A 138,423-nucleotide genomic window follows, 5' to 3' on the forward strand; every position below is an offset into this window, starting at 1 on the left:
AACTTGATTTGCAGTACAGCAATCAGTCCCACTGAATTCCACAGTGGCTTCCTGGACAGGGATCTGTGGGGCCCTCCCTTTCTAGAAATCAAGTGGATAAGGTGACAAGGTTGAATGTTCCTTGTAGCTCTGGTGGTGAGAGAGCCTTTGGACGAGTGCTGAAGAGCTGGGATTATTCAGCAGCTGAGTGCTTAGCCCAGACCCTTCCTAGCTATAAATACACCTTGCAGGAGTCCCACAATTGGTGTCATCAGTGCTAATAAATAAGGGTGTCTGCTTAATTGAGAGCTGAAATAGTGTTGTGGCTTGGACTGGAGAAAGGGGTTCGATTCCTGTGAGTCAGAGGCTCCCTCAGTGCCCAACAGCCTTTTTTCCTTCCCCACATGAAGAAAGAATCTGTTATCTGTGGGAGCTGAGAGGCAGCTTCTGTGTCTTACGCAGAGGCTGGGAATTACTTCATCAAACTCCTCTGTGGTGACATCTCCCTCCTGTTCTCCCATGCTGTGAGGGCCAGGGGGAGGAATCTGTTTGTGTCATGGCTGGGAATATCCTGTTCCTAAATCTGTGGAGCCTCTTGTTCGTGCTCCCCTTCTGCAGGGGAAGAAACCAAACTTTGTCAGGGGTACCCGTATTTCTAAATTGTAAGTTTTGAATGCTCTTCCACCCTGAACCAATAATGGCTAAAACAACACAGTCTGAGGAGAATTTTGGAGTTCGATGTGTCTCTTTTTTCAAAACCTCATTGGGAGCCACCTTTGGAAAGTGTGATTTTGAGATAACTGGCTTTCTGATGCTCATGAAGAGCCTGAGGAAGTTCGAGGGGCTCCTATTCCCCATTAAAGGGTTACACAAGGTGTCATCTCTCACCTCAAAGCTCCCAGAGAGCTGCTGTGAAACGCTTCTGTACCCAGACACTTCCCACTTGAATGCAGCTGTTAATGATGGCCTTTGCTGACAGATGGGAAAATCAGACACTGACTCTGAGTTTATTCCTGCAGAGCTCAACAAGACCTGCACTAATCCAGCCCTCGGCTTCCTTGTGCAGTAGATATTCCTCCTTTTCATGAGTAAATCACCATGGGAGGGGGCTGTAAAACCCAGGCCAGGGAAGGGCACATTTGTTAGTTTTTACAAGCAGGACTCTCACACGGAGGGAGGACTTTCTCCTTCTGCCTTTCCCTGGCTCTGAGAGAGCTTAGCACTGGCAGGGTCCATTAATTTTTAATTTAGTCCTCTCTATGCTGCACTGCTATTGTGGTTTATGAGGATATTATGCTGGAACAGAGGCCTGTAAACCAGGATTTTAAAGTTTGGGTAAGGCATGGTTGTTATACATAACATGCACGCTGTAGTAGAAATGAGTGGGTATTTATAGCACAGCTAATATTAATTATTTTTATTGTGACGTCAGCCCTGCAGGTCAACTGAAGAGTAAGATGCTGGGGAAGCCAGAAATCTCCAGCCATTAAATTATATTAATATGAAATGTTGGAAAGTGGTTAATTTGTGCTGCTGGTTTTGTTTGAAATGTTCTCCTGTACAAAGCTGTAGCAGCAGCGTGATCCATTATTGCTAGGAGGGATATAATTCAGCCCCCCTACAGGGGAAGCCCTTGTGCTTTATGAAACCCAGAGCTGGGAGTCCAGCTCTGCCTAAAAATAAAGAACTACAGCAAAATAACACGTTTGCAATAGCAGATTGCTACTTTTAATTGCTAACCACATCTCTCTGTTGCTTGTACTTTGTCAAGGTTATTGGCGGTATGAAAATCTTCCTGTTGCCTCCTGACTTCCCTGTAGCACAAATTCCTCCAAGGGAGGTTTGAGTCCCCTTGCTTCATGAAAAAACACTTGTGAGGGGGAACTGACAGCAAAGCACTCGCTGTGATTCTGTGAAGCTTTGGGAAGAAAGCTTGGGAAGATCAGGAGCAAAGCCCTGCAGTGCTTGGAGGAGCTGTTTTGTACCCATCATGTGCTGGATCCCTGCAGGATGTGGGAGCTGGGGGCTTTTGAAGGTGTCAGCTATGTTTAAGAGGGATAAATTGCTTCCCCTAAAATCTCCACCTGAGCTGATCATTTCCTAAAAACTGAAATTCTGGCATTCCCCTGCAATGGACCCCTCAGATGCTCTGCCCTGGGTGTTTCCCCAGAGCTGTGCCTCAGCTGATTGCATGGAAATAGAGACTCAACTGATCCTTATATAATCAGGGAATGATTCAGCTTTGATCTGCTGAAGGGGAGAGTTAATGGATGAATGTTTTCAAAATATCTGTGCTTTGTGTGCCTAGAATCTCAAAAGAGGAAAGTCTCACAGCTTTGGAGCCAGGGACTTTTCCAGCCTCTCGTGCAGAACGTGCAAGGTGAGGAGCAGCTCCTGTTGAATTGTGACACATCTGGAGATCTTCAGTTTGGATCAGAGTGAGGACAATGCTGGCGTTATTTTCTCTACCTTAACGTGAGAAAACACTTGAATGTGGAAGTAAGAAACACCAGAAACACTTCAGACCTGGCTTGTTTGTTGGCAGGCACAATGAAGAACCAAGAACTTGAGGCAAGGCTTGGTCTGTGCTGTGCCTTGCCTGAAGAGCTTCAGGACCAGCCTGATTTGCTCTTGTTCTTGAAAAGGTTGCTGCCAGAGAGGGTGACTGATTTGAGAGGCTCATGCAGCCTGAAAATTGCAGCATCTTAAATCCCTGAAGCTTCCCTCCCTCCAAAAACACAGAAAGATAATGAAAACTTGATGAAGCGCAGGAGGAAGTTCCTTGTCAGCACACTGCAGTGGTGGGGAATCGGATTTTCACAGCTCACTAACCCCTTAAGTGTTTAATAAATCCAAGAGATCTGCTCCAAGGATAAGGTGGCCCTGGTATCTGAGCAGACAGGCTCTACCTGCTGTCATCTTTCTTAAAGCTGACCCTGCACAGCAGGACCAATTACCCGGCTAACAAAGTGGAGACAAGTGTCTCCTACTGTGCCACCCTGTCCCTGGAGCTGGAGGCATTGCGGTTGCCATGGCAATATTGCTTGAGATCCTGATAACAGCAGTGGTTGAGATAAAGTAACTGAGAATAGGTGATGTAGGCTTTCCTCCTGCTTTTTTGTGTGGATTTTCCTGGTTATTCGCGTGCTCCTGCAGTGGAGGGCTGAGGAATGGGCTTCTCCGAGCAGCTGTGACCACTTGCTGTGGTAAATTGGCAAGCTGGAGATGTGGTAGGTGCTGAGGACAGGTTGGTGAAGGAGTTTCTGTGCTGCACGAGAGAGCTGAGCGTGGATACCTGCAGGAAAAGGCTCCTTTGCAGGCTGCAGGGCAGGGAAGCCACAGCCCAGGCTTTCCCATAAATCGTTTTTGAAGCCGTCGTGCCTCGTGCAGGTGACACTTGTCCTGTGAATTCCTGCCTCTGCCCTTCAGCTGCTCCCTGAGGAATTCCTGCTGGCCATGGATTGTAGATTTGGGCAAATGAGGAGTTTCAAAGCTGAGACTCTCTCCAGGAGAGGGCAGCTGGGGAGCTGATGGGACCAAGCCATGGATGTTCTAATCAGCTGCTGGTGGCAGGAGGCCCAGCTGGCATCTCCAGAGTGATCTTGGGCATGAGCTGCTTGTCTCTCCATCCAGGAGAATCCCTGTGGAATGTGCCTACTCATGCTTTATTTTTTGGGGATTTTTCCTGTTTGACCCTTTGGCTGGTGAGCAGTTTCAAGTTCTGAGCCAGGCTTCAGCTTGGTGTTTGAAAAATATTGATATAAAAGGGCAAACCTAAAGTTTTCCCCTTGTTTTTACAGCCTGGCTGTGTGCACAGAATTATGAAAAGTCTAAACCTATCTTCTGACAGGCTGACTTGCATCTTTGAACAACTGAGCTGAATTTGAGACAAGTGAAACCAGCTTTGATGCAGGAGGTCCAGGACTGGCAGTCAGCCTGATTTATTGATATTATTGTTCAGGGGGTTTGGTTATTTTATATTAAAAGTATGGACTGTCCTTGAATCATTTCGATCTGGTTAATGTGCCTCAGCCTAGGGAGGATTAAAAGTTCCCTATCCTGATGTTGCATGTAACCAGATTGTCCCAAACCAGGATGACTTTCTCTGCACAGAACGGGCACATTTTGTGCGGTTTTTCTCCTTGTTTTCCCTGTCAGACCAGTGATTGATGACCATCCCTGTTCAAGCCTGGGTTTCCTAGGGCTCACAGCTGCAGTTGTGGGTCAGAGGAATCCAACCTGGCCTAAATAATTGCTGATTGAACTGGCCAAGCTCTGTCTCAATTCTAAAAACAGGCTCTGGTTCTGAAGAACTGGGTTCCAGGTGGTTTTTTTTTAACAAATTCTGTAATAAATAAAGCGTTTGTGCCCTTTGGGGATGTGAGATGTTGCTGTGAGAGGGCACAGACCTGGAACGGCAGCAGCAAGGCATTGATTTGCATACAGAAGGCAAATCCTTTACACAGTGCAGATAATGCACATTGTAAAACAGTTACAATAACATTCACTGCAGCCATGAAAACAATTTTACAGCAGATTAAACACACTTAGAAAAAGGGGAAAGATGAGTGAGAAGGCAATGCTGACACTAAATTAGACTTGAGTCAGCAGCAGTGAGAAAACAGAGGAGGAAATGAGAAAATATTCCAACTGTCCTGCTGCATTTTTTTTTTCCCCAGGCCAACTCCATTCTGTGCTCACCTGTTTGGCTGAATTGGGAAGCTTTGGTGCTCTCTGAGATCATGGTAATTAGTGGAAAATCCTAGAACTGAGGTGAGCATTAATTGGAATAGTGCTCAGAGTCAGTGACGTGGTTCTGGACAAAGAGTGGTTTAGTGGGTTTGGTCTTTCTTCTTTGTCATGTCAAACAACCTGTGAGTGCTTGAGAGTGTTGGGGTCATGTTCCAGTGGGTCATTGAGACAGCTTGTCAGCACTGTGTGATGTATTTGAGGTGCATTATCAAGGCTGTGCTTCCTCTGCACGGTTTGGGATGTCTGTCAGGTGAATTGTTCGTGTGAGGCACAGAAGCTCAGGCAAATGCTGAGTTTTGGTCCACACAAGGTCTTGGAAAAACGAGTTTTATGCCATTGTAAACCTGTAGGGGGTTATAAACCACAAATTCTGGATTTCTGGATGATCCTTTAAATGCTGGATTTTGCCTCCAGGCTCTGGATCACACAGGCAGAGGGGTCCTACGATGCAGAGGAGCTTGGAGGTGCTGGAGGCTTGGCACTGCTGAAGGTTCTGATTAAACCTGGGAGGTCAAACACATTTGCTGCAGCTGCTTGGCTGTGTCTATAGAATTTTCATTAATGAGCCGTTGCTTCTTGACTTTACATGTGTGTGCTGGTTGATTATGCAGGATTATCTTCCTGCAGCACACAGACACCTGCTAAAGGGGGACTAATCTTGTTAGGAGCCAAATCTCATCTGATCGTTAAACATGGTGTGCTTACAACCCACTTGTCAGCTCTGCTTAATTCAGCGTGCAGGGCTCTGTCACAACGGGTATTGATTCATTGGGATTGCTTGGCATCTTTGGAGATAATCATCTTGGTGTCTGACGAGCTGCTGGGCCCTTTCAGAAGCAGAGCTGGTCATAAATGTCACAGGCTGTGGTGTCTGGGTGACTTTGTGTGGTGTCCTGGCTCTCGTGAGCCTTCCTGGGCTGCTGCTTCCTGCTCAGGGGGTTTAGGACAGCCCTGCTGGGGTTCAGACTTAGTGTGGGTGACAGTGAACGGGGGTTCTTGGCTGGTTTGTGTCCCACAGCTCTGTGGGATGAGGGTCTGGATGGTGTTACAGCAAATTAGTGTCTGCTGGTTGTGAAACATCTGTCTGAAGTGATGTGTTTCGTTTAGAGCTGTGTTAAAGTGGTGTGGGGCTGTGGAGGAAGGTGTTCCACAGGGGAAAACACCTGGGAGGGGCCAGGCTGGATGGCATCTGGAGCAACCTGGGCCAGGGGAAGCTGTCCCTGGAGTGAGCTGGGCTTTAGGGTCCTTCCAGCCCAAAGCATCCTGGGCTTTCTGAGGGGGACGTGGAGGCTGTGGGATGGGGGAGAGCGAGGCTGGTGCAGAGTGAGGGTGAGCACATGCTGTGGGGGCTGCTCACCTGAGCCAGGTGAGGGTGGGATGTTCCTTGGAAGCTTGGGATGTCTCCGAGTTCAGGAGCTCCCTGGGGTCCTGCTGATAACAAAGGAAAGGTTGCTGTGATACCCCTCTATCAGTGGCTCCAGTCAGCTCCATTCACTGCTTAAGGTGCCTGTTCTGGTCTTTGCAAATTAGCCCTTTTTGGTTAAAAATGAACCATTTCTGTACCTTTTCAACCTTTAATGCCTGTCCAGAGACTGCTGCCCCTGTAGCTCTAAGACACTGCTCTGTGAAAGGAATTCTTGGGAAGTTTGGGTATATAAATGCTGCCAAAAACTCCCAAAGGGAGGCCAGGATATGGGAAAATGCCTGTGGAAAACCTTCTTGGGGAACACTGCTTGTGATTTGAGTGAATGCCAAAGGCCAGAAGGTTCTCTGAGACACTGAAGGTGCCTCCCTTGGGGATGTGGAGGGATGTACTCCCCGTTGTCCCCACGCTGGCTCATATCTGCCCAGAGTACAACTTGTCACTGCTCTTGTGTGACAACTCCTGTCTTTTTATTTGCATGAGTTTATTCTGATGGAAGTTTGCAAAAGTTCTGGCTCCTGAAGGATGAGAGCAGGTTAAATGAAAGTCAAGAAGTGATTCTATCAAGATCACCTGGGATTTTCCATTCTGGCAGATTCATTACTTTCAGAAATGATAACTGATTGTATCTGAAGAGGTGAGGGGAAGAGCAATTTAAATCGTGTCCATTACCTGTCAGCAAATAACGCTGCGTGCAGCTGTGAGGAGTGACAGGAGTGCCTCTGACACTGTTGTTGCCTCTCCTATTTGACTTTTCAATGAGAGCTACTATTTGTGCTATTTTTTTCCCCTTTTTACACATATACACCCCATGGAAAATTCAATTATCACGACTGGAGGGAGAGGTACCAGTGGAATGTGTGCAGTGGGTGCTCCTGGATAAGGGAGGCAAGTGGAACAATTCATTACGTATTACATCTTGCAATCACCACAAAACCTGGCCTGATGCAATATTCTGATGTGTTAATCACATTTCTACATGGCAAACAGCTTTCTGGAGTGTTGTTTGCTCTCTGTCTCAATGCAAATATGTATTTTTGATTTGAGGATAATTCCAGGTTTAAGTAACTTCTGCTTCCCTGTTAACAAAAGTCATTGCTGTTAATTAGTCATGGGCAGAGATGAAGTATTTATTTGAGGGGGTGGTTTGTTATAATTTCACTTCTTACTGCGTCCTTGTGTAGGTGTTTAGGGCTGAGGCTGGAGGAGAGGTGTAGCTCTTGTAATCTGTAATCAAAGCAGACAAAGCCTGGCTGAAAGAGCCACCAAACCCCCATGGAATTCCCAGTGGAATGTGTTTGTCAGACTGTCCAGCAGTCCGTGCCTTGGCTCGGGGTTGGTAACAGGAAGTTCAGTGCCTGCAACCAGTTGTTCAGCTGGGGAGTGTCCATGGTGTCACAGCAGAGGCCACTTGACTTCTCTGTGGTTTATTTGCTTCTCCGATGTGCTCTCCTGGTCCCTGTCCAGCCTCGCCGGTCACCTCGATTCTCCAGGTTTTAGGAATTTGATTGGTGTGGGATTAGACTGTTAATTTTTCACCCACTGCACGTGCACACAGCTCTATGCAGGACGTGGCGAAAGCCCTTCCTGGCCTGAGTGGAGTCCCCAGGAGCACAAATTCCATCCTGAAACCTCACTGCCATCCTGAAAATTCCATCCTGAAACCTCACTGCCATCCGGAAAATTCCATCCTGAACCCTGCCTGCCGTCCTGAAAATTCCATCCTGAAACCTCACTGCCATCCGGAAAATTCCATCCTGAACCCTGCCTGCCATCCTGAAAATTCCATCCTTAACCCTGCCTGCCATCCTGCAGGACTGCTGGGACCTACCTTGGAGCTGATAAATCCCATTTTTCCATCTGTTCCAGCTCCTGTGTATGAAACCTGCCTCCCTGCTCCCTCCCAAGTTAAATTCCTGCGGTGGTGCTGTGAGGCTCATTAAGAAGTAGGGCTTGGAATGTGTTCCAAGACTTTTATGGGAACGGTTCTCAGCAGTGGAGAGAGGTCGTATTTTGGTTGATTTCCTTGTGAAATAAAATGGAGAGTATCTTGTGCTCGGTATTTTGGGGGTGTAAAACTTGTTTACAATGTGTGAAGCTTATGTGCAGTTTTACTTTTAGGGTTTTTTGGGCTGAATATCAATAGAGAAATAGCTTTCAGTTGTAGGTAGTGTAGTGAAAACACTGTTAAATTTTTGAACAGGGACAATTTTTTGCAGATGCTAAAGAAAAAAAAAAAAGAAAATCCTGCAGGGTTCTATTTTCTGCCAGCCTAAAAATGCCCAAAACTTGGGGTAGAGATTCTCACAGTGCAGCTGAGCAGAATTTTTCACCTCAGTCACAGCAGTCCTGTATAAAATGAACCCCCTGGCAAATTGGAACTCCCACTGGATTTAAATACCTGGCAGCTGTTTAATTAAATGGGATTTCTGGGAACATGACAGGTGTACATTGGTGAAATTGGAGACCCATGTGAAGCGTTATGGATTTGTAAAACTCCTACAAAGTAGAACCACTGACAGACACGGCAGCAACAGGTAGGACAAAGTTTGGCTGGTGAGGTTTGTAGGAGCATTTTGGCTCGTTTCTTGTGGGTTGGATGATCCTTGGCAGGAGGGAGCAGGGAATTCTAAACCAAAGGCTCCTCTGTAGCTCCTGGGCTGCTTCCCTGGGAGCAGAGTCGCTGTCACTGCTCCTCTTTTGCTCCATGTAAGAAAACTCTCCTGCTGTGGCAGGTGTGTGGATAACTCTGCCCTGGGCTGAGCAGTGGGAAGCGTTTCCTGAGGGGGAAGGGGCTCCATATGTTCAGGAGAGCTGTGCTGAGCGCTGTCATCCTAATTACAGAGGCAGCTCCCTCCCCTTCCCTGTGTGGAAAACAAAAGCACCTCTCTCCTCACTCCGTGATCCATTAACGGAGCTGGGGAGGGACAGGGACAAGGAGGGGCCTTTTCCAAGTGGGAGGTAGAAAGGGGATCTCCTGCTTTGCATGGCAGTGCTGAGACCCTCGAGGGGACACCCTGACTTCCTGGGAAAGGTCCCATCAGCATTTTTAACTCGAGATGGTGAAACTTTAGCATCTGAAAAGCTGGAGAGTATTCCATGGGCTTGCAAACCAGGGAATCCTGGGTCCTGTAGTGACAAGGAGAGGGTGCTGCCAGGAGCTTGTTCCTGTGGACTCCTTAAATTGGGTTTGATGTTCAGTGGCCACGTTCAGCAGCTTTATCCAAAGCAAGTTGACACACAGAGTGTGATTTACTATTAAATATTTAATCCCACTCCCCTGCTTTGGATGCCATTGGCACAATGTGGGATAAGGAGAGAGCGGTGGCACAGGAGGAATAGATAAAAGCAGCTCTTCTCATACCCTTGGGGGGATTTTCCAACCACAGCTGTTGAGCCCCCAGAAGTTTTCTGACAAGAGCTTTGCACTTGTTCTCTTGTAGCCGGCATTTACAGTCTTGTTTCATGTGGAAACCTAAAAAACATTTGAAGGCATTGCCTAAGTTCCCTTGCAAAGCAAGATTCCAGAGTAGGATTTCCCAATCCAGAGGTAAAAATGGCACGATAGACATGAAATGGCTGCTGAGAAGGTGGTGGCTGAGCTGAGGAAGGTGTTTCCATGCTCTTTGGCCTCTCAGGTGGCTGCTGCTGTGTTGTGCTGGAGGATGTCTGGGGACAAAGTGTGTCCCGTGCACACCTCCACAGCAGGTGCACTCAGACTTGCAGGGAACATGAATTTTTAGCTATGTCTGGTGTATATTTATGGCCAGATCTGGTGTGGTGACAGTTGTGAAAGTGGGTTTTGTGTCAGTGTCGGGTTACAGCCAGGAGAAAAAGTGTTTGTGCTGAGTGCAAGAGCTGCCACCTCCAGAGCAGAAAGCAGGGCAGGTGACGGGGCTGCCTCTCCTGAGGCTCTGCTGAAATGCAGATTATTGTCCTCTCTGGCCAGTAGATCTTTCTGCAGCAACGGGAGCTTTCCAAGTCCCCCACTGAAGGCACTGATCCAGGGTAAGGCTGAGCTCAGGAGATCTCGGGCAGTGCTGGGGCATGAAAAAGGCAGCTCTGATGTGCAGTGTTGGTACTGCCGCCTTTAAACTCCACCTGCAATGGAAACAGGGGTTTGGAGGGAAGGTTGGTTTTGAAATACTAATTAGTGCTGGCTATTGAAGGGAAATGAGCAGGGTGGGTGTGTGCACCTGCTCCGGGGAGTAAGGAGGGGGAAAGAAGGGAATAATTGGGAAGGAGGAGCGGGAAACCAACAGACTTCTTCTGATTTAGTAACTCTGAAGTTCAGTTCTCTGGCTGGGACTTTCCCTGTGGAGTTTTGATTATCTCTGCAGTGTTTAGCCCCAGCTTTTCCGATGAAGTGATGAGAAATAAGAATATTTGAGGCTATGTGTGTTTCTATCTAGACAAATAACAGTAATAAACCGGAAAACACGCCTGTCTTTATCCTTTCTGATGTTTTGAAGGATAATTAAGTGCAAAGGTACCAAGATGCCAAATATCACAAAAGTGAGGCTGGAATTTTGGGTTAAGGGGTACAGAAGAAGGCAGTTTATGCATGGAAAAGGAGAAATGATCATCCTCTGACCACATATGGCTGGAAAACAGCTCTCCCCTCAATATAGCAGAGCTTTGTGGAAGTTCGTGAACCCGAGATGTCTGGCAGGGCTGAGGGGGATTTATTTATGTGCAATTTTATTTTCAGACTTCTTTTGGCTGTTTTGACACCTCCTGGCAATTTTCCTAAGTGCTTAAACTGCACATTACAGTGAGGAATGGTTCTAAGCAGCTCCACGTTGAAATTGGCTAAGGCTTATTTACTGTTTGACTCCTGGCTCTGACAGCGTTTATTTCTCCCAACGATTTTTGCTAAATGAGTTATTTTTCAGTTAGATTGAGCAGGTTCCCACACTTGCATCTCCTTTCCCATTTGCATTTCCTTTCTTTCCTGGCGGTGCCAATCACGGAGCTCCCTGGGTAAAATGATGATTGCAGAAGCCAAATGTTGCCTGATGTGCTTTGTGCAGCAGCAGGGGCAGGAAAGCAAAGGGGGCTGAGGAGAACCTTGAAGCTTTTAGCTCTTGACTGACACAGGCAGCTGGATGAGAACAACAACTTTATTTCACTGTACTCCTTGTTTTCTAACGAGGATGTATTGATGAAGCAGAGGAGAGAGACACAAGCCCAATAATGGTATTTCTACAAAGAGGTTTTGGGTTGCCTTGATTAAGAGCTCTGAAGGGCTTTGAGATCCTTATTTCCCATATCCACAGTGTCCATGAGAAAAATGGAGCGGACAGAGATGCTTAAACCTCATTTGAAGGGCAGGATTTAATGGCCATGGGGAGATGGAAGTTACTTCGGGATGATTCTCCTGTGGGACTTTAAAAAACGCCTGCTCTGAGCTGTTCTTGCCTTGGATGGGAACAGAGCAGAGGGAGCTGGGCATGTTTCTATCCTTGATTTCGATTTTTGCTGCTTTTGGAGCTCTGAGCTAAATTCCTTACAAAGCATTCAAATAGAGGGGGAGATGAAAAAAACACAGATAATCTACAGTGGCCTTCGGTTTGTCTGCCAGCATTCAGGAATTGCTCTTGTGAGGAAGAGAAGGAAGAAACTGGTGCTGAAATTAAGAATCTTCAATTCTTGGGCAGTATTTTTGGTCTCTTTCTCCCTTGACTTTGGCTGTTGGATGAGAAATCACTTTGGTTCTCTAGGTTTTGTGTCTGTCTCTTGTTTACCTGATATTTTTTTTGTTGTGGTGAGTTTGTGCCACAGAGTTGCTGTAATTTGGATCCCACAATGCTGATGAAGCTACAACTGTAGAATTTGTTTGTCTTTGCCAAAAAGAATTTATCTTTGTTTATATTTGTGCCTGTCAATTGAAATACAGCTGAAAAAACAGAGGATTTTGGGGCTGTTTCATCATTTGTGCTACAGCTGTGACTCTAAAGGAGGTGTTGCCTCTTTAAGCCTGCTGTGCTTAGCAGAAGAATATTCCAAGTTTTGAATGCTGGTAAAACTCCGTTGGTAATTGGAAGTTTGCTTCCAAACAATCAATAACAAATGTCATAAAGTACCAATCTATTCAGGAAATTAATTGGAGATACTTAGGAGGAATTAATAATGAATGTTCAAGTGATAGTTCCTTTTTAACCTTGCAACATTATCAAGACAAAGTAAACATCAGAGGAATTATAGTAAAGCAGACAAACTGGGGGGAAATTAAGTATGCAAACTAGAGAACTGCATAAATCTCCATGTTATTAATTGGGGGAAAGTTCCTGAAATTATCATCTGGGCTGAATATTAAGTATCATAAATAAAAATGAAACGAAGAGGGAAACGGGAGGAAGCTTTGCAGGCATCCCTCAGAGGATTGCAGCTTTTCCTGGCGGTTGGTAATGAACATGATGGGTGTGATACTTTAAATGGATCCTGTTTCCTGTGAATGCAGAAAAGGGAATGATCAAAGCCTGGAATAACCACAGCAAGGAACTTTTGATTAGAAACCTCTCTAATTGCACAGCCATTGTGTTTTACCTCCTACAGCCCCGGGGTTTTCTTGAGGAATTTTAGCTCAGAAGAAAGCAGGTAATTCACCTTCTGGCTGGCTTCTGCAAATGGCTTCAGGACGTGCTCTGAATGTTCTTTGTGCTGAAATTTCAGAAGTGTTGCAGGTACCTAAAGCACTTGGACAAAATTCTCTGAATAAGAAAACATTTACCAAAGCTTCCAAAACATTTACCAAAGCATCTCCCTGTTTGAGGTCATGTGAAGTGTACATTTTACAGAGGATTTCTGCTTCGAAATCACACTAAATAAAAGTCTGGAATATGTTTTGACTGATCCTGGTAAAGCAGCTCAGAGCTGTTCTGTGTAACATTCACAGCTTCCTCTCCTCTGGTAGCATTCAGATATAGGATGCCTTAAACACAAGCTATGTCCTATAACCTTCATATATGCAGCTGTTGTCTTGCCTGATGTCATTGGGTACCCTGGAAATATGTGAGAACACAGTTTAATAGCTGCTAAAACTCCCAAGATTGAGAGTTTAGCTGAATGGCTCCAAAATGAGCCATAAAATTGCTGGCAGTTGTTACTGCAGTGAAGTTGTTCGGGACCTTCATCAGCCCGACTGAGGAGTTGGCTGAAAAGCCACCAGTGGCAGCTTAGGAACTGTTTCTGCACCTCTTCTTCATATATCTCTTCCCTTTCTCCCTCTTTAAGGCACAAAAATGTTTGCTGAAATGCCCAAGGACTTGGATTTATTTCTGAGCCATCGTTTTGTGATGAAGCCGCATTATTCATGAGGCAGCACGTCCCAATTTATCATTTCCAAACAACGTTCTGCAGATGCACTCTGTGGGGTGTCCAATAACACCACTCCCGTGCTCAGAATTATTTCCAGCTGGTAAAAGCCTGAAATTGGCACTACCTTAAGTCATGAGTGGTGTAGTTAGGTGAGGGTTTAGTCTTAGCTCTGAAAATTCAACAGGAGGGATCTTTTGTGCTTAAAATCAGAGTGGAGATTTTCAGGACTGGTCTGAACGTGTATTTGCCCTGAAATAAGGAGCTGTTTTCTGCTTGAACATCACCCTGCAAATGCCTGATGTCTGTGGTGCCTCACAACTGCTATTAAATCTCCACACAATATGCATTTTGTTCTCCTTTTCCAGTTAAGATTGAAGCATCGCTTTCATTCTTCCCAAGCAGTTACTGAAGAACTGAACTTGCCAAATGTATGGCTCAAACTGTTTAGGGACATCTTTCTGGCTTTATGCATTTCCCTGGGAAAAAGAATTGCTTTTCTGAGAAGTATTATAATTGATTAGACAGGAAATTAATGGGGGGATATGTCATCGTAAGTGTGATGAAATTTCTGCTGTCGCACTTTCCATTATGAGCTTGAAAAATGAGGGTGTTGAGGTATTGAGGGAAGTGACACCAGGGAGGGTGGGGATGGAGATGGGAGAGAATCCAGGAGGGACCCTCTGCTCAGCATCACTCAGATGTGAACCTGCTCCCCCCCTTCTGTCCTTTCCCACTGCTGTCACACTTCCCTTGGACACAGTCCCTCATTTTCTCCCACTGTAACGAGAAAGAAGGGAAATAACTCAGCAGGTTATTGGCTAAATCTCGCCTCTTCCTTCGCATTTAAAAGCTGTGTCACAACCCTGGTTTGGTTCTGCTTTGCTGTTAATAGCTCAGAGAGGATATTGTGCTTATTTCTTCATCTGCTCAGGGAAGCCAGACAGCTTTGGGGTGGCATTCAAAGTTCAGGTTAAAAAGGGTGAAGTTTCTAACTGAGCACCTTGCTGGACAATGACTCCTCCTGAAAGCAAACACCAGGCAGTGCCAATGGAAAGAAGTTGGAATGCCCTTAAAAAAATCCCCAAGCTTTCCCCCATGGCTTCAGAATGAGCTATAAAACGTAGCTGCAAAGATGGCCCTGTGGAATCTTCATTTTGGTCTCAATTCCGGCCATTAAACACAATGAGAAGGTGATGCAGCAGGAGTTGAGCTCTGATAGTGCTGCCAACACCTTGGAGAAGGCACCTCTTAATTTTCCTTTAAGGCCATGGACCTGGAGCCTTCCTGAGGGGGTGGAGGAGTGGATATTCCTTCAGAACAAAAGCTTCTGGAGTTGAAATATAAGAGGTAAAATGTTAATTTTACTATGGCTTTGTGAACTGAACGTTGGAAGCTCAGGTGCTCTCTCTTCACATGCCCTAATTTTTGCCCAGTGGCAGGAAAAGTAGTTGAATGGTTTTTGGTTTGGTTGTTTTTTTTTTTTTTTCAACAGGGATAATTTTCTACAGCTCAAAGAACTGGGTAATTAACAATTTCAAGATTGTGCCTGAGCACCTGATACTTCTCTGCTGCACAGTCAGAACTGTACAGCTGCAACTCTTAACAGTTCCTTTGGTTTTCCCCAAGAAAATCTGTTTACATCGGAGGAAATTATTTCCTTACATGTTTTTCTAAGTGATGAGATCCCCTGCTACCATTTTGGGGATAATTGGCTTCTCCCGTGACTCCTTTGACACTGAGTGGTTATGGCAAGGCTGAACCTTTCTGTCTCAGCTCCAAAAGTGCTGTTTCCTGCATGCTTTATTTGCCTAATAGCCTTTTTTACTCTTGAACTTAGTGGAGATGTTGAATGTCTGCTGATCCCTTCAGAGCCCAGCTCGTTTGAGATCTGGCCTCTGGTTTGTGCTGGGTCTGAAGGTAGTTTTTAATACAAAGTCTTTTAATACAAAGCTTTTGGCTTTTTCCTACTAAAAATTGAAACATCATCCAAAGAAGCACAAAAACACCTCAGGGAAATATGACTGAGAGATGGGAGACTCGAGGCTTCAAAATAGTTGCATTTCCTTTAATTTTTCTGGATTTGTAGCCTGCTGGGGGGTTTCTGCCAGGGACTCACATTTCAGGTAAAGCTGCTCTGAAAAAAGTGGCATCATAGAAGGTCAGAGGTTGGAGTTCAGACTGTGGCACACCTCCAGAAGGGACCAAAATCCACTGGTGTGAGGCTGAGGCAGAGATGTCAGCCTGACTTCATCCTGAATTCTTGCCGTGAGCGGATGTTGGACCTGGGGGTGAGGCTCAGATCTCCAAAAACCTGAGCACTAATTCACTCCCCACTGAGGGTGATCGTGTGCTCGACTCCAGACTCTGCTCCACCCCATTTTTCCCCTGGGGACACTCACAGATTTGTGTAGAACTGCTCCTGACTCGAGCTCTGCAGTGGAGAGATGCAACATAAAGCAGATAACTCTCGAGTGCTCCCTTCCTGCTGCAGTCTCCATGGCACTGGAATGCCCCTGTGCAACAGAAAGCAAAAATCCTTCTGTTCTCAGAGCCTTTTCCCCAAGCTGTTCTCCCAGTCCCTTTGCTGCAGGTGTTGGCCTGTGTAATCCATCCTTGGCAGGGGTGAAAGAAGGGGACAAAACCATTTTAAGTGCTCCACACGCTGCCTCTGCTCCCCTGTGACCCAGCAGCAGCACCTTCATGTGTCTGCAGAGACAGAGATGACCCAGGGCTTGTTAATTAATATCCCTGCTTGATCCCAGCCCGTGGCAGGTCGGATAGGCTGGAAAATCAGACCCAAAGTGCTGCCTGTCTAATGAACTCTTTAAAATGAGCACCAATTAAAGCATTAAGCTCTTCTTGCGAACGTTTTTTGGTGGTGGTTGTTAAATTGAAGGTTGCAACGAAAGCAGAGCCATTAGCAGGGCTTTGTCATTGCTCCTGAAAAGGATGAGGGGGAAAGATGGGCTGCAGAAGCAGGGAGAGGTGCCACGATTTCACACTGCATTGAAATGCTCAGTGGTAGCCGGAATTGCTTCATAATCCTTTAAAAAAAGAGGAGGGGAAAAAAAGCTCAGTCCTGTGGATACAAAAATGCTGTTAGCAAGAAATTTTCCTGCTTCTTTCTAAGCCCGTGAGATATTTTTCTCCCTCACGGAAGGTATCAGCAGAGTTCTATAAGCTATGAACACCTGTGACCTTGCCAAGCTTTGTTTCTGGTACAGTAGGAAAATATTTTGACAGTAGATGTTTTAGGATTTTAGCCAGTCACCCCAAGGGGTGGCCTTTGTCCAATTAGACTATGAAGAAAAAAATCTATAAAAGAGTTGGTAATATAATTAAATAAATCAATCTTGCTGCACAGTTCCTGCCTGCTGGATCTCTCTCCTCTCCTCCCTACGGCTGCAGGATACAGTAATACAGTCCCAGGTAGTTTTTGCTTGATTTTTGAGTGGGGGGGGGGGGGGGGGAAACACACATAAAATAAAAATGTGGCAGATAGAAACCCCACACCAGGGTAAAAATGTGGGTTTAATGCCTCAGAAACTCTGAATTGTTGACTCTTACCAAAAAAAAAAGCCATCAAAAAGAGTCCATCGCTGTGGGAAGCAGCTCAGCAGGCACAGAACAACCAAGTACTTGCCAGTGATGAAAGTTCCCCTGATGAGTCTTTCTGCTGCTTTATTGACCTTGCAGGTGGCTGTAGCGTTCACCTGCAGCACAGAGGGAAGAAGGGCTGCTTGTCCTTCGTCCCCAGCTGAGGTGACATCTTTGGATGAGCCATTTCCCTGGCAAGGCTCGGTCCCTGCTGCCCTTGCAGCAAACACAGAAACCTGTGCTGAAAACGCGCTGATTGATGCTCGTCTGATTCACTTGCTTTAGGTGCTGATTTACTCTGATTTTTTATTTCTTTCAGTTGGATTAATATTTCAGAGGGAATGCTGGACAAGGAGGAAGGAGAGAGAAGCTGCCTGGTGGTTTTTAACTTTGGTTGCAGTCAGAATTCTGTGCTGTGGAAAAGAGAATGCAAAGCTCGTGTAAGAAGCACGATTTTAGAGATTTTCCAGGCACCGTGTAAGCCCTGGTGAGTGGGGGGTGTGTGTGTGTGTGCTTTGTCCCTGTGTAAATAAATCCATGGCTCCCCTAAATAGCGCCGAGCTCCTGTGTTCACATCCAAGAATGTGGAATTTTCAGGAATACTTCACACTCCCTTGGAAAATCAGGCAGCTGAGGCAGTACACACTGCTGGCAGAAAATACTGAGAAAATCTGCTTGTGGTCAAGAGCTCAGGAGTGAGAGTGGGAAGTTGTTCTAACGGGTGGCAGTTAAGCAGGAATTCCTAATTCCAAAACAACTCTTCATTTGTCAATGCTTGGAAAGGCTTGGCAGGGGTGATGCCATGAAGATTTTTTGCCTTTTCTTTTATACCCGTTACACCTTTTTTTTACAACTTCTGTATTCCCAGTGCTTTTTGCCTACATTCTTGGACTTGTTTGTTAAGCTGAGAGACTCAACATTTTAGAAGCTTCATAGCTGGGGATCAGTGTGCCCCAGAGCCCAAGGTCCTCTCCAGAACACATTCTGTAAACCAAGATAGAACCATCCAGGGAAGGTTCCTTGGGGAGGGGGGCTCACTCGAGCCTCTCATTGGGGAATTTTTGATAGATGTGCTAATTAGTAACATCCATAATGATATATCAGATCTTTTGGGGGTGCATTTTGTGGGGTGCATTTCAGTGCATTTGACCTGGACATGTGCACCTAAGGATCCTTAAAATAAATCCCAAGGTAAAATCCCTTTTTCCCTTCTAACCATGTTTGACTCTTGATTTTAAGACCACAGAAAGGCATCAGGGGCAGGAGATGTAATACAGGTTTTGTTTCTCTTCCATCTGGGAAACCATTTCTTCTGTGAGATCGATTATTTCACTGTTCTTTTGTTGTTGTTGTTCTGCAGCTGCCTCTACCACGGTGTTTATTTGGAAAAAAGCCCCAACAACTTACAAATGTGCATTTGCACAGAGCAAGTATTTGTAGATAAGTAACAGACCCCAGCTTGCTTTTCCTTTGCTGACACAATATCTGAGGAATAAATGCTAGCAAAGCAGAGTGCTTAGCTCAGGCCTTTGCTGCTGAGGGGATTGATTATTGCAATGGTTTGTCTGGGGGATTGTGTTGTGTTCTGCCTCCTTTAGTCTCTCTTGGTTGGTTACTGGTTCGTTTGTAGCTGGGTTTGGAAGCTGTTTAAATTCAAACCTTGCTCTGGGTGCCTGTATTTTCTCACTTCTGTTTTCTGTGTTGCTGTACAAAACCATTCATTCATCACAAGATGACTTTGCTGGGGTTTTCCCAGCAGTAGTGAGAAGCAAGAGCCTTCTTCAGGACAGGTATTTACTGTTTCCCTTGGCTTCTGAGGGGTCTGGAAATTCTTGTCTGGAGTCTGGTCTAGAGCCATCCTAAGCAAGGATTTATTCTGAAATAATGGTGCTGAAATCCCATCGGGAGGGTTTGGGCTCCTGGCTGCCACATGGAGAAGTTTCAGGGACTGAGAAGGAAATTTTGATTGAATAATTCTGAAGAAGTGTTCCCCCTCCCCAGCCAGCTTGGCCTGATGTTGTCCCCTCTTCCTGTCCTGTGAATCAGATTATTGAGCCCAGGGACAAGTTCCTCTGCCCTGGATCTGCAGGAGGGAATCTAATTTTAGGGATATTCTCATTCTTTTTCCCTCAGCCTCCAGGATTATCCTTGGAGTGAGCTCAGCGCTGAAGTGGAACTGTGCAAGTGTTGAATTGTTGAAGTCCAACACAGTGGAGCACTTTGAGTTGATCTGCTGGGATTTTTCTTGTGCCTTCATACCCAGGGAGGGTGAGGATTCATCAATACCTTTAATTCTCCCCTAGAGAAGGACTGCAAGGTTCAATTTCCCTAAGTTTCACTGCTGTACAATGACCTCGTGTGTTTTATTCTGTATCAGCTAAAATGCAGAGCACTCCCCAAAAGGAGACTTGAATTCCCTTTAGGCCCCTTGCTGCTGTTCTTTCCCCAACCACTGTGTTCTTTCGGTGATTAATAATGGTTCTGATTGTCTTAAAGCCAGATGGGTTTCCACACCTGCTGTGCCATCCCAAAAATAAAGCACCTTTCGTCTGAGCTTGTATTGCTCCCAGTTTGGTGGGAGCTGGAGCTGTAATTTTCCTGTTCTGAGGTTATTTGGTGCTGAAATGGCTTTGGAGCCGGTGGCACATCTTGGTGCTCAAAAGTAGAGATTGAAGGAGGAAATGAAAGCCCAGAATGAAGAAGAAAATGAAACCCCCTGCTTTGAAAATGATTCTCTTGTACTCCTCATGAATACAACTCGTTCTCTCAGGGTCCTTTCCCTGCCAAGATTTCCCAGATCCAGCTCTCAAACCGGTGTTTTTCTGCCTTTGTCTCTCTGAGCTGACAATTAGCTGCAGTTCAATTTCCTGAAGGGTCTCCATCCCTGACCTTGCCACGATTGCAATGTCAAAAGGGAGGCAGAATATGAAAACCAGCACTGGGATTGCCATGGCAGCTCAGCCAAGCAGCAGGACAGCTCTGCAAACTAGCACTGGGAAAACACTTCCCACTTGTTCAAGCATCACTCCTCCAACATTTCACCCACTTCAGCTTTTACAGGTGTCTGAGGCATTGATAATGATGTAGCTAATGCAGCTTTTGGGAAAATAACCTGTGCCTGCGAATCACCTGCAAAAATCACCTGATTTTTCTCTTTATTTTAAGCTGCTTTCACTTTTTTGGCATCTTTTCTTCCAAGTGTCAACTGCTGATGCAGTGACCTGATGCTGCTGGTGGCAGCCCTGTGTGTTTGCCTTGTCACAGGGGTGGTACAGCTGGCAGTGCCCCTCGGGGGCTGCTGGGTCTGGGAAGTGCCAGCTGTCATCCAAGGGTCACACGGGGGAAAGTTGGGTTCCAAGCCAAACTGGTTTCCACAACAAAAGCCACAGCAGCTGCTGGTGGTGCAAAGCGCTTTGGCTCTGGTCTTGTGGTGTGAAATCTCTGCTGAATTATTTGTGAGGGTGTAGTGGTTTGGTCCAAAATACTCATTACTGTTTATCTGCTGTGAGATAAGAATTAGGAGAAATGCAAAACAGGCACCAAACTTGAAAGAATATAAAGAAGTTTATTAACAGACCTAAAAGAAGAAAAAAAAATTATACCACCTTCAGAACTCTCCTCCTCCCCCCACCTTCCTCCCTTCTCCCACTGACAATGTAAAAAGACAACCCTTAAGATGTTCAGTCTGTTTACCACTTCCATAATAACCTTGTTCAGTCCATTTAGAAAGAGAAGTCTCTTCTTGCTCGTGCTATGAAAACATTATCACAACGAGACAGCCGCCCACTTCCAAATATTGTTCAGTCCATTTAGGAAGAGGAGTCTCTCTGCCTGCGTGTGAGTCCTTTCCCCCGACTTGCAGCTTTTCCCGCAACTTTGGTTCCCGCAACCCACTCTTGAAGTTTTTTGGGGTACAATTTTAAGGTTGAGCCGTTCAGAAACAAAAACAGAGGCCCTTCTCCTTCCCTGGGAGCAAAGGGTCTTCATCATCTTCATCGTTAGGACTATCTCTGGGAGCATCTCTAGGAACTGAGGTTTTCTCCTTTCCCATTTGGAGCAAAAGTCCTCATCTGGTTCATCTCTAGGGACTGAACAAGGTTATTATGGAAGTGGTAAACAGACTGAACATCTTAAGGGTTGTCTTTTTACATTGTCAGTGGGAGAAGGGAGGAAGGTGGGGGGAGGAGGAGAGTTCTGAAGGTGATATAATTTTTTTTTCTTCTTTTAGGTCTGTTAATAAACTTCTTTATATTCTTTCAAGTTTGGTGCCTGTTTTGCATTTCTCCTAATTCTTATCTCACAGCAGATAAACAGTAATGAGTATTTTGGACCAAACCACTACACTAAATTGGTGTTTCCGCCCGGTTTAAACCGAACCCGCGACAGAGGGTTTGAGCAAAGGGAAGACTCGGAGACAGGTGGTGCCTGACCCGCTTCACTGAGTGTGGGCAAGCTTTGCTCTCTTAAATGAGGATGGAACCTCAAGCCAAGGGGTGAGGAGGCAAATCTTTGCTGGCCCTGCAGAACCACAAAAAACATGCTGCAAAAATCTCCAGCTGCTGCTAAAGAAGCTCCTCTGTGTGATCCAGCCCAGCTGAGCCTTGGATTTTATCTGCACAATCTCATCCTTCCCGTTAAATTTGAGTTTGGATCCCTGATTGTGCAGGATGGACACATCCACTGCATCCCAGGGAGAAGCAGGATCAGTCCCAGACCTGATTTCAGGAGTGTTGGGTGGGAGTTTCTGTGGAATGAGCTGAGGAGAGAACCCCTGGGCCTTCTCCCCCAGGCAGCTGCTCAGCTGGTGAGTGCAGCTGTCCCCTAAGAGGGCTGCTGTCCCAAATTTCATATGCAAACAATAATTAAAGCAATAAATGCTCTGAATATGGATTCTGTTTAGAGCTGGCTTTGAAATTGTCTCTCTTTTCTGCTGCAATGGGGAAGGGAGAACAATGGAAGTGAAAACCGTTGTTTTCACAGAAAATTCTTTGTGAATATCCTTGTGGCTTTAAAGGAAAACAGAGTACAAGAACCATAAATACAAAACGCTTTGATTTTGAAGTGGAACTGACATTCATTTTTCCAGATGTAAACAAAATGGCTAAACATCAAGAGAAAACAAGTTCCAGTGCTTTTTCTCCCTACCAAATGCTTCTCACTGGGTGACATTTCACCAAGCAAACTTTTTTCCTCCTTGAATTTCCAGTAAGAGAATCTAACATGTGATTGGTATTCTTGGAAATTGGTCGAACAGTCTTTCCAGGCAAGCTGGATGATTTGAAGTGGGCTCAGCTATTAGAGACTGACATTTCTTCCTCTAAGAGCTTGGCTGTCTGCAGATTTGTAACACTTGTAAGTCTTCCAGGGCTCAGATTTCCAGAGAAGTTAAGGTCAAGGGATATGTAGTGAGGGAAAATTCACATCTGTAAATTTTGGGGTTATTTTGATGAAAAATATCTTAATGTAGAGGACTTTAAGTGCTCAATTCTGCTATTCTTACTCATGATGAAGAATGAGTAAAATTGGATTCCTGGCCCAGAATAGAGTTGCCAACATTTAAAGAAAATTTCCATGGGTAAAAACAGCTCCAAGTGACCCTGAAGTGTAGGAAATAAATTCATTGCTGCCTCTGTCCAGCAGAAATTATGATCAACAAATTGGAAGTCAGCTGTGTGATCTCCTAGGAGGGAGATGGGATTCCTGTAAAGTCCTTCTCCAGTCAGACAAAACCCCCTTAAATTTTTCCAGTCGTGGCAGCTCAGTAGGAAAATGAGAGCACAGAGGTGGTGGCTGGAAGGAGCAAGGATCAGAGGCACGACAGGTTCAGGGGAAAAGGGGGAAGACAGGAATGGCAGTGCTGTAAAGAGGAAGGAGCTAAATGAGGATAAATGAGGATAAATGAGGAGTGGAGGCAAAGAGAAAAGTGTGGGGGAAACTTAGAGATTGGAGCTGCAGTAGAATGAAGTAACTGATCTTAGCTGGGAGTTAAAGACTGCCCCAGCACTGAGAGGTACAAAATTAAACACAGATCCTTCACTTTATAAAACCCCCCACATTTAGTTCACCCGGTAAAGGAGATGAATTGTTCTAAAAGGTGCCTGGTTCTGTTTTTCTAAGGAAAAACGCAGTTTAAAATGGCAAGAATGCAGACTAGCGAGAAGCAGCTCCTTCTTTGCACTGTCTGGCAAACCCGAGATGATGAACAACGAAACCAAAAAGCCTTTTGCAGCAAAACCTTTTGTCTTGAACAATCAGGGAGCTGCCAACCATCCCTCCGTGTGAGGAGCTGTCTGTTCTGTTTAGGAGAAGTGAAAGCAGTGCCTCAGAGCCCGGGAGCAGGAGAGAGGCAGTGACAGGAGATGCCAAAGGGCTCGTTGGACACAGCTGTTGTGACACTGCTGATAAGGGGACGCCCTGGTTCAGCACGGGCCTCTCCAGCACAGCAAATTACCCAACAAGGGGAGAAGCCGCCGCAGAATCCATCGCTACCTGCAAAACAATTTCATGCTAGGCTAAACAGGGATTAAAAAAACCTCCCGGGGCTGCTTCACAAGCCAAACCTTGGGTTTAGAAAGGAGCAAGGCAGGCGGTTCTCTCCAGGTGTGAGGACAAATCTGGCCTGCCAACGAGACCTCTTTTGGGGTGGCCTGACCCAAGTGAAGATCTACGGGACAGCTGGAATATACTACTACTGATTATAAATTTATTAAGCTTTTCCTGCAGTAGTTTTTGGGGTACATCTGCAACTTGAGTGGGTGGGAAAGGAGGGATAATGGCAGAGCATCCAGAGGGGGTGAATGGGAGGATTTACCAGTCCCTTGCAGATAAGGATGGAATCCAGGGTCCAGATGTTTAAAACCAAGCTCCCTTATCCTGCAGAGTGTTGTGACCTGTGGCTGAAAGGTTTTCTTTGTAATTTGCACTGACCTGAAGGAGCACATGGACGAGGATCTGAAATGCATCATCTGTGTGGATTAAATGTCCACGGGGAGTGGTGACTTTGGGGCTATTCCCAGGTTTGCTGGATGGGGATAACCAACAGTCCATCCAAACTTACTGAATGGATGGGAATGGCTTTTCCTGGAGGAGTTAACGGGGAAATTTGTGCTCGAATCTCAGGTTCTGTGGTGAAACAGCAGCTTGAACTGGGTGCTTGCAGAAAATGTAAAGTTCAGGTAGAAGAGGAGGCTCTTAAATTTGGGAATTCTGGGGCTCTGGTTCCTGCTGTGCTTTAAATTCTTTTTGGCCTTAGGCAAGGCACTAAAAGGAGGGTCTGGAAAAGCTTTTAATGTTTCATCCTAAGGCACTGCCACTCCCAGAAGCTAACTGGGCATCCAGTGGAGCAGAAACCACTCAAAAACCACTCAAACCAGGTTGTTTTTCTCTGTTTAAGCCAAATCCAGTCAAACCAGTAGGAAACTTGTCTAATTACACAGTACATTGCAGGTGCCTGAAGGGTTGGGGTGTACCTTGGTTAGCACAGGATAGAACCCCCCAAAAAGTTCTTCCTTCATGTATTTACATCAAATGTGCCTCAGTATCCCAGGTGTAAAATACATTTGGTGCCCTGACTCCCAAGGACTTTCCTGTGGGAAATAGATTGGGTGACAGGAGAGAATGTGTAAATAAAAATAACAGCTCTGAGAATCCACTGTGCCCTGCCCTCTGATGTTGGTTTTTCTTCTGTTGAAATGAAGTAAGAAATGTTCTGTGAGAAGCACCAGCGTTTAGAAACTGAGATTTTCTTTTTTTCATGTTTCACTTGGCAGAATTTTCCAGAGCCACTTTCTCCATTGGAAGTGCTGCCAATCAGAGATGTGTCCTCTGTTTAAATCTCTTCCCTTTTTTTAAGCCTGTAAAGTGGATCTCTGAGGGGAAAAAACTTAAATGAACTTTCAGGCAGAGTTTAAATGAACTTTTTAATGCTGCTTGCTGAGCGACAGTGACTCACCAGCAGAAAAAACCCCATTAAATGGAGAATGGCCTTTGTTCCAAGGAACAGGTGATTTTAACAATAGCTTTAGAGATTTCTCTACAGCAAGGGAAGAAGTTTCATCTCTTCAGTTCCCCGGATGCAGCCCTGGTGCCTGTGCTAAAATTCCCCCTGGAAATAGGGGTGAGCTCCAGAAACTCAGCTGACAGAAGATATTGCAGCGGAAAAGGGATCTGAAAGACTCTTGGAAGAATGGAGTCAGCACGACTGGGCCAACCTTCAGGTCTTCAAGTGCTTTTTTCATAATTGCTAAAGCTTCCTGACACTCTTGGAGCAGCTAAAAGTGAGATAAAGTGGCTGTTCAAGTGTTTAAGCTTGGAAATGAGAAATAATCATTTTTGGGCACGCTGTGGAGAATAAATCAGGAATGTGGATTTAACACTTTTTTTCCCCTGCTCTTATTATTTCTAGTGGATGCAAGGCACCTCTCATTTAAGCTTTACTTGTACAATGCTGGCTCTATAAAACTTCCAGGGATAAATAAACAAACATCCAAGCAGCTTTGTTCAGGGCTGCAAAATGAGTCTGGGCCATAAAACCCTGAAATTGGGATCATGTTGGCTAAAAGAAGCTAAAGACAGTGTTTCCTGACAGGAATTCCGTTTTAATAAATGCCCTTTAGTTGTAGTTAGACATTGTGTGAATATTTAATATTTTCAGCTTTCAAATGAATTCCTGATGGGATCCAGCTGGCCTGAAGTTTTTCCTCCTGGATGGACACGTTGGTTTCATCTCTCCTGTCCTGTCGGAGCCACTCAGTGCTTTAATCTGGATCTGAGTATTCCACTGAAGTCGGGACTTCAGGCTGAAGAGAGGGAGAGATCAGTGCCTCTGATGGGTGATGTGAGGTCCCTCAATAGAACACTTGCAGCTTTTGATAAATTACCAGCCTGATGTTTTGAAAGCCTTTTCTTCCTCTTGTCCAGAACTCCTTTCAATCATCCCATATTCTATTGCTGGCACTCACTTCAGGCTTTTTCTCTTTCTAGACTCTGGCTCTTAAGCTGCCAGCTTGGCCTTGGAGACTTTTGCCACAGACCAATTTCCCTGCTAAAATCTTCTGCAAGGTCTTGGCACGGCTTAAAAAGAGTTACTTCAGCTGCTGCTGGCTGACAGAATTGATTCTGGTTTTGAGAGGATGTAGGAGGCTTTAAACCTCTCTGTGCCCTGCAAGAGGAGGCTTTTTTGAAGGGGCAGTCACCACACTCATAGCAATATTTAAACCTGTGGTGGTTATGCTGATGCCTTTGTTTTGTCACCCTCTCCTATGATTTTATTAATTAAGAATAGAGGCAAATAAATAATGGCAGTGGCGGGGGGCACTTTGAAGCTAAACTGCAATTTTATTGGAGTCAGCAGCTACCTCTGCTGTTCTGCTGTGGCAGCAGTTTGGTTTGCCAATAAAATGCAGAGCAAGGTCTCTCAAAAGCAGATCTGGTGCTGGTTGGAGCCTTTGAACTCGTGATCCTTTCTGCACTGTGTGCTGATTTATCAGTGTATGGAAAGGGCTGGGTTACCTGGACTCCAGTTCTGGTTCTTGTGAGGATTTTTGTGTTGTTAAAGGTTGGACTCGATGCTCTGGGAGGGTCTTTTCTAACCTGAATGATTCTGTGGTTAAATCAAAGGTACAGCATCAAAGCTGCGTGTTCCTATCGGTATTTACAGACTTCAGACCCTCCTGAAGGGTGTGAAGTCCAGGTATGAGTCTTCTCCTACTCACATGTAGGGAGGAGAAAGAACACCCTGGCTGACATATGCTGACCCTGGTGTTCCTGCTCCATCCCTATTCCATTCTTGGATATTCCTGTGAAGTAGCAACATTTCCCTGGATTATCTTCTCCTGTACCTGGTTTCTAGTCCTGTACAGAAGAGATGGATTTACAGACATAACACGTAGCAGTTTTCCAGGGTGATCCCATTTTTGCCTATTTATTTACTTGTCAGTGATGCACAAACCACATTTGTGAAGCTGCTTCCCCCTGAGCCTTCCAGCAGTGGGAGCTGAGGGCAGCATCAGCTGCTGGGGGTGATTTCAGATGTGCTTTTTGACAGCAAATCAGGGGATGTTAATCAGATTCAAGAGCTGGAAGACACTGAGAATTATAATTGCTGCTGGGCACAGCTGGATGTGAACTGTTATGGCCAACAGAGCTCAAAAGGGACAGAGCTTTTCCTGCCCTCCCCATGAAGGTCAATACAAAGAAATACGAGATTTTCAGCAGTGTCTCAGTGTAGTTTTCATTAATTGCAGTATAATTAGGTGATCAGTTTAACGAACATTGCTTGAATCTTCTCCGGGTGCAGGAGGCACCATCAGAAATAATCCTGGGTTGAAGTGGGATTTATGAAATTTTGGAAGCGTTGCCTGCCCTGTGAGAACATCCCAGGACAGCCCTGGGCTGTGTTTCAGCTTTAGCAGAGGAAAATCAAAAGTTCTGGGAAGGGTCAGTCTGGTCCTGCCCATCTCAGAAAAGAAGAATTTACTGCTCACCCTGCTCAGAGACAAGTGGGATAAATGCTCGGATACCATGAACAGCACTTAACAAAGTGTTTAACGAAGTTTGGTCTGCAGTGGGGCAGAATTGATCCATCAACAGGCGTAAAGCAAACCGAGGGAATCGTGTGGGGCTGGGAGGGATTAATGAGTGCTTTTAGCAGCATTTGTCACTCGAGCTGTGAGCACCTGGGGTCAGACAGCTCCTCCCAGCCCCACCTCGGAGTGGGTGCCTTGGTCTGTCTGTGCTGCCTCTGCCACTCTGCATTTCAGGGCCCCGAGGGTTTGTAGGTACAGCAAGTTTTTGTTATTTGTCGTGTGTTCCACCGCTGTCCGTCAAAGCTGAGTTTCATGTAAATACAGCTGATTTAGGTCATAGCAGTGCTGTCAAATCTTAGCCCTGTGGAAACCCAGGAATGTTTTGCTGTTGGTTTCTCTACAATTCCCCCTTGGTTTTTTGCCTTTCACTCCCCAAATCTGTCAGCTTTCCATGTGCTGCTGGAGATGTCTGGGAGAACTGCACTTCATCCAAATCTTCCTGAAGCTCTGATTTGTCTGATTTTCTGTGTTACACCATTTAATTTTTCCTCTACACTGTTTATTGCCTTTGTAAATTCGGTATTTAACTGTGTAAGCTCAGTAGGGATGGAGCTCAGCATGAATAACAAAGCTGTGCTGTGATTTTACACGGCTGCCCTTTATTCCAGAAGGAGAAAAACTTCCAGTTACAGCTTGGGTGTGTGTTGGCATCCTGGTCATGCCACCCCTGAGGCAAGGGCTTGAAACCAAGTGATCTTTTAGGTCCTTTCCAACCCAAATTATCCCTGATCTTCCTTTTTTAAATTTTCATATTAAATCTGTTATTTTTTTGTTCTCTTTTCCCATCTTGCTCTAGGACTGCCCAACAGGAAAGTGGCCTCTGTATCACTGCAGCACCTCCCAGTAAACCTGGAGGGTTTTGTATTGGTAAGTGGTGTTATTTTGTGATATTTGGTCTTTTTTTTTCTCTCCAGGTCATTGGGATGCACCCGTGGGAAGCACTGGAGCTGCCCAAAACCCCCCAGTGGATTATGGATGTGCTTTATGAGTGGCATTGGAAGGGATGTGTGCAGTTATTTTTATATGGGGGGGGGGGGGGGGGGTGTATTTATACAAGTGCCTGCAGGAAGGATGCAGCCCTGACTTTGCAGCTTTAAAAGGGGAATTTTAATGTATTAATCCACAGAACTCTGTCTGTGTAATAAAAATAATTTTAAAAGGAGGAAAAGGGAGAGGGAAGCATGTGAGAGGAGGCTCCACCCTCACCCATCCCTGCCATCTCTGCCATTTTATCAAAGTTGTGGCTTGGAGTTGAAATGTCCTTCCTGGTGCTGTACAGGAAGTTTTGGATTCAAAATCAAAAGATTTTTCCTTTTGTTTTGTAACCTCTGAGAGCTGTTGGTGCTACTGAAATTTCTGTCTATACAAATAAGTAATGAAATAATTCCCAATGTGATTTCCAGCTCCTGCTTTTCCCTCGGCTTTGAGCTGTCTCTGTGTCCTTTCCTCACTTCCCCTTTTCACCTCCACACTCGCTGTGGGTGAAATGAGATGTGCAATTTGGGGCATTTGCATATTTTTCATTTAGGAAAGGGATATTTTATCAGGTTTGATGGCTGAGGAAAATTGCCTGTGTGGAAATAGAAACCAATTTCAGGATGAGTGATTGTAGCTCCCTGCGAGGTTCCAGGTCATTCCTGTCCCTTTCAGTCCGTTCACACCCAAATTTCCTGCCCTGGGGAATTCCTGTCCTTGTAGCTGCTGATTCCACAGCTGGCAGGTGCCACTGAGCTGAACAGAATGAGTTTTTGGGGGTCAAATCAAGAAAAATGGTGAAGGGCTCTAAATATTTCAGGGCTGACTGGTTTCTTTAGGATTGATCAAACAGTTCAGGAAAAGTCAGAGCTTTCCCAAGCACAGGCAGGGCTGCAGGAGCAATATCGAGAGGAGAGATGAGTGTGTCAGTGCTGGAAGCTGAGCTGTTTGTATCCCAGAGGGATGAATATGCTGATTCTTGGTCAGCCTCCAACACCTGCGTGGAGAAGAAGATATTCCTATTTATCTTCCTCGCTGCAGCCACATTCCCATCCCCGTGGATCGATTTATAATTCAATCCCTGTCCATTTGTTTGCCAACAGAAGAGGATGAAATCATAGCAGGTTTTCTTTATAGCCAGGAAGAGAGAGTTCAGTGGGAAGTGGAGGGGTTTGGGGATGTTTGGGATGAATGATGCTGCTGCTGTGTGAAAGCAAATCCCAAAATCCTGGAGTGAGTGCGAGGTCGCTGCTGCCTCACAGTGCTTGGATTCTGTGCTTGAGCAGAAGCAATCAGGGCAGATTTTCCTGGTTGCTGTCTCCAGCACACAGTGGAAGTGGGAAGGTTCAAAATGGGCGTGGATGCAGCGGATCAGGACCTGCTTTGAGAGGTTTTGTGTTGGGAATTGGGAATTCTCAGGGGTGCTATCCCAGATATGGGTGTGGCATCCAGCGAGTCACAGCCCCGCAGAGCTCCAGGGGCTGATCAGAGGAAGGACAAGGTCAGCATTTCATCCCTCAAATGAGACCACAGTTAAACAGCCGACCCTTCCCCATGCTCCAGCACGTGCCACGGGAGGGAATTCGACCTGAGGATTCTCTCTGCATGAATCTGAGAGGGAATTTGACCCGCGAGCTATCTCTGCATAAATCTGAGTATCCCCTAATTAATTAGGGAACTGGAAACCAAAGTGAATCAAACCCTTCCTCTTATCTTTTCTGCCTCTTATTGCATCTTTCATCTTTTCTGAACTTCCTCAAGTACAAGGGACAAGAAGGTCGAAAATGGGAAGAAAATGAGAAGCACTTGGCCTGGTGCCTGCCTTTACGCTGTGTTGATTAGGTTTTAATTGGCAATTCTTGCCTGTAATATAAGATAATTGCAGAGATTTCCAGGAATAGTTGTAGAATAGGAAGAAAAGACACATCTGAGTCCTACTGGAGGAGTTTAATTAAAGGCTTTTAAAAAAGTGCAACAGACGGTGTTTTGCTGGGTGGGAAGAGAGGTGTGAGGCCTCTCTGTGGACATGATGTGATGGTCAGAGCTTCTCCTCCCTCCTGCCTGGAGATGTTCTCCATCACCTGCATGAGGGGGCTTGGACAATTCAAGGATAACGTACGATTCGGGTTTTGGTCCAAATTCTAAAGGTCTTTTTCCAGAAAGTGAAGTCGGGCAGCCCTGGAGTGAAATTCCTTCTGTGTGTGTGGCAGGGCTGCCCTTCCCAGCTTTTTGCTGTCACTGAAGTTGTCCTCAGCTCCCTTCCAGAAGTGAGCAGACAAGGGGCAATGGCTTCAGACTGCAAGAGAGAAGGTTTAGATGGGATATTGGGAAGGAATTCCTCCCTGGGAACGTGGTGAGGGGCTGGGATGGAATTCCCAGAGAAGCTGCGGCTGCTTCATCTCTGGAAGTGTCCAAGACCAGGTCGGACAGGGCTTGGAGCAACCTGGGATAGTGGAAGGTGTCCCTGCCCAGGGCAAGGGGTGGCACTGATCTTTAATTTCCCTTCCAACCCAAACCGTTCTGGGATTCTGTGAAAGTTGGAAGAGGTTTTTTCCCCCCCATAGTGCCCAGCATCATCAAAGAGGTACCGTGGAAAGGGAAAAATGAGGGGATACTGGACATTAAAGAGGAGAATCCTGCTTTAGTGGGAGTTCATCGGGGTCTTCAGCGTCCAGCAAAAACCTAAAATTGCAGAGCAAACAGCTGGCACACAGGGAGTGTTCCACCTGGGTGTTGAAGGAGAAGACGACCCTGCAGGGCCCTTGCCTGGGGGTGATCTTGGGCAGCCAGAGAGATCAGCGAGATGGTGACAAGTGTACTTTCAATTTTCCTCGTGGCTGCTTGAAGGGCATTCATTACCTCCCGTTTAGAGGCGTTTGCTCACATTTTAGCCTCAGCAGTGCTGCAGGGAGTTCCCCTGGGATGAACTCTTTGTCCATCTCCTCTTTCTGCTGCTCGGTTTCCATTTCACTTTGGGCTGGGTTGGAAAGTGTAACCTGGAAAGGGTTGGGTTACACTGAGCCTCAACAAAGGCAGTGCCAGATGCTCAAGAAACATTTTAATCATAATCTCTGAGCTTTTATTTTTTTAGGAACTCCTCACAAGCTCCCATGGCTCAGGCTTTGAGTTGGCTGATTTTGTTGTGGAGCCTGAGGACCTTCCCCAGAGGTGAGTGGGTGACTTTCTTGCACAGGCAAACTTCATTTTTGATTTGTCTTGTTGGTTTTTTGTGTCGGTTTTTGGTTGGTTGGTTGTTTTTTTGTGGTTTGTTTGATTGGGGTTTTTTGTTTGGTTGGTTTGTTTTTGTTGTTGTGGGTTTTTTGTTTTGGTTTCTGTTTTGGTTTTGTTTTTAATTGTTGCTGATGCTGTTACCTCCCCAAAGCTATACAGCATTAGGGATGGCAGTTGTTCAGCTCATTTTGGTCATAAAGTGTGGCTGCACAATCTTTTTAGGAATTCATTCAGGAGAGAAGACAGAGCAGGTGAGGGATCCATTCACCAAGAGGCTTTAATTCCCTAAACAGAGAAAAAAAACCATGAAAATGTCAGTGTGCTGTGATAACAATAATCCCAAAGAGTTTATTTGGGTGTGAAACAGATGGAAGAAAAGCCTGGAATTCTCCTCCTCACCCTGCACACTCAGGTTTGGTTCCTTGTGAGGAACTTCCTCTGAAATCCTCATGGTTACCACAGCAAAGCCCTCTTTTAAAACCCCAAGTAATTCATTAGGACAGAGGCATGACAGAATCGAAATCTGACAGTAAGAAATGCAGGAAGGGAGATAGTGAAGGGTCTCTTCAATTCTTTAAATTCAGCTTTCAGGTGTCTTGCTCTTTGTGAAGAATTTATCTCCCTCCCCTCATGGAATGTGATGTTGAGAGATCTCTTGAAGAGGGATGGGTAAAAATTGAAACTATAAAATGATGGATTTACACAACACACAGCACCTCCTTCATCCCTTGGCTCTCTCCATCTGTGCTGTTTGCACTCTCCTGCAAACTGAACTTTTCAACTTTCTGGCAAACAAAACAAGACCTTTCCTAAAGCTGAGAAAGGCATGGAAAAGGCTCCCTGCTGCCTACAAGAGGTAGATGGTTTCATTGGATAAAGCATCTGAAATGGGGATTTCTCCCAGGATTTTGTGCTCAGAGTATTTACTTAGAAATCTTAAGGGAGCAGATTTGCAACTTTTCTTCATTTTAGCCATCAACACTTCAGGATGAGTGTGATAACAGGGAAATAGTGATATTGCATCATGGTGTAATAATAAGTGGCTGTTTAGCTTGGAGTCTTGAATATTTATTAAATATAAGTAAATAAAAAACCTAAATTTATTTGATTTTCTTTTCCTTCAGGGGTCTCTTCCCTCTCAGCTGGCTGCAGCACGGACTGCCAGAGCCACTGCCTCATAGACTGCAGGCAGGGGCATTATTACACAGCTGGCAACTGCCTGGAGTGCCCAGCAGGGTTCTAGTAAGTCCCCTGAAATAAGAGAGTTAAACACTTGGGGCATTTGACATTCAGGATATTCTGAGGGTTATAATGCAGGGCTGGAGGTGAGGCACAAAAAACCCCCACAAAATGTCATTTTTTTTATACCTGAATAATCAGCTGAGCAGGAAACCCACTATTTTTGGGTCAAAATCTGTGGTTCTGTGGCCACAAACTTTTTATTGAGCAGTGTGCAAAGGGAGATGTTCCTGTGTTTACACAACGCCCACGCTGGCTGGTTGGGGATGGAACCCAAAAGGAAATAAAGAATTTAATTGTATAACTTCATTATTTTTGATCCAGCTGCCCTGGAGGCCAAGCAGCTCCAAGGAAATGCCCTGTGGGAACTGCCAATGAACTGACTGCTCAGGGAAACCTCTCAGCTTGCCAGGTGAGCTGAAGAGAGCAAGCAGGTGAAGTTCTTTTTCCCTCTATTCCCCTGTGTTTTGATCCAGATTTTTCCAGTCTGCTTTGAAGTTTTTCAGGAAATCCCTGCACTCTTGGGCTCAGAGGAAGCAGGTTGTCCCTCCAGGTATCCAGCAAGGAGCTCTGTCTCCGTGCAGAAGGAAACAGCTCCTGTGGGGAACTCAGGAATGCACAGAGGCTGAAAATGGTCCAAGATCCCTTCTGGCACCGGAGCTGGGGATCTCTGGAGCTGCTGGTTTGCATTAGTGGTGTAAAAATTCTGTGTTTCTGTGGCTGTGCTGCTCCCGTGCTCTCCCTGCAGGTTTGTCCCCGTGGCTACCTCAGCCTGGAGAGCAGGGCCGGCTGCCGAGCATGTCCCGAGGGATATTCCTGTGATCCAGGCACGGGCATCCAGAGGAGCTGTGGGCCTGGTCAGCACTCACCAGAGGGAGAGCTGGACTGCAGGGAGTGCCCAGAGAGACACGTGTGCCCCGATGGACGGAGCACACAGGTACAGGGTGAGAAATGTCTTCTCCAAGGACACATTTTCACTCCTCCAGACAAGCAGGGCTTGAGCAGGAAGGTCTTGTCAGGAAACAGAACTCCCTGGTTTAATAGTAGGATGTGGATCTTGATTCATCAAAGAAAAGCATTCAGAGCACTTTAAAGGTGTAGATCCAAGACTCACAGAGGCACGGAATATCCTGAGTTGGAGTAGACCCATCAGGATCATTGGTCCAGCTCCTGGCCCTCACAGACACCCCAACAATCCCACCCTGGGCATCCCTGGGAGTGGTGTCCAAACGCTCCTGGAGCTCTGGCAGCCTTGGGGCCGTGCCCATTCCCTGGGGAGCCTGGGCAGTGCCCAGCACCCTCTGGGGAAGAACCTTTTCCTGGCACAAATATTCTTCTATTAAAAGGAGCAAGTACTTTTCATCTAAATTCTGGCAGTGTTAGAGCTCAGCTTATCTGCCAGTCTGCCACCATGAAAACCCTCAGCTGAGCACTCAAACTTGGAGGCTGAGGTACCATTTTTGCATCTAGAAATTGTCATTGGAGAATAAAGTTGAAGCAGTGCAGGGCAGAGAAAAAAGAATTCAGAAATGGGGTTTTCCTGAGTTTTCCTGACTCAGACCTCCCTGGGACACTGCTTTTGGGCCCAAATTAGAGGTTTTTCTGCTGTGAATTTGTGTTTTTTCCCCTCAGCACTGTTTGGCAGGTCAGCAGCCAAACCCCACTCGCACCCTCTGTGTCACCTGCACTCCTGCCTCCCTCTCAGCTGAGGACACTGAGCCCTGCCAACCCTGCCCAGCAGGTAAATACATCTCACAAGCATCTTCTGTGCTCATTAAAACACAGAATTTGAGGAGACTGGAGTGGCATTTTGCTCTGGTAACACTTCTCTGACTTAGTGGAATAGAGAGATGCTCCTTGTTTTACAGTAAAACTGGAGGTTGAAATTAATTCCTGAGAAAAAGCAGCTGCTGCTCCAAAGAGCTCATGAAGGGCAGAAATGAAAGTGAGAGAACCCCAAGGACCACAGCTGGTTTTGAGAGTTTATGGGAGAGGTGCAGCTGAGGCAGCCCTGGGATGGAAAGCAGAGTGTGCCAATGTTGCTGAGCAACGAGGGAAGCTTTTGGGTTCCCTTCTCACGCAGAAAGCAGAGCTCTCGCTCTCTGATTCTTAACTGATCATCTGTAAAATTGATCTACGTACAGCCAGAGCTCCCTCCTCTCCAGGACTTGATTCACTGGCTATCACAAGTACCATTTCTAAGGAGAGCTGTAGGCATTAGGAACCAAAGAGGGGAATGCTGATTTTCTCACCTAATTTCCCTTTCTGCTCGACACTCTCGAAGAAATCCAAACAAGCCCCGTGTTTAGGAAATTGCAGTGTGTTGTTGAGGGTGTCGCTGAGATGCAGAATGAGGCAGCAGGGGAATAGACTGAGAAGGTTTTGCTACAAAACCATTGCCTTTTGAAATTCTGTGTCTTCAGTGAGAGGGCAGGAGAGGCCTTCCAGTATTGAATGGCCACAGGCCACAGTTTCCCCATAAAAAAGAGAGTTTTCTGCAGGATTAAAATCCCTTTTGCATCCCAGACAATGAGCATAAGCCCAGTGAGGATTTGGTAGTCCAAGATTAGCTTATTCTTTGTGCTTGTTTCCTCTGTTATCCCTCCAAGCCCTCCTCCAAATCCTGTCCTATCCTTCAGTGCAGCCCCTGGCGAGGGAAGTTTGGGGCTGCAGGGAGCAGCAGTATCACTGATCATTCCCCCCACACCCCCTCTGATTTAATCCCCGTTTCCCAGCCCCACTGAACCCTTGGAAAAAGGCCTGATGGAGAATGGGGTGTAGCTGTCAGCTTGTCAGAGGACCAGGGCAATCTGAGGCCCTTCCATGATTCTCCCTCTCCTCCAAGCCCTGAATTGCCACAGGAGAGGATTCCATCAGCAGCTCCAGGTGCCTCCTGCTACCCAGCTCAGTAACTCAATTCTGACGTCTGTAATTAGAACCTCTCCTATTAAATAACGAATTCCTGTGCTTTGGCTGCCTCACCTGCTGCCCAGGAGAAGGGTGAATGGAAGAGCTAAAGAGATCAGGGTCTCAGTAGTTCAGATCCAGTTACAAAACATGGGGGAGGGAATAGGAACAGGATTCCTGTTATTTCCAGTGCCTGGGGTTAGGTACCAACACAGAGTATCCCATGCTGGAATTCAGCTTTCTGAAATCTAAGCCCCCCAGGCCAATCCCAAAGCCCTGAGGTGATAAGGAGTTGGAATTCCATCACCAGCCTGAGATTCCCATGTTCTTTTTCGTGCTTTGACTGATTTTAATGACACATAATCTGTGTATTTAGCACTGCCTGCGTGAGACAAGTGCACAGCGATGGATTTCAGCAGAGCAGTGGCTCAGTTAATCCTGCTTTCTTTCTCTTTCTGCTCTTCAAAATCCATCTGGAGTTTAGGAAACCATTTGATTATCAAGTTCTGCAAAGCCTTACTTGGGGAGAGCAATTAATTCTAAGTGGATGTCAGCATTTCATCACTCAGTGTACAACTGGCAGCAGGATTTTAAGTGAAAAATTGGGGAAAGAAACTGGGGACAGGAATGTGGAAAAATACTAGGAATACCTCAGCTTGATCTGTAATCTCCATGATCTTGGAGAGAACAGAAGAATTGGAGTAGAAAGAGAGAACCATTAACTCTAACCATGCTCATAAAACTAATTTAGCCAGAAATTTCATTGTGTGTTTTGAATTTAAAAATATCATTTTGTGCTAGATGTTTGAATTTCCTCAGCTTTACAAAAGGAAGAAACATTTTTAGGCAGGTAGAGCCTGAGCTGCCCAGAATGTCTTTTCTGAACAACATCATTTTGGGTTTTTTTTAATTCTCTCCAGGTCACTTCTGTCCTGATGGCCTCGAAGTCCCTCCATGCCCAGCTGGGAGCTTCAAGCCCAAGGAGGGAGTTCCCAGAGCCAGCAGCAGCTCCTCAAGCTTGCCAGGTCTGTGTCCTCAAACATTTTAATTTTGGGCCTGCTGAGCTCACCCAGCAGGTCAGTTGTAAGAAAAAACTCAGAAACTTTCTGGTTTTAAATTTATTCGACAGCACTTTTGCATGGGAGGCTCTTTTTTAACACTCTCAGTGAACTTTCCCAGCACAGTCTCCTCACTCAGACTCCTTTCCAAGCTCTCTCATGAGTGGGAATAATTGTGCATGAGCACAATTAAAGGTGACCATCCCTTTTCCTTTGGGAAAGGGGTTCTTTATTCGTGTTTGAATCACTCACAAGAGTCCTCAGCCCCTCCTTGCAGCCAGGGGAAATGAGGTTAGAGATCAGGGAAAACCTTTATGTTATAACAGCAGAGAAAGCACTGGAATTTCTGCCTTCAGAAGCTGCAGAGGCCCTGCTCTTAAATTCACAAAAGCCAGGCAGATGAAGGAGTTTGTAATGCTCTGAGTGCTGTGAGGCAGCAGCACAAAGCTTCTACAGATTTCCAGCTGTGATGCTTCCTTCTAAATATTTTTGGTTTGGTTTTCTAAGCCAGTAGAACTTTGTTTTGTACACACAGGACTGAGTCACCCTAATGACTGGGAAACGCGTGGAAAGCGATGAGATTTGAGTTCAGCTGTGGTGAAAATAAGTTTAAAAGGCAGAATAATAGAGGTTTGTTAGTCTTTTCTGGTATTAAATCTTTGCTTAGGTAGAGAAAGGGAGCCCTGGCTGGCTGTTACAATAATCACACGTGGCTGAGGCTTGTTCTGCCTGGGTTTGGGCATTTCAGAGCATCTCAGTGCCTCTCACAAGGGTATGAAAATGCCTCTCTGTCCTTAACAGGGCTGTGCAAACAGGAAAATAGAGGGAGATTCAGGGAACGAGCTCAATCCACCAAAGTAAACCTTGGCCCAAGCCCAGAATGTTTTATCCAGGGTCACAAATCCCAGCCTGGAGCACAAACCTGGAGTTCAGGTGCTCCGTCTCCCTTTGCATCTCTTGGGTTCTTCCCCTCATGTGCTAAGAAAATAATTATCTCCTTCAAATCAAGCCATACCTTTGTCTAGCTGATTATTTCTTCTCCAGCAAATGACTCAGCTGTAAAAGTGTCTTGACTGTTGAACGATTTTTCTTTACTCAAAAGCCAAGTCCAGGAAATTGCTGCCTCCCGCCCACTCCTGGAATTAAAACCAGACGTGCATTTCCGTGGTGCAGCAAGGAGCTACCCTCACATCTCATCAAGACAGCCAAATTCAACAGACAGGGCCAGTGGCATCTGAAAAAAAAAAAAAAAAAAAATCATTGTAGGAGCTGCAAAGTAAATTAGAGTTGAGAAACTCTTTGGGTTTAATAACGTAAGCTGTTGTGCTGTGCCCGTGCTGCTTCATACAGTGATGCTGTCATCTCTCCTAAGGAACACTTGGCAGAGGCAGGAAAATTCCTGATGCAACAGGATGAGGGATGAACTCTGAGAAACCACAGAATGTGTTAAATACTCCGCCCTGATGGTCTTAGGCTCTGCCCACCCCCTGCACTGGTGTGTGTCAAGTGTGACAACCTCGTTTTCCAGTGAAACCAAATGTTTTGTGTCCTATTTATTGCACAGCAGCAGGTCCAGCCTGGTCCTGCAGACCAGAGGAAAGCTTAGCTCAGGGGTAACATGCTGAGATTGGCCAGAGCAGCTGTGGCTGCCCCATCCTTGGGAGTGTCCCAGGCCAGGCTGGAGCAGCCTGGGATGCTGGAAGTGTCCCTGCTCATGGCAGGGGTGGGAAGGGATGAGCTTTAGGGTCCTTTCCAGCCCATACAATCCTGGGAATGTGGGATTCTCTGCTGTAAATCTGCTCCCTCACTGATCCCATATGAAGTCACAGTATTAAATGTGTTCTGAGCTCCATCATTTCCAGAAATTCAGGCAAAAAATGGGAGGTTTCTGCCCCTGTATCCAAGTGGCCTGGATTCAGGTTGTGTAAATTCACTGTCCTGCTGGATTTGCTGGGGGTGCAGATCCATGTCAGGAAGCTTTTGTCAGCTTCAGGCTGAGTTCTGAGTGGGTCCCACAGCTCCATGAGTTTGCAGCCCCCTCAGGGATGTTGGTTCAGTTGTGCTCAGTGCTGGGGAATTTTGTAGCCTGGAGAAATTCCGATTTCATCCTGCTGAGGCTTTCCAGCCTTGCGCTCCTCTGGGCTGTGTGGTGTAAATGTAAAGAGGAAATAAGGAGATTTCTCTGAGGGGTGACAATGAGCAAGTGGGTGGGAGGCAGAGGGGGAGACGACCCCTAAACTCACTTTGCACCCTGAGGAATCCCAGCCTGGACCTGTGCCTTCAGTCTGTGGAGGGGGAAGCCTGGATTTGAATGAATCCTGATATTTTGGGGGGCTGTAAGGCTCTACTGCAGCCTGCAGAGGCACACACACACACCCCAGGGTACGACTGAGTCTTGTCTTCACAAATACTTGGAAGGCAGCAGGGGTCCAACCTGGAATTCTCCAGGGAACCTCCATCCTCAGCCAGCATTTCCCCTTCCCCTGGAATTGCTGTATTTGCTTTTGAAAGGCCTGGCTCAGGAGGAGAGCAGCCACTCCTGGGCTGAACTCGCGTTCCCTTTTCACCACGTGGAATACGTGGGAACGTTTTGTAATGAAATGCGCTTTCTAAACACGCTGACAGCAGCGAGGGATCGTTGTTTTATCATGTATCGATCTTGCTGATGTTCCTTTGGGTTGCAACACGAGCTACCTTCTGTTTAACACGCGGGATTTTAGGGATGATCACAGCTCAGGCTGGCTGTCCTTCGAGCAGGTTTGCACTGAGTGTATCTCCAGCCTGCAAAGCCCCTTCATCTCCCTGCATTCAGAGTGCAAACACGGAAACAGCCCCGTTTTCCTGGAAAGCCCAGGCTCTGTCCCAGCAGAGCCCCAGGCACGGTGATTGTTAGCTGTGCCTGCAGCAGAGGCTTCGTTCGGGCTGATAGGTTTGTTTGTGTTTTAACACCTCGGTTCTTATCGGAGCTCAGAGCAGAGGGGTTTGGTGCTTCCAGGAGCCACTCAGCTGCACTAAATTCAGCTAATCCAACACCACCACCTCCTGGCTTTGCTGCAGCTTTATTCCTGGCGTGGGTGAACCTCCCATCAAATTCCCTTGCTGCAGGTGGAAGCGGAGGTGAAATATTTTGCAGGATGCTCTGACCTCAGCAGCTCATAATCCCTTTGTGACCTTAAGTATGTCTCTCTTTAGGAAGTGGCTTGTGTTCGAGGTGCCCTGCTGGGTATTTCTGCCCCGCTGGAGCCAGGTTCCCAGTGCCCTGCCAGCCAGGCACACACAACCCTCTGCCAGGACAGGATGAGGCTGCTGACTGCAGAGCCTGCCCAGCAGGGAGGGCTTGCACCCAGGCTGGCCTGGCCCAGCCTGACACAGAGTGCTCAGCAGGGTAAGCCTGGGTTATTTTCTGCCCACTCTGTGTCTGTGCATGAATTTCACCTCCGCAGTTTTTGCTTTGTGCAGGTGTTTCTGGTTTTCCCTGCTCGCCTTTCCCTCAGCTCACACAGCACGGAGGTGTTGCTGTCTCCTTGCACCAGGAATATTTTTGCAGCCTTCAGAGCTGTTTTCCCTCGGGTGGTGGCCTCCAAAACCTCCTTCAGGCCCTGCTGATGGGTCTGCTTGCAAAGGGAATCGTTTTGCCCTCCTGTTTTCCTCCCTTAGCTCCTCCTGAAGGGCAGTTTTGTGCTGCTGCTGCCTCCAAGGGTTGTTTTTGTTGCCAGCAGAGGAGTTCTCAAATCCCCCAGGACAAAGCAGCCCCCCAGGAACCCACAGCAGCTTCACCCCTTAGAAATGTGGGGAAGATTCCTCCCCATTCCCAGCTGATGGAATGGAGTGAAGAGAATTAGGGCCACCTGCAAGGACAACTAAAAGAGCCCCTGAGAGTGGAATGTTTGGCACAGATTTCAGAAGAGTACCATGAAATCACCCCTCAGGTGCAGGTGGCTTCATCCCCCATGCCAAGATTTCATGGCAGTTTCTGGTAAATCAGTGTGACACAGGCTGTCCTGGTGGAAGCTTCCACAAAATAGGTAAAAACAGCCAAGAATGAAGCCAGGCCACACATCCCATGGTTATGAACAACGTGACCTGGCTGAATAACCCACTTTTGGTTTAAAACACCTCACACAAGCAGCCCATTCACAGAGTTTCATTTTAATTCTGCATTATTGGTGCTCAGTCACGTTGCTGTCAGCCACGTCAGCTTTTCCCCAGCTCCTTCACCCCAATATTTTTGTAGGGCACAGAGTTTGCCTCCCCCTGGCATCCAACCCCTGCCCCCTGTTGTGCTTTCAGGTACGTGTGCCCCGCGGGGTCAGCCAGCCCTCATGCCCCCAGCAATGCCTGTCCTCCAGGAACACTTGGCAACCACTTCAACCTCTTTGACAAGTCCCAGTGTGAGCCCTGCCCTGCAGGATTTGTCTGTGCCAGAGGTACGTGGCTTTAGCACAAAAATGAGCTGGTTGTTTTGGTCACCAGTATCGCAGAGCCCACCAGAAGTGGGTCAGTGAGGTATCACAGCAGTGGGAAATGGGAAAACAGTTTCCCTTTGGTACCCTCTGTGCCCGCTGGGCCAGGTAATTTTGCTCTGAAGTTTTCTGTTTGTGCCATCCCTGGTTGCTGTTTTAACTTCCTGACCTTGAGGCAGCCAGTTTTTACAGCCTTCCAAGTTTTTAGCTTATTTGTGGCCTCTTCATCTCTATGCCAGCTTTGGGCAGGGGCACCACGCAGGGCACTGGAGTTGGTGAATAACTGCTTTAGTAACCAGCTCTGGGGTAGAGCCTCTCCTCTCATCAGCAGAGATAGCAATCATTGTTATCCCATTTTAAACCGGGGAAAAGGCACAAAATGAGGGGGAGATTTAACGCAGGGCTGTTCGCAAAGAGCTGAAAACCCTGGGAATTGGGTGCTGTGAAGCCAACACGCCGCCCTGTGCTGCTCTTAAATTCCTCCTGGCGTTTCCACAGGAACAGGGGGGAAGCAGAAGCCTCCCAGCCCATGTCCAGTTGGTCACTACTGCCCGCCTGGCACCAGGCCCCTGGCCCAGCTCCGGTGTGCCGCGGGCACCTGGAGCAACAGGACCAGCCTGGCCTCGGCTCAGGAGTGTTCCCCATGCCCTGCGGGCTGGTTTTGCCTGGGAGGAGCCCGTGTCCCTACTGGGAGATGCAGCTCAGGGCACTACTGCCCTCCAGGTAGGAAGCTTTGCAGGGGAATGAAGGAGATTTAATTAATTTTCAGCTTTGTGAACTCTGATAAAGCCCCACACTTTCAGTGTATTTTTTGCACCGTGGATAGCAAACTGTCCCTTCTGTACAGTCACTACTTTATACTGTTTGAACTGAGCAGGTTTGTCCTGTTATTTCCTCCCCCCATCCCCCTGAATTTGCAAAGAATTAAAATGCTCAATCAAGCACCTGGTACAAGCAACCATTCTAAATTTGAATCTTCCTGCAAAGATTCTGCAGTTGCTGCTAAATGCTGATTTTTTTGTTGTTGTTATCAGAGCTGTGAGCACGGATTTTTTAACATGAATTTACGAGTAAATCATGTAAACACTTAATAGCCACAAAAAAACCTTCCTGCCTTCTGTGTTCGGAGCTGTATGAAGATTTGGGGTGGTTCTCTGCTCTCTTTTTCTTGGAAAGGCGCCTGGAGGAGCACCCAGTTCCCCTGCCCTGCAGGAACCTACAGCACGCGGCTGGGCAGGGGCAGGCTGGAGGATTGCTCTGCCTGCCCTGCCGGAGCCTTCTGCCCCCCTGGCACCTCCAAACCAGTGCTGTGCCCAGTGTAAGTGCAGGACAACGCTGTGGGGCTGTGCAGGTACAAGAGACAATGTCTCCTTATGGCGTTTCAGGGCTCTCCTGGTTTTATTATTATTTTTCTGCGCTTGGAGTGTTAGAGGTGCTTTTCACCTTGAGGGTGTTCCAGGCAAGTTCTGTCTGAATTGGGTGAGTTTTGCTGCAGAAACAGCACATTCCCTCTAACCAAAACACCAGGAATTCAGGCTAGAGGTGCACTGTATTTCCTTTTTTTGCTTGGCTGCTGTCTTGGAGTCCCCCCTGTGCTGTGTTTCCTCCTCAGAGGATCCTTTCGCTCGGCCCCGGCAGCGGAGGCGGCTGCAGACTGCACCCCCTGTCCTGGGGGACATCACTGCCCCGAGCTGGGCACCGTCACCCCTCGAGCTTGTGGGGCTGGCAACTTCTCGGTATGTAGCAATCCTTTGATCCTGTCTTCCCTTCAGCACAAGCCTGGATTTCAGAAGGGGAGCTGCCAGGGGAGGCTGAGGCTGTGAGTGCCCCGAGGGAGGCACTGGGATGAGCCCACCTCCTTCCTGAGAACTTGGGGTGGTTGTGTGCGGAGCTTTGAACACCACTGGCCACCTGTGCTGGCCCTACACGGAGTTAAACTGCTATTCCAGAGATTGGGAATGTTCCTGCACACTCAGGTCAGGAGCTGCTCCAGACACGACGCCAGAAGCATCTCCCAGGGGTGCAGTCCTGCTCCTGCTGCTGTTCCCACCCCAAACACCATCCCAGTTCACCTGTCCTGTGTCTGCTGGGTTCAAACCTCAGGGTTCCATGGCACATTTGGCCCTGGCAGGGAGCAGACACTCTCTGTGTCTCCTTCCTGCTCGAGAGGAAGTGTTGGATGGCACTGGGATTAAACTCTCAGGTGGCTTGGGGAGGGAAAGCAGCAAGGCAGAGCCACAAAAGGGGACAGTGATGGCACAACTATTCCCACAAAGAGGTGCTAAGGTTGGATTCATATTTATCTACCCCAGACCTGTAATTAATAGTTGGCTACTGATAATTGCCATGTTTCCCTGTTGATGACAGACTCCTGTCAAAGGACCCCAGCACCTCTGTCCTGACCAGTTTTCATCCCTGCACAAATTTGGGAGCTACCATTGGAACCCGCCACTGAGACTGGAGAGGGAATAAATCACAAATGGAGATTTATATGTGGCAAATAGACCCAGATTATTCCTCATTTGCAATTGGAGTTGGGTGTAACAAGGAAAGATGAGGGAATTTGTCTGTATTTCCCCTGCTCCTGCTGGCAGAGGGTGTTGGATTCCCTGTTCTGGGTTTGTGTGGATAATCCACAGGCATGACAAGGCTGATCTGTGGAGCACGGGCTTCCTTTTCACAGGGTGGAGGCTCTGAGTTGCACCCTGGCTGCTGTCAGAGCTCGGGGGCAGTTTGGAAATGGGAATCTTTGTGTTGCCTGTGGCATTCCTGAGCATAACAGGGAATGTTTTATAAAACTGGCTGCACTCACAGCCTCGGGTTTGGGCCTCACCAGGACTTGCCACAGGTGCAGAGGGGTTGTTCAGTGCTCCAGCAGTGACACCAGGATCCTTTCCCATTTCAGGAGCCGGGCTCAGCCTCTTGCTTGCCCTGCAGAGTTGGGCACTACTGTGCCAGTGAGAGCACCAGCCTGGAGGTGATGCTGCTGGCCATGGTGTGCCCAGCAGGGCTCCTGTGCCCGGGGGGACAGGCAGATGTCCCAGATGCCACTGCCAACGCCTGCCCACAGGGACACTTCTGTCCCCAGGGAGATGCTGTGAGTGACTCTGCCCTGGGGACTCACTGTTCTCTCTGACTGGGATCACTGCTGTGGAAAACCTTTCCTAACAGCTTTTTGTTACTGATTTCTGTACTGTGTGTGTTCACAGATCTTAGCAGTATTTGCCCCACATAAAACTGTTCATGATGTAATGATATATAGTAATATAATAATAATATCAGGAAAACATTTTCTGAGGTGCTGTACACAACTATCCTGAATTGCTTTCATGGCTTTAGCTGCTATACCTTGGCCTTGTGGGCTGCAGGAGTCATTTTAGGGTGTCAAAGACCCCTTTTTCCATTTCACTTCCAGGCTCAGCCTTGCCCCAATGGCACCTATGGTGAGCAGAGGGGACTGAGCAGTGCTGCTGGATGCTCACCCTGCCCTGCAGGGAAGTTCTGCTACACAGATGGGACGGAGCCTCCAGGAATTCCTCACCCTGTAAGTACAGCCCAGCATCTCCTAAATTTTCAGCCCAAATATTTTACCCCAGGCTGCATCTGCTAGTGAAGCCAACGCTGTGCTTTGTGCATGTTTTCTGTCTTTATTTTGCCTTCTGCCTGTCAATGCAGGCTAGGAAAGAGAGTTCAAAGGTGAGGAATTGCTGCTGCTCCTCATCTAATGAGTTTTGGGATTTTTGTTGCAACTGTTTTGTCTCAGGGAAGAATGAACTCGTCAAAGATTAATAGCTGTTAAAAAAAAAAAAAAAAGCAGCCTCAATTAAGGGTATAAAAAAATGCTGATGGATTCTCTTCCACACGGATGAATCCATGGTTTTATTGAAGAGCAAGGTGGTAACTCTGTCCCAGTTCCAGCTCTTCTCTAAGTGTGGAAGAAGAGCATCTCCCCCCACAAGTCTACAGGCAAAACTTGTAGGGCTTCTCTCAATGCCAAGATTTTACCCTAAGGCCACCTTGCCTACCATAATTATCCCACATGGTCAGAATTTTACTGGTAAGGCCCTAAATTCCCTTTCTTCTCTTCTTTCCTACCCCATTTCCTTGCGGTGAAGAAACACCAGGTTATTCAAGCTGCAGGTGAAGCTGACCAGATTCCCTTCCTCTGGACAGAAAACAACCAAGTCTGGGTGTGTGCTTTGTTTGCAGACAGGGGATTGCCCAGCTGGCTACCTGTGCCCTCCAGGGACTGGATTCCCCTTCTCCTTCCCCTGCATGCCAGGCAGCTTCTGGGATAACTCCAGCACAGAGGGAGAAGGTGTTTGCAAGCCCAGCCCAGCCGGGCACTTCTGTGACTCCCCTGCCCTGACGGAGCCCAAGCCCTGCCCAGCAGTGAGTGGTTTTCCTTGGTTCCATGGAAGAAGCTCCTCTGTGGGATTCTTTAATAGAAAAGCCTTAAATGTATCAATCTGGCTTTGTTTTGCAGGGTTTTTACTGCGCTGAAGGCAGCTCCAAGCCTGAGCCCTGCCCAGAGGGGACATTCAGTGACAGGCAGGGGTTGTCTGGACCCTCGGGGTGCAGCCCCTGTGCTCGGGGTTCCTACTGTGCTGCCCCAGGACAGACCGGGCCAAGTGGGCCTTGTGAGGCTGGATTTTACTGTCAGGGCAGGGCTCTGACTCCAGTAAGTGCCACTGATGAGTTTTGCTGCTCCTTTTCTGATTGTGCTCCACTGTGTTGTTCTATTTTCCCCACTGTGGTGCCTTTTTTTTTAACCCAGTGGCTTGGGGAGTCACAATTGTGTGCTGCTCACACTCAAGTTTATGGCACGAGGACCCTCAAGGGGAGTGTGGCCATGTCATGTCTTTCCCCTCTCAACACTGACACGCTGTTAACTAAAAGGTCACCAGTGGATGTGAATCAGTGTAAAATTTCATCCCTATTTATTCTCTTTGAATTTCCTTAAGTCAGTGTTGTCTGTTCTCTGCACAAGAGCGTGCCCCGATGTTTTTTTTTCTTTATTCCTCACATCAGTTTAATGCCTTAAATATTTTAACCTCATCTTCCCCCCTTTTTTAATGATCTTTTTCCATTTGCAGTGGCCCACGGATGGTGTGACAGGAGCTGTGTGTCCTGCTGGCTCCTACTGCCCACCTGGCTCTGCCTTCCCCATCCCCTGCCCTCCAGGGACTTTCAGCAACATCAGTGGGCTGAGGAGCCTCCAGGAGTGCTTGGATTGCCCACCTGGGTGAGTGTCACCCAGGTCTGGAAGCAAACAGGAACCAGGTCCCTAAAATTCCAGGGACTTTTTTATATTGGGGCTGTGCTGTCCAGTGGGAAAAAAAATGCATTATTGCTATCCAAGGGGTTTTTGTTTTCCCAATTTAGCTTGTATTGTGCTGGGACAAACAACCAAGCTCCCTCAGGACCTTGTGAACCTGGATACTTCTGCACAGGAGGGGCCAAAAGCGCTCTCCAGCACGTGGTGGTGAAGGGACATTATTCCTTAGCAGGAGCTTTCAAACCAGAGCCGTGTCCCCTTGGCACCTTCCAGCCTGTGAGTACCTTGGGGCTCCAACCTGAGGGTCAGCAGAGCCCTTGGAAACTGTAAAAATGTGTGAGTAGAAATTCCTGAGGTGTTTATAAGTGGTCAGCTTGAAAAAAAGAGGGTTTGGGGGTTTCTGCTAATTTGGGTAATCACCACCTGCTTTGCTTTTACCCCGCAATGGAAGAAGAACCAAAAACCTTTGGGTGAAGACATGAGATCCATCAGTCCAGGGCTGTTGCCTACAGCTCACTTGGCCATTTTTATTAAGTTTCCTTGCACAGATTTGGAAGAGCTGCTGAGTCTTTGGCCTGGCAGGGGTGAATTAACTTGTGCATGTCCCTCAGTTCTGTATTTGATCAGGGCTGCAAGGTGCTGTTCACAAACTCCAAATTTGTTGCTTTTGGACTGCAGGTCATTCCCTTCAGTGTTTATTTTGCAGCAGAGAGTCCCTGGGGGTTTTATTCTCATGGTAAGCAGCACAACCCCACCCGGCAGGCTCTTCGTTCTCTTTCAGGGCCGTGCTCAGTCTCTCTGTAGGGACTGCCCTGAGGGTACTTTCTGCAGTGAGCCAGGCCTGGCTGCCCCCCAGGACTGTCCCAAAGGGCATTTCTGCCTGGCTGGCAGCTTCTTGCCTCTCCCATGTCCGGTGGTAAGAGTCAAATACGGATTTGTTTTCCAAGCAGCAATTTTCAGGAGGCTTCGCATCCCTTGGCAGGGGCATCCAGCGGCTCTCTCTGTGCAGGGAACGTACACGGATGTGGAGAGGGCAGGTTCCTGCAAGCCCTGCCCTGCAGGGATGTTCTGCAGCAGGGCTGGGCTGCCTGAGCCAGAGGGACATTGCCAGCCGGGCCATTACTGCAGTCAGGGCTCCAGCACCTCCTCACCCGTGAGTGCTGAACATCTCGCGTTGCTCAGGACCCTCTGGCCCTACAGAAGTTTCATAAGCCATAATAAATTCATTTCAATTCCCTGGCTTCAGGTAGGGCTTCCATTTGGAGATCTTTGCCCACGAGGACATTATTGCCCCGCTGGCACCGGGCACCCCAAGGAGATGCCGTGTCCTGCTGGCACCTGGAATGGCCAGAGAGGAGCCCAGGATGTCACTTGGTGCCTGCCTTGTGCCCCTGGGTTTTTCTGCAACGTGTCTGGCCAAGATGCTCCTGTGGGACTTTGTGCACAAGGTGAGACAAAGGCAGAACCTGTGCAGCTGCTGGGTTTTGACTTGGGAGAAGAGCTCCAATGTCTTCTGTTTTAAGGCTATTACTGCACGGGAAGGACAACGACTGCAACGCCAGAGGATGGTGTCACCGGAGATCTCTGTCCTCGGGGACATTTCTGCCCTGCAGGCTCAGCAGCACCTTCCCCCTGCCCCAGTGGGGAATACAGCAGTGCCACAGGTCAGGGAGTACAGAAATGCCACAGGTCAGGAGCTGCAGCATTGGAGCAGCTCAGGAGCTGCAGCTTTGCAACTCCGCTGTGACTCAGGGGAGACTGAAACACTGATGGCAGTTTTTGTCCGTATCCAAGAAGGTCTTGAGAGCTGCTGGCATCGGGAATATTCAATGTTTTGCGGTAGAGGAAGGCTCGAGCAGGGATGTTTGGTTGTTTCCTCCCCTGGTGTCACATGAGGAATGTATTTCCCCCTGCAGAGCTCATGTGTTCTAGGTTGGTGGCAGTGACACTCAGTGCACCGAGGGCTGGCAGCAGTTTCCAGCTTTCCCTCTGTTCCTCCTGCCACCTAACAGGGAGACGTGGAGGTGACTCAGGCTGGTGGAGTGGAATTTGCTGAACCCAGTGCTCCTAGGAGAAATCTGTATTTGAGGCCGTTTACTGCAGAGGAGCTAAAAAAAAATAGCTTTATTTCAATTTCAGCTTCTTTAAGTGCACAACCAGGCAGAGGGAAGTTGTGCACGTGGTATTTTCCTTCCATTTCATTCCGTGCTTCCTTTTAATTCCCATTTTTCCCTCACAGGTCAAGACAAATGCTTTCCTTGTCCTGCTGGGTTTCACTGCTCAAAAGGGCTCAGGCGCCGCTGCCCTCCTGGGTTCTACTGCCCTCAGAAAACTGGGATCGGATTTTATCCTTGTCCTCCTGGGACTTACAACCCCTCCTATGGCCTGAGCCGTGCTGAGAGGTGCCAGCGGTGCCCTGCAGGTGAGGGAAGGCTCTGTTGGGACCTGTCTCAGAGGGTGATGATCTCTCTGCAGCTCTCTCTTCCCGATCCTCTGATGCGTTTTTGCCCCTAGGAAATGCAAACTTAAAAATCCACAGTCAAAAGAGGATCCTGGTCCCACTGGTGGTGTCCCCACAGGTTTTTGGAGGCTCTACAGGAGGGTTTGGTTCACACTCAGGGTTCCCCAGAGGAGCATGAGCTGAATTAGGATGGGGTTTTGTCCCAGTTGTGCCAATGTTGAGGGATTTGGTTTCTCCAAGTCTTCCCTTTGCCTTCCAGTGCATGCAGCAGAGCAGCTCTCCTGCTTTTTTCTCCCAGTTAACTGATTCCCTTTTCCCTCTGTGGTCTTCCAGGGATGTTCTGTGGAGAATGGGGATTATCCTCTCCCAGTGGTCCCTGCTGGCCAGGATTCTTCTGCACAGCAGGTACAGAATTTGGGATTCAGAGAGCAGAAAGAGTGAAAAGGTGGAGAGCTGTGGCCCTTATGGTCCTTGCTGTTATTTATTCCATTCTGCCATGGATTTCTGGCTTTATCATCGTGAGCTACAATCAGCTCCTCTCTTCTTTCACCCATGGAAATGGTTCTTTAGCCATGGGGAGCAAACTGGCCAGTGAGAAACAACCCAAACCACTCAGGATACTTTTGCTTTATCTTCCTCGTGCAGGAGCAAGTGTCCCAAACCCCAGTGGAGCCACAAACACGAGCAGTGGTGGCCCCTGCCCACCTGGACACTTCTGCCCAGCTGGCACCAGTATCCCCCAGCGATGCCCTGTGGGCACTTACTCAGACAGGTGAAGCTCTGTGGATCTGCTGATGCTAATTTTGATTTTCTTTTCCTTTTTGTTTGTCTCTTAGTCCTCTAAGCTATGAAGTGCAGCTCAGCGAGGCTCATTAGATGTCCTTGCATTGATCAGAGAAGTTTTGTGGTTGCTTTCACTTTGCCAGAGCTGAAGCATCAGTGGCCCCCCTGCCGAGCTTTCACCCTGGCCAGCTGAAACCCTGCTTCTGTCCCTCTCAGGCTCCACAACTGGCAGGATTCCAGCTGCACTGAGTGTCCACCTGGCCACTTCTGTGGCTCCCCGGGCCTCAAAGCCCCCTCAGGACCCTGCTCACCTGGGTACTTCTGCCAGCCTGGGGCTTCCTCACCGTCACCGCCTGGTGAGCGGCGCTGGGTGAACCGGGGTTTGGGCAACAGAATGCTTTAAAAAATGCCACCTTTTCTCCCAGTATTCCTGCTCCTGCCTCCTGTCAGTCATCCAAATCCCTGTGTGAATTTTGTTTGAGGGGTTTGTGCCGCACATGCCAGTGTTACCAAATGAGCACTGAGCACTGGGGCGGTCACGGATGTCTGCCTGCAGTGGGCACAGCCATTGTCATTTATTGTGTCTCGGGAATAATCATTGCCAGGGAAGAGTTCCAACTCTCTGCCTCTTCTCCTGTCTGTGTCCCAGGTGTGTGGGAGAAAGGAGGCCCTTGCCCTGTGAGCCACTTCTGCCCTGAAGGGAGCAGCTCTCCCCTTCCCTGCCATGCAGGGACTTACAACAACCTCTCCCGACAAGCTGCCTGCTTCCCCTGTGCTGCGGGCTACTTCTGCCCAGAAAACACCACCAGCTACAGCTCAAACCCCTGCCCAGCTGGATTTTACTGCCCCAAAGGTGAGACACGGGCCCAGGGAACCAGGCTGAAACATCCTCCTTTAAATGCAAGAAGTTCTTTGTGAACAAAGTGTTTGTGTCAGCCTGGTTCTTCACAGAAAACTGCCCCAAAACAATACTTTAAACTATAGCTATGACCATTGCTTAACAGCCTCACAAATTACACAGCACCCAAAGCCAGTTTTGGCCATGAAGGGGATCAGCAGTGGGACAGACTGGCAAAGAGTGCACGAGGTGATGCAGCGGATTCAGAGCCAGGATCGTGTTTATATTCCATGAAAGGTTCCTGCTCTCTCTATTCCACAGGCACCAAGTTTGCCACTGAGTTTCCCTGTCCCAGGGGTTACTACAACCCCGACCCCATGACCCAGAGCTTGGACAGCTGCCTGCCCTGCCCACCTGGGCACTACTGCGGGAAGGAGGGGCTGACAGCTCCCTCAGGCAGGTGTGACCCAGGTGAGTGTGGGGCTGCTGGGTGGGGCAGTGCCCAGCCCTTGGGACAGGGTGTTTGGGAGGGTGGTGCTTTCACCGTGCAGCTTTACCACAGCCCTTCCAGTCGGTTTGCTGGATCCTCTTGCTGAACTGTAGGTATTTAGCAGGATTGAACACACCTCTGCTGGTCGGCTCTGAGCCACGAGCAGTCTCTGCCTTCTGAGCTGCTCAGGCAGCTGAGCTGAGCCCTGTGGCCATAAAGCAAAAGTCCTGAATTTAGCGTTGCAAGATCTCTTCCCATCTTCATTAATATTAAAACATGGTATTATTTTATAATATTGAATTGCATGTGCTATTGCGTGGGAAATTACGGCCTGGTGGTGTTCAACTTCGGTGGGATGAACCTGTCCCACACCCTCTGCTGTGCCCACATTACACCCAAAGCCATCCCAGCTGGTTTATTTGTGATGTTTTGGGGGCTCTGTCATTGCCAGAGCTGCTCAGTCCCGTTTCCTGTTCCCAGGCTGGTTTTGCATCTCAGCAGCCTGGACCTCCCAGCCCTTTGACCTGGACAACTACACCAATGCCAACTGCCTGTGCCCGGCCACTGCCACCGGGGGGAAGTGCACAGCTGGCTTTTATTGTCCCCAGGGAAGCCCAGAGCCTCTTCCTTGCCCCCTGGGGCTCTTCTGCAATGCCTCAGGTTGGTGTCTGTGGGGAACAGGAGTTTTGAGGGGATATTCCTGGTATTTCCATGGACATGTAGCAGTCCCTGCAAGACGCCCATGGTGCCTTCCAGAGGGAGGCTGTGAGCAGTTGTTTTCCCCCTTTGTCTCAGTGCTCTGAGTGCCACCATCCTCTCTGTCTTGCAGGGCTGCCTGTCCCCAGCGGGGAATGTGCTGCTGGGTTTTACTGTGCAGGGGAAGCTGCTGGCCCTAAACCCACGGATGGTGTGACTGGGAACATTTGCCCTGTGGGCTCTTACTGCAGTGGGTATCCAGCACTGAAAAGTTCATGGCACAGAACACTTGAAACACTGACAGGGTGTGGCAGCCAACTGGCTGGGGTCTGTCCATGGTGCCAAAGTCCCAGATTCTCCCCCTGATTCTTCCCCTTTCCTTTAAAAGTGGGAGGTGACATCTTTGTCTCAATAGCTGAACTTTAATTGGCTTCACCTGTGGGTAAAATGAAGCCAACAATGTCTGTCCCCTCCCATGCAGCACTGGTGGATCTATGAGTGGAAAATAAGGCTTCCCTGCTGCTGTTTTGTGTTCATCCAAGCCCTGAGTGCAGCCCTCTCACTCATTCTTTCATTTTTCGTTTCTGTCTTGCTTCTCCTCTCGCAGCTGCAGCATCAGCAGCGCCCCAGCCCTGCCCAGCAGGCACCTTCTCCAGCCTGCCAGGGAGGAGAGCACTTTCTGAATGCCAGCCTTGCCCCTCTGGCTTCTACTGTGAGGAACCTGGCCTCAGTGCCCCAACTGGGGAGTGCTGGGAAGGTAAGAGGGGAATAAAGTGCCCTTCAGGCTGTCACGGTCTCTGGGGATGTGCTCAAAGGACTGTGAGTGACAAATTCAAAATAAATGTCTTTCTGTGGGTGGAAAAGCCATTTTTCAAGAGTGGAAAAGCCATTTCCCTGCTGGGAGATCTGACAGGAGCCAGAGGTGCTGCACGTGCAGAAAACAGGAGCTGTGTTTCACAGGATCCAAATGTTGTTCTGTGCTTCCCTCAGACAAGAGATGACAGCTTGTTGTTGCCTTTTGAGCCTTCTATGACCAAAGATCTGCTGCCCACTGGTTTTCTTCTCTGCACTGGAGGAGAACATTTTCTGTCTCTCTCTGAAAAGGCCATTAGAGGCCAAAGCAGCTCAGATGTGAAAGCAGAATTAGCAACATCTGTGTTTTCGGAGCAATTTGAACACTGACATGGAAAAACTCTGATGTTCAGTGGGAAAACTTCATTTGAAGGGTTTCAGTGACTGAAGGGAACAGAGAGATCAATGTTGGGTCATGAAGTGTTTTCCTGTGTCACCTGTAGGTTTTCTCCTGTTTTTTGGGGACTGCTGGGTGTTAAATTTCCTGCTAAGAGTGCAGTGTGTTTGTGCAGCAGCAGAGGGTCAGATCAATAGTTATTTAATGCCAGCAGCAGGTTTATTTTGTGAGGGGCCAGTGAGATGCTTTGTGTTCCTGGAGAAGCTGTTCTTCCCTAATGAGCAGCTTCTCTGTGTCTAATTCAGCTCTTCCCTCTGTCCCTGCAGGTTTTTACTGTGACAGCCAGCAAGGACCAGTCACTGATGTCACCCTCTACCCCTGCCCACAAGGCTTTTACTGCCCAGCAGGGACCAGCAGGAGCTCTCAGCACAGCTGCCCTGCAGGGACCTTCGGGCCGAGGCAAAAACTGAAATCTGTCCAGGAATGTCAAAGATGCCCAGCAGGAAAATACTGTGAACTCCCTGGCCTTGCTGCCCCAACAGGTGCATTGCTGCTCCTCTGAGCATCCTGCTGGGATCATCAGTGGCTGATAATCAGTGCAGGGCTTGGAGCTGGGCCCCAGGGTTCTCACCTCAGCTGAGGTGAAATGTCCCATTTTACTTGTCAAAAACTGCTTGAGAAAGAAAAAGATTCATTTTTCTAAGCAAGGAGTGAGAGGACTGCAGGAGCCAGAATTCTATGTGTGATACCTCTTTAAAAAAATCCAGTGTGGAGTTTTCCGGTGTCAAACCTGTCTGGCATTTTATTTAGACTTAGTTTGGGTTTTTAGCCTGGTTCCCAAAGAACTAATCCTTCCTTGTAATTGATGTGCACGTGATTAGGTTTAGCAGAGAAACAGAGGGCAAAATACCCAGCAATGACATCTCTCTATTTTTTTCTCAGGATTGGGTTTTTTTCCACGTCTGATGATTTTTTGTTGGTCCTTATCCTGAAAGGCCCTAATTCAGCAGAGCACTTTGATAGAATTCTTAATGTTTCAGTCTCTGCTTAAGGATGTGCTGATTATGATTCTGAAGGGAAATGTGTGCTGGAATCCTCATTGGAATGTGGGATATTTATTGGAATGTGGGATATTTATTGGAATGTGGAGGCAGTGCTCAGGCTGTGAAGGGCTCCTCTGTCTCTGCCACCGTGGCATCTGCCACCGGCCCTGCCCTCCTGGCAGGTACAGCAGCTCCTGTGCTGACCATTCCATCAGGGACTCCTAGATGGCAAACGGCTGTGTCTGAAATCTGTATTTGTGTGGTTTTTCTTTCCTCATTATTCTGTTTTTCTAGGAGATTGTGCTGAGGGCTTTTGGTGTAAAAGCGGTGCCCGGGTGAGAAACCCCCGGGATGGAGAGTCAGGGCTGCCGTGCCCTGCTGGTCACTACTGTCCTGAAGGTAGGGGAGCTTTGGAGCAGCATTTTCCTTCATTCCTAGCAATGCTGGGAGCCATTTCCTCACCCTGCTGTCACCGATCTCGCCAGGTGCCCCAGTGCCACTGCAGTGCCCTCCTGGCACGTGGTCAGGCCGGGAGGGCAGGAGGAACGTGCAGGAATGCCAGCCCTGTCCTGGGGGACACTTCTGCAATGGCTCTGGGCAGAGGGCACCCTCGGGGCAGTGCAGCCCTGGGTGAGTAGCAGAACGATGCCATTTCCGTGCCCTGCTGGAGCAGGGATGGTCTCCAAGGGGTTTTTAGCTGTTTGAAACCCAGAGGTGTGTCCTGGCTGCAGGTTCTACTGTGCCAGCGGCGCCCAGACCCCGACTCCCACCGATGGCCTCTCAGGAGCTCCGTGTCCAGTCGGTCACTTCTGTCCCCGGGCCTCCAGGAGCCCAGTCCCATGTCCCCCTGGCTCCCACGTGCCCCATTCCCATGGGGAGCAGTGCCAGGCTTGCCCAGAGGGTCAGTACTGTGTGTCTGGTGAGGAGGCAGCGCCGTGTCCCCAGGGTGAGTTAAAGTCACACACAAATGCCTGGTTTGTCTTTGACTCTCCAAACTCTGCTGATTCCGATCTGCTCCTTCTCTTCCAGGGTACTTCTGTCCCCAGGGCACAGCTCTTCCAATTGCTTGCCCAGCAGGATCCTATAACCCTTCACAGAGCCAAACCAGCTGCCTGCTGTGTCCTGAAGGGTGAGACACAGTGAGCTTAGAGACTGCTGGAAATAATTGCTTATCCAGGCATCGTGGAGCAGTGTGTGTGGGGAAAATGAGTTATTTTACCACTGGAAAGCACTTGAGGAAGTGCTGTCAGGCAGCAGAGCAGCTGCTGAGCTGTTTCACACCACCACCCAGTGATTATGGGACCAGGAAAAGCCCCAACCCCACATACAGCCCCACTGGAAGGGAATTTAGGCTGTTCAGAGCACAGAAACCATTGGCACCATAAACTTGTTCCATGTCTGGAGTAAAAGCTGGTTTCCTTGGCAACAGGCTGGCACCGGCCTGCTGAAGGGGAAGAGGATCTTGAAAATCACCTGATGCTGAGCCTGCCTTTTCCTTGGGGGATTTATCTCCAATTACTGCCTGCATTTGAACTTGATTAACTTTTACAAGTTGATGAATCACAGCCTGGATGTGTTGGGATTCAAGTTAAGAAAATTATGTCTCTGTGGCTTTTGCAATTATGCCATCAATTTGGCATTTGGGCAATCAGCTCAGAGTGCAGTGAATTAGGTCTCTTTTCTGGTCAATCCAGCACAGGAGCCAAAATCCTCAATTTTTTTTTATTCTCTCTTTGGCCCAGGTTCTTCTGCCCCAAGAATTCCTCTTCCTTTCTGGAGAATGAATGTCCCCCTGGCCACTACTGCCCTGCAGGCACTGCCTCTGCAGCTCAGTTCCCATGTCCTAAAGGGACTTACAACCCCCAAGCTGGCAGCAGCCTGAGGTCCCACTGCAGCCCCTGTGAGCCAGGTGAGGCAGAGGAGCCTCTCTCAGTGTGATGACAGTGGGTACTGAGTGCCCTTGAGGTTCAGAGGGTGTTTTGCTCCCTGAAATGTCTTTCCAGGGTTTTCTGCCAGTGCTGATGGCCTTGTTTGCTCTCTCAGGGCACTTCTGTGCACTCCCTGGGCAGTCCCAGGTGACAGGACCCTGCCTGGCCGGGTTCTACTGCACTGGAGGAGCTCCCAGTCCAACCCCCAGCGATGGCCTGGTGGGGAACAGGTGCCCCCAGGGAGCCTACTGCCCTCTGGGCTCTGCCTCCCCACTGCCCTGCCCTCCTGGCCAGTACAGCAGCTCAGCTGGGAACACTGGGATCCAGGACTGCCTCCTGTGTGATGCAGGTAAAGCACTGAAAAATCCTGATTAATGAGCTTTCAGCTGTTTCTAGGGCTCCTGTGGCTCTGGAGCAGGCAATCCTGCACAACTGCTGTCCTGGAGAGAGGTGTTAGGCAGAGCTTTTTTGGGGAGAGGTGTTAGGCAGAGGATAGAGACCAAATCTGCCACTTTTCCACCTCAGAGGATGCTCACAGTGAAGTTTAGACAGAGAGGTTCCCTTCCCACCCTTTCTCTGGGTGCTCTCGCATTCAGAGGTGACACAAGTGCTGCCTGTTCTCTGTGGCTCTTCTCAGCAGAGCAGCTGTAGGTGAATCAAACAGGATGAACATTTCCTCATTCCAAATTTGCTGTTGTCTGTCTGGAGTGACCAACATGGTTACTGTCCTTCCGTGGTGCCTCTTAATTTAATTTCAGGATATTTCTGCAATGGCACTGGACTTGTGTCTCCCACTGGATTGTGTGAGGCTGGGTTCTACTGCAGTGGAGGGAGCCTATCTCCCAAACCTCCCAGGGTAAGATGTGCTGTGGTGGAAATGGTGTAAAATATATAAAATATCTGTGGAACTGAGGGCCACAAGGTCACCTGAGTTCTCCTGCCCTGGATTAAACTCTCCCTTTCAACATTACCCTCTTTGTCAGGTGCATCTGGTTGATTGGTAGTGAAAGGGGAACAGAGATAACAAAATACATCTGTCTTTCCTTGAGCTTTACATTTAAAATCTAAGCAATAGCTCCGTCTTTGCATGTTGATGCTGCAAAGCAGCATGGAATGCCACATCAGATTAAAATTCCAGAGGTTAACAGTTCATGAGTTTGATTAGAATGCTGCATCTGCCAGCCCTCCTCTGAGGCAAAATTCAGCAGGAATTTTAGAGATGATGATAAGACTCAGCACTGGCTTTGTGCAGCCTTCAGGACTGAGGGGTGAGAGCAGCATTTCACGGTCAATGTCTGCTTCTCTTCACCTTCAGAATCTGACTCAGATGTTGTTGCACACGAGGAGTTTTTAGGCTGTAACTGTGGTGCTTTCCTTCCAAGCCAACAGGCAGTGGAGGTCCGTGCCCCCCTGGCCATTACTGCGAGGTGGGCAGCAGCAGAGCCCAGCCGTGCCCTGCAGGGACCTACAGCCCGTCCTGGAGCGGGACACGGTGCCTGGAGTGCCCAGAGGGCTTTTACTGCACCTCTGCCTCCACCAACTACACAGATTGTCCTCAAGGTGGGTCTGTGCCCCACCCAGGGGCATCTTGCTGTCCCTCAGCTCATCTCATACTACTGATATGATGTATCTGTCAGAGCAGTGATAAATTGCAGGATAGACCCATCATCATGGCTTGGGATCAGTCCTTCCCACAGAGAGATGAAGGGAATGCCTCATGTGCAGGCTGGGAATCCTTCCCAGGCTGTTCCCAGCCTGTCCTAACCATTACGAAACCACCTTTTCTTTTTAGGTCACTACTGCCCCAGGAACACAGAATTTGCCACGCAGCATCCTTGTCCCGCCGGAACCTACAGCGAAGCCCTGAATCTCTGGGATGCTTCCAAGTGCCAGCTGTGTCCTCCTGGAAGGGTCTGTTCCAGGCCAGGCTTGGCCAGGCCAGATGGACTCTGCGTGCCTGGGTGGTTTTGTCCACCTGGATCCACATCAAGCAAGCCAGTGTTTCCTGGAAATTACTCTGGTAGGGAGGAGAACAGTAAAGTGTGATGGTGGGGGTTGTTGAGGGGGATATTGGGGTCACCTAAAGGATATTAGGGGAATATTAGGGTCACCAGACAGGTTCAGGATGGATTTCTTTCCCTTTTTCCCCCTTAATTCAGTGCTCTAGCTCTTTTCTTCCTGGGCTATTGCAATTCTCATGTTTCAACTCACGCTGTATCTTTCCCACTCACAGGAAAGGCAGCTCCAGCTCCAGGATCTGTTGGGTTGTGCCAAGCAGGAACTTTCTGTCCTGCTGGGTCATCCCTTCCTCTTCCTTGCCCTCCAGGTAGGAGCTGAATCTTTTTTCCTGCACAAATTTGTTGGGCTGGGTTTTTGTACCTGTGTCCTCTTTCCCCTTGTGCCAAGATCCACAGGCAACCCCAGCCTCGTGCTGGGACTGCTCCTGCTGTCTCCAAAAGCTGCTCCTGCTTCTGCCCCGTGCTCCAGGTTGGTTCTGTGCCAGCCCGAAGCTGGCAGCTCCATCGGGTCCCTGCGAGGCTGGGTTCTACTGCACGGGAGGCTCCACAATCCCAAACCCCAGGGATGGAGCAGGGGGAAACCTCTGTCCCCAAGGCCACTTCTGTCCTGCAGGGAGTTATTCCCCATCTCCGTGTCCCCCAGGTAGGTTTGGTGGCAGCTGGTCCCTGCTGGCATTTCCCTTCCCAGAGCCCAGCTGAGGCTGTGCCCTTGCTCTGCAGCCCTTGTCAGGCTGTGCTGAAGTTCTCCTCTATTCCCCAAGGAAAAGCTGCTCTCAGCATGGAAATTCAGCCACTAATCCAGTGCTGCTGCACTGGGACGTGAGCCCTAAATCAGACAGGAGCTGCTGAACTGCCCCCAGAGCTGCTGGTGGGGAGGGAAGCTCCTGCTGAGCCCTCCTGAAGGACAGCTCACACAGCCAGGACATGTGAGAGCCTCTGCACCCCCCTGCTGAGGGAGAGAATATCATTAACAGCATCACTAATGAGGCAAAGGGTTAAATTAAACGAGAGGCTGTGGAACGTTTGTTTCTTTCCTGGATTAAATCTATAGTTGTATTAGCAAGGGATTGCACTGCTCAGTCCAGAAATAAACAGGAATTCACCTCAGCCAGCAGTCAGGACCCTCTGATAGGAAGCTCTCATCCCAGGGACTGCTGGGATTTGGAGAATTCCTTCCTAAACCAGCATCCTTCTGCATCTTCTGGGACAAGTGCAGCCAGAAAGTTCCCATGCAAGCTGCTGCTTTGGGATCCTGGTAATTCCCCCACAACCACTTCCAGCGGGGGATGTGAGGATGCAATAATGGGATTTTGGTGGGGTTTTATTGCCAGGCTCCTTCTTGCCTCATCCTGGTGGCCACTCAGCACAGGACTGCCAGCCCTGCTCCCCGGGCTGGTTCTGCCCCCAGCATGGCCAGAGCTCCCCGGAGGGCTTGTGTAAGGAAGGATGGTTTTGCCCTGCAGGCTCTGCGTCAGACCAGCACTCAGGTAGGAATTCTTTGGGATCATTCTTTACCTACAGGAGTTTCAGCAGCAAGATCAGTTTAAAATCTGGCTTTGGTTACAGTTTAGAAATGACTGTTGGGGTTAAAAACGTTTTCCAAAAATTATTCCAAGTAACACAGGGTAAATTATTGGGTAATAGTAGGAAGTAGCAAAAATAGGGGATCTTATCAAGCAAAAGAAAGCTGAAAAAATACAAATATTTTCACCACAGCAGTGATGTTAGAGAGGCATTTCTTTTTTTGCTCTCAGATTATTTGTGTCCTGTGGGTCACTACTGCCCCCCTGGCAGCCCGGAGCCCGTGCCCTGTCCCCCTGGAGAATACCAGGAGCAGGCTGGGAAGGGCCAGTGTGAAACATGCCCAGCAGGAATGTGAGTGACATGGATTTGCTCCTTCCTCTCGTTGCTTTCTTAGGAATTATCAGGTGTTTCCCTCTGCCTCAGGCTGCTCTGTGTGTGATGCACAAGACACACTTTGATGTACAAGTCTGGTTTTCCTGTTTCTTTTTTCACATCACCTTTCCCTTCATTGTGTGATTTTCTGTGCCACCAAAGTTCTTGTACCACAGGGAATCCAGCCTGTGGATGGACGTGGATGGGATGTGGATGTGGATGGATGTTCTGCCTGCTGGGGTGAGCAGGGTGATCTTGCCAGGTCACACCTGAGCTCTCTGTTGGTTTTTCCAAGGAATCTCCTTCCCTTTCATGGTGTAGTCACTGCTGTGCACAAAGTTTTTTACCCCTGCCAGAACAGGGGGAGAGCACAAGCACTGGGATCTTTTGGCAGGTTCTGTGCCCCACAAGAGCACCCAGGTGATGTCCAAGAGAACATCCACGGTGTGGCCAAAGCCCTGGAATGCCCAGCAGGACATTACTGCCCGCCAGGAACAAGGGCTGCCAACCAGTATCCGTGTCCAGAGGGCACCTACAGCCACCAGCCTGGCCTGGCAAACCCCAGGGACTGCAGGCCTTGTGCTGGGGGCACGTTCTGTGCCAGGGCAGGTGGGAATTGTGTGTGGATTAAACAAAATCCTCATCTGCTTTGGGTCTGGGAGCGAATGAAGGGTTCTGTGCAGTTCATCTAAATTTTATGCAGCGTTTGCAGCCATTTCTGGGAGCCCTTGAGTAGCTTTGAAAGGTTTTTTGCAAACCATCTTTTGAAAGTTAAATTAAAGGCAGATCAATGTGGTTTTGTTCTACAAAGGTTATGAAACCAGCAGTCAGGCAGCCTGGGGCCTAGGACTCATTTGGGTTTGTCTCTTAGTGGAAAGCCCTGTAATTATCGTCCCTCCTCTAAAAGGGTGATTTAGGAAACCATTTGGGCTTTTATCTCTCTGCTCATCAGTTGTGTGGGTAAATATTGAGAGTACAGATCGAGCTTTTAACTAACAGAGCTCTTGCCTGGCCGGGAGGCTCTGGGGTCATCGTGGTGGCCAGGCTTGTCTGGATGGTCTAGTCCCAGAGCTGTGATTTAGGGGATGCCTCTGGCTCATCTGACTTGGTGCCCGTTGCCTTTAGGACTCTCAGCCCCAAGTGGTCCGTGCTGGCCTGGGCATTTCTGCACTTCCCAGGCCCGTGTGCCCAACCCTGTCAGTGATGGGACAGGGGGTCTATGCCCAGCAGGGCATTTCTGCCCTCCAGGGAGCCCTGAGCCACAGCCCTGTCCCAGCAGCACCTTCCTGCCCCAGTCCGGGATGGGTTCCCGTAATTCCTGCCTGCCCTGTCCTGCAGGGAAGTTCTGCCAAGGAGAAGGCCTGGCTGCTGTATCTGGTGTGTACCGCATGCATCCAACATCCTTCTTCTCTCCGAATTTGGATATTTTTTACATTTTCTGGTTCCAAACCTAACGCTGAAGCTTTTCTCTTGCAGGACCGTGTCAGGCTGGGTATTTCTGTGACCCTGGCTCCACACAGCCAGACCACAGGCTCTGCCCCGCTGGCTCCTACTGCCCTGAAGGCTCTGAATTCCCAATCCCCTGCAGCCCAGGAAGCTTCAGCCCTGTCAGTGGGAAAGGGCAGGCAGCAGACTGTGAGCTGTGCCCCGCTGGGCACTCCTGCAGCGGTGAGGATGTGCTGGGGTTACAGAGTGAGGGAAGAAAATCACCCAGTACAGCTTCACTTCTGACAGCCTTGGGTACAGCAAGAACAAACTGAGTGCCCCACATCATTTTTAGTCGGTGATGGTTTCTAGCACTAAGAATCATTTCAATTCCAAAACTGCTGCTGGGTTCTCGGGAGCAGCCTCAGGTCACCCAGAACTCCTTGTTTGCTGTTAAAACTCCTCTGCACCTTTTGTGTATGTCTGACATGGCTCTGGCCTCGCAGGGAAACAAATATTCCTGGCAGGGAGCTCTTGGTCTGGCCATGAGCCAGAGCTGCCCCTCCTCAGAGCTTCTCACCATCTGCCTGCACAAGATGTTTGTCTGCTCCCCCCAGCCCTGAGATCTTTGTGGTCACTCTGACAGTAACAAATTCATCCATCACCTTCCAGGCTTTTCCTTTCTCAGGTGAGCAGCTGAAGCAACAGGGAAGGAATTACTTGGCTGAGCTAACATGAGTTTTAGCAGAGCTGAAACCACTACTGAGAGCCTCAGAATCCCAGCTGAGCTTTTTCATGGGGAACCTTGGTTTTTCCCAGGCATTTAACTCAGGACTGACTCACCTGTGTGATGAGGTGTTCTCTGTCTCAGGCTGAACTTCAGAGAATTGGTACTTCCTGATGCTTGGTAGAGGTGTATGATGGAGGAGACCATTATTTTGGGTTTCCATTGTCTCTGATCTGGGCAAAATCCCTTCTGAAGGATCATGATCTGCAGGCTTCTGCTGCTCATCACCTGCCAGACCCCACTGCTATCCACGGGGATCCTCTTGCCCTCTGGGATCTGCTTTCCCTGTGCCCTGTGTCTGGCTGGACTAATCAGGGAGGGAGGCTGGTTCTGTTGATAGACGATGCCATCACCTGGCACAATCCCTCCTGAGCAAGGTTCTTCCCTTGTATCCCAGGTCCTGGAGCACAAACTCCTGAGCTGTGCCCTGCTGGGCACTTCTGTCTGCCAGGGACCAACTTCAGCACGGAGCACCCATGTCCCAAGGGCACCTTTGGCCCCAGGACTGGTGCCACCAGCGAGTCTGACTGCGAGCCCTGCCCAGCAGGTGAGAAGGGACTGGGCACAGGGTGGGGGGCAAAGGTGCAGAAGAGTTCTCCTTTCACATTATTGACCCCTCCACTGCTGTTCTGTGCAGCTCTCCCCCCTGACATGGATCTCTGTTTGTTTCAGGGATGTATTGCTCAGCTCCAGGTCTATCCCAGCCCTCTGGATTTTGTTACCCAGGTTATCACTGTGCCAAGGGAGCCATCAGCCCAGCCCCCTTCAAGCATAGGGTGAGTGCCAGGCAGCAGCAGCAGCACAGTGATCTGGGGACCAGGACTGGCCTGTCACAATCTCCTTGCTTCTGGTGGGATGCTTTCCAAGCATTTCTTCTCCCTCAGCTGCAGGGACCTGCTGTTCCTGATGTCTGTTGGAATAGCTGGCTGCCCATGGATAAATTCCAGCCAAACCTTCATTTCTACATTGCACTGGAGCGGGGGGTGTAACATCTCCTCTAAAAGATGCCATCAGGGACAGGATAAGCACCTTTCAGAGGCCTGCACCCTTTTTATGCCAGTGGTCTTTGTTTAGTTTCAGAGGCAGCAGATTTGTAGGACTCAGCCCCTGTGTGCCCTGCCCAGCACCTCTCTCTGTGCACACTGTGCCAAATCTCCTCCTGACAACACTTTTCCCCTGTATTTTCCTCATCCAGGTGGAATCCTCCAGCCCTGCCCTGCCTGGCAATGACATCTGCCCCGTGGGCCACTTCTGCCCCCGTGGCACTGGGCACCCCAGGCCGTGTCCCCCTGGATCCTTGTCCAGCGCCGTGGGCCTGGGGGCAGAGGAGCAGTGCCAACCCTGCCCAGCTGGGAGGGTTTGCAGTGGCCCAGGGCTGGCTGAGCTGGCCCAGACGTCTCTGTGTGACCCAGGGTGAGTGTCACTGTCACTGGTCAGTGACAAAACGCAGCCTTGCTGGCAGTTATAATCAAGGGACATCTGAATTTCCAGATCCTGGCCTTGTTCTCAGCCCTTTGGTTGGGATGTGGATGTTTCAGAGACATTCCTGTTCCCTTCACGTTTGCCTGACATTCTTATACATCTTTTTTTCCTCTGTTTTCAGTGAAAAAAAAAATTATTATTATAAATAAATTGCTGTTGCAGATCCCTTATTTAGCCCCATAATCACATTTACTGAGAATTTAACCTTTTTTTCCCCTTCTAAGTCCTCCCACAAGGTGGTGCAAGAACCAGGGACAAGGCACCATTCCCAGCCTGTGTAAAGTGCCCTGAGCAGTGTCTGTCCGTGCCAGGAGCCTCAGGGCAAGAGGCTACAGAAATTTGATTTATTTTGTAAGTGTAAGAGAGTCTCAGAAGTGATTTCAGTGCAGTGTAATGAGATTTCATGGGGAAGGATTTCTGGGAGCAGCTGGCTCTTGACTTGAGCAGAGAAAATCCCAATGAGATTTGTTTAGAGTTTGAGGCTAAGCTGGGAGTACAATGAGGGTTACATTGAGGACTGAAAAGACTTATTCTTGGGAATACACGGGATTTGACCTGTCTTAGATGAACTTCAAGCCTTCCCAAAATTTCCTTTTACCCTAAAAGTTATTACAACCTGGTTGTAACAGTAATCATTAAGATTTTCCGTGCTGGATGGTGACGAAATGTAAATTATAAATTATAAATGACCCTCGACTTCCAAAATCTGTGAAGTTCTTGTCCCTCAACAGGGAGCAGTTTTCTGCTTTTCAGCACCTTCGCTCAGCTGGAATTGGTCTTGCTTCCAGGCAGAAAAAAAAGCTGCTTTTCTGGTGTTTCATTCAGTGCTGTTCCTTTCACACTCAGTCGTTTGCCTTCAGGAGTGGGAATTTTTTCTCCCCCAGAAACTCCATCACTTGAATCCTTGTCTGTGATGGGATCACAGCTCTCATTTCCTTGTTGCTCAGCTCTTAGAACAATCATGGTTTCTGTATTTGTTCATCTTTGCTCGTTGTGAGGGGCTGGGAGGGAAATGCTGGAGGGAAGAGAGCCCTGGGGATAAAAAGAGGCTCAGCAAAGGCAGCAGGGACTGAACACCTGGGCCCTGTGTTTTGAAGCAAAAATATTTTAGTTTCAAAGGCGCTTCCTTCCAGAATGAGAACAGTTTCCAGGCAGCCTGGTGTAAAAAAGCCTTTTCCCAGGATTTTCAGGGCATGAAGTGGGGGGAAGTTGCCAGCACAGCTGAACCAAGCTGCGTTTTCCAGGGACGGCTCCTCGTGTGCCTCCCCCATCCTCACCTGTGAGCAGGGCTGGGAGCTCCTTGTTCCAGGCCTGGATTCTCTGTCTCTCCAGCTATGTTTGCCTGGAAGGAAACTCTGCTCCCTGCCCTTCGGATGGGATCCATGGATACAGATGTCCCCGTGGCTCCTACTGCCCCGCGGGCTCGGGGCTGGAGCTGCCGTGTGAGCCTGGCACCTTCAGCCCCGTGCCCGGGGCCAGCGCCTGCCTGCCCTGCCCGGCTGGCACGTCCTGTGGCAGTGCTGGCACCGTGCAGCCCCTCAGCTGCCCCAGAGGTGAGCACAGGGGTGCTGCACACCCCGAACTCGGGTGGGAGGAGGAGTGGGGGATTCCTCTCTGCACTCAGGGAATGGGGGATTTGGCGCTGCTCGGAGCGAGCCCAGCATTGCCCCTTCCCCCTGGCTCTGAGCAGTGTCTCCTCTCTGTGCCCAGGGTACTACTGTCCAGGCCACACTGCCGTCCCCCTGCCGTGCCCCGAGGGGACACTGAACCCCTTGGATGGGGCACTGGCACCCACAGCCTGCAGGCAGTGCCCCGTGGGGAGATACTGCAGGGGAGAGGCCAACTGGGAGCCTGATGGTGAGTTTGGGTAAGAACAGCCCTGCCCCAGCACAGGGGCTGGGGATTGGGGCTGGAGGATGTGGGGAAATGGGAAACATCTTCACGAACGGGGTAAAGGCTACTGCAGGACACCCTTCACCTGTGTCTGGGCTTACCAGCCTCTTCTTTTCCTCTGCTTCCTTCTTTTCACTGAATATTTATTTTGGATGCTATTTCTGTTACTGCATTGCTTTTCCTTCTCTCCCTTTTCTCTGCTTTCTCTTCCTTTAACACTTTCATCACTGCTCTTTCTGTCCTCCTAAATCCTTCCCCTCCCATTTAACTGTGCCTGGGCCAAAACTCCAGGGTTGGATACCTGGAAAGAAGAGAGGCAGAACTCTTCCCACAGGAAACAAAATGTAGGGAAGCAGTTAGAGAGGAGATAAAGTGAGCAAACGCTAGGTGAGGTCAGAGCAAGTAAAGAAAGTGATGGAGGCCAAGGGTTAATGAGAAGAAGGAAAGGCAAAGCAAAGGTGACCAGCCCAGGCTATCAGCAGTGATAATCCAGGACAAGGATGGGCTTTGGCCTCTCTCCAGAGTTATCTGCTGTTTGTGAGGGTTTGAGGAGGTGCTGTGGGCGGTGGCTGCCTCCCTCTGTGTTGCTCAGGTCTGTGCTCGGCCGGGTACTTCTGTGAAGGGGGAGCCACCGATGCCACCCCACGTGGGACAGCTGGGTTCCCTCTCAGCGGGCCCTGCCCTCTGGGGCACTACTGTCCAGAGGGAACTCCTTTCCCAGTTGCCTGCCCAGTTGGGACCCTCAACAACGCCACTGGTGAGTGCGATTTCACCCATGGGTTTGTGCTGTGGTGACTTCAGTGGTGACCAGCTGCCCCTAAGGTCAGTGGCCACATGTTACCAGTGATGGTGGCCACATGTTACCAGTTCAAACAAGTGCTGCTGATGCTGGGAGTGCACTGGGTGTTCCCCCATCTCCTGTGTCCCCTGGTGTTTGTGTCCCCTCAGGAGGCAGCTCCCAGGCCAGCTGTGTGCCCTGCTACCCCGGGGCTTTCTGTGCCAGCGTTGGGCTGAGTTCTCCGACAGGACCTTGTTCTGAGGGGTTTTACTGCCCAGCAAACTTCAGCTCTGCCAGCCCCACGGCATTCCTGTGCCCCAAGGTACTGCTCAGGGCTGGGAGAGGGAGTTCTCAGCTCTGGGCAGTGGCAAAGGGTCGCCCACAGCTGACAGAAACACTGGTTACATCCCCACAGAGGTTTGGGTGATTCTGCGATTTACACAGCCCCGAAGTTTGGCACTGAAATCCTCTCCCGCCTCTGTCCTTGCCAGGGTCACTTCTGCAGGTCAGGGACAGCCCTCCCGAGGCCGTGCCCTGCTGGGCAGTACCAGCCAGCCACAGGCTCTGCCTCCTGCATCCCGTGCCAGAGAGGATTCTACTGCCAGGAGCTGGTGGCAGGGGATGCCAGGCGCTGCCCACCTCATTGCTACTGTCCCACAGGTAGTCTGCCACTTGCCAAGGGCTCAGGTGTCGTGTGCCTCGCTGTGAGCCTACAGATGTGCAGCCCTGTGTGTGTCCCTCAGGCCAGGAGGTGGCAATGAGCCGGTGTGGCACAGTGGCCACCTGAGAGTCACTTGTTATGCTCTGCTGCAGCTCGAGAGCCTTGTCAGACCCCAACACTCATACTGAGCTTTATCGTTGTCTCTGTGGCCTCCCTTTTAGGGACACGAGTTCCTCTCACCTGTCCTGAAGGCACCTTCACTCCTGAAAACGTGACGGGCCTCTGGAATGAGAGGGAATGCCTGCCTTGCCTGCCTGGCCACTACTGCAGGTTAGGATTCAGTTCAGCCTGGCATCATTTCCCTTTCTCTGGAGCAGTTTGGCATCCTTGTTTCGTGCTGCTGAAGTTCTTCCCAGCTTCTCTCCTGCATTTCTCTCACTCAGTGAGAAGAAATATAAGTTTAGACACACGGTTGGGTACAGGGACATTGGATCTGTGGATTTAGGGAGGCAAAACCAGTCTGGCATCATTGTTGTGGCACAAAGAAGCACCTGACAGAGGTATAGGTGGCATTTATGAAATCACAGGAGTAATGCAGAAAGTCCAGCCCAGTGGAAAGTCACCCACAACTTCATCTACAGCAATTTTCCACGTTCATGGAATTTGAACTGGCTCACTTCAGTCATCTACGTGTTTTTATAAGTGGAAAAATGTGTCTATTTTCTCTCTCACATCAGAAATTATTTTTATTGCAAACTTTGCAGTATTCACTGTGTCAGTACTTGCTCTGGTTTTGCACCAAACCAGCAGCAGCAGCAGCTCAGAGTACACAAATCGTTGTTTTCCTCTCTGCTCCAGGCATGGAAGGCTGGAGGGGAAATGTGCTGCTGGATATTTCTGCCTGGCTGGGAGCTCTCGGGCTGCTCCCCAAGGCCTCCCCTTCTCCTGGCGCTTCCTGGCCGGGTGCCGCTGGGGCCAGGTGTGTGCAGGGCTGTGTCCTGCAGGTAGGTGAGGATCTCGGTCATGCTTGCAGTACAGAATATTGACTCGCTGCTAACCAAGTGGATTATATCGTATACTGCGTAATATATTGCCAGCCCTTCTTTAAAATTACCATTGCTCACTGATTTCCTCGGTTTTGCATCTTTTGAACCAAAGTGTGCCAGGCTCAAAAGGCTGCCTGGAATTGATGGTGCTGAGCTGCCAGTCCAGAAGAGTCTGAAGGCTCCTGGCTTGGCCTCCCACCAGCTGTGTGAAAGTTCATTCCACAGCAGCAGCAGACCCTGGCTCGGTCCTTTTTGCCACTGGAGGATTTGCATGTTTGACTTTTATCTCCTTCCCACCCCTTTCCGTAGGTTTCTACTGCCTGGAGGGGTCTGAGGTGCCTACACCGTGTCCTGCCAACACTCTCAGAGCTCTTCCAGGGGCTGGGAAGAGGGAGGATTGCCTGCCCTGCCCACCGGGCCGCTGGTGCAAAGCAGGTTGGGGGCTAAACACTGAGGGGAGGGGAGCTGCTTTTCAGGAGAGTTTTGTGTATCCCTGTTTTCCCAATTCCAGCCCCATTTTCCCCCATTACAGAGCCATTTTTCTCCATTTTTCCCAGTTTTTCACCCCTCCCAGCCCCTTTTTATCCCTGATTTGCCAATCCCAGCCCCATTTCCCCACATTCCAGCCCTGTTTTCCCAAATTTCCCCCCATTTTGACACATTTTCCCCATCTCAGCCCCTTTTTCTCCTGTTTTTCCCAATCCCATCCCATTTTCCACCATTCCAGCCCCATTTTCCCCCATCCCAGAGGATGGCTTGGATGTCAGATGTGGAATTGTGGGGCAGTCCTGGCAGTGAGCAGTTCTGCAGAGAAAAGAGGCATTGAACTGTCAACCCACATTGGAAACGTGGGAGAGCTGAGGTCACAGCCAGTCTCCAAATATCCCTGTGTGCCACTGGCAGGAGAGGGGCTGGGATGGTGGAGGTGGAGGGTGCAGGAGGACACAGAGCAAAGGTGTTCCAGTGGCACTGGAGACACCCCTTGAAGCCTCTCTCTGTTTTTTAGGGGACTCGGAGGCCCATCCCTGCCCTTTGGGACACTACTGCTTTGGGGGCAATGGCAGTGACCACAGCAGTGTCCTGGCCCCTCAGGAGTGCCCTCCACAGACGTTCCGTGGGCACCCGGGAGCCCGGAGCTTGGCGGAGTGCCAGCCCTGCCCTCCGGGCTATCACTGTCCCTTATCAGGCGAGTCCCAGGGGAAAGCTGGCCCTTTCCCGCCTCTGGGTGACAAAATTCCCTCCCTTTCCCGCCTCTGGGTGACAAAATTCCCTCCCTTTCCCGCCTCTGGGTGACAAAATTCCCTCCCTTTCTCACCTCTGGGTGACAAAATTCCCCAAGATGAGATAGAGAAAGGGAGAGAGAATTCCTGCTCACAGCGACCTAAGAGCCTTCCTCCAAAATTCCCCCTGTCCCTCCAGCCTCCCTTTCCTCACTCCCTTCTCTTCCCCACAGGCCTGACCAGGTTTGAGGATTATCCCTGCCCCCCTGGATACTGGTGCCCTGGCAAAGGGGACACTTTCCTCTGTCCAGCTGGCACTTCCAGGATCCAGCCTGGTGCAAAATCCTTGGAAGAGTGTGATCCCTGCTCGCCTGGATACTACTGCCCGGACCCAGCTCAGACAGGGCTCCCTAACACCCAGGGAATACCTTGCAAACCTGGCTATGAGTGCCCAGCAGGTGACAAGACCTTTGTTTTCCTTATTTCTGAGCCTGGATGATGGATCAGCAGGGATTTTAGTGGTGACTCTTGTCCCATTCCCCCAGAACAGGATCCCTCTCAGCCCTCCCTGTTTTTTTTCGGTTGAGGTTGCCAAAGTGGTCTGAGCTTAGAGAAGGAGATATTTTCATGCAGGGCATTGAGGTGCCAGCATTCCATGCTGAATAATAAACTGGGTCCCAACAGTTCTGTGTCCTCTTGGGAGCAGTAGGAAAAGCAGAGTGTTTATGGAAAAGCCTCCTTCTCTCTGCCTCCCAAACACAGTTTCTCCTGCTCTGGGAATGTCACATAAACACATAAACACTTTTTCTCTCCCAGGGTCAATAAATCCCAAGCCCTGCAGGCCTGGCTTTTACTGCAGTGCCCTGACAGGAGAGCCTCCCCTGTGTCCTGCTGGGTACCACTGTCCTGAGGGATCCTGGACTTACAACAGCCCCGAGCAGCTGTGAGTACCTGGGGGTTGGTACAGCCAGCCTCCAGTTCCTAAAAACGCTGAATATTGGGAATTGTGCTTGGGATCCAACCTAAACCGTGGCCTTTGTGCATTGTGCAAAAGCAAAGGAATCTTTGTGGCTGCAGTCGCAGGTTTGGTGACTGCTGAGACTGAACAGGGGGATTTATGGTTTCTACTTAGATTGGAATCAGATGAGAACCACTTTTAATTTTGACCCTGTGTCTTCACTGATCGTTGAATCCAGAAATAATTTTCAGAGATTTTCTTCTCTTTCCCTGCCCTGTTTGTCCTCCCAGGTGTGTGTTCCCATACTACTGCCCCCTGGGCAGTGCCTACCCAGTGCCCTGTGAAGGAGGGCACATGGCCCTCAGCCTGCCTGGCCTGAGGGGCTCAGCTGAGAAATCCTGCAGGGTTTGTGCTGCAGGGACCTTCCGCAGTGACCCCCTGATCTCAGCACCCTGCCAGCCCTGCCCAGCTGGCTTCACCTGCCCACCAGGTAAATTCAGCTGCCACGGGGGAGTGGGGCAAGAAATAGCAGCTTAAATTGGAAGCAGAGAGTTTGGAGTTCTGTGTGGGCAAAGCTCTCAATCCTCTGCAGTTATAAAACCCTGGTGTGGGCTGTCACGTGGGTTTGCCACTAGATTTAGCCGGTGGAAGAGCTGGGAGAAAGAAAAACTGAGATTTAAATTTAAATATGAATTAGACTGGAAAACGCTGATGTGTACACGTGTGCATTTATATAGCCCCGTGTCTATATATAGACAGACGTGTGTAGATGTGTCACTGGGACAAGCAAGTGCTCTCTGCCTCTCTCTCAGCACTGCTGGGGTCCCTAATGTCACCCCTTTCTCCAGGCAGTGACAGCTACCACCAGCAGCCTTGTCCCCGTGGCCACTACTGCCCTGCTCTGGCCCCGGCCCCGCTGCCCTGTCCCCCGGGCACCCACAGGAGCAGCCACTTTGGCAAGCACCCAGGGGACTGCCAGGCCTGTCCTGCTGGCACCTTCAACCACCTCCCTGCCCAGGCTGCCTGCTTCCCCTGTGGCAGCTCTTCTTCCTCTCAGCCAGGTGAGTTTTTGTGTGTAAGTGGAATTTCCCCTCTGTTGAGGTGTTTCCTGATGTTCCACAAGCCCTGGGATCCTCCTGGTGCTGGGGATGCTGCCCATGCCCAGCTGCTCTTCCTCTGTCCCACCCAGGAGGATTCCATTTTCAAAGGTTTTTTTCCCTCTGACACTGTTATCCAAGGGGATTTATCTCCTTAAAGGAAGGAAGAGCTGAGCAGCTCTACTCTAATTCTTGCTCTGTCATGGCTTTGAAAGTGGTGGAGTTTCACCAGCATTACTTCAGCCATGATTTGGGGGCATTGTGTTAAATCTAGGTGTGCTTTTGAGCCAAAATTTGGCACTGAGGGCACGATAAAGTGGGGTGAGGCTGGAAACTGGGAAAGTAAAGAGTGCCTATTCCTTGCCCCAGTGTATGTGCACACTGCCCCAGCATTTCAAATCAGGTGGGGTTGAGAGAGGGGCTTGGCAGCCTTGCCTGGCTGGGTCCTTGCCCCACCCACACATTAATGGAGGGCTTGTCAAAACCCTGCTGCCAAGGAGCAGCTGGGCTTTTCTGCATCTCTGGCTGAATGGGTGCTGCAGGAGATGCTCTAACGCTGTGTTGGTGCAGCAGAGGCAGGCTGGCCCCAGCTGGCTCAGCTGGCTGGTCCTGTGGCTCAGCTCTGCCCTGGGAGAGGGGCACAGGCACCAGCAGTGTCACTGAAATGAGCAGTGGGGTTTGATAAAGGGTGCTGAGCACGGGAGCTGCTCCTTTCCAGCCAGAACGGATGTTCCAGGCTGTATTCCCCATCCCAAACCCAGCTTTTCTCCCAGGTGCCACCAGCTGTACCTGCCATGGGCTGAACAGGGCTTTCCAGCACTCAGATGCCTCCTGCATCTGCCAGGCAGGTTATGTTTATTACGATGAGAGAGGCAAGAAAGACCCTGATGGCAACAGTGATCAGGATTGCCGACCTCAGGTAAAATCAGGCTCCAAACCAAAATTGTTGTGTGATGTGCAGGAGAGGAAGAGCGTTCAGGCCTTAAGCTAAGCCAAACAAATCTTTGTTTGATTGGCCTTTTCTTGTAGGGTTTTTTCTTTGCCAGGATCTTGTGAGGTAAAATTTAAATTCATTAGGGATGGAGGTAAAGGATCTTTCCATGCCAGGGCAATGGGAGCAGCACAGTGTCTCACATGGATGACAGATGCAGGAATATAAGCCTCGTTATTAATGTGAAGTCCTTCATCAGAACTGCCAGGGGCAGGGAGACACTAAAACCAGTTCTTGTTTGTATCTTGCATGATGTCACTTTTTTCCCTCTTTGTGAATGAATTCTGTAGTGCAAAACCCCCTCCTGGCATGGGTTGCACAGCAATGTAGAATGTCCAAATTCTACTCTGATTCCTTCAACCACTTTCTTACAGCTGAACTTCTTCATCAGAACCTCATGAGGGGCTGGGAGGTGAAATTGTTGTGTTCTTTCTTCCCCGCTTCCCTTGTTGGATTGCCTTTATGTCGAATGTCTGAAGGAGAATTTTAGGGATGCTGCAGCTCAGTTGAAGCTCTGGAGCTTGTCTGGGTGGGTTTCTCTGCAGGTGGATGAGCTGTGTGCCCCTGGCGAGGTCCGGCTGGCGTCCACGCGCCGCTGCGTCGTCCCCGAGCGCCACGACTGCGCTCCCGCCTGCGGGCCGGCGGGAGGGGAGCTCCACGCACAGCTGGGCATGTGAGTCCCACCCAGCACTGCCTCTCCTCGAAAACACTTCTCAATAAGCCCTGAGCTACTGAGCCCATGAGGTCATTCCAGGGTTGGGCTGTGGGAGGTGTTTTTTGGGAAATTTTCCATTGGTGGAGTTCCTTTCTGGGGAGGTCCTGCCTTCAGTCCTCAGTCATTGGCCCTCATCATCTTCCTGGAGAGTATTTCCTGTGTTTCCAACATTACCTGGTGGTTTTGTGTCTTGGTTGGTGACACCAGAATCACCCAGTGACGGGCGAGTGTGGACCAAGCTCACATTTTCTGAGCTGTGTGACTTTTCCACCTGTCTCAGGTTGAGCCCCTCTAAAGTGGATGATCACTCTGTTAAATTTAGGCCAGAAATGAGAAAAATCAATCCTTGTTGCTCCCCACACATCTTTAATCATCATGAAATGGTTTGGGTTGGCAGGGACCTTAAAAATCATTTAATTCCAAATGGAAATCAATCCTTGTCCCACCCTCCACATCCTTATTGGTTTGGGTTGGGAGGGACCTTAAAGACCATCTAGTTCCAACCCCTTGCCGTGGGCAGGGAGACACTGGAACGAGTTCTTGTCACATGATATCACTTTTTTCTCATTGTGAATGAATTTCTGTGTTGCAAAATCTCCCCCTGGCATAGATTGCACAGAAATCGGTTGCGTCAAAATCATACTTTTGATTCTTTCAACCATTTTCCTGGAGCTGAGCTTTGGGGAGGGGTGTGTAATGCTCTGCTACAGGACTGAGGTGGTCTCTGTCAGACACCAACCAAGCACTGTCAGTGGGGTGTCACATTGTGGCCTTGAAGAGCAGGCACGGTGCTGAAGAGATGGGCAGGGAGTTTGCTCCATCCTTTTTTCCATGGGTACAGAGTAGGATCATCCACCCTGTGGGTTGGGAGAGGCTGGGGCTGGCCTGTTGTGGCTGTTTGCTCAGGGATCAGGACTGATCGAGGATTTGTCCCCTGGTCAGATGTCACTGCAAGCAGTACGTCTCTGCTGAGGAGCTCTGTGACCAGCTGTGCCTGCTGAGAGCCCCACGGATCTCCCTAGGCTTTGGCACCCACAGAGAGCTGCTGCTCAGGATGAACGAGGGGGAAGTGAGGGTAGGTGTGGAGGGAGGGATTGCTTTCTAAATGTGCAGGGCTGGGAGAGCCCAGAAATCACAGGGACTCCAGGGAGGTGAGGTTAAGGGTTGATGCATTACAGAGAAACAACAATTCCTGAATTATAGGGAAAAAAACCTCCTGGAGCAGCCTTTGACACCTGCAGTGACCCACAAATCAGGGTCTGCATCCAGGATTGGTTGTATCAGTGATCAGCGTTTCCCTCTGCTTTCCATAGGAGGTGTCAAACGTTCTGGGCCCAGATGAGCACGTGCAGAGCAGCCAGAGGGTGCATTTGGTGCTGTTCAGCCCGTGGGGAGTGCTGGGTTTCATTGTCTCCAGCACAGAAGTGCTGGATGCATTTCTCACAGGTAAGGCTTGAGAGTGAACCCAAATTCCAGCCACACCAAGCCATCCATTTCCTTCCATGTTGGCACAGCAAGTTGGCACAGAGGGAATTCATTATTAGATGCGCCAAACTATTTAGAAAGCAGGGAAATACCTTGTTGTGTCTGGGAGTAAACAGTGGGGAATTCACTGACTGCATGGTTAACTGCATGGTTAACATGGTCAGACAAAGACTGCAGGGTTTTGGATTTCCAGCAAACTAGAAGGAAACTGCATTTGGAGGCAAATCTGTCGGCAGGTGCGTGGATTTGGCTTTGTGAGCTGTAATTGCCCACAAATACAAAACAAACAATTCTTCCTTGCCAAAGGTCGGGTGTTGTCCCACGCTGCTCACTTCACACGGTTCATTCTGCTTTCTTCTCTTGCCTGTGGCAGGAGATTTTTCCTCAGATCAGCTGCTGCAGAAAGGGCACAGAGCCCAGAGGAGTTCCCCCAAAGACAGCCAGGCCTTGCCCCTCATCCCTAACCCAGTGGTGTGCCTGGAAGCAGGGGACACGATCCTCTTCCAGCTTAGCATCAGTTCCCAGGGTGAGTGTGGCTGGGGCTGAGCACATTTGTGTGTCCAGACACGTGCAGAGCAGTGGCTCCACACTGGGCACCCTGCATGGATCCATCCCTTCACCTCCTGGATCCCAGAGCTGCAGTCTGGGCTCTGCCAGGGGCTTACCTGGTAGTTTGCAATTTTTAACTGGATTTCTGTAGATTGAGATAAAATTGGTCCTGTGTTAGACAGCACAAATCCTTGTGGGGCAGTAATTAAACTCAATTAAATGAGCTGACACTGCCTGGCCCTGTAAAAGCAGTTCCACAGTTCTTTGCCAGCCCAGTGCCAGCTCTCCCAGCTGAGGTGGCTCAGAGCTGCTGATCCTGTGCTGCCCCATCTCCAGACCGGGCCTCCAGCCATTACCCCGTTTACCAGAAGCAGCATCTCTATAACAACAACCCAGGCTGGGATTTTGGACCTTTCCGAAGGCTGGACTACCTGATCCAGGAGACTCAGCTCAACATCTCCTGGTAATACCTGCCGTGGGATAACAGTGTTGTGGGCAGGACCTGACAGTGGGTTTCTGACAGAATCAGCAGATCCTTAGTGGTGAAAACACCAAATTTTGCTGTGTTCAAGTCCCTGTCTTTAACCATCCTCACAGATGGAGGCTGAAAGAAGCTTGGATCAGCCAGTGCCTTCCTTATTTTTCCTCTTCCAGGTTTGCCCATGTTTTCCTGGAGCCTGGGACATACGTTTTCAGGGACAGCTCCGTTCAGGAACACTTCCTGATTGTGACAGTGAACGAAGCAAACGTGAGCTGTGACCCTGGGGACTTGTCCTTCCAGCCCTCCTCCCTGTTCCAGCTGGCCAGACACGGCATTTTGAAGCAGCAGGATCTGAACCTGGCTCCCAACTGGGCTGCTATCACAGGTACAGCCAAAACTCCGGGATAGCCACCTTCAGCCTCCATTCCAACCCATGACCTTTCTTGTCCTTCTCTAAGTGTGTTTAAACAAGCATTTTCTTTGGAAATGCTACCAAAGCACTGCTTTGTCAGCTTTAATCCCTTTCTCCTGTGGAGCTTCCCAAAATCCACTGCTCTGTAGCCAAGAACCTGCCTGTGCAGGAGCTGAGGTGGTGAGAGAGGGAAGGAGCAGCCGTGCTTCTCCCCACACCCTGTTTGAAGAGTTCAGAGCTAACTGAGGGCTTTGTTTTCCTTGGCTGGAGTGTATTTCCATGATAAACTGAGCTGAAATTAAATACAGCATTTCAGAGTTGACCAAGGGCTAAACACAAGGTCAGGTAAGATCTTTGCTCCAAGCCAGGTGCGGGTGGGAGCACTGTGCACACCTCAGTCCTTCAGTGGGAGGCCAGGAAACAACAGAAATGAAAGTGTGGCTTGCAGACACGACCCTGGCTCTGCCACCTTCAGTGCTGAGAACACTTCACTCCTCATCCACCTGCACCAGCCAACAGGGGGAGAAGCAGAAGTGAAATGAATAGGAAAGGTGCTGAGTGGTTTTTTGTGTTTCTCACTTCTTGCCCTCCCTCCCTCCCGGCTTCCCCAGCGATCCTTTTTGTCCTTGGCTTCCTCGTGCTGGTGCTGACTACCCTGGCCATCGTGCTCCAGCCTGCTGGCCCCAAAATCAGCCCCCTGAAGAGCTGGAAGCCACGATGGAGGAGCCTGGGAGAGCCACACATCCCACCAGAGTACATCCTCCTCAAGGACAGGTAAAGACCAGCCTCTGCGTGGTCATACAAAAAATCTACCCAAGAAATCCATCCTCTGCTTGAGCTGGGCTGGGTCTGATCCTACTGATGAGAATGAGATGCTCTTCACCCTCTTTGCCATCCCCTCTAGCCTCAAGTTCTATCAGATGCTTGGTCCTCGTGGGTCTGGAGAAGATGCTGGCTCTGGAGAGAAAGGGGCAGTGCCCAATGCAGGTGAAGTGCTGGGCCAGCCCCAGGTGTTCTCCCATTGGTTTTTCCCCACTTCCTCCCCATTTTGTTGTCTTGGGTTAATTCTCAGGTGCGATATTTTGACACCAGAATTTCCTGCACACACAGGAGGCCGCTCAGGCACTTTGCTGTGCACATTTCCATAGGCGCACACACTTCCACCCTGGGTTTATTCCAGGGACTTTAACCCCCTGTCATTGGGATGGGTTGAAGTTTCCTCCCTGAGGAATTAAGAGAGTAAATTCCCAGCCTTGACAAGCCCTTTAGAACAGCAGCGAGTTCAGGTGATGGGTGAAGAAAATAAAGATTTACAATTGTTTTCCTTGGCTTCCCCTGCCGGTTGTTCTGTTCCCTGAAGGCACGTGACTCCCGGGCTTCATTTGCTTCCTGGGAATGAGCTCAGCTCGGGAATTTCGGGGTGGTCACAGGCAGCGGCAGAGCCCGAGCCCAGCAGATGGCAGCAGGTAGTGATGCTGGGCACAGCTCCGGGCACAGCTCCGGGAGCATCCCAGCGCTTTTCTGGACAATTTAGGAGCTGATAGTAACGCTCTGCCATCCTCCCCCTCGCCAGGGAACGAGACCTCCTCTCACATCTCCTGCCTCATCCGTTTTGCTTCCTCACAAACCACAAAATTCCTATGGACAGGCAGCGTCTTGGGTGGGAAATAAACCCAGATAACCTCGTGTCCAGTGTTGGAGTGTGAGCCTTCCCCTGTGTTTCAGAACACAGCTTTACACCCCGGCTCCTGGAGGATTTCAGTGTTCGTACCCTCTATGACAAGCTGGAGGATCAGAATTTGCACCTGGCCTCTCAGCTGGCAAAGCACAGGATGGACGTGCTGGTGTTCCATAACGGGATCAGCCAGCGGATCCAGAGCCTCATGGTCAGTGGGAAGGGGCATTTGAGGGAAGCAAGGCTTGGAACCATGAAATTGTCAGATAAATGGTTGCCCTGAAGTTGAAGTTTGTTGAGGGATGGGTATTACTGCTTTCAGTACTTTATTTTGGCATAAAATAACTTTTTTTTATATGGTTTTGTATGAGGGGCTGAATGTGGAGTGGGTAGATTCTGGGGTTTGCAAAATATAACACTGCTGCTTTCTGTGAACAGGACACAGTGCAAGCTCTGGACTGGGAAGCCCTGAAAACCTTTTCCAGGCAAGAGAACTGTGGGCAGAAACCTGCAGAGCAGAGCTGGGCAGCAGTCGGTGCTGAGCTGTGGGACGGACATGGGAATTTAACAGGTGAGAGGCCCGGGGTGCAGAGCCAGGGACAAGTGCACTGTGAGGGCAGCAGCAGCAGTGAAGGGGCTAAAAAAAGACCTGACTCATACCTACGAGAGAATCCAGAAAATTGTGTCTCCCAGGCTTGTTCTGCAAGAGCTGACAGCCTGTCTGCACCTGAGCTCAGCGAGAGGAGAGGTCTGGCAGCTCCGGGAGGGGTGAGCACGGAGTTATCTGGAAATGTTGTTCGAAATGAGGCATCCTGAGAAATTTCCAAAGAAAGGCCCCTGCTCTTGGTGCTGTTCTGGGTTTAGTCACAGTTTTCCAAGTGGTTCTGGGGAATCCCATTGGAATTTGTTGCTGGGTTCATTAGGTGCCCCATGGCAGGAGGTGACAGAGTTAATGAGGGCTCTGGAAGGGCTGCTTGGGAACACTCCTGACAGGAACAGAGCTGCGAATCCAGAGACGGAGCTCGAGATCCAAGCACAGGCTGCAGTGGGAGCTGTACCCTCCCTGCACAGCCTGACCAGTGAAAATAAATCAGAAGGGCAGGTGAGCTGCAGGTGTCTGCTTTGGGGCCTTCTCTCACCTTTCTGGGAGTTTTTCCATTTCTTTAACTTTGGGTCCATTTTATCCCACAGGATCCTGAGCTGCCTCAGCTTTGGGAGCTCTTCAGCACGAAAGATGCTTTTTCCAGCCTCCCTGGGCATGAAGAGCATGGTGAGGGCAGTGCCACAGCTGGGAGGTGCTTCCAGAGGTGGCAGTAGGAGGCTGAGTGTGTGCTAAGAGGGTAAAAAGGGGTGTCTGTGTTTGCTAACAGAGCAAATGCAGAATTACTTTTCCCTATTTACGCTATTTTTTACTTCCACGTAATTTTTTTCTTTTGCTGAGGTGGCAGCTCAGGACAGCCACTTCTGCCTCTTCTATCCCTCTGTCAAGGAGTTTCCATCCCTTTCCATCCTTCTCTGTAGGAGAGAAGTCAGGGAATTTCCATCCCTTCAGACCCTGCACACCTTTATATTAAGTGACACCTGTAGGGAAGAGTCTGGGTGCCATTATAATAATTGAATGCTGAAATGGGGAGGCCAGGAAGATTCTATACCATCATTCTGTGATCCTCACAGCCTTCCCTCTGCCCAGGACAATATTTCCTTCTCGCAGCCGTGAAGAGCCTCTTCCTTTAGGCTTAAAAATGCCCCTGTTTGTTCCAGGTTTGGATCTCCAGTTGGTTTATCTGACTGAGCTGGAGGTGGAGGGCCTGGTGGCAGCTTCCCCCCTTGCCAAGACCCTGTGTGAGATCAAGGAAGCTTTGATGAATCTCCAGCAACCCTCAGCCCTTGGTAATTCATCTGTTTTTCCCTCTTGTGTGCTGGTTTAGAGCAGTAACTAAACCAGGAGTTAAAACAAGCAGGATTTCTTCTGAAATGAAGATTTTCCTCCAGCAGCTGCTGAATTTTTTAGGCTGTGACGCTCAGAGTTTGAAATTAATAACGGTGTGGGTTTGGTGTAATTATGGGAGGATCATTTGCATTATTTTGCAATTCAGATGCAGTGGATTTGCAAAGGCCTGGATCTGCCTGGATCCTGCAGCGCCTGGGCAGTGCTCAGGGCTGGCTGTAGGGCCTGTCCTGGGTTATTCCCATCAGATTTGGCTGCAGTGGTGGCTCTTGGTCTCCTCTGAATTTGTGCTTTTATTCTGAATTTCTCCAACAGACAGCAAACACCAAACCAGCCTGGGGAGCTCAGCCTTGTTCTGACTGCTGGATTCCTGGGATGAAGCTCTGCTGCTGGAATAAAGAGGAGCTGCATTGCTCAGAGCATTGGAGGGACAGAAGCAGGAATATCTCATGTTCTGCACTGTAAAATAGCCACCAACTCACTTCCTGGAGGAGCTGAACTTCTCCTGGGCAATGGATAAAGTTGGACTGGGGAGGGAGGGGGTGTCTGGGACAGAGCAGCTTTACCTGAGGTATCAGAACAGACATTTATTTAATTAAGGATGTATTTGGTCAAATATGGGATGAGTAATCCATATTCTTTTTGCTTAACCTTGAAATATTTTCACATTTGCCGTGGATTATCAGTAATTTGGAGGCTGAAGTCCTTGGTGTTGCTAATTTCATGTTTTAGTTGTTAAGTCAATAAAGCAATAAACAGAAAGACCACAGGTGGCATAAGAACCTCGATTTACCAATGTGCTCTGTACAGCCTTTCTGATCTCTGATGTGAAGGATATTTGTGAGTTTTTCAAGCATTTTAGAGCCATCCTTTCAAGCCTTGCCCAGCACCCCGACATGGCCTGTGCATGTTTTAAATACACCCAGTAAGTTCTGCTGGCAGAGACCTCAAAGGTCTCTACAAATGTGATTTTTCTGAGCAAAGATACACTGAACTATTCCTGAAGGGATAGCTGCTGGTGTCCAGTGCTCTGGGAGCCTGATTTTCAATTTTTAAACATCCCCCTTGCCATTCTGCTTCCCTTGTCCTGTCTGTGTGAGAGCAGGGCTGTGAGGAGGGAAAGGTTTCCATGGAACAGGAGCAGAATCCCCTGCACAGCATTCCTGATCTCCAGGGAAAGGGCAGCAACACAAGATTTGAGCCAGCACAGTCCCTTGGCAACCCCCCCAGGGAGGCTCCAGCCAGCAGCAAAGCCAATTCTCCTCTCATTGTGGTATTTACTGATTTGTTTACATGTGCACAGCTTGGTGAGCCCACTCCTTCCTGGTTCCTAGGCACAAAGCTGTGTTTGCTCCTTGCATAACCCCTGTGGGTGCTCAGAGAGTGAGACTGGGGTGCCCAGGAGCCGGGACAGGAGCTCTCAGCGTTGCTTCCGCTGCTGGATCCAGAGGAACTGCAGGATTTTGCCACTCCCGTTGTTGGTTCCATGTTTTTCGAGCTTGCTCCCAAAACCAAAAGGTTTGTTCAACTTCCTTTGCAGATCCACCCTGGGAGAATTTCGGGGCTTCCTGGCAGCTCAAAGGGATTTTGTGGATATGGGAACGGGCAGGCAAACACTGCAAAACCCCTGCAGGTCTCTGTGGTTGCCTGTTGGGGAATGTGGCAGTGAAAAAACCATCATTGCTTTGTTTTTTAGGTTTTCAGCAGATATGTTCATAACAGTCCTCCATGGAGGTAAGAATCTCCCTGATATCCACAGGGAAACCTGGTCGCCAACGGTGACAAAGTTATCTCTGTGAGTTGTGGCTCCAGATCCTATTTGTAAAAGGCAGGGTGGAAGGCAGCTGTAAATAAATTATGTCAAACTTTTGTTGTAGCAATATTTCAATGAGTAAATTGGTTTGTTTTAAATCAAACCAAAGATAGGCATGTGGAATTTTGCTGGAAATTTCCTTTTTTCCCCAATGTGGTTTTCTTAACTTCAGTTGTAAGTAAAAAATTCAGAGTCTCAAAATATTTTGGGTGGGGTTTTTCCTCAAAAACCCAAAGGATATCCATGCAGAAACCAGCGTTTCCCAGAGTTTCTGTTAACAGTTCCTTGAAAAGAACTAATAAAGAGAGGAGTGGTGCAACCATTGGGTTTATTGCACTTGTGAAGTATTTGCTGCTGACAGCTCATTTTCCAGTGTTCTGGAACCTCCTGAAGGCCCAGCAGAGTCTGGAGTAGCAGTGAAATTCCCTCAGATCAGGAGCGTTCCCTGGGACTGCTGATAAGAGAGATCGAGTGCAGGGTCAATTAATTTGGCATTTGGAGAAGGGTCACGGGTTTTCCTTTGGTTTCTTTGAGTTGTGCCTCTCTTGACAGAGAATGAAAAGGCCCTTTTCAACATCAACTGCAAAGTTCAGCCTCTCCTGGACAGCATCAAGCACTGCTGTGGCTGTGAGGAGGGAGGTAGGGCTGGGTTCCCTGGGGAGGGAGCTCTGGGGTGTGAAATGAGCTGCTGCTGGTTCTGTGCTCACTCTGAAGATGTTGTCCAACCTCCCAGAGCCAGGGAGTGCTCCCAGTGGTGCTTGTGGCACTTAGAGGCTCCCCCTGGGTATTCCAGATAAAGAGTTTTAAAGGCTGTGAGAAGAAAAAGTTCATTAAAAACACCTAATGAAAGTGTCCCTCTGAAGAGAACTTCCAGTGAGGATATTCTGAGGCGGTCAATGAAAATGCTGCCAGAGTTTGGGCGTTTTTCAGACGTGGGTCAGTCACTCTGTATGGCTGAGACACATCTCACTGTGTTACTTCGGAGCACCCTGACCCAGCTTTGTGGGTTTTGCAGACGAAATCGAGTTGGCAGATGAGCATGGCCAGGTGAAGAATTTGCTCCAGCACCAGGAGCACTACGGGTGGCAGCTCCTGCAGGAGAGGGAGCTCTGTGTCCTCCTCAAAGTCACACGTAGGTCAACATGCCAATCTCTGCACTGGAAACACTTTTATTGCCTTTGTAAATAAAGAAATGCCCCCACAGAGGGGAAGGTGGGAAGTTACTGAAGAGGATTTGTGTCCTGGGTTCCCAATCTGAGGCCCTGAGCATCCTTAGCTCCACTCAGGACCTGATGCTGTTGAACACTTCCTGAAGAAAGAGCCAGCACCAGAACCTGAGCTCTGAAATCAAGGCTGGGTTTGAAAATGCTCTGGTAGAAGTCAAGATTGCCTCCACCCAGGGCAGAAATCTCCTGATAGTCCCACTTCCACCACCAGGAAAAGTTGTTTTGAAAGTTTCTGGCTTTAACACTGTGTTTTTATCCCTCACAGGACAAGAAGGTTCCCAAGAAGCTGTTTTTACACCACTGCTGAAAAACCAGAGCATTGTCACCCCAAAATTCCTGGGTATGAGTCTGAAATAAATGTTTCCATAACCTTGTTCTCAAACATGAGGGGAGGGAACAGCCTGTTAGTTGTGCTCCTGTGGGAGGAATAAAAGGCTGAAGTAAAGACGTTTTTAATTTATAGCCAAAAGGAGAAATCTTTATTTCCAGAATTAAAAACTGAGTTAAGAAGAAAATGCTTCTTAATGCCTCCCCATTGTGTGTGAAGTCCTGGAGCTGTGGGTGGCATGGTGTGAACCACAGAAACACAAGAATTACATTGGATTTCCCCTTTCAGCTACTCTTTCTCTTCTCCCTGCAGCTAAACTGGGGAAGTCAGAGGATTCCAAAGTGTCACTGGCCAGAGGGAAAACCAGAAACTACGGCAAAAAAGCCAACTTGCTTTTGGAAGCTCCATCCACAGCAGGTGAGCTCCTGACCTCGGTGAAATCAGTGCTTCCGTTTTCTTCCCCAGAACCTGCCCGTGAGTGTTTTGTGTTTCTCCCACAGGTAAAAAGAGTCAACCACAAGGCAGCAAGAATAAAACTCTGGGATCCACTTCCAAAGGAACTGGGAAACACTGATAATGCCAGATGGAAGGAGTGCTTGGAACTGAGCTTGGAGGCTTGTTGGGTTATGCCATGGTGATACACTGAATTTACTGGGCTGTTGGCAGAACCCTGAGACAGCCAATGCCTCAGTTCTGAGATAATGATCTCACTGACCCAGTGCAGCAGGAAACCAGTCTGGAGGCAGGAATATTCCTGGTAAATTCACCTTGATCCTCACAGACATGGGGCTTGTCTGGTGGATCACGAACACTGGCAGCTGCAGCCCCAGTTTGGCTTACCTTTAACACGGCAGTTCTATTTCTGGGATCGCTGAAGTGTTCAATTAACAAGTTCATAGTGCTTTTATCTTTTACCTCACCAGTTTCTCCAATTCACTTTATAACTCCTGAGATAGCTCCTATCTTCATGGGATGGACCCTGGCCCAGCTCTCACAGACCTGTTGATTCATCAGTCCTGCTGATTTGCTGTGCTGGGCACTTGAATATCCACCAGCATTAGGAACATGTGTACAACTGTGTGTAAAAATGCACATCATCATGCAAAACCTATAGATAAACCTTTCTTCCTCAAGGCTTTTCCTGAAAAAATAAAACAAGCTGTAAAACCTAATTACTGAGGGCATAGATTTTCTGTCTACATCACCCAGGTGTTCACTGATCTCAGAAATATTCACAATTTTAAAGTCACAGAACTGAGTTTTCTGCAGCTCTTTTGTTGCTGCATTTTGTTCAATTTTGAATTGAACAAAAACATCTCCAAAATGTATTTTTTAATTGTGGTACCCAAATAAGCAAAGGGCTGTAGGGATTTCCCAGTAAGATCCCCATGCTTGTGGCCATAGAGTGAAGATTCCCTGTGTTTGTTTACGTGAAAATTACGTGACAATTGTGGAAGTTTTTAGCTGTTCATGTCCTGGGAAAGTGGTGTCCATATTTTATACAAGGAGAAGAAATTAAGCAGGACAAAATCTTTCTTAAGTCAGGTTTTCAGTCCAGTCATTAGAAGGACGGGAAGAAACACAAATTGAGGAAGGAGAAACTTGGTTTTCCTTGTTGCCTTGTGCTGGTTGGGAGCATTAGACCCTGAAAAAGTGAGGTCTGGAAATTCCACTTTTATCCACCACAAGCAACAGGCCTTGATCCCCAATCTCCCCCTTGCCCATCTGTCAGCCAGTGCAAGTTCTGACAAATCAAAGCCCAAAAATACCACAAAATCTGCACTGCTCCCTGGGAGAAATCTGCTGCAGCCCATCACTTCTCCACCTCCAGAGCCACAGAGCAAACAAGCCTTCCTCCCGTCCTTCCCAACCCACACCTGCAGGAGCCAGACTGGCAGAAAAGCTGCCACTAAACCCATTTCTTGGCAAGGCAAACACAGATAAGGTGGAGAAGGTTTTCCATGTGCCCAGCTCTTCCTGAATTCCTCTGGAGAGCCCAAAGAGTTGAGTCTGGCCTTTGCAAGCGGCGCCAGGGAGGTGTGAGCTGATAATGGGGCTGTGGTCAACAAGGAAGTCCACGTGTGGTGTGTGGGTCAAAGGCTTCCTGGAGCTCTGGTCAGGCCCTTTTGAGTAACTAAATTGTTTTCCAAAAGCCTGGAGCACTGAGCTCTCCAGGATCCAGGTGTGAGGTGAAGGGCAGGAAGGGCGAATGGCCACAGCCCTCGATAACCTGGGCTGACAGAGGGGCATGGGCTCAGCGAAGACGCCAGGGGAGGGATCATGAGGAAAAGGGGCAGAAGTTGGGAACTGGAGCTGAAAAAAGACATGGCTCACTCTTATCAAGCGCTGCTGGGAAGCTGGGTTTACTCCACGTGCAGGAAATTTTGATATATGTTGCTATAAATGAGGTCAGGACCTGTGGGGTTTCTTTTTTTTTGGTCATGTCAGAGGAGCCAGAGTTTTTTTTTTCTCCTGTAGCCAAAGGAGGGTTGCAAGCTCTGTAAACACTCCTTGATCTCTTTCCTGGGGAAATAATTTTAAATTTAAGATGTAGATGTTATTGGATCCAGAGTAAGTCCATCAGCAAATGTTTCCCATCAATGATTTACCACCCTGAGGAGCTTCACTGCAGCGTATCTACCTGTGTTTTGTAGGTCACCAGTAACTACGAACCAGGAACATTTTGTACTGTTATAAATCCTTTCCTTACCTTGGCTTCTCCAGCTGTTCTCAGCAAACTGCAGCTTCAAACCCCTCAGCTGAGCTCAGAAATAAAGTATATGTGCAGGGAATCACCTCTCTTGCGTTTTATTCTTTTGTGGCCTTTTTTATTTTTTACTTCCTGACACATTCACCTTCTGCACTGGGGGGAAATTTGAGGCTGGGTTGTGGAGATCCTGCACTCAAGGAGAAATTCACCTTGTGGAGGGGTTTAATCTCAGCAACGAGCTGGAGCCAGCAGCTCTTTCCCCTGAGTTGTTCTTCAACCTCTCCAGGTGGTGCTGGGGGGAAGGAAAGAAAACTGTCAAGAAATCCCAGTTGCAGCTGGGAACTGGGAGATCTGTCTTGGGAACATTCTGTGTGCTCAGGAGGGAATGAACTCTCCTCCAAAGCCGCTCAGAGGTGACAGAAGCACGGGGTCATTCAAACCTAACCTGGCAGAGCTGGTTTGGACCCTTGGGAATTTAGAGCCAAATTCCTTTCAGCCACTGGGAAGAGACTGGTTCTGGCCAGGGCTGTGCTGCTCCCAGCTTGGCCAAGATTTAAAGCACAGAGAGCTCTCTGTCCTTCCCAGAATGACTGAGCTGGACACCTGAAATGTAATAATGACTTAACATCATCGCACCTCTGACCTCACCCCGGGACCTGCACCTGGGAAGAGGGAAGCTGCTCCAAGGTGCTGCTCTCTCTGGTTCTGCTGCTAAAGCTGTCCATGGAACTGGTGGAAAATGGGAGCTGAGGTTGTTTGGACTGCTGGCACAGGTCTGGGCTCTTTCCACACCTGGTTTTTAGGTGAATGGAGCCAGCTGACAGCATTACGTCACCGTGGCTCCAAAGCTGGCAGGGATTCAGCGCCGGAAAACACGAGCTCCTCAGGGTCATCCGTGTCCCTGCCAGCACATCCAGTGACTCTCTGTGTGACAGCGTTGTAACTCTCAGAACTCATACAAAAGCTGTTTTATCCCTTCCAGGTCACAGGTGCCTCCTTTATGTACCAGGCAGACACGGATCAAACTTCCTGCTGTAAAATCCCTGTCTGGACTTGAGTTATCACCACTTACAACCCCATAGGAAATGACATTTAAAGTGTGCTTTGCCCTTGAGTCTCTCATTTGGGATTACTTTATTTGTTGGGAAAACATGGGGGAAAAGATGGTTTTACTGGATGGATTTGGTTTGCCAGGGACAGTGAAGATGGTGGAAACTATCAAATTAGATGCAAGGGAAGCACCTAAATGGCTGAAATGTAGGAATTGGCAGCTTTAGACTGGAATAATGTGAAAGGCTGCCCCTGTGCTGCCCTTTTTGTGCTGTTTTAGTGGTTTTTGGTTAAAGCAGTGACCTGACTCTCGTACTCCTTGTGACCAGGAGAGTTTGCAAAAGCTTTTGCTGTCTCCAGGTTGTTTTCTGCAAGGTTTTGATGTGATCTCTGTGTCCTGGTGCCCTGCACCTCTTGGCCCAGCCTGCCACTGCTTTGGCTCCCACCCTGGTCAGTCTTGTGCTCACATTTCTTGTCTCACACACTGAAATTCTCACTAACCAGCCTTTCCTGCAAGAAAAGAGAAGGCTGCAGGGAACCAGTGCTGCAGGCATCTTTAAAAATAGCAGTCTGTGTGTTTTTCTTCCCCTTTCTGTCACATAACCAGAGCTTCTGCCTGGCTGCTCGCTCCTGCCAGCCCTCCCTGCAGGCAGGGAGCAGAACCCAGCTCAGAATCCTCCGCAGAGCTCTGCTGGGAGTGGTCTCAGCTTTAACTCTCCCCCTTCCCCGCCTCCCTGGCACCACTTTTTCCCCCCAGGAGAAGTAAGAGCAGTTTCTTGAAGCTATTGGGCTTTCTGCTTCAGGGGAATTCCCTGTTGTGGATCTAAGTTACTCCCTTACTCAACATATTCTGGTTTTTATTTGCGCAGAACTTCTGCTGACCTGTTCCACACAGCCCATGTGCTCACACCCCTCTGGATTCCTTCCTCTGTCCCCCTTTCTCCCCATCCCAGAGCTGCCAGGATGATGCTGAATGCATTTTATGCTTTATTTAGGATTCACACGTCAGGACTGTTGCTGTTTAAGTGCTCACTCCGATTTACAAACCTCTCAGGAAATCATTGAGATTGTGACTTTACACCTGGATAGGTTTCACTGCTCCACCAGAAATCCTGCTCTGGGAGAGGGGAGCAGCCTCACAGGACTCCAGGCCTGGCCAGAGTAGCAATTTCTGCTTTAGGAGCAAGATTTGCACAGAACAATGTGGTTTTTCCTGTAGTTTCTCAGTTGCACAGCCCCAAAAGTTGTCTTTTTTTCCAGTTTTACAAGAGCGGTGGCTGGAGAAGCATGGAGAACATGCAGGGCTGGAATGGCTGAAGAAATCAGAGCTTGGAAAAATAAATAATGCAACCACTTCCAATATTTTTATTGTCAAGATAGTTTAAGATTAGGACGTTTCTTGCCTGCTGGCAGCAGGTGACTGATAAAATACTTTTTATTTTATCCCCTTGAGCCTGGAATGGGATTGGGTTCTTGATCTAACAGTGGGGTTCCACTGTGATGTATGAAAGGGCCAGTTATAGGGTTTTTGGGGTGAAATTTGGAGGGACAGTGGCTCAGCAATAAACTGAGCTGTGTGTGGAGCTGAAGGCCCTACTATTTCTATCAGAGCTGTTACAAACTCTGGGGTTTTTGGGTTTTTTGTGTGTTCAGTTCAGCTGGACAGACCCCAGGTGTGGTGCCAGCACCAGGGCTTGGTGCCCTGCAGGGCAGAGATTTCACAGCTTTCCAGGCCACTTCCTTTGGCAGGGAAATCTGTTACCATTTTTACATTTTTTATCTTTTCTGCCTATTTTGCACCTCACTACACCTTCCTTGTCCTGAAGAATATTTATTCCATTCCCCCTGGCAACAGGAAAAACTTCTCCTTTAGGGCTGCTGAGTCTTGCTGGTGCCAGAATTCTGATTTTGGGCTTGCAGGCAGCTGCAGGGGTTGTGTTCTAGCAGGGAGTTAAACAGAATTAGAGGCTGAATTTGCTCACTGCCCATCTCTGCAGCCCTTGCTGCTCTTTGGGGATGGCTTTGGTGTTCTGCCCCCTCCTCCCGCGAAGGTTTTTGTATCTGGTATGAAATTTCCAGTTAACCTGGAGGGTTTAGGAGGATAAATACTGAAATATGTCTGTTCCAAAGGGTGTTCATTTAGGGAAACGAGGCACAGGGGCTTGTCAGAGTGAGGGGCTGGAAGACACAGGTACCTCCTGGCTGGGATGGGCAGGACAGGCCACCCAAACTGGGCACAGCTTCTTAAACCTTCAGAAGCTGTGCTCCTAAACCCCCTCTCATAGATACCTGGTTATTTTTCAAGACCATTACGGTTCTTTTAGGAAAAAAACCCAATTTTTTTTCTTGTTCATTTTAGATTTTTGCTTGGAGTTTTCGTGAAACACAGAAGGAATCAGTCTTCCAAATCTTTTCAGAGTCATCACCTGCTGCAATTCATTTTCCAGTTAAAGGGGTGTTAGTTAAAAAGAAATATTGGTGGTTTAGAGTAGGTTGTTAAATAAAAGACAGTTCTAGAAGAGGTTTTTTGCTGGTTTTGTATGGGTCTTCTAGGATAAAATCATGTTTGTCCTTAAGCGCAACATATTTTATTGCTCTCCTGGGTATTCTCCTTGAAATTCCTAGGCAAACATCCCAAGGGTTTTCAGCAGCACCAAACCAGCTGGAAGTGATTCCAGCTGAGCTCTGTTTCCTAAATAGCATTTCAGAAATGTGAGCATTTAAATGCTGCCAAATGAGTTTGGAAGATTGCATCTCCCAGGTTACAGAACGTAACTGTGCTGCTCTGAGGATTGTGGTCAACCCAGGGAACCTGCTGGGGGTAAATATCTGGAATTTCTGTGTTCATGTGGGTTTCATTCATGGCCTCATATTTTGCACCTTCAAATTAAAACTCTCAGCTTGGAAATGAATTTCACGTTGTGGAGTTGAAGGCAGCTCAGTCGTGGTCTGAGCAAGGAATTGCGTGGCATTAGAAATGCAAAGCTGCTATTGCTGCTGCCTGGAATTCGATGGGTTGGGCGATTATGGGGTGCAGAGCTGCCAGAAAATACCTGTTCCTGGGGAGGCCCTTCCTGCTGCTGGGTCTGGACCAGTTTTTCAGCCATTGCAAAATAATGTTTTGGGGAAAGTTCACAAACTGGCCTAGTTAGAGCTGGTGCAACAGGGCATGGCTTGGGAGGAGGGGGTTTTCCCCCAGAGAAATGCTCTGGAATCAGGAGAAATTAATGCAGCCAGGTTAGAGGGAGCTGTAAGGGATGGGGCTGGCACAGCTCAGTGGGGTCTCTGTAAAGCTAAAGAAACTCCTGACAATATGTGAAGGCCCAAGAGTGGCAAAATAATCCCATTTTTTCCAGGGAATATTGTCTCTCTCCTCATGGTTTGCCTCCATGCTGGTGTGAGTTTACTCTGCTGCACCACAGACCCTCAGAGCAGGGGCTGCCCTCAGGAGCATCCCAGTAACCTCTTGAAAGGCAGGAATAAATCCAGGCTGTGAGTTCTCAGCATACCTGTGACCAGTTCTATTTCCAATGGGTGTTGGCACCGTAGTGAGAACAGCTGTCTGCAAGTGTTTGTGCAAGAATGTGAATTTCTGTGTTTTCCTTCCTCTTTTGGCAGAGATAATAAATATGGTGAGGAGTGCCCTGCTGTGTGCCAAAGAGATTTCTTGCACTAGAGGAGATGCATCAGAAAAGAGAAGAGTTTTCTCTGTATAATTTGGCTCAGTTTTTATTTGAAAAGGTGAACTCCTCCCTACAAGTTCATGAAGACTTTCTCACTTTATAGAACACAAACCCTCACTGTGTCCCTGTAGCCCTCACTGAAGTCTCAACATCACAAAATTCCCTCAATTCTTCATCTCTTGAATCATATTCTGTGGTTAAAGATGTAAACCAGGGAATTCCTGGTTTTTAGTCACTTTCAGTGTCTCACACAAGGGCTGCAAGGCTGATTTCCAGGGAGGTGAATGTGCTCTGCAGATGCCACCCTAAAGTCTCCACACCACACTGAGATACCACACTCTGCTGCTGCTGCTGCCAGCATCGGTTTGGGGTTTGATCACAGGGGAAAACCCAGCCCTGCCACACATGGGACTTCAGCCCTTGCACAGCTCTGACCAAAGGCAGGAATTATTTTGTGTTGCCATCCTGAAGCTGGACTCACTCCAGGATAAATGGCTCAGCAACCCTGACTCATTCAAAATCTCTGTATTAGGAAGGAGGACCTAAAATCCCACTAACTCCAGCATGAAGCCTTGTTATGGATAAATTTTTGAGGGTCAAGACACAGACCCCGTGACAGAGAAGCCAGAACAATTCACCACCCTACACAGACTTTTACATCTGCATTGCACAAAGTTTTGGCCTTAAATTCTCCCTTTCCCTCTTGCTGCAGAGCAACCCTTTGGCCTGAGCCAACTCTCCCTTTTCTCCTGCCTCGCTCTTCACCAGCCTGCAGGAATTGTCAGTGACGGGGTGAAAGGGGAAAGTGCTCGGATGTTTTTGGAGCTGGGAGGGGAAGATGGTGAGAGCTGGTTCAGACTGGAGGCAGCTGTGCCACGAAGCTGCTGTGCAGCAAAAGGAGGTGAAGGAAAGCTCAGAAGCTCAGGGCAATCAGCAGGGCCATCAGACCTGCCCAGTCTGGCTGAGGCTGGAGTAAGAAAGAGTTCTGTGTTCAGCAGAGATTTCTCAGTTTATGAGGTGGGGAGTTAACTCTTGGCTTGCTTGCAGTGTGGTTGTAGCAGAAAAAAACCACCCTGCTTGAAGGGTTCAAAATCTGCTTCTCTCCATTGCACATCTTAATGATAAATTATTGCTTTTACCTGGCTGAGAGCAATGCCTGCTCCTGCTGAGGCTGCAGAACTGACTTGAGGAATTTACAAGTAAGAGCTGAGTGGAGGAATTATATTTTCTTTTCAGTTTATTCTTTAGCACGGAAGTATTTCTCATGATTCATTTGTTCATACATGCCTTCCCACTCTTCAAATGATTATGATAATAATAGCAATAATAATAATAATGTATCTAGTAGTAAAAAAACCATCTAAGGTTGAGGGTTCTGTGTGAGGCTGAATGAAAAAGCCAAACATAAACCAGACCTGGAAAACAAATTATCTTCATTCCCAGCTATCACATAAGGAGCTTGCCAGCTCAGTTTTTCCAGATTTTGGATTATAGTGTGTCTATCCTGCCCAGATTTGGAATTTAACAAAACCTCTGTAAGATTTCTGATCTGGGAGCCACCAGGACATGAAGATGCCACGCTGAGCATCTTTAACCTGCTCACAAACGCGAGGCAAAGCAGATTAAAGGGAATAAATGATGCAGCACTAAGTGTGAGAATTGATTTGTGATGCTGCCACTTAAAAACCCATTCTGAGGCCGAGGGGAAGGTGCCTTTGTGTGTGAGTTTGCAGCTGGACTGTGTCCCCTTCTCTGTGCATCTCCTTGTGATTCACCTGAACACTGCAATGTTCCCTGAGTTTATGGGGTTAAAATTCGGTTCAGTTCTTCTCTGTGTGTCCTTCTCTGTTCTTCTCCTTGTGATTCACCTGAACACTGCAGTGTTCCCTGAGTTTATGGGGTTAAAATTGGGTTCAGTTCTATGTTCTCTTGCCTCAGGTCCCACAACCTCCTGCCCTCATCAGGTGTCAACAGTAGGCAGGGAGGTCCTGCTGCTGTTCCCTGTTCATGCTGTCATGGAATGACCTGTCCTGTCCCACGTAATAATTCCCAGCCCTGCTGGTTCCAACCAACCCCATGGGCAGAGTTCATTCTTCCCACACCTCTGGCCTGATTTCCTTTTGTAACTCTGGAAAGTTCCTTTTTGTCCATTCTCCTTTTGTAACTCCGGGAAGTCTCTGAGATTTAGAAACAGCCAATCTGTCTTTGGGCGTCCATGGGCTCTGCCCTTGTCGAAAATCATGTAAATATTCTGTTCCCTTTGCAAACCTCTGATAGGAACTGTCTGCTCAGGCACAGATATGGTAAAACAGATTGCAAAGAACATTTTGTCATCTCAGGGAGATGGCAGTGTGATTGAGTCACACGCAGCCAAGCTCTAGAGCCCTCGGGGTGCATTTAGAGCCCTCAGGGTGCACACAGAGCCCTCAAGGTGAATACAGAGCCATCAGGGTGCACACAGAGGTCTCAGGGTGCATTTAGAGCCCTCAGAGTGTACACAGAGCTTTCAGGGTGCATTTAGAGCCATCAGGGTGCACATAGAGGCCTGGGGGTGCACACAGAGCCCTCAGGGTGCACACAGAGCCCTCGGGGTGCCTTTAGAGCCCTCAGGGTGCCTTTAGAGCTCTCAGGGTGCATTTAGAGCCCTCAGGGTGCACACAGAGCCCTCAAGGTGAATACAGAGCCATCAGGGTGCACACAGACCTCTCAGGGTGCACACAGAGCTCTCAGGGTGCACACAGAGCCCTCAAGGTGAATACAGAGCCATCAGGGTGCATTTAGAGCCCTCGGGGTGCACACAGAGCCCTCGGGGTGAATACAAACCTCTCTCAGCCTCTGAGGAGAGCTCTGACCAAGAAACATTTGAAACACAAAGCATCTGTCGTCAAGTCTTGTTAAAAACAAAACTGACCCCATAGGTACAAACTATTTCAGAAGCATTTGCCGGGTTTGCGGTGTTTGCTACAGATCATCAGCTCCCTTTCTATGATGTATTTTATTTTTATTTATATTTGCTGTTACTGATCTTATAAGTGGCTTTTCCCCCTCTAGAATGATTATTGACGTGCGAAATGTGAGGCTGCAGTTCCTCCCCATCACCCTTGCACAGAGGGGACATGCAGGCACTCCTTTGGCAGTTCCCAGTTGCCATGACAGGAGACAGAATTCTTTTTGCTCTCCTCTCAGGAGCATATGTTGGTGTTAAAACGGATGAATCACATCCATCTTTTAAGTTTTCCTCTCAAAATTTCCTTTTTTCTCTCTCTTCTGCTGCTGAGTTTTTTCCAGCTTGCGTTGCTTTGTTTCTTCCTATTCCTTTATTTGACTCTTCTTGGCCCAGAGCAACCAAAGCGCCCTCTGATGCTGCATTTCCCAGAGCCTGAATGGTTTGTGGTATTTAAACGAATATTCCTGGAAATACAATGATGAAGCCAGATTATTTCCAGTGTTACAGCTGCAATCCCGTCCCTTGGCCTTGAAATCCTGGGAAATTCCTCTCCTGTGGCTCTGTGGTTTTGTCCTGCTGTGTTGGGAGTTCCTCAAAATCTGTAGGTAGAACCTCCCGAGTTGTTTATTTTTTTAGTTTTGGCAGCAAAATCTGTTGGCTGTGGCTGCAGCCAGCGGTGCTGAGGTTTTATCCAGGTAACAAAAAAGGAAGAAAACCGGGAGACAAAACGCCCCTGTCCTTCCCCAGGGATGTGTTTATGAGGTGGTAACTGCCAGGAGAAGGAGCACAAGAAGAAAAAGTCCCATTTGTACGAATTCTTTGTGGATTTGGTCTTCAGCCAGGGGAAAGAACAGATTCTTACTCTAGAGATGGTTTTGCAGAGCAGGCGCTGTGCTTTTAGTCTCGGATATCCCTCTCCAGGGCTATTCCATAAAACCTCTCCAGGGGTATTCCATAAAACCTCTCCAGAGGTATTCCATAAAACCTCTCCAGGCATTTTTCCCATGAGCTGTTTCAAGAAAATGTGTTTTGTTTTTGAAGTAAACCAAAAGCAGCTGTACACTCTCCTGGCTCAGAGCAGCAAATGCTCCCTCACACTGAATTTCCTCTTTTCCTTTCCTCTTCCTGCCTCTGCTTGAACAGGAATTTTGGCCCATCCACAGGTGCTGGAGAGCAGGTGGTGTTGCAGCTTCCCTCGTATCTTTGCTATCTTTTAAACAGGAGATAAAATAAATCAATGCGCTCCTGGCGAGCGCCAAGGTGTGAAATGAATCAGTTGGGTACCTCAGCGCTGCTGCTGGAGTGCTCCAGGATTGCATCACCAGCGATAAGCAGCGCATTTATCTGCAATTTGGACCCGCCCGCTGTTTACGGGCTCCTTTTCTGCCGCTCTTCCTCCTTTCCTTGGTAATTCCTCTTCTTCGTGTCTCGCTGGGAAAAACACTGATAGCCGGGATAACTGGTACTCGGAGTAATTAATGCCCAGCCAGGCACTAAAGTGAGGGGTTTTAGGGAAAGAAGGCCACGAAATGCGAAGTGTCTCCTAGCAGGGAAGGGCGTGGACTTTTGGGAACAGCTTTAGATTGGAAAACGTTGCTCTCTTTCCCCTCCCTCGGCTCTTCCCTTGGTTTCTCTTTTCTTGGTAATCCCTCTTGATGTGTGCTGCAACAGGAGTTCTCCTTCTGCCCCTGTTTCTTTTGTAAAACTCGTCTAAACTTGTATTTAAAAGTGAAATATCAACATAAAATATTTATTTTTATGCTTTAAAATTGGAAAGTATTTTGTCTAAACAAGCTGTGGGATCTACTGGGTCTTGCTAAAGTGACCATGTTAAAGGCCTGGTTTCGAAAAGAACTTTACCTGTACCAACTAATCCTAAATACCTAACTAATCCTAAAACTAATGGCTCTGATGTCTATTTTGCCTTGGAGATTGTCACCTTTGGGAAGTGAGCACTGAATTTGGGAGCTCAAAGTGTTCGAATGCACTGGCTGTGTCTTGATTTTCAAGACACTTTTATCAGAATGGACCAAGTGTTTGGTCTGTTAATGGGGGTTAAAAAAGCAGGGGTGCACTTCTTTCCTCTGTGACCCTGTTCCACTCATTTTCTCTTAATCTTTATAAAAAAATAAGACAGAGAACAGTTTTCTGGGAAAAAAAACCCCTTTTATTATCAAATTATTCCTATACAGCACAATTACCCTTCGCAAGGTAAAACAGATCTAGGTCTGCACTCACTTGGAATTCAGTTCTACCAGCACAAAAATCAGCAAACAACGCCTTCAGTGCAAATTAATGCCTTGGATTGTGGGGAATTCCTGTCTTTGGTTTGTTTTCCTCTCAGAGTGCTCTCCAACTCCATCTTTGAAGGAGGGAAAATCGGAGTTGTTACAAAAATAGGCAGTATTTCAATTTCTAGGCTTTACAGTACAGTGGGAGGTAATTTCTCAGCCTCTAAAGTCCTTATTTCTTCATTCAATTCATGAAATCTCTCCACCCCAGCACGGGATGGATCCATGCTTGATATTGCACAGGCAGGACTTGAAAGCAGCAGAGGCTGGGTCAGGTGGGGAAGGAGCTCTCCTGTGCTCAGGACTGGTCAATAATACATGTTCTTGTCCCACCAACCTGTAAGAGAAGGGAGGGAATAAAAAAAAAAAAGAAAAATTGGTTATTTTTCCTCATAAAGGAAAAGTGATCAGTGGGGAAATATGCTGAAAAATGAACCAGTCACATGTGAGTGGCAGCTGAGGGGAGGGTGGGAGGGAAAGGGTAGGAGAAGACACATGAAATGAAAATATTAAATTAAAATTTAATTAGAACAGTGCACTCACTTCCTGGGTATTTCCTGATGAGCAGCTTTCGGATTTCATCGTACACCCAGATCAGGATGGCAAAAGGTACAGCCACAAACCAGTACTGGAACCTGGGAGTGGGAACACAGAGTCTCATTCAGAAACATTGAAAAACAGCTCAGCTGCAGTTCTGGGGTTTCTGTTGGTGCTATCCAATGTCACTAAAACAAATCTGCCTCCTTGGGCCTCTTTTCTTTTTCTTAATTAATCACTCAAATTGATGATGTGCAGGTAAAGCCTCCCAATCCTAAATAATTACTGGATTAATTTATTCCAGGTCCTATTCAGAGGGAAACGTTGCCTGGTGGTATCACAGCAATAAATCACCTGACTGTGATCTATATAAAATAAAAGTTAAACGCTGTCTGTTCTCCCCAGAACGTTGGAGATGCTGGAAGAAATATTTAAATGTTGGTTTTGCACAAGTGGGTTTTTGGGTCCTCAGGAGGAAATCTAGTAGGATAATGTGGAAATGGTGGTATTAATGTCCTTTCTGGCCAAGAAATAGTGATGAATATAATGAATGTTTTTAAATATTTATCCTGGAGTGGTGCTGCACGGGCTCCCTGCTCCCATTGTGTGTCCACGAGGAGGGCAGGGGAAGCTCAGTGGCACCAGAACTCACCTGAGCGGAGTGAAATTCAGGGCTGTAACGTGACCAAGGCCGTAGGTGAGAATCAAAGCAATTCCTATCTGGGAAAATATCCCCACCCAGATGACTTTGTTCCTGCAGGAGAAGCAGAGAGGAAGAGTTAAAGCCCTCTGTGCCCGCAGGAACCCTCTGCATTCCCTGCAATTCCCTTCTCCAGGTGAGCTCTGCACACAGGGGATGGCTGGGCAGCTCTGTCTTGTTTTCCAGATGCTCCTGCCTTTCCTGGCAGCATTCCCAGCCCAAATCCAGCTGCAGGAGACACCCAACACGAGTTACTCAAGGCTTGTGTTGCACTGGGAATGTGCTCGGGGTGACTCAGGTGTTAATGCAAGGAGGAAGCACACATAGGTGTAGGCCCTGTACCCGCAGATAAAGGATGGAAAACAAATTGCTTTGCTATCAGAAACCCCGGGAGTGATTTCCAGCTTTCCTGGTGGCCTCTGTCCCAGCTGATATTTGGAGCTCCCCTGGGACTGGAGGGTGCAGGGTCGTTTGCAGAGGGTGGCCAGCACTGTCTTGGGGCGTTTGGCCTCAAGTTATCTCAGAGCCTCAAGTTATCTCAGAGAAGTCCAGACATGCTATCTCTTGATAAGGAGTTCAGAAAGTAATCTGGAAGAGAAACTCCCGTTTTTTTTATAGTAAACATTTAAATGAATGGAGAGTTGGTTTTAAGCTGATGCATTTTCAGAATAACCAGCACAATGTCTTTAAAGAAAATCCCTATCCTGAAGTAGAAAAGGGGCTGAGGGGAGGTGTAATAAAATATTTGCCTGAGATTTGTGATTGCTTAAGGCCAGACTTAATCTTTGTGCAAAGACTGAAAGTGAGAGGGCCAAATCACTGAGCTCACCTGCTTCTGAACGGAGCAGGAGGCGAACTTGAACTGTAGGCTTAGATTAGATAGGAAAAAACCCTTCCCTCTGAGGGAAATTCTTCCCAGGTGAGGCCCTGGCACAGGGTGCCCAGAGAAGCTGTGGCTGCCCCTGGATCCCTGGAAGTGTCCAAGGCCAGGTTGGATGGGGCTTGGAGCACCCTGGGATGGTGGAGGTTATCCCTGCCTTGGCAGGGGGTGGGATGAGATGAGCTTTGAGGTCTCTTCAAACCCAAACCAATCTGGGATTGTGTGTCTGCAAAACCCACCTGAAGAGGCCCTGCCGGAAAATGGAATTTCTCCGGGTTTTCCTGATGATCAGATCAGCCACCTGCTGAATGGTGATGCTGACAAAGAAGGCCGTGTAGCCAGTCCACTGCAGGTACCTGCGCTGGTATCTGGTCTGCAGAGCCAAGGAAACACCAAAACGTTTTTAAATCAGACCCTCACATCCCCCACAGGCGACTGCAAACCTCGCTGGGAGGCTTTATTTCAGTTCCCAAGGTGCGAATGCAGAGTCATTCCACATTTAGACACAGAATGATGGGATTTGGGCCAGTTTTAGAGTCCGTGAGTTGCCGTGACTGAGTCACGAGGCTGCAGCACGAGCTGGGTGTGAGGGGTGTTTGTATGGATTTATTAATGCCTCCTGAGCCTTGTGATTCTGCAGGATGAGGGAGGGGGAGTGAAGAGTGAGAGGGGGAGGCTGCAAAGGACTTGGCAGAGGTGCTGTTCATTAGCAGGGCAGGGAGAGGATGGTGATGACTGATTTTGGTGGGTTCAAACATAAAGTCCAGAGAGGAAGGTGCATCTGCAGAGGATGGGAGTGAGAAGGTGGCAAATTGTCGAAGAATGAATGAAAAAAGCAGAGGCTGAATGAAAGATCTGTGTGGCAGGAAGCCTTAAAGAGCCTCTCCAGAGGCAACATTGGACGAAAATGAATCCTATTTGCATTTAAACCTCATTTGCATTCCCTGTGCCTTTATTTTGGGGGAGAGTAGGGAATTTTTAAGCAGCACATGGGCGAGAGACAAGGCAGGGAATTTTCAGGGCTGCTTTACCCATTGCTGTCCGTAGGAATCCTCGAAGTCATTGATGGCATTGCTCTCCCAGTCCACTCTCACTCCCAGCAGCGTGGAAGGGAGGAACCCTTGCTCAGCGTAGACGGTGAAATAGGTGACAAAGGCCCCCACTGACTGCATGATTCCTGCAGAAACAAAGGGGCAGGAATGAGGAAAAACCGAAATTAAGGAGCACTGGGGGGATGTGCTGGGTGTATGAAATGTGCTAAAGGCAGTCTGAGAGCTCTTGGCGCTGTAAATTTCTTGCCCTCCGTAGATAAAACCTCACTTTATTGTGGAATAACCAGCTGCAGGAGGGGGCTGGTGAGGTTGCAGAGGAAGGGGTTGAATTTCAGCTCCCAAATTTTGTTTTGAAAAATGAATCAGCTGAACTCTGTCACAAGGGAGGGTTTGGGAGGCCCACCTACCGATCTGCAGGTAGGAGTACACAGCCAGCTGCTCGTTCACCAGCCGGTCTCTCCTCTTGTTCCGAGGTCTCCTGTTCATGATGTCGCTCTCAGCTTTCTCGTAGGCCAATGCCACCGAGGGGATCTGCAACAGAAACAAACCATCAGGGGCTGGGGGGGCAGCATTTGCCTGATTCTCAGAGGTTTAGCAGCAATTTGCAGTTCCCAAGTGGTTCTGTTGGATTTTGGCAGGACTCAGAGGAGAGAAGGATCTGTGTGGATTCCTCTTAACGTGTAAAGGATTTGGGGGAAATCTGAAACTTTCATGGATCTGGGGAACATTAGAAGGTCCTTCAGATCCCTTAGGCTGGGCTGGATGGAAGGTCAGGTGTAACTGCAGAAATCCCTCTGATCTCTTGGTTAAAACACGCTGATAATTGCTCACTGCTGATTTTAGCCTGGGTCAGATGTCTTTTTTGCTTGCTGCTCACCCTCTGCAGTTTGTTGTTATTTTCTACATTACTTTCTCTGTACCTGGCTGCTTTTAATCCCCTTTTTCGCTGCCTTACTCAGCTGTAGGGTAAGGCCACAAAATCCCCCCGTTCTGGATGTGCCTTTGCCCCCAGCCCCTCTTCCCCTGACAGAATATTCCAGCAGGAAATTACTTTAAAGCTCCCAACTCACAATGTCCGTTCCCAGGTCAATGAACAGGATGGTGATGGTGCCAATGGGCATTGGAATGCTGGCGATAATGTAGATGAGGAAGGGGCAGAGCTCAGCAATGTTCTTGGTCAGGGTGTAGGCAATGGTTTTCTTCAGGTTGTCAAAGATCAGGCGGCCTGAGGAAGAGGAAATACTTCTGTCAGAGGGAATTTTTATCAGTGTTTTCCAGAAAAAAAGTTCAAATTTAACTAAATGAAATGAAAACATTTACTGCTCATTTCTACTTTCCTCATGGGTTTCCTCATGTATTTTTTAGTTTGTTTTGGTTATTTTTTAAACTACCTGCCCTTACATCCTTCTGAAAACTCAAGTGTAGTAAAACATTTCTTTCAATGAGGAAGTTTGAGGGGGAAAGTCCCATTCCACAAAATGCTGGGGCTGTAATGGAAACCACAAGCTTTTTACAGTGAAAGAAGAGTGGGGTGAATGTTCCTGTCACAGGTGGAGCACAGTGAAGGTGATGTGTGAGAAAATAATAGAGGGAAGAGGTAGAGAAAACAATTTGTATCTTTGTGAGGCTTCAAGCAGCATTGCAACAAGTCAGGAAGTGCTTTTATCCGAAGCGTGATCAGAGACAGCAAATCGTTACTCTGTGTGTGAGAGGGAGATGATTTCCTTATTCTCTGATTGTCACGTGTAGAAATGGAATTAATTCCCAGCTTTCCCAAATATCAAATCCACAAATCCAGAAAAAGAAGAGAGGAGGGGAGGATCAGGAGGCCCTGCCAGAAGCTTCCAGCTCAAAAAGCAGGAAACAACATTATCTTTACCTTCCTCCACTCCTGTGACAATGGAAGCAAAGTTATCATCCAGCAGGACCATATCAGCTGCATTTTTGGCTGCGTCAGAGCCAGCAATCCCCATAGCAATCCCAATATCTGCTTTTTTTAGGGCGGGGGAGTCATTGACTCCATCTCCAGTCACGGCAACCACTGCTCCCTGGAACACACAAAAGCATCCAGATGTGGATTTGGGAGGAGAAGGTGAATCCTGCTGTCATCAATCTTTACATTTCTAGCAGAAAGATGCTGATAGGAAGTTCTGAATCCTCTTTGTACCCGTGTCAAACACAGCCAGGGACCAGGGGGTGGTGGGCAGGGTTGGGAGAGTGACCTCAGAGTTTTGTGTGGTTCCCTTTAGAGTAGAAACCTGGGAAGTTCAGGGATGTGATTCACTGCATCATAAAGAGTGGGCATCCCAATTAGATGCACTCCAAATGCAATTAATCTGATAGTTGGATATAAGGAGGATGATCCCTGTCAGAGCCAGGTTCACATCTGACAACTGGGGGAGGTTTAATTAACACAAAACATCCTTTATTTTTTTATGAAGTGCTACAGAATCAGCCAGGTTTCATCAGAATTGTGAATTATGTAACTGTTGAGTTAGAGCCCATCCTCATCCCAACAACTTCTGGCTATCCTCAGTCTGTGCTAGAATTTCTCTACTAATTCAAAAGATGGAAAACTCTGATTATCCAACTCAGCTTCTTTGTTATCTTCCTGAACATCTCCTGCAGCTCCAGGCTCTGCTCTAGCTGGTGCAGAAGTTCGTGGCTTGATGCAAGGCAGGGTGTTCAGAGTGGGGTCAGAGCCTGGCAAACTGATTAATAAAATGCTGAATTTCCTGTGCCTGCGGGGATTGAGCACAGTGTCACTACCTATAAATAATGCCATGTACAGAAGGGCTTATAAGCTCTGAGTACTAAACATAGCTGGAGACTGGCTGGGGGAGGATGTTCCTTTTCATCCTCTACAGAGCCAAATCTGCCAAGTTTGTGGGAGTCTGAGCAGTGCAGAACACGTTTACCCACCGTGTGCCTGGCAGAGACCATTCAAAAAATAAAAACCACATGAAACTGAAAGACTTTATTTCTTTCTTTTTACTCTCTGGAGAGCACTCCAAGCTTAAACCCAACCAGCTGGTGATGCTGATTGGGAAGCTTAGTGCTGGCACAACTACAAAAATAAAATAATATCTTGTGCCGCCTCTTCTTCTCTACAAAGTCCAGGCACAGCACTAGTGTGGCTTTAATTCACAAAATCTACTTGGAAGATGTCATTTTTGAGCAGAGAGTCTTTTGATGGCAATTTTCATCTTTTACAGAGCTCTGTAAATGTCTTTTTTCCCCCCTCCTGTGCTGGCTTTGCTCCAGGCTGTTTTACATAATATTGCCCATGGATGGGGCAAACTCTCTTTAAATCCTGCTGCCTGGTTTATGGCCCTGGGAAGTAGCACGGATAAGGCTTGGTGGTCCATAAATCATGCTCTGGCATTTTGTGGGGTTCATACCTCGGAACCATAAATGGTTTAGGCTGGAAAAGAGCTGTGAGTTCGCCTGCTAACATTGCCGCTACACTATTCCACTGCCAAACATTCCTGTGGGCAGGAGGACACGGCTTTGAGCAGCCACAAGAGATAAGAGGAGAGGATGTGGCAGCACCTTGCTTTTATCTGGATTTAAAGAATTCCCGAGGGAATTCTCCTTCCCAAACAGGGCACAGGAGGCTTTACGTACTTCTCAGAATGACAAGGACAAGCCAGGCCCTGGCTACAGCTCCAAATTCAGGGAAAGCTCATTTTGTCACCAGGAGCTGAGTCTGTAGCAGGAATTTGAGTGGTTTGGATTGAGTCCAGGCAGTGTTTATGGCAATCTGTTAGATAATGTCCTGACACGGGGAAAAGAGTACAAACAGAGCTTAGGGAGCACTGGGAATCGGCTTCCAGCCTCTCAGCCTGGGCTGGTGTCTGTGTGTGACCTTTGCCACCTCTCACTCACCTGCCTCTGACAGCCCTCCACAATAATCAGCTTCTGCTGGGGCGATGTCCGAGCAAAGACGATCTCGGAGTGGTCACACAGGATCTCGTCCAGCTGCTCTGAGCTCATGTCCTTCAGCTCCATCCCGTTCACCACGGCTGCCGTGGCTTCCCTGGAAGAGCCAAGGGCAAAGCAGGGTGAATTTTCAGATTAAAAGGGTAAAAATGGTGCACTCGTGGGATGGGGGTGCAGCTGGATGGAGGGAAAGCAGCAAACTGAGTTAATTGCAGAAGCGTTTGCTGTTAATCAGCTGGAGCTGAATGAAAGGCGCTGCAGAAATCCAGAGTGGATCAGTCACCTGCATACAGAGGGGGCTCATTGAAGCTTCAGAAAATGCATTTTAAAGAGGCCTCTCCCTGGGAGGGACAGTGGAAGACATCTCCTCTGCAAAGAGCTCTTTTTATCCTTCCCTTGTGATGTTATTTTTTCCACATTTAAGGGGTGAAGGAAGAATTTGGGCTGATGGTCCAAACTGGGTCATGTGATGCTACATTTTGCTTTCTGTGTGTGTGTGTTTTGTCAAGCGGGCAGTGACAGCGCCTTTCACATGATCTGCAAAGCACAATTTGCTAGATTTTCTTCATGGGGAGCAAAGATGAAAACCACTGAGTGGACACACTTAGGTGGAGATGACTCAAGAGTGGGAGTGTGTCACAAAAAAGCAGAAAGCAGCTGGGATGTGGTAATAAAAACACTGTGGAGGGAGCAGGGAAATGAAGCCCCAGGTGCTGCCCAGGCTCTGCTGGCTCTCACCTCCTGTTGACCTGCTCCACAGGGATGTTGAGGCGCTTGGCAATGTCCTCCACGGTCTCGCTGGTGGCCGAAATGATGCCCACGCTCTTGGCGATGGCCTTGGCTGTGATGGGATGGTCGCCAGTGACCATAATGACCTGAGCAAGGGACAAGTGAGTGACAAATGGAAAAGCCATGGAGATGAGGGGGAATGTCCGTTGCTGAGGAGCAGGAAGCAGTTTAGGATCAGAGCGGTGCTGTGTACACAGCAAAGGGAGATTAGGCGCAGTAATTGCCCGGCTCTGTATCGACATCTGGGCTCTGCCTCTCCTTGCTGAGGCTGCTTTATCAGGGCTCTGAGGGAAGAACTCGTCACAGGCAGCCAGATTAGAATAATGCAGAATAAAGGAGCCTTTATATAAGGATCTATATTAGGTATGTGCAGTGGGGAGGGTTTGTTAGAATATTGCATCTTAAAACGGATCCTTGTGACTAAGCTGTCCTGACAGATAAGGCACAGCCTTTTCTTGCCTTTCTTGAAGAAGAGTTGCCAGATTTGTCTTCAGGCTACAGAAAATTTCATCAGGGTTAGGGCTTGGGATTCGTCGCATCTGAGATCTGTAATTCCAAATATGATTTTCCTTGATTTAGGTAGATTTCACCTCTGCTTAGAGCTGGAATTTTACTTGTGGGTCCCCAGGGAGTGAAATTAGTGGAATTACAGCTTCAGGTTCAACCTGAGTAGTTTTGGGATTAGTGATTCCTTTGCATAAATGTTCATAACCCTGTATCCTGATGCCTTCTCTAGAACTTTTTCTGTCACCTCACTCTGTTTCCAGGCAAGTAATTACAGCTGGTGTGGGCTCTGTATTCTAGAAATGGATCTGATGAGAGAGCACCTGAGCTTTTGCAAATCTGGATTTCCAGTTCTAAAATTCTGTGCAGTTTCTATAGTCTGATTCCCACTGGTTTGCCTCTGGCCACCATCAAGTTTTTTCCTTAAATTGCAATTATAGAACGGTGTTAGCTAACGTTTAGATTTTTGGTAGTTGTTGCTAGAAAGATAATTAGTGGTGGAAGATCTTAAATTTTAAATTTAAGACAATTAAATATTAAATTTAAATTTTAAATTTAAAACACAATGTGGTGGAAGCTCTTAAATTTTAAATACCTAAAATAATTATAGTAAGTCTTTCTGTAGGGGAACCACCGTGGTTTTCACTGTAAAATCCCTACCTTGATGCCAGCACTGCGGCACTTGGAGACAGCGTCAGGCACTGTGGAACGAGGTGGGTCGATCATGGACAGGAGCCCAACAAAGCACAGGTTGGAGGTGGGGAAGTTCATGGAATCTGTGTCAAACTGGAAGGTGTCTGGGAACTCGTTTTCAGGCAGGTACAAGTGGCAGAAACCTGAGAAGAGATTTAGGTTGATGTGACGGACAGGAGAATGTGGGAGAAAGAGGAGAGCTTGGTAAAACATCAGGGTTTGCTCTTGTCCATAGAACTCCAGTGCATTTAACCATTTTTTCCAGGCATGCTGGATGTGCCAAGACTTTAAACCCCATTTCACAGATTTTACAGCTGGATTTTACCCCATTTTCTCAGGCAGTCCCCACAGCTGCACTCACCCAGCACTCTCTCCCCCATGCCCCCCAGCTCCATGTACGCTGTCTGGAAGGCTTCTGCCTTCTCGCTGTCCAGAGGCTCCTCCTTGCCGTTGATCATGATGGTGCTGCACCTGTCCAAGATCCTCTCTGGGGCACCTTTCATCACCAGCAGGAAGCGTTTGTCGTGGGGGTCGTCGGTCTCGTGGATGGAAAGCTGTGCCACAAACAGGAAATGGGTGGGAAGAGTTTCAATTGTCTTCATTTGCTTCTAGTTTTTTGTGGGATTAATGCTCTTTTCCATGCAGGCATCCTATATTCCATCAATGGAATGAGCTGCATTTATCATAATGTCAATTTCCTCTGTTGTGGAATTACCCCACTAAGGCTTCCAGGTCACCCATTGCTGCATTAGGCCCAGTGAGAGAAACAATGTGGCACGATTTCCAAAAAAATGAAAACACACCTGGAATTTGTTGGTAGAGTTGAAAGGGATTTCAGCCACTTTCTTGTTCTGTGCTCTAATGCTCATCACATCCCCCAAAATGACCTCGGAAAATTTCAGCAGAGCAGTTTCAGAGGCGTCTCCTACCACAACCCTCTGTGGGCACAAAGGAAGAAAACATTTCACTTTTGAATTCCCACAATTCCATTACGTGCTGCACACTTAAGCAACAGGGAATCTACATTTTTATATTCAAGTTGTCCTGGAAAAATATTAAAATAGAATTTTGGGATATCTGCATTGCTCTTGGAGTTGGACCTGAGCCACAGCAAGGAGACGCAAAGAGCATTTGATGCTGTAAAGCAGATTTAGGGTCACACTCAGGTCACTACAGGTGAGCAGAGGCACAAACCCAAATTAATTTGAGGATGGCATTGATGAGTAAACAGCAGATTTGTTCTGGTAGCCCAGTCACTGGAATTAACTACCTTCCAGCAGTCATGTGGAAAGACATTAATTAAGGCATGTTTACCTATGCTATAATAAATTAACAGTGCAGTAATTACTATTCCTGCTACTCGTGTTGCCTTTTTCCTGGCAGGCACAGTTGGGTTTGGACAATGCTCTTGGGCACAGGGATTCCTGGGGCTGTGCTGTGCAGGGCCAGGAGCTGGGATTGTGGATCCCTTCCAATGCAGGATAATCTGTGTTTCCATGCTCTTGGCCGTGTGGGGTTTTTTTATCCTGTGTTAAATTTTGTGTGAGGGTACAGCAGTAAAACCACGGCCAGTAGGAATTTGGAAGGCTGGCACGGTAAAACGGAGATGGCTAAAGCCAAGCAGAGCCAATTGCTCTTTCAGAGGAAGAGAAATAAGCTGATGTGAAGTCAGCAGTACCTTCATGATGGGGAGATTTTCCTGTCCTGGCCGGAATTCCGCCCGGTTGCAGAGAGTGACAATTTTTGATAACGCTGTCCATGTGGGGGAACTTTGATCAAAGGGCTGGGCTGAGAGAAGCAAAACACACATTTCATCCTTTAGCACATTGCATGATATAAGTAGAAGCTTGAGTGAAAAAACCGTGAACTGACTTATTTGAAGAAAAAAATTATTCTTTTGACAGGTTCTTTTATGGAAAAAAAATTTTGATATCAATTTTCCCTCTATCAGTGCTGGCAAAGGGATTGGTATGATGTTTCTCTGCTTCATTCCCTACTAAATGTTCTCTTGGCAAAAGGCTCTGGAGTAGAACCGCCTCCAGATTTAATTCCTGGGAGTGGAGTTCAAATATTAATTCTTTTTTTCACATCTCTACATGGCTAAGGAGATATTTCCATGCATAGAAGGAACATATGTCTGATTTATCCATCAAAAGATATTCCCAGTGAACATCCCAGCATTCATCCAGGCGTCTGCCCCTTCCCACACCCCCATTTTCCCATTTACTTGTTTGATCTTCACTGGTGTCGGCTGAGTAGATCTGGTTGTCAAACCAGAGGTGGGCAACAGTCATCCTGTTCTGGGTGAGGGTCCCTGTCTTGTCAGAGCAGATGATGGAGGTGGAGCCGAGGGTTTCCACAGCCTCCAGGTTCTTCACCAAGCAGTTCTTCTTGGCCATGCGCTTGGCTGTGAGGGACAGGCTCACCTGGCAGGAGGGAAGGGGTCTGGCTGTCAGCAAGGTGTGGTTACACAGAGATGTAACGAGGTTACACGCTCCTGGTAGATCTTTCGTGTTTGTTTGGGGTTTTTTTTAAGAGAATATTGTAATGGTTTTGCTTTTTGTTGGCTGCAGTGCATTTTTTTTTCATTGTTTTAACTAAAATCTGAGGTTTGGTTGTAAGTAGCACAAGTAGATTTGCTGCTGACAGGGACCTGATAGACATAAAGGTATCTTATCAGTCTAGAGGCTGTTTGAGATGGAAGGACCTGCAATGGGCAGGGAGCTGCTGGTCACCAGCTCCATGAATCCTGCAGTGATTCCCTTCATTATCCTGCCGGTTGTTTGCTGCTGCGGTGCTGTAGAGCCAGCAGTGCTCAGCAGGTACACTGCTGCCCAGCCAGGGATTTTAGTGTTGGATATGTGGTAATGAGCAGGGTTTTCATGTGACTTTCAGGGTACAATGTCCCCACTTCCAAGTGGGAACGGGCTGTGGGGAAATGAGCCACGTCATTGCACTCGGCCGCAACCGAGGCAGAGCGGCACTTGAACTTAAATCCAAACTGGATTGAAGATTAATGACTCAGTGACACCAGAATTCCCAAATGAAGGGTTTATCCTTGGAATAAGAGCCCCCACCCCTATCCAAACACAACCCAGACCAGAGCTGGAGTGGCAAGCAGAGAACCCGAGCACAGACTCACCGTCACCGTGGCCAGCAGCCCCTCCGGCACGTTCGCCACAATGATGCCGATGAGGAAGATGATGGAATCCAGGATCTTGTAGCGCATGGAGATGGAGATGATGAAGAAGAGGACCCCGATGGAGATGGCCACTCCTGCCACCAGGTACACGAAGTGCTCGATCTCGATGGCGATGGGCGTTTTCTCGTTGCCCACGCCCGAGGCGAGCGAGGCGATGCGGCCGATGATGGTGCGGTCTCCAGTATTGATGACAATGCCGGTGGCAGTGCCTGCAGGGACAAAAACTGTCACCTCCAGGGCACACAAACACTCAGAGGCAGCTGCAGCCTGACATTCCAACAGGTATTGATGGAAAAACCGCAAGGAAACCGCAGTCAGTTCAAATTCAAATCAATTCATTGATTGGTGCAGCCATAACCACGCTGGGTGTTTGAACAAATGCTGAGTGTGACCCCCTCCCCAACGTCTCACTTTATTTTAATCTGCTCAGGACAAAATTCTTGTGAGCAATTAAACACCTCTGAAGTTCCTCGAAGCAGAATTGCTAAAATAAGTTAGCAGGGTAGGCAGCTCTTGTTCAGGTGCCTTTTTGGGAGCCCTTCTCTCTGTATGCTGATAAATAACAGAAATAAGAAGTTTTCAGTTCCCCTGAAGCTGCTGAATAGAGCTTGAAGACTAACTAGGAAAAAAGATAAAAGGGTGTAAGGGCATGCACACAGGATGATAAACATGGCCAGAGCCAGTGGAGAAATGGATTAAGGGGATACAGTGGGATTTCCACACCCAGTTTCAGGATCAGCTCACCTTCCACACAGGTGGTAGAGTAGAAGGCAATGTTCCTGGTCTCCAGGGGGTTCTCATGGGTGAAGTCACAGGAGCGGGACTGTGGTTCCGATTCCCCTGTGAGTGAAGAATTGTCCACCTTTAATGAAAGGGAGACATGCCCATATTAAAGTCAGCAGTACGCAGTGGTGCCCAGCCCAGGAGGCGAGGTGGCAGCTTGTTTAACAATCAGTGACATCAAATGCTCTCAGTGCCTTTTCTCTGAGCTGCTGCTGTCCCTGGCAGAACCTATTTCTGTGGGAATTCAGCTCAGCCAGTGCTGTGTGTCTGCTGGTGGGATTTTCAGCAGCAGCCTGAGAAAACCCCACAGTTGTTAGGATCTGCCTCCAGTGGAAACTCTCAATCCTGTATTGGTGCATCTGCCCTGTCCTGGCAAAGGGCAGTGCCAGAACCTGGCCAGGATCTAGTGGCTTTGGATGTTCAGGGACAGAGGTCTCAGTCCTAGATGAGCTCAGCATCACACTAAGGCTTCTGCTCTCTGATTACATTATTGTGTCCAGTCAAAGCTCTAATAACCCATACTGGCTGGGCAGACATTCTTTCTATGTAATAAACCCTCCAGCCTCTGTTCTCCCTCTTTCCCTGTGCTCTTCCAAGCCCTGTTTACCTTGCAACCCTGAGTGAAGATGAGGCGAATGTCTGCAGGGATCCTGTCCCCACCCTTGATCTCCACGATGTCCCCAACCACCAGCTGGTCTGCTGGCAGCTCCTTCTTCTCAGCATCCCTGAGGACAAGAGCTTGCTGAAAGACAGAAATGGGACAAAAATTAGCCTTGTGCCACTCTTTAAACTGAAATCCTCCCCTCTGTTCTGGATCCAGAGCAGGATAATGGAGAGGCACAGTGAGCATATTTGACATCCAGCTGGACTGCTCAGGCTGGAATTTGGGGGATATGAGAAGGGAAACGGACTTGGAGATGGGGAAATGCCTTCCAGGAATGTGCTCGCATGCCATCAGGTCTGTGGGTAAAAGCAGTGGGCTGCAAAATGTGAAACCCAGCACATCTCCCCCTGTTCATTGACAGCTCTTAACTGGAACTGAGAGCTCTAATCCAGTGCTGGATGGAAAACAAGAATGGGCATGCTACAATTCCCAGATCCATCAAAGCAACCAGCGTGTGCGTTTTAGCAATGGTTTGTGATTCAGGACCTTTATCTGGGTCATTTGCCAAGAGATAAATTCAAGTTGGGCTTGCTGGGCTCCCCTCATGCATTGCTAGGATGGATTTTTGCCTCAGTTGAAAGGCACTGGTGGTTCTCACCTGTGGGATCATCTTGCTGAAGCTGGCCATGATGTTTGTGCTTTTGGCTTCTTGATAATAAGCAAAGATCCCAGTGAGGATGACAACCAGAGCCAGGACTACTCCGAGGTAGAGCTGATCAATAAAAGACATAATCTGGTTAATTTAGGACAAGTTTTCAGCAATTCCTCTACTAGAATAAATCAGTTCTGTGATGTTTCAGCAGGCTTCTAAAATGAAGTGTTGGTCAGGTTAAAAGGTTAAGAACAGGACGTTCCGGTGTTGGCCTGCAAGTGATCAGTCAAAGCTTTTTTGGTGCGTATAAAAAAGGTTTTTAATGGTGATTTTCCCATCTATCTAAAATCCTTCTCTAAACCGACTCAAACCTGACCAAATTAGAGTGTAACAAACAATTAAAAAAAAAAATAAAGCAGAGTATGACTCAAAAGGGAATTAGTCAAAGACTCTGGGGTTCTTCAGACTTTTTTGCTGCTCTCAAGAATTGTGATTATGCCCGGTGGTTATAAAACCTTTGCACGGGCACTCTTTAGACAAGTGGTGTGCGCAGTGTTTGAGCTTCTATCAGAAATGTTCAGCAGCAGGAGGAGAGTCCTGTGAGAACAAGAGGCCTCCTTGTAGTTACTGAGTAACTGTGCAGTGTTTAAATCACCCAGATGGTCACGGGGTCAAACACTCGCTCTGTGGTTACTCATCTACTCACGTTGTCAAAGGCCGAGTCCACTCCCTGCGCCAGCTGGATGCCGAAGGAGATCCAGGAGAAGGCAGCTCCGATCCACAGCAGGATGGAGAACCCCCCGATCATCTGCTTGAGGAACTTCACGATTTCAGGGGTGGCTTTGGGAGGAGTGAGCGCGTTGGGGCCATCCCGAGCCAAAATCTCTGCTGCTCTTGCACTCGAGAGACCCTGCAAAAGGAGGTGGCACGTTTAGAATGAAATCACAGAAACAGACATTTTTACCCCAGCTCAGAACAAAATTCACGTGCTGCTGTTTCTTTAAAGGTTGTTTGTGTTACAAGGGAGCTGCAACTCTGATTTCCAAACCTCCTGGTTTCAGAGAGGCTGCTATGAATTATCTGCTATGGAGAAACAGCTGTTTCTTTACTGGAGCACCAGGAGTTTCCATTCTGTTGGTTGTCAGTCAAATATACCTGGACTAAGTGTTTGGAAAGCCAGGGGAAAACTGACATTCTTTTGCTGCTGTTTCTGCATTTCCACAAGATGTTTGTAGCTCAGGGGGTTCTTGAAATTCTTGTCTGTGCTCTGGCCACATTCAGTGCTTTGGTATTCAAATGTCAGGTGTCAAAAGGGCTCAGGTGTTGTTTCTCAAATCTAGATTTTCCTTCAGAATCAGCTCATCCCATGCAGTCTTTGGCTATAAATTGCTACAGTGAGAAGTGAATTGTGGTGAAATCAAAACATCAGATAAAAGCTTTAAAAAAAATGAGGTCCTGGTGCAAAACCCTGAGGTCCCGTTTTTGATTTCAAAGCAGTAGCTCAGCGTTCTTCAGACTCAAGAGAAACTCCACTTTAAGTCCAGGTCAGTGCACATTGGCTTGCTGGTTTAGGCTGTACTGGGAGCACCAAAGTAGGCACACCACACATCTAATAACAAAATTCCTGCTTCTGGGGAGCTCTGGGGAGGCCAGAGGCAACTGATTGAGGCAGCTCCTTAACGATGCCCCATGGACTTACTTTGTCGATGCTGGTACCGTACTTCTTCTCCAGTTCCGAGGTGCTGAGCCTGTGGTCATCCTGCATTCCGAGAGAGGGAAAATTACAGTGAGCAGAACATCAGACTGTTGAAATTTTTATTTCCAAACTGCCTGGATCTGAGACTATGGATGCAGCTGCTTGTATGACACCCCACTTTCATTAATTAGACAAACCCGCACATTGATAAGCAAAGTATCTTCCACTGGAAGATGATTTTTTTTTTTCCCTTTGATTTGCAGAGTACTTTTGTAAATAGCTTCCTCCTCCAGCAAATCTGTCACACCAACAGGATGGTGTGTTCATGTTTCTGCTGCTTGCCACGAGGCTCTGTGCTTCTTTCGGATAAAAAATTTCTCTCTGCATGCTGCAGGGCTCAGAGCATGTGTGACAACAACCTCTGCCCTTGATTGCCAGGGTAGGGTCCACAGTCTGGTGGAAAGAGGCAACAGGTTCTAACCACAGTGAAAAAGGGTGTGGGAGAGGGAAATCTCAAAGCTCTTCTCCTTGGCCTGCAGTGACACCTTTGTGGTATCACTGGCCTAATTATATCTTGTGTTGAACTGGGATTTAGAAGCCAAGAATTTGAGAGATCTCCCAATTGTTTTCTCAGAGTGATTCATGGGTACTGGGGTGAGTCAATTCTCCTGTCTGTGCTTTGGTTTCTCTTTAGAAACACGGGAGTGGCGTTACATCCCCTGGTGGCAAAGACAACATGGGCTGAGAAATATTTACCTGCTGCTGGGCAGATCTTGGAAACGTGATGGGTGAGTTGATCAGAGAATCATGGAATCAATATCTTATTTTGGGGTTCTAGAGCTTTGAAATGCCATTCAGCCCGTAAATAGCCTCTCCTCTGAGCTGCTCTCACAGCAATCCCGAAAAGAGGTCAGCATAATTACCCTCATGTTTCAGATTGGGAAACTGGAATGTGTGGAGAGGAAGCAACATTTCCAAGAGCAGCCAGCAGGTCAGTGGAGAGCCAGGAGGAAAACACAGATTTCTTCAAGGCCAGAGCAGTTGGTTTGGGTAAAAAACCCTGGGTTTAAAGCTGAGAAATTCTCTCAGCTCTGGAATCTCTGGAGCACAACGCCATGGTTCTGCCTTCCCCTCTGATTCCTGGCTGGCCGTGCAAGTTGTCAGGAAATACTGAAGGCAGTGATTCCATCTGGGGAATGACTCCTTTTTGGGCATGGTACAATGTTCTGTACCATTGGTGGCTTAACTATATCAGAATCATCCTCTCATTGTAGGTATCAATCTTGCACAGCATTTTTCCGACACACTCCAGGAGTGTGAGGAAGCAAATCCCTGTGCCACGATGTTCAGTGCAGGACATTCCCTGGATTTCATGGAATGTGTAATGGAAGCTCAGCAACACTCACCAGGTCCAGTTCTTTCTTAAGATCTTCTGCCTTCTTTTTTTTCTTGTTGCCTTTTAAGTCTTTGTACTTCTCCTCTTCATCTTCGATCTCTCTTTTGTGCAGATCTTTTGTCCCATAGATCTCAACCGAGTAAACATCGGACTTTTTCTGTAAAAGACCACAAAAAAGTCAAAACTTTGGCAGATCTACATTTTTTAGCAGCTTTAGCAAGCTACAAGTTGCTACTATCCCTTTCTCCTGGTTACTTGACGTGTTTTTCCTGTCTTATCCACAGATCCATCCAGTTTCTGTTACTGTGATTGTGGTCAGAACTTTCAGGACTTCATCAGGTGCAAATTACAGGGATTCCTTTAGGGACGTGCAGCACTTCCAGCAGTTTATGATCTAAAACAACTGTAGGAAAATACTGCCCAGGACCTCAGCAGTGAAAATGATTAATTTATTTATCAGGTCCAAGAAGAGATCAGTGGAAAAGCAAAATATTTGTGAAAGGAAAGGGGAGGGAAAAGTTATCCGTTGAGAACTTGCTTATTCCTGGAGCTTTTCAGATCCATAACTCCAAGATTTACTTTTTTAAATTAAAATTAACATTTACAAATTTATATTTGCACCAAATCAAAGTGAGGAATGGAGGCAAGCAGCAGACTGAATGCCAAGGAGGAGCTGCTCTGTTTCTGCTCACACAGAGCTCAGAACTGGCAGGGATTTCACCAACAATTCACTGATTTTTGCCAGTGGAATACCAGGCACAGGAAGCTGTTGACCCAGGGAGGCTGCTGGATCTCAGGGAATGTTTTGCTTTCAGTGATAACCTGGGAGCTGTGCTGTTTCCAAACCCTCAGTTAACTCTGCAGAGTGCAGGGCAACCTTCCCGTGCCGCTGATGCAGCAGCTGCGTAATCATAACGTTCCAGCTCCCAATTATCCTGGAAACCACAGGCCAGGCCTTGGCAGAGCCATTGGCTGACCCCATTCCAGAGGTTTCCTTATGGATTAAACCCCTAAGGTTTAGGAGAGCCCCCTGGATGTTTCCTGGTGGGACAGCAGAGCTGACAGTGCCCCGAGCTCTGCCAGGGCTTGGCCTCCTGTGAGGGCTCAAAGCAATGAAGGAAGAGCTCTCCGTGACATAAAGAGAGCTCAAATAATGGAAACAACAAGAAAAAAAACAAAAATAATTTGGATGTCTTAATATTTAACACTGTTCGGAACTCAAAACTGGCATCTTATCTTTAGCTACCCTTAAACTAAAGGAATATTTAAATCTTGTCTGTTGATGAAGGGGAAAGCAAAGAGCTGCTGAGCAGTTTGAGGGCTTAAAAGACTGAAATTCTATTCCTAAACCCTTGATTTTTCTTTGTGATGCTCATCCCAGAGACAGGACATGCCTGTTCTTTTTATTTTTTTTTTTTCTGCTGTGCTGAAGATTCACAATCTGTTTTATCTATTGGGATTTTTTTCTTCACCTTCCTCCTCCTCCTCCTCTTCTCTTTAACTTTCCCACCCAAAAATCTGTTCAGCTTTTCAAATCCCTATAAAGGAGAGAAACCAGGAGAGAAAGGCAAGAGCTCTCTGCTGGGAGAACTTAGCAGATGGAGGAGAAAATAAAGAAAATTGGTGAAGTTAGTAAAATTCATTGCTTACTTGTAAGCATGGCCTATGTTAACCTTTAACCTTCAGAGTTTCATAAAATCTCACATTTTGGCTCAGATTTTTGGCTCAGCCAGTCCAAGAATTCTTCCCAATCCAAACTGTTCATGCCCAGCAATGTCTGGTATTAATTCAATTTTTCACTTAGCCTGTACTTATAGTACAGATTTACAAATTAAAACTTAAGGAGAAACCCAAGGGGCAGTTCCCTGGGCATTGTACCCACCTTGACCATCTTGGTGAATTTATTCCTTTCCTGATGGAGGGAAGCAGCCAAGCCAAAATCTCTGGATGAAAAGCCCAAGCCTCTGGATGAAAAGCCCAAGCCCAGCTGGGGACTGAGGTGGCTCAGAGCAGTCCTGGAGTGCAGAAGCTCCCCGAGGTGGTGGGTCCCTCTCCTGTGGCCAGCAGGTGTTAGCTGGAATGCTGCTCCCACCTCGGCATCCTCCAGGCAGGACAAGCTCCCTGTCCCAAGCCTGTGGAGAAAGAGCTCTGCTTGCAGCTGCTTTATAAATCAGCATCTTGTGCTGCCACTCCACCCCTCCCCTTCCAGGTCCAGCCCATCTTCTGTTTCACCTGGAGTAGGTGGAAAAATACCACAGTAATGGGCATGTGGGTTTCAGGTCAGATAGGTTCTAATTATTCCTTTGTAGTGTTTGCTCACAAGTAGGGAACAGGTGTATTATTCATCTTGCTGGAAGCAAGGAGTTTCCTCCAGAGACTTTCCAGCTCTGGGCTCCCCTCAGGATCCCCGCTGTCCTGGGCTAAAGGAGAGCTCTGCACATTTTGTCTCACCTGCCCAGGTGATGTTCTCTTTGCCTGAGGTCCCTCAAGTCGAATCCCTTCCCCGTTTAGGTGCTAGCAGGGATTTAGTGGAGTGCTGCTCTCTGGAGCTTCATAGCTTGGACTTCACTCTTAATCCTTGCCTTGCATTTCGTGTGTTTTTCACCTTGGTGCTGAGCTGGGAGAAGTGAACTTCCTGGTGCTTTTTCAGCAGGGCACTCACCTGAACAGCTCTTGGTTTGTCTGGCACCAATTACCAGCTTCCAGGCAGGAGTGATAATGAGATTTGTGACACTTTTGGTACCTGGCTTCTCTCATCACTTAGGAGTGAAGCTGACTTCTTCACCTCTGAGACTGAGCTGATGAAACACTGAGTGAAACATGGGGAATGGTTTTCTGCAGTTTAACATTTTTTGGGGAAAGACTCGTCTTTCGTCCGCCTGACCTTGCTGACCAGCATTTGCTCTTTAACACTATGTAATCTTAAGTCTTTAATATTATATATAGTCTTTAATCCTATATAATCCATAAACTTTAAATTAATTTGAGATACCGTGTGATGCCACCAGCAAGTGACTCAAATTGTGGTCAGAGATATGACATGTTAATGGAGATAACCAATGCTGACTTCATCAAATCATAGATAGAAGCTGTTAACGGAGAGGAAAATCCAAGGCACATCATTTATTACCTCAACAGGAACAGGAATAATTCATATTCAATTCAAGTTCCCAGGAATTTGAGTATCAGACCTCCTTAAGCTGTTTCCACTTCGCAGTTTCTGTGTGTTGGTCTTTTTCCACGGCATTCTTTAATCCCGGGACGTTGCGCAAGGCACAGGAGTGGGTCTGGAAAGGTTTCATGTTCGGTTTCTGCTCCTTGATGTACTCAGAGCTGGGTTTTGCCCTGGAATATCAACCTTCCCCTACGTCTGTAAGTGCTGGAGGTTTCCCAGCGTGAGGAGAAGGTCGGATGTATTGGCTGTATCCAGGGAATCTGTGTGATAGCACCGAGATCCTCCCCTCTGTTCTGGGAAAGATCCAGAGCAGGGTAATGGAGAGGAGCTGATTTGACGTCCAGCTGGACTGCTCAGGCTGGAATCTGGGGGTATGAGAAGGGAAATGGACTTGGAGATGGGGAAATGCCTTCCAGGAATGTGCTCGCATGCCATCAGGTCTGTGGGTAAAAGCAATGGGCTGCAAAAATGTGAAACCCAGCACATCTCCCCCTGTTCATTGACAGCTCTTAACTGGAACTGAGAGCTCTAATCCAGTGCTGGATGGAAAACAAGAATGGGCATGCTACAATTCCCAGATCCATCAAAGCAACCAGCGTGTGCGTTTTAGCAATGGTTTGTGATTCAGGACCTTTATCTGGGTCATTTGGGCAGATTTTGTATTTGCCTTCTATAAACCGTGCTGGCTTTTGCCTGGGGACGAATGTTAGAAATGCAAATGAGAGAAGTGTTTGGCAACAAAGCACCTGGTAACTCTGCAGGATATTTACCTGACACATCTGTCTACTGAAGGATGTGCTCTCCGGCCAAGGGACTGAGCTGGGAAAGTCTCTGTGGACAGTTCCGTGGCTCAGGATTTACACAGGATCGAGCTGGCTTTGCTGCTGCCAAACCGCCTGTGTGGAGCTGCCAAGTTCAAAGGGCAAATTTGATGTTAGAATTCCGTGGCCAAAATTCCATTAAGTCTGTCAGCTGAAGGGCTTTTTTCTGTGAGTTACACAGCAAGGATGAGGAGCACTGTAAAAAGACAACTCTCTTGTTTTTCATGAGCCAGCATAAGGTGGTTGCACAGCTGGAATCCTCCTTGTTAGCTGGGGTCTCTTGCCACTGACAACATTTGTGTTTTGTCACTTGGCTCTGCCAAAAAAGTCCCAGGAACAGAACCCAGATGTGAACCTGGGCTGCAGTTCTGGGTGAAGGCTGCTGCACGACCAAATCCTGCCCCGTGCCCTGGCTTGGCAAGACGTGGCATGTCCTGAGAGGAACATACCTGAGGGCTGGCATTGTCACGTGTGCTCCTGGCATGTCACAACAGCCACAGCTGGGCCCTGCTGAGAGGGGAAAATGAGTTAGTATTGTGCTGATTCTAAACATCAGTCTAGAAAAACAACGTGGCTCTTCTGGATCGTTGTGTCTCACATTTCTTCACCTCTTTGGATCCGAGTAAGTTCCTATGTGAAAAAAGACAGCCAGGAGAATGTTTGGATGTTATTTAGCACAGGGAGGCCGCATTTCTTAGCTCATAGGGGCTGATCCCAGTGCTCAGACTGTCAAATTCCTTCAGGTTTCAAAGTAAAAGTGTGAATGTTTGCGAAGGATTTGGGGCTAAGGAGAATGCAATGTCTCTGCCTGATGAGATTTGCCGTGTTATTTACATGTCTTGGATGAAGCCGGACGAGCATGAGCGGTGGAGGGACCTGAAGCCGCAGAGAGGGCGGTAAAACGATGCCAAATTTTGCTAAAGTTTGCGTATATTTGCTACAATTTGTTTAAAATTTGCTTAAATTTGCTTCTGGCAGGGGTGGTGCTCTCTGGCTGCACTTCCCGGGCAGGCCGGGAGAGGGCGCACGGCCCTGTGCGCTCAGCGATTCCCTCGCCAATTCCTGAAAATTCCCTGAATTCCCCAGGAATGAGCGCGTGTCTGCCTTGGTGTCCCGGCACAGCCCTGTCACCAGCCCTGAGTGCTGCCGCAGCACGGGAGGGACGTGGAGCTGTGGGAGCGAGGCCAGAGGAGGTTCCGGGATAAGCAGAGGGATGGAGCAGCTCTGCCGGGAGGAAAGGCTGAGAAAATTGGGATTATTCCGCCTTTCCGGAGAAGAGACCAGGGGTGACCTCACTGCGACCTTCCAGTGCCTGAAGGAGCTACAAGGGAATTTCTACAAGACCCTGGAGTGACAGGACAAGGAGGAATGGATTCCAGCTGAAAGGGAGAAGATTCAGATGGGATATTGGGAAGAAATTCTTCCCTGTGAGGGTGGGGAGGCCCTGAGGTTGCCCAGAGCAGCTGTGGCTGCCCCTGGATCCCTGGAAGTGTCCAAGGCCAGGTTGGACGGGGCTTGGAGCAGCCTGGGACAGTGGGAGGTGTCCCTGCCCAGGGCAGGGGTGGCACTGGATGGGCTTTAAGGTCCCTCCCGACCCAAACCTGTCTGGGGTTCTGTGATTCTACAGAGAAAGGATTTGTTGGGTTTTTTTGGGGGGTTGTTTTTTTGTTTGTTCCCTCCCTCAAGGCCAAGGGTAAAACAGCCCCTGAACTCTCCAGAGACAGACAAGTGGAAGGGGCTGAGAATTTATTCTGGGTCTGTCCTTTACCCAGGAGGGAAGTTGTGAGGATGCCTTGTTTTTCTGCTCAGTGGAGAGCAGAAACTCCTCTTTCCTCGGAGTACCAAGTGCTAAATCTTATCTGTTTTTCTCCTCAATTTAGCCCAAAGATGTTAAACCGTAATTCAGAGGCCACAAGTGATGAGCCAAGCACCTGTAAAAACCTCCCAGGAGCCAAATTAAGACAAAGCTTAAGTGGTATTAGGACAGTGGTAATTTAGGCATTGGCTGTAAACCACTCCTTGTCTGAGCATCCACCTCCCGAGAGGGGGAATTGCACATTCTGCTTTCGTGGTGCTCATGGAGCTCGGGAAAACCGAAATTTCTGTGCTTTTTTCCCCCCCTAATTTTTCCCATTCTTGTAAATCAGAGAGGAGCAGGAAATGCTGAGGAGCAAAGGGGTTAATTCCCAGCTTTTAGGCTGGCATTTTAAATGCTGGAGTATATTATAGCCTCATTATAAATGCCATGATGGCTTGGTGTCCCTACAGACCTGGCACGGCCACCTCAGCTTTAGGTCATTTCGGGGCAAGGTTTGGATTTTACAGAAGGATCTGGCCTTTCCCTCAGCCTTTTGAAGCTGAGACACTGCTGAGGTGGATTCTGAATACCACAAAGAGATGAATTCATCATTTCATATCTCTACATTTCAACGTATCCTTTATTTCTTCTCACCACCTGAAGAAGAGCTGGTGAATCCTGGGGAAAGGGACTGGTTTTTCATCTCTAGTCCTCGTTTGCTGAAGTTTTTTTTGGGTTTCTACAACAATATTGGTCACTTTTTGATGTGGAAAGGTGCTCATTCCAAACATTTTCATGTGGGCCATCAAAAAGCCATGGCTGTCTTTAATTTATAGATCAGGGGTGTGCTGAGCTCGCCGCTGCCTGCCCAAAGAAAGTTCAAAAATCAGAATTTGCACGTTTCTTGTTACAGGCAATATTATTGAGAATCAATTTTCTGTTGACATTTTCTGTCTGTGGGGAAGAAAAGCAAGTCACAAGTGAGTCACAGCATCCCGGACTATCTGACTCTTCTTAATATTTTATCTTCCTGCTTCCTCATGCTCCTAAATATGAACCCTTACTGGATTCATATTGGTTTAAAAATACAGTAAGGAAAATTGATTTTCCTCTTTGTAACTTCCTGGAGCTCTCAGGAGCAGTCAGGGCTGGAAACTGGTGCAAAACCACAGCAGAACGTTCTTTAAGCATGGTGATATTCCCAACATTTCATGATTTATAGGGATTTGTAAATTCCAGTCTTTCAAACAGCTGCTGTCTTGATGCTTTGATCATTCTCAGGTAAAAAAAAAATGCATTTTTCCTTTCAAAATGTTATCTGATGTGCTGGGTAAGGAACTCATAGAGCTGTGGTTTGCATTCTAGAGGAATCTGCTCCTCTAAAACACACCCAGCCTCATTCCTGATGGACATCGCAGCCTGGAGAGTGGCAGAGGCAGGAATTCTTCGGGATGCAGTCAGGAGAACGGGATGGTTCAAAGAGGGATGTGAGCTCGGGCTTCTGTGTAGCTGAATCTGGACACACAGGAAGAGAAAATGGGTTTTTGCAGGGGTGTGTTGACACCAAAGCACCTCTGCAAATCCAGGTGAGGAAGTGGCCAGGCTTGTAAAAGCCCTGGTATGTGTGATGTGTTCTGAGCAATCACAGCTTCACGGAATCCTGGAATGGTTTGGGGTAAAGGGACCTTAAAGCTCATCCCATTCCACCCCTGCCATGTGCAGGGACACCTCCTGCTGTCCCAGGGTGCTCCAAGCCTGTGCTGCTGTCTAGAAACAGCTGTGTGCAGTCAGCAGACTTTCCATATCCAGCTTCTGCAAGACTCACATCCATTATCTGCCAAAAACCACTTGGAGTGGGCAAGAATCACTTCCTAATTTCATGTGGAACCAGACTGAGCACTATCTGGCAAAGACTTGCTTAGAAAATTTTGGTTCTGGGGCATTTCGGGGGCATTTTTGTGATGAAAAGCAGGTCAGTGCAGCAATGTGACTGCACAAACAATTGGCAACGGCTGCAGCAGGACAAGAGGTTGCCTGGCAGGATAATTCCCCCTGGAAGGTGGCTGGGGTGCCACAGCCAGCTGTTTACCAGCTGGATGACCTGGAAAGGGATTACACCTGACTCAGTAGGTTGGATGTGGGTCACCCCAGCACGATCCCCTTCCACCCCGCGGTGTCACCCCGCTGAACTTGTCACTTGGTGAGGGCACAAGTGCCCAGGGTTTCAGCTGGGAATGCCAAAATCCTGGCTCACAGCTTGCAACAGCTGCTGGCAGAGCCAGGCAGGGCCTTTAGTCACGGCTTGCAGAGGCTGGGACTGGCCCAGGGGTGGCTCACAGCTCACAGGAGCTGCCAGTGCTGGCACAGCCTCGCCTCTGCCATCCCCAGCCCTGGCACTGCCAGGTTTGCAGGAGGAAGCAAAATTAAAATGCCAAGAGTTGCAAAGGGTGTGGAGAGCTGTGGGCTCGGGTGGCTCAGTGGGAGAAGGAGGTGAGCCACGTTTAGAAATGCCTGGTTTAAAGCTATTTTTGCGCTTTTGCATTCCCAGAAAAGTGGGTGGGTTCTGTGGAGCTGCTCCCAGAGCAGGCAGAGTGGAAGGCATCTAGGGAAGCATTTAAAGAGAAGGCTGCTTCCCCTTTTCTTTAATTTTCCTGATTTTTTTTTAAATTTCTTTTTCCATTTCCATGCAGTATCATCACAGTGGAATTCTGCTGGCTGCTTCCAGGGAAAGGAAGGAAAACATTCTCCACTCAGCTCCTCATACCTTCTGGGAAGGTATTTCAGGCAACCTGTATGGATTTTATTTTTCATTTGTATCTCCTCCTGAAATTCCATCCTCCAGAAATTCCATCCTCCAGAAGTTACATTAGCACTGTAATGGTCACGTTTGTGCTCTTGAGTAAAATTCACAGAAGGCTCCTGGGGTCAGAGAAAATGGCCTTGAATTAGTTCAAGGTGTTGCACAACTGGTCTGTGATCCGAGGCTGCAAACAGCATTTTCCCTGTGGAATTTGAGGGTCACATGGGTTTGTTGCACAGCTCAGTGTTTAATCCTACCTGCACTTGCACTCAGCCTGCTGCAGAAAATACTTTGGGTCAAGAAAAACTTGTTTCGTGTTTGTCAAAGCCACGTGGAGGGGCTGGGCACATCTCCATGCTGCCTGCCAGGGCATCTAAAGGTGCCACAGCATCCTTTAACCCAGTGCCTTGCTCAGGTGCCACAGCCTGGCGTGGGACTTGAGGAATTAAAGGTAAAATGAGGATGTGGAGAAAATGCTGGTGCCGTGAGGTTGAGCATGAGAAATTCACAGTGAAAATCCTCCCCTGTCTCTAGAAGGCCAAACATTTTGGCTGGGCATTCCAACTTCTGCCGTGGTGCAGAAATCACCACGGAACAGCTCCCCTGGCACTGAGGGAAGGAGAAGTTGTAGGTGCTGTAGGTCGCCACACGTGGAGCTGAAGGGATTAACGCTGACATTCCCTTGGAATGCCCTTCCCTTGGAGTGCCAGTTCCCTCCCAGCCCCTTGGAAGGTGGCAGAGGTGCCACAGCCGGGTGTTTGCTGTGGCTGTGAAGAGAGGAAGAGCCTCCAGCTCTGCCCAGCAGTGCCAACCTGAACTTGTCCCCATCCATGGGCCATTTTCACCTCCCGTTTTCAGTCTTGGGGCCCCTCATGCTGCAGGAAAATCCAGCCTCACCTTTCCCCTCCTTTCCTCCTGGGAAAATGCCCTTGTCTGTGATTTACACGGGATCTTGTTTGAGTGCTGCTGAGAACCAGTCCAACCACCCGCTCCATGCACACTGGAATAAAGTCAGTTAAGTAAGAAATACATCAAGTTACAGGCTTGGGGCTTGGCTAGCAATGAATTCCCTCATTTTCAGTCTGCCTCGCTTTGGAAGTGGCTCAGGATAGGCGGATAATATTTTGTAAAGCTCTTCTACCCACAAAGAATGCAAAATTTTTAGCTGCGAGATGTGTTCAGTGTTTCCTAGCCTTGTTTTAGTGAAGCATTTTGTGTTGAGCAGCCCTGAAGTGTTAAATAGAAAAGGTTAGCTGGGTTTAGAATTTTTCCCCTGCAGCTCTTTGTTTTATAAGTCGTGTCTGTGGTATCTGTTTTTGCTGTGCTCAGCTCGGGGAAGGTCGCAGGTTTTTATTATCATGGTTAAAAAGAGGCATTTTTAAATGCCCTTAGTGAGTGTGAAGTAACATCTATGTTAGGATTGGGGATCTTTGCTTCAGTAGATCGAAGAGGAATTGGCAGAGGAGGCTGGGAGCATCATCTCCACTCTGCAGATGGAGAAAGGGAGTCATGGAGAGGCAGCAACCTGAGCAGGATCAGCCAGGAAATCTGGTTGAGAATTGTGTGACCCTCGGCAGGAGGGTCCCAGCGAAAGGATGAGCCCTGACTCTTCTCCTTGCCTGATCTGTGTGTGCTCCTTGCCTGCTTAATTTGCTAAATAGCTGCAAAACACGAGTGCCAAATTGCCTGGGACGGATGCAGCTCATCTCATTTAACTCTGCACTCATCGCTCAGCTTGTCTTTGTAGCCAGGAGGAAGAAAGCAGCACCTCCAGACAGCGGTTTCTCACCGTGGCAGGCAGAGATGAGATGATAATTACCCTGCGGAGGCATCCTGTCCTCTGCCTGGATAAAGGGAGAACATTCCAGATGAAAGAGCTGCTTTCAGGGCCGGCAGATGACTCCTGTCCTGAGGAACAAATGCATAGGGATGAGTCCAGATGACACCATTTCAATACTAAAACCGGCTTTGATTTGGCTTTTGTGCACAGACGTGTCTGAGCCAGCCCCAGATGGGAGCATGCGTGTTCTTGGGCTTCCTGGGAACACATTTTCTGGGACTTGAGCTTGTGCTGGTCACACTGATTTGCTGTAGAAATACTTGCAGTTAATGCTGACTTTTACTGAAAGAGGATCTGGCAAATCCCATCAAGTTTTGCTCCAAGAGTCAAATATTTTGAATGCATCTGGGGTGAGATGATTTGTGGAAAAGCTAAGGATGAATGAAAGGTTCCCCGTGTGTCACCAAATCCATCTCAGCATGCGAAGTTTTGTGATGAGTAAGTGACTCTGTTGGGAGTTAAGAGCCAAAATAGAATCACATGTTTGGGATGGAAAGGACCTTAAAAATCATCTCATCCCACCCCCTTCCACTGTCCCAGGCTGCTCCAAGCCCTGTCCAACCTGGCCGTGGACACTTCCAGGGATGGGAATTATCTCCACAGCTTCTCTGGGCACCCTGTGCCAGGGTCTCCCCACCCTCACAAGGAGGAATTTCTTCCTGAATACCCAATCTAAACCTGATCTCCTTCAGCTTAAGGCTTTTGGACAAGAGGGAAAACAAAACAGAGTCCTTTTGGTGGTGGGTCTGAGCCGGGTGGTTCCCAGTGTGCAGGAGGTTGTTCCTCTCCTGGGACAAATGCCAGGTGCTCCGTGGCTTTGGAAGTGGAAGAGAGGAGTCAAAAGAGAGCTGAGTTACAGGAGATGCTCTGAGCTTAATAAGGTGAAGGACTGTGAGGTGCAAAAGATGTTTATGTTCCTGATAACCCTGGGAAAATATGGAAAAAGCAGGGGGTAACTGAGTTATCCTGTCCAACGAGCTCTGTTACGTTTCCCTGGCTGCTTTGCAGCCTGTCCTGGAGAGCTCCCGTGCAGCACCAGCCCCGGGGTGCTGCAGAGTGTCCAACCTTGGTGCTTTTTGGATGCTGATTTCGATGATCATTGAGAGGCTCTGAGTGCAGCCACTTCCCAGGGCAGTGTGAGGATGCTGGGGGTGTCACAAGAGGAGGCAGGGCATGGCCAGCTGGGTACTGGCAGGGATGGAGCTGCAGCTGGTTCCGGAGCTGCGAGCAGCACGGTCCCACCAGCGCCGTGCCGGGGTTAATCAGCTCCTGGCAGTAATTGGTGTTTGCACAGCACTTTGCAAATATGAAAGCATTGCTTAAACGCAAATGATAAATAGGCTGGCTCCCAGCCTGCCTCTGGAGCTTGCCCTCGCTGCTAATGAGGCAGGCAGGCGCTTGGGATGAGTGTAAAATATGGGATTGGATCAAATATCTGCAGTGGGGTCTGTCTGGACGGGCTCATCCCCCTTCCAAAGTGTGGATGGGCTGGGAAAGCAGCTGAGCTTAGGAAACTCTGAGGAGAGAAATGTGCAGTATTTTGGGATCCTGATTCCACAAAGTGCCCTAAGAGCCATGGAAACAGCCTGTGGTTAATTCCATGTGAGCTCCCGTGTCGTGAGGGTTGCAGTGCTGGAGTTTTCACCCTTGGTGCCAACATCCATTTAAATCTGGGGATGTGCACAGCTCAGGGACCGACCCAGGGATTTACTGGATGTGAACCACGCGCTCCTCAGCAATAACAAACTCCATCTTTATCTCCTTGTGATTGTTTCAAATTGCAGTGCAGCACAGAGAGTGCAGTGGGATGACTAAAAAAGATCCAAAATGTGTATTATTATTATTATTCCTCTCTCCTATGAAAACTGTAATGACAGCAAATTAAAATACATGAGGTGGCGTTTTCCTCCTTGCAAGGGAAGTCAGATACTTTGATATTTCATGTGCATAGAATAATACTTTCATTTTAGCTGTTCCAGAACCCTGAAAATTTACACTTCTTGGCACTGGCTTCCCAACATGTAGGAGTTTAGGCTGCTGCTGCATCATTTGGAAGCAGATTACTCTTTAACATAACATATTTTAAGATTAATAATTTCAGAAGTTTCTGGGCATCCGTTCAAGAGAACAGCTCCTTGGAACAATGTCTGGTTTTATCAGGTTATTGCACAAAATCAGCATTGCATTCAGATATTGCTGTCTTGCAGTATCACCCTGAAGGATTTTATTCAGCTGCTGAAGTGATACTACAAAATGAGCATCATTTTATCACCAAGTGAATGCACGTGGAACCAACCAGCAGAAAGGAGGAATTATATGCAATGCTGGCAGGAAACAAAGGCTGGAACACAGCAGTGAAACAGTTCTGCAACGTTCAGAAAAGGAAAATTACATCATAAAGAAAATCAGGCTTAATGAATTACCAGTCCTGTGGGAACTGTCTTGTACTCTGAGAGGTAATTCTGAGTATTTCTTCTCATCAGGGTGATGAATGGGCTGGTTCTGCCTAAGGGAGTGTGTTTAAGCACAAGGTAAGCACTAAAAATGAAAGCTCCGTGTTTCTGCAGCTGCCCTTTGTGAAATTGGCTTCTCTAAGAGAAATTAGGGTGGTTCCAGAGGAAGCTGGGCCAGGGAAATAAAGCAGCTTCATTTTGATCCATCAGAGAGAGAGATTATCCCTGGAGAAGTCCCTGGCTTACACCAAATCATCTCAGCTACCTCAGGCACCTGATTGTGGATTCAAATTAGGAGCCAGGAGCTTTCCAGCTCTCCAGCCACCTGCAGGACGTGTCGGCAACGGCTTTGGGTTCACACAAGCCCTACCAGCCAGGGAGAACAAGCTGTAAATCAGTGCCTGGCAACTATTAAATGAATGAGTCCCTGTTCTGCGGCAGCAGGTGGCACCTGAAGGTCTGTCAGGTCCCAGGTTCTGGATCAGCTGCTGGTTTACACCTGCTTGGCTTCCTCTGGGGTGAGTCAGAGGCTAAAGAGTTTCAGCCCAGTATCTATTTTAAGTTGCTACACGTCGTTGGTTCTTCCTGAGAGGGACTGGATATCGCAGCTGATATCACTGACATCTCCAGTGATAATCTGTGGGGTGCAGGGCGGCAGCAGAGGAAAAATCCCAAGCCTGGACTGCAGCAAATGGATAAAGGCTGAGCAGTGCCCAGTTCCTGGGGGTAGATGACTCCACTTGCCCAATTCCCATCTGGTTTTGGGATGTTCTCATGCTGCACTCCTGATATCATTTCTCTTTTTCAGTTTCTAGACTGTTCAACACTCTTCAACTGGAAGAGAAATCACATGCAGGTGCTGCGAGCCTACACATGCTGCTATGTGTTCAGAGATCCATTTGCAGCTACGGAAAGCCTGAATATGGATTTAATTTTGTGCATTTTCCCTGGATTTTTGCTCTAGCCAAAGCCTGGCCATGGCACTGAGCATGCTGTGCAGGAGAGGGAACTTTCACTTTTGGATGTCAGATCCCTGGTTGTGAAGGATTCCTTTGGTTTTGTGAGTGTGTGGGGTTTGTTGCATTACAGAGCTTGTTTAGGGAGATAATCCACTCATCAGGCCAAGAACACCTTCTCTCCCTACCAGACAACAAATTAGTTCTTCCCTTTCTGAGGGAGATAAAAAGGGATATCCTAACCCAGGGGAACAGGGCTGTGGCATGGGGCTGACAAGCTCAGATACAAAAGGAGAAGAAGGAAAAAGAAAAACACATTTGTTGAAGAATGGCTGCAAAATCTGAGTGATTTACTGCAGCAGCTCATTCATCAGGGGAATTTGGCCTTGCCTCACTCTAATCTAAGTAGAATCTAATTTAGATTCCAAGCAAGGGATGGGAATCCTTTCCTGAACCAAAACAAGCCTTGCCACCTCCTACCTTTTCATTACTCATTCCTTAATTTGTTTGGGTTTGTTATGTAGGACACTCAGGAAGAATAGCTTAAAGCTCTGTGTGCTGGGCTAGATCTGATGTTATATTCTCTGCTTTGCTGCACATGGGATGGATTTTTGATTCAGTTTTGATGCAGGCTTGGTTACATGCCTCTGCCTGGGGCCCCCAGGAAGTGGGGTGTGAACATTTTCCTTTTTTTTCCTGAGTGCTGACTTGCCTGGAGGAGAAAACTGCAGCCTTGGGCTCAAACCATTTTTGGTTTTCCATTAAAAACCAGCTCTGCTTATGCAGAACCATCAATCAGAACCCTCAGGCAGAACCCTCCTGGAAGGAGGGACTGGAGGATGGTTCTCTCTACCTTTGGGGTGTCCTGCCTGCTGACCTACTTTCAGTTCTTGCTTTATAAGTCAATAAACAGCAAAATTTGGCCTCCCAGTCCGTGCATGTCTGGCAGTGGCATGATCCCTTCCCCGGGGCTTGCCAGGGCTGCCAGCACCTGCACTGAGGCTCAGGGCAGTGAACAGTCCTGATTCAGGACTCTCTTGCTGGTTAAAATGGGTGCCACGGGTTTTTCTGAGCCTGTTTCCTGGGGAGAGATGAGATTTGGGTGCTGATTTGGGCACTGATTCCAGCAGTAACCTGGAGCATGTCAGGGCTGCCTTGGAGCTTGTCCCAGACCATGGTGCTGCCTCCTAATTTTTGAATTCCGTGCCTGATTCTTTGCTTCTCCGTGTCTTCCTTCCTTCCCTACCAGAAATTCATCCCAGTTCTGAGGTGTTTGCTCCCCTGGGAATACTCTGCTGCCTGCAGGGATCTCTTGTGACCCTGTGGGGATGTGCTCCATGGTCTGGTCACTGTCTCAGTGCCATAAATCCTGGCACACCTAGCCATTCCCATTAGACTAATTTGTCTCCCTCTGAACAAAACCTTGGGCTGTGCAAGCTGTTAAACCCCAAGGACAAAGAGGTGGATTGCAAATCCAGGACTTGGAAAAATCCCTGCCTAGAAGCAGTGAGGGAGACATGGGAAAATGGGAAAGGGAAAAATGAGCAGCTCAGCAAGGATGGTGAGAGTGGCTTGGACTTGGGGGTGTCAGGTTGCCCCTGGAGAATTTGCTGGAAGAAAAAGCAAATTATCAATTTCCCTGCAGAACTGGAGGTGTGGGAAGGGTTAAACATCCCCACGGGACCAGAGCAGGTAGGTTCTGTGTTTGGAATCCTGACTGGCAGCGGGGTTTCTGCCATCTCTGCCCTGCTGCTCATCTCTGTGCCCTATTTCAGAGCTGTTTGCCAGTTGCCTCCTCATGGAAAGTATTTCCAGCCATGTGAGGCAGGTGGCTGATAAGGCACAGGCAGCTGCTGATGGAGATGGGATTGTGGGAATGCTGCTTCCTCCCCACTTCCGACAGCTGCACCACAAACAAGAACCTCCAGCACATGTGAGCGGCTCTGGGCAAAGGCTGGGGAGCTTTGTTGGGGTTGCAGGAGGAAATTCCAGTGGAAGCCAAGGCTGGCTTGACCTCATTAGAGGCAACAAAACAGCTCCTTTCCCAAGAAACCTTTCTTGCTGCCGAGGTGAGTGTTGGGGTCTGCTGTTCCATGCCTCCAGGCATTTCTCGTGAGCAGGAATTTCGGCTTCTCCCACAGCCCGCTTTAGTCACGTCTCCCTCTCCTGCTTTTTTTCCCTTCTGAAGTTTCCTCTCAGCAGCTGCTCAGCTCTTGGATGCAGTTTGGCACATCCAGTCTGGTGGCACTGTCATTTTATTACATTTGGAGCTGAAAGGAATTTGCATTTTGGTATTCAGGGAGATTTTTGAGGAATTTAGAGCCACCCCATGAAATACAAGTTGGTGGAATTTAAACTGCATGATGTTTTTCAAATTCTTAATAACTACATTGGTGAGGGGGGGATCAGCACAAATTATTATTTTTCTAAGGAAGTGGTTTTAAATTAGCTTTAAAACAGCTGGAGATAAGGAATTATGAACTAGCAATGTTATCCTGCACCTGGGGACTTTTCCTGCTCTGATTAAAGGCAGGTTCTTTCCATGGCTAGACCTGAGATCTGCTGGGCCAGACAGGGCTGGGGTTTGGGTTGGACCCTTCCAAGTGAGTTGAGCTCTGTCATTTTCTGGGATAGAGCTTCCATGGGATCAGGAAATGCCATTGTCAGCATGAGCAGATCCCTTCGGTGACGATGCCAATACTTGGAGTAAAACCAGGACAAGCCAATGAGGCAGCTCCTCCTCAGAGCTTTGTCTGTCCTGTATGAACCTCCTGAGGCAGCATTTTGGCTTTGAGACTAAAATAACCCACAGGAGGATCTATACCCTGCTGGAAGTGCTCCTGGCTCCAGTAGATCTTCCTGAAAACCTCAGCCTGTGTTTGGAATCACGCCATGGATTCCTAGACTTGGGGTCAGCCTTGCTCCATTCCGTGCTGAGTGCGAGTTGTGGGATGCCTTTCAAGCTGCCTGGTGAGCATTTTTAGCTGGAAAACACTAAATTAGCAGGACATGGAGTCAGCTTCTAGGGAATTGTGGCTATTTGCGTGTTTAATACCTTGTAAATCATGAAATGCAGGTGATTTGATGCCTCAAGAAGGAGAAATGCGTGGGAAGAGGACAAAAACCACCATGAAACATATTGCCAAGAGGAAAGCTGATTTTAGTGCTGGAACCCAGTCAGTGAAGAACTCTCTGGAGTTAAAAAGACAAAAGTTTTCAGTACTTTAAAGCACTATAGTGCTCCCTGCTGTGCGTTGGCTCCTGTCTGCTCCAGGAGCGCGTTATGAGGTGGGGAAGTGCCTGTAAAGCTCTGCCTAGAAAGGGAAATGAGGTGAGGAGGTTTTGCTGAGCAAGATGAATAAGGGAAGGGGAGAGACTGACATTGCTAAAGCAGCCCTGGTGCGGTCATGGGGCAGCAATGAAGGAATGGGGGTCACTGAGGGGGCGGAGGTGCCATAAACTGGTCATTACAGCAGGAAACGGGAAGTGCAGGGCCCTCACCCCAAGCCCAGGTTTAATGTGTGGCCTTGAGCAAATCACCTCATCTTGCTTTACCCCTGTTTCCACTCTTCCTCCTGGGAGGGAGGGTTTGACACCCCGTGGGTTCAGGAGATAAAGGACTTTATTATTTTATTGGTGGATGTACAGCCAGTGCCCGCAGAACCCAGAAGGAGGTGCAGCATTGACTCTCCTTGTCTGTGTTGTCTCCATCTTTCAAATTCAATATTTATAGAGCCCACAGGAGCTGGGAAAAGAAAATCATCCTTAATACTCTTAATACTTAATACTCTTCATTCCAGCTGAGGAGCTCTCTGGCATTTTAGAGAGAGCGCATTTCTCTCTAAATTGAAATGAGCTTCCAGCTTTTCTCGAGGATGTGTGAAGTTTTATTGCAGCTGCCTCAGAAATGGCTTCACGCCTGTGCCTTCAGAGCGTGCACTAATGTGCTTCATTGCTCGGTTCTCAGAGAAACAGACACTTGGTATTTATTTGTGTGTTGTTGCCCTGAGGTGCTGGGAAAGGGTGGTGGTGCCTGTGGTATGTGAGAAAAAGGCTTTTTGTGGAACACCTCCTTTCTAGAGAAGTGCCATTCCTTGTCTGATTTGCATCGGGATGGGAGGGAGGAGGAGGAAGGACTTTTGTCCGGGGACAGGGAGTTGCCCTCCATGGTGGAGCACACGGACAAGGGTTCCGTGCAGGAGATGAGAACCTGATCCTTGCCAGACAAACAGATCCCATTTAGTGCTGCTGACTGAGCACGTCTCTCAGGGCTCTTTATAGTTCATTGCTTGGCTCTTTTTGTAATGAAATTTCTGGCACAAAGCTTCTATGTTTTATAGAAAAAGGTAATTTTTTCCTCTCCCCCCAAAGGCTTTGTTCAAACACAATTCTGACAAAAAGTGGACATCTCCCCGTGGTTTGCTCACCATCCCTGAGGGTTCTGAGCTCTGCCTTCCTCAGCCTCCCAGTATTGCTCTGCTGATCCTGTGCAGAAAAGCCTTGATAATATAAAAGATCTGGGGTTTTCCAATGAAAACTGTACTTCCAGAAATGTTTGTAATCGAGGATCGTTTGCACTGCATGAGGTGAGTCTGAATTAGGTGCTGTGGATGTGCTGTGAGCACCCTTAGTGCAGGAATGGTCAGAATTTAATAACTCCTGTCCTGCTGGGGCTGGTGCTGTGTAGTGCCATTGGAATGGGAATGGCTGTGCTTAGTGGGTCACACCAGTGACCTTTCTCTTCGTTCTTCCTGGGCATTTATGGCCCTGTGGATACTCCCGAGATAGCCACTTTTATATAAAAGGTTTTTATCAGTGTGAATACATTGCATTGTGTTCTCTCTGTGCCATCATCAGTGTGGCTCCCGGTCACAGCTTGGCTGTTATCACTGCCTGATTGCACCTGGACATGGATCCTTTGGTGCTGAATCTACACAAGCAGGGAAGAGATTAGAGCCCAAGTGGTTTCCATTTTGATAATTCAAATGTATGCATTAAGATAAAGAAAGTGTTATGAAAGTAGCCGATAAAATTTCATTCTCTCAGGAGAGCAAAAACAAAAACCTGTATTTTTCCCCTTAGTGGGAAGTTGTGCTCACAATAACAACCTTCTGGGAGCATGGTGCTGATAGTCTGCATTTCTCTGTGAGTGAGGGTGATCAGGACTGACCATCACAGTGTCCCTTTGTCCTGGAGCATCTCCAGCACCAGAAGGAAAAGTTTTTCCTTCTGTTTTTCCAAAGTACCACCCAAAAAGGTGACTTTGGTGGTGTTAATTTTGAGGGAGGACAGGCAATCACGGCCCCATTAGGGCCAGGAACGCTCCTGGATCCCTTGATCCATCCTCCATACATCGCTGGCAGCTGGCACCAATTTTAATCCTTGCCAAAACAGCGGCCTGAGCTGCTGACCTCGTTCCAGCTGCCCTTGGAACAGCAGCCTCCAGGCAATTCCGTGACTCCTGGCTGCTGGCTCTACTTTGGGGATGCTCTGCTGCTGGAATTGAGTTATTCCCTGTGCCTTCCCAAGAAAACCATTCCTGCGGGAGAGCGAGGGGAAGCAGGAGGAGCAAGGAGAGGACGGCGAGGCAAGCACGTGGAGTGGAGCAGGGTTGGTACTGGATGCCAGGGCTCAGGCTGGAGAGGAATTTCTGCATCCTTCTTGCTTTTATTGTGCCGTGGAAATGCAGTCCTGAAGGTTGTTCGGAGATGATGCATCACTTAAGTCCTTTATGGCCAGATGCTTTTAGAATGTGTCAGAGCTGTTCTGTTGCAGACATTTCTTGGCTTTGCTAAATCAAGAAGCCCAAATCTTTGGTCTGGAAAGGGACAATTTGCATTTGCTCACCACATATTAATTACTGCGGCTGATTAGTTGCCATGTGACACTTCAATGTAGATTTGCACCCGCAATTTGGGCGCTTTTTTGAAGAGAACTGATGTATTTCTGTAGCGTTTCACAGCAGCTGGGGAAAAGGTGTGATGCAGACACCTCAGCTGTTCGTAGGCAAATTAAAGAGTTTTCCTAGAGAAGTGATTTCCAGCTGAAGATCTCAGTCGCTAAATCCTGGGATTTAGAAAGGCTGCACCGAGCCCTTAGTCCGGGCTTTGTGCAGCATCTTGTGGGCGGCGGGGACTCTCTGCGCTGGGTAATGGACAGGAGTGCCAGCAGGTGCGGCCGGGAGGAGGAGGAGGGCAGGGACACAGGGCTCTGAGGTGTGTCGGGGCTGGGAGCGCAGCCCGGCTGGCCCCGGAGGCACAGCGCTATCTGCCGGGGATGCGGGAATGCTGCCGGGGATGCGGGAATGCTGCCGGGGCTCTCCGGCACCGCACAGCTCCGGGAACGCTTCCCTCGGCCCGCAGCGGGACATGGATGTACACACACACACACACAGGTGTGCTGCTTCCCGTCCCACGTAACCCCACCCAGGCATTTCTCCATCGAATCTCTCCTTCCCTCGGATTATTTGGGCTCGGGATGGAAACCTACGATGGCTTTAAATTGCTTTTTTTTGTTGTTTTTTCTAATTGTTTCTTCGTTTAAAGTTAATAAAACGCTACTAAAATAAGCAAACTATACCAGAATACCCAGCCAGGAGGAGGTGCCTGCTTAGACACTGAAGTGCCAGCAAGGAATTCCCTTTGGAAAATCCGTGTTTCAGTGGAAGAAAATGATATTTTAGAGATTCAAGGCTCTGGGTAGCTTCTGCTGTTTTACACAGTGCCTTTAAATATGACCAGGGAGATGTTCCTCACTGACAGAAAACAAAAAACCTTTCGATTCTGTTGTGCTTAAGCTGGAAAACTGCCCTCCCTCGCCCTCCCTCGCCCTCCCTCGCCCTCCCTCGCCCTCCCTCGCCCTCCCTCGCCCTCCCTCGCCCTCCCTCTCTTCTGTGGTGTCTAATTTACTGCAAATGTGTTTGTCATTTTAGATGAAAGATGCTGACAATGTGCTACGAGGAAGACAAAGCTGGAAGCCCACAGATGGAGGGTGCAGAACGCAGCCAAAACCCAAAAAGTTTCTGTTTCACAATGGGAGAGCTGATTGTGCAAAGCAATAAGGGGCATCCAACCAAAAGTCTCCATTGCAAATTCTCCTGGTCTCTTAAGGGATTTGAAGATGATTTATGTCCATGTTTACTAACAGCTGGGAGGAGATTCAGCTTTAATCTTGTTTAAGGAAAAGCAGCAGCCAAGGTAAGACAGTGACATTTCCTGAACAAGCTTTTCTCCACAAAAATGCAATCGTCACACGGAGCTGAACTAATTGAGGCTCTTGAGTGTTTTACAAGCAGCAAGAATCCCGAAATTAAATGAGCAGATGTGAATGAATACGTGTGGCAACCTGACACGCTAATGGGTTTCCAACCAGTGCTGAGGTGAACGAGCTGAGGAGAGGCCTAAAAGCAAATCCGTGCAAGTGCCACCTCATTAGGCTGGGATGGGTAAAGCAGCCCTTCGGTGCCAGCACACAAAGGCTCCCCTACCTGCACAGGCACTGCTTGATTTTCTTGGCATCCAGTCCCAGAAAACAATGCCCAAAAAGCACCTGGAGGGACACCAGGGCTTAGAATTTCCAGGATGTATACAACAACACTCCTCTAAGTATGGCCTGTATTAAAGCTCTGAGGGGAGAGAAAAAAAGTGTTTATTTAACTGATGACCACAATGTGTTAGCAGCGTGCAGGAATGTGCTCTGTGCTTGTCTTGGACATGGACACAAAGGCTTCTCTACCTGCACAGGCACTGCTTGATTTTCTTGGCATCCAGTCCCAGAAAACAATGCCCAAAAGCACCTGGAGGGACACCAGGGCTTAGAATTTCCAGGATGTATACAACAACACTCCTCTAAGTATGGCCTGTATTAAAGCTCTGGGGGGAGAGAAAAGAATTGTTTATTTAATTGATGACCACAACCTGTTTGCAGCGTGCAGGAATGTGCTCTGTGCTTGTCTTGGACATGGAGGGGGGAATTCTGAGCTCAGCCTGTGGAGCGTGGCTGCTGTTCCAAGGAATCCCTGACCCTGCCAGGCCTCCGTGCATGCGCAGGCTCTGCCTGACGTGAGGCTGCTCCTCATCTGAGGAAGCATTTCCCTGGCTCTGGGAGGCAGGGAACGCTCAGGGAATGCTCACAGGCAGGGCAGGCTGCTCGCAGGGGCAGCCACTTCTTGCTCACAGAGGGGAGGGCTCGCAGAAATCCAGCCCTTCTCATTCTTTGTCCTGATGGAAAAACAATCCCCAGAGCCAAGGATAAATAGAGGAGGTTGAACACGCCTCTGGGTTTTCTCTGGGAGAGAGGGATGGCAAAGGCACCGTGACTTGTGGGCCCTCGGGGGAAGCAGGAAGGGAGAGCAGTAAATCAAGAACAAGCATGGTCTGTATCGAATGGAGAGAGGTCCTGCAGTGTGCTTGTGACAGAAAACACAGAGGCTGCTCAGGATGGAGCAGAGTTTTCAGGAATCGTGGGGATATTCACACCCTGCCACGTTCCATGGGGAGGTAGATCTGGCAAAAAAAATAAAAGGTGCAACACAAATGCAGGCGGGTATTTGTGTGGGGAGAGCACGCTGGGCAGCAGAGGCACCCTGGGCACCTGCATCTTAAGGCATTAATGAGGACCTACCCTCTGGAATATGGGGTGGGAAGGGGCTGGAAACTGCAGATCAAGTCCCCAGCATCGGATCTGTGCATCAGCTGGAAATGCAGGTGTAAAGGCGTGTGAAGAGCAAAGCTGGAGCTGCCTCTCGTTTAGAACATTCAGAGGATCCAGGTGTTGGCAGGTACATGGTTTTAAACCTTAGAGTGTGGAGAGAAAACTGAATGAGCCTTTCCAACCCCCCGGGGCACCCCGTGAAGGCAACCAGAGCAGCCCTCCCTTGCCATGGATTTGTGTGGCACGGATGTTGGAGTGCGTGGGAAGGGTGCCTACATCTATTAAACCCAACATCTCTAAATTGGCATTCATTATCCTGTAAGGCTCCTCTGCAAACCCCTGCTCATTTCACCCTGGCTGGAGGCTGATGGGGGCGAGCAGCAGTGAGAAGTACAAAGGAGGTCTCTCGGTTTTGAGGCTCGGGGGTTGCAGGGCTGGGTGTGGGAGCCCTGGAGGGCTGGGCCGGCGGTCTGGGAGCAGCTGATGCCGGCGGTGGCCGTGCTCTGGCCCCCGGCAGCCAGGAGGGCCGAGCCGATGTGATGGGGATGGCAGAGGGAGCTGCCGACGTGGCCGTGCCAGGGAGCCCAGACACGCAGGGCTCCGTTCCCACTGCCCTATCCCAGCCTCAGGGACCATGACAGTGAGGGATTAGTGGGGGCAGGGTGCTGAAATTATTTTTATCTCCTCGTCTTGTTGTGCCTGTGCACAAGTGCCAGCCTTTTCAGCCTTTTTTTTTCTTTTTTTTCCTCCTGTGAAGCATTAACTGGGTGGGTTGCCATAGCAACTCCCGCATGATAACTTGGGCTGCTTCTTGCAGAGATTTCTCCCTCAACAGTCAAGATTTCTCTCTCTCAACGTTGCATCCCCTTCCCCACTTCCCCTGGAGTGCCAGTGCCCTCTGTGGTGCCCTAAAGGCCACCCCTGCCCTCTGGCCAGCTCACTGGAGGCACCAGGGCTGGGGCAGCAGGGAGGAGCAGCTTGTGCATCATCCTGGCGTGGGATGGGGTTGGAAGAATCTCTGCTCTCCATCACTTGTGCAGTGCTCAAAATTAAAACAGGCTTGCAGTGTGACATCCCATTCATTTGCAAGTCTCCCTGAAGAGGGCAGGGAGGTGCTCGTTGCTTGTCCTAAACAGGCACGGGGTGACATTGGAGTGGTTCCCAGATTGTAGCAAGAGTGAAATGATCTTATCCTTTCATTCAGTCCCTCTGAGCGAGCCCAGGGAAGTTTGCTTTGAAAACAAAACCCAGCACAGGCTGTGGCAGGTTAGGAAACTGGATGGGCTACAGGTATTTGTTCCAAGTCACCTTGGATCTTGTCTGTGGTACAAGAAGCAGGCTCAAGGTGAAGAATCACAGGTGAAGAAAAAACCTCTCCAGAGCAGCAGAAGAGGCTGTGACCTCCCTGTCCTGTAACTTTTCATCTCAAAATCCACCCAAATCCAAGGCCGGTTTCACCTGAAGTTTTCTTCACCTCAGGGCCCCATTTCCCTTCTTTAAATAGCAGCTACAACGCTGGTCTGGAATGAAGTAATTGAGGCTGGTACATGAGTGATTCTGAGGGAAAGCTCATGACTTTTTCAGGATGTTTGCCACTGTAATTTGAATTGCTTGGCAGGCAGGTTCTGGAGTGCCTGGGGTTAGGGGAGAAAAGGCTTCTGTTTCTACCTGGGGAGCAGCAGGCAGGAGCAGACAGGGCTGGGGGGTCACTCAGTGGCTCTGACTGACTCAGTGTGGTAGAGCTGCTGCTTCCTCTTAATCCTCTTGGCCCCTGTGTCTCATCCCTGGCAGAAGTCTCCGTAATAGATGTAATTAGAGCTGCAGCAGCACAAACAGTGCAGCCCTGCTGATCCCTGCTCTGCATTCTGGCAGAGCACCTGGCTGCCTGGGAATAGCTGTGATTTCCATGGCGCTTTGTGGAACAGGTGGTTGTCAAAGGAGAGAGCCGGGGACGTTGTCCAGAAGCTTCTGTGCCCATAAAAAACCCACCCCCAGCACTCATCTGCCGTGCATGGGATGGATTGTTCCAGAAGGGTTAGGAGCAAATCCTCGTGGCTTAACCTGCCCTTCCCTTCGTGGTGTTGTGATGATAACAAGGGGCAATGGGACAAAAGAAATGGCTCAGTGTCCTTCATGCAGCTCTGGGTATCATGTTTGCTGTTCTGTCTTCCCAGGGAGAAAAGTCAGATTTTAAGATCTCTGTATCCATGATGGACTTCTAAGGGGTGATTGGAATTGTGGTGCTGGCATCAGCAGCTTGCAAGCTGTTGGTCTCCCTGGTCACACCTGGCTCCTGGAGGTACATTAAATAGGTTTGAGGTTTTCTGGGGGGGTTGCTGGAAGAGTGCACAGGAACCCAAAGAAGCCTGGGAGCAGAGGGGACAGCGAGGACAACCTGACAGCCAGCATGTGGCTTTGGTCAGCCCCTGCTGGAATACTTCAGGCTGCAAAGGTTTCAGGAATCCCAGTCTGCCGTGGGCTGGAACAGGGCAGAGCAACCGGTGCAGTCAGCACCGTGAGGCAGAACAAGGGCTCAGGAGGGTGTCCTTAGCTGGGAATTACTTGGAGCAGTCACTGGAGCCCGTGAAGGGTGACGTGCAGGCAGCTGCTGCGTGTGGCTATTGGCAGATGATGAATGCAGCCTGCTGACACAAACACAATTAGATGATGTCTAGAAAAAGTGTCGGCTTTGTTCTG

General features: G+C 48.5%; 3 protein-coding genes and 2 long non-coding RNA genes across 24 annotated transcripts; 4 read left to right on the top strand and 1 right to left on the bottom strand.

Annotated features, from left to right (window-relative positions):
* Positions 1-10,028: 10,028 nt before the first annotated feature.
* Positions 10,029-80,517, top strand: LOC125338327 (SCO-spondin-like). Of its 19 annotated transcripts, none has more exons than XM_048328947.1 (80): positions 10,029-10,162; positions 28,454-28,524; positions 31,724-31,800; positions 32,988-33,105; positions 33,427-33,514; positions 33,851-34,039; positions 34,735-34,843; positions 36,930-37,034; positions 40,260-40,452; positions 41,358-41,494; positions 42,029-42,253; positions 42,707-42,848; positions 43,143-43,266; positions 44,436-44,627; positions 44,946-45,074; positions 45,740-45,922; positions 46,017-46,211; positions 46,627-46,775; positions 46,916-47,084; positions 47,590-47,724; positions 47,818-47,961; positions 48,055-48,256; positions 48,332-48,472; positions 49,048-49,230; positions 49,603-49,674; positions 49,915-50,041; positions 50,269-50,408; positions 50,702-50,905; positions 51,212-51,361; positions 51,861-52,040; positions 52,210-52,326; positions 52,684-52,833; positions 53,592-53,807; positions 54,603-54,707; positions 54,794-54,938; positions 55,040-55,254; positions 55,338-55,437; positions 56,051-56,217; positions 56,352-56,585; positions 56,995-57,092; positions 57,619-57,796; positions 58,029-58,256; positions 58,470-58,562; positions 58,724-58,897; positions 59,586-59,741; positions 60,009-60,129; positions 60,545-60,759; positions 61,276-61,527; positions 61,627-61,818; positions 62,760-62,909; positions 63,035-63,138; positions 63,558-63,775; positions 65,177-65,397; positions 65,555-65,701; positions 66,330-66,494; positions 66,686-66,837; positions 67,007-67,175; positions 67,398-67,506; positions 68,035-68,180; positions 68,532-68,657; positions 69,229-69,408; positions 69,676-69,900; positions 70,259-70,385; positions 70,691-70,890; positions 71,249-71,461; positions 72,271-72,416; positions 73,034-73,161; positions 74,146-74,278; positions 74,517-74,649; positions 75,062-75,214; positions 75,574-75,700; positions 75,892-76,103; positions 76,742-76,904; positions 77,035-77,117; positions 77,856-78,016; positions 78,244-78,376; positions 78,729-78,907; positions 78,997-79,075; positions 79,567-79,695; positions 80,069-80,517. In XM_048328947.1, the coding sequence occupies exons 3-80, from the start codon at positions 31,743-31,745 to the stop codon at positions 80,110-80,112; spliced, it is 11,994 nt and encodes a 3,997-aa protein (XP_048184904.1). In that variant the 5' UTR covers positions 10,029-10,162; positions 28,454-28,524; positions 31,724-31,742; the 3' UTR covers positions 80,113-80,517. The 19 variants fall into 19 exon arrangements, 17 of the variants coding, with proteins under 17 accessions (XP_048184904.1, XP_048184911.1, XP_048184910.1 ...); XM_048328948.1 differs by lacking the exon at positions 10,029-10,162 and adding an exon at positions 14,377-14,821; XM_048328954.1 differs by lacking the exon at positions 69,229-69,408.
* Positions 80,518-80,618: 101 nt separating this feature from the next.
* On the top strand, positions 80,619-85,931 carry C25HXorf65 (chromosome 25 CXorf65 homolog). 2 transcript variants are annotated; one of them, XM_048328966.1, is made up of 7 exons: positions 80,619-81,271; positions 81,450-81,487; positions 82,119-82,205; positions 82,582-82,698; positions 83,058-83,132; positions 83,433-83,537; positions 83,621-85,931. In XM_048328966.1, the coding sequence occupies exons 1-7, from the start codon at positions 81,240-81,242 to the stop codon at positions 83,692-83,694; spliced, it is 528 nt and encodes a 175-aa protein (XP_048184923.1). In that variant the 5' UTR covers positions 80,619-81,239; the 3' UTR covers positions 83,695-85,931. The 2 variants fall into 2 exon arrangements, with proteins under 2 accessions (XP_048184923.1, XP_048184924.1); XM_048328967.1 differs by lacking the exon at positions 82,119-82,205.
* Positions 85,932-95,654: 9,723 nt separating this feature from the next.
* ATP12A (ATPase H+/K+ transporting non-gastric alpha2 subunit) lies at positions 95,655-115,357 on the bottom strand. The gene is made up of 23 exons (XM_048329019.1): positions 115,114-115,357; positions 113,242-113,388; positions 111,839-111,898; positions 110,846-111,049; positions 110,146-110,259; positions 109,491-109,625; positions 108,845-108,962; positions 108,041-108,309; positions 107,126-107,324; positions 106,577-106,686; positions 105,702-105,836; positions 105,260-105,452; positions 104,866-105,041; positions 103,651-103,787; positions 102,859-103,009; positions 100,850-101,018; positions 100,041-100,195; positions 99,378-99,501; positions 98,950-99,095; positions 98,158-98,291; positions 96,991-97,092; positions 96,345-96,436; positions 95,655-96,138 (listed from the first exon to the last, which is right to left on the bottom strand). The coding sequence occupies exons 1-23, from the start codon at positions 115,120-115,122 to the stop codon at positions 96,110-96,112; spliced, it is 3,108 nt and encodes a 1,035-aa protein (XP_048184976.1). The 5' UTR covers positions 115,123-115,357; the 3' UTR covers positions 95,655-96,109.
* LOC125338353 lies at positions 112,121-134,418 on the top strand. The gene is made up of 3 exons (XR_007208255.1): positions 112,121-112,274; positions 112,530-112,623; positions 134,006-134,418. It is a non-coding gene; the product is annotated as an uncharacterized LOC125338353 (long non-coding RNA).
* On the top strand, positions 117,765-127,943 carry LOC125338354. The gene is made up of 4 exons (XR_007208256.1): positions 117,765-117,849; positions 121,716-121,800; positions 126,149-126,196; positions 126,927-127,943. It is a non-coding gene; the product is annotated as an uncharacterized LOC125338354 (long non-coding RNA).
* Positions 134,419-138,423: the final 4,005 nt, after the last annotated feature.

Source organism: Corvus hawaiiensis, chromosome 25, assembly GCF_020740725.1.
Source record: "Corvus hawaiiensis isolate bCorHaw1 chromosome 25, bCorHaw1.pri.cur, whole genome shotgun sequence".
NCBI classification, from domain to species: domain Eukaryota; kingdom Metazoa; phylum Chordata; class Aves; order Passeriformes; family Corvidae; genus Corvus; species Corvus hawaiiensis.

Bases quoted from the DNA above. Each gene is read 5' to 3' on its own strand.
- LOC125338327 (XM_048328947.1), top strand. From the start codon at position 31,743: ATGGCTCAGGCTTTGAGTTGGCTGATTTTGTTGTGGAGCCTGAGGACC. The intron at 50,906-51,211 runs GTGAGACACGGG...TCTATTCCACAG, and splicing joins TGGATTTTACTGCCCCAAAG to GCACCAAGTTTGCCACTGAG. The intron at 75,701-75,891 runs GTAATACCTGCC...TTCCTCTTCCAG, and splicing joins ACTCAGCTCAACATCTCCTG to GTTTGCCCATGTTTTCCTGG.
- C25HXorf65 (XM_048328966.1), top strand. From the start codon at position 81,240: ATGTTTTTCGAGCTTGCTCCCAAAACCAAAAG. The intron at 81,272-81,449 runs GTTTGTTCAACT...TTTGTTTTTTAG, and splicing joins CTTGCTCCCAAAACCAAAAG to GTTTTCAGCAGATATGTTCA. The intron at 83,133-83,432 runs GTATGAGTCTGA...TTCTCCCTGCAG, and splicing joins TGTCACCCCAAAATTCCTGG to CTAAACTGGGGAAGTCAGAG.
- ATP12A (XM_048329019.1), bottom strand. The intron at 109,626-110,145 runs GTGAGAACCACC...TCTGTCTTTCAG, and splicing joins TCAGCAAGATGATCCCACAG to CAAGCTCTTGTCCTCAGGGA. The intron at 103,788-104,865 runs GTAGGGATTTTA...TCCCTTGCTCAG, and splicing joins GCCGCAGTGCTGGCATCAAG to GTCATTATGGTCACTGGCGA.